A 144,179-nucleotide genomic window follows, 5' to 3' on the forward strand; every position below is an offset into this window, starting at 1 on the left:
AATTAAAAAGTAGTGAGGTTGTGTTCATGGGTTCAATGTCCATGCAGAAATCGGACGGCAGAGGGGAAGAAGCTGTTCCTGGATTGTTGAGTGTGTGCCTTCAGGCTCCGGTACCTCCTTCCTGGTGGTAGCAATGAGAAGAGGGCATGACCTGGGTGGTGGGGGTCCTTAATGATGGACGCCGCCTTTCAGAGGCGTCCTTGCTATTAATCTGAACTGGGCATGCTGTATATGAACCACACACACACACAAAATGCTGGAGGAACTCAGCAGGCCAGGCAGCTTCTGTGGGGAAAAAAGTACAGTCGACGTTTCGGGCCGAGACCCTTCGGCAGGGCTGGAGAAAAACATACTGTACGTGAACCTTTAAAGTCAGAATCAGGTCATGACATCTGTCATGTAATTTGTTTTTATGCAGTAGCAGTGCATACACTATACTAAAAATTACAGTAAGAAACTTACATAAGAAGGTAAGTAGTGTGAAAAGAGACCAAAAACAATGAGGTAGCGTTTGTTGTCCGTTCAGAAATCCGATGGCGGAGGAAATCTGATGCCTTCAGGCTCTGCTCTGATGGTAGCAATGAGAAAAGGGCATGGCCTGGGTGGCGAGGGACCTTAATGGGTAGTGTAGAGGTTATCACGATGCTTTACAGTACAGGTGACTCAGGTTCAAGTCCCGCCACTGCCTGTAAGCAGTTTGTACGTTCTCTCCGTGACCGCGAGGGTTTCCTCCAGGTGCTCTGGTTTCCTCCCACAGTCCAAAGATGTACCAGTTGGTTGGTCAATCGGTCACTGTAAACTGTCCCACGATTAGGATTGGATTAAATTGGAGGACTGCCGGGTGGCGTGGCTTGAAGGGCAGGGAGTGCCTATTCCACACTGTCTCTCAATAAATAAACTGATGATCACCTTTCGAAGATGTCCTCAGTGCTGGGGTGGCTGGTGCCCATGATAGAGCTGGCAGAGCTGACAACTCTCTGCAGCCTTATACGATCCTGTGCAGGCCCCCCCCCCCCCCCACATACCAGACAGTGAAGCAACCAGTTAGAATGCTCCCCACAGTATACATTTATAGAAATTTGCTCAAGTCTTTGATGGCATACCAAACTTCCTCAAACTCCGAGTGAAGTAAACGCAGGTTATATATGTATTTAATAGCTTATGTTTATAAAGTAGTATATTTAATTTAGTTTTCACTGTGCAATACTGGGTATTAGGGTGATGAAATATCTTTGCACTTTTGGATCCAGGATATCTTTGCATTTAAATCCTTGTTCACAAAGAAGTCATGTTGCTGTGATGCCCATGGCCTGAACTCCACTCTCTCTTCTATTTTGCCTGTTACACTGCTGGCATTTATGGCAACAATGAAGGTCTATTTAGGTTTTGATAGCTACATTTAATATCAGAGACATGTATACAATATACACCCCGAAATTCTTTTTCTTCGCAAACATCCATGAAAACAGAGGAGTGCCCCAAAGAATGAATGACAGTTAAATGTTAGAACCCCAAAGCCCCCCCAACTCCCCCCTCCCACACACAAGCAGCAGCAAAGCGATGACCCCCCCACCAGCAAAAAAACAAGGGCGCCCCCACCCCCCCCACTGAGCACCCAAGCGTACAGCAAAGCATCGATAACGACACAGACTTGCAGTACCCCAAAGACTACTCGTTCACCCGGTATTCGACATTTTTAGGATTCTTCATTGCTGTTTCCAAAGCAATTTTGTTCGACCAGTCAGACAAAAGCCCATAAAGCCCAGACTCTAATTAGTACAGCATGGCAAGGTTATAGTCCTCTTGGACGGCCTCTGTTTCCTACCCTGTGTTTTTCTGACTTTTATTCATTTATTGTTTATAGCTAAAGCGCGGAATAGGCCCTTCTGGCCCACCAAGCCACGCTGCGCTTCAATCCACGCATTAACCCTAGCCTAATCACAGGACGACTTTCAGGATGACTAACCTACTAACTCTTCAGTCTTCAGACTGCAGGAGGAAATGGGAGCACTTGGATGAAACCCCTGCACCCACGCGAAGATCGTACGAGCTTCCTGACAGAAGACGCTGGAACTGAACCCCAAACTCTGACGCCCTGAGCTGTAATAGCATTGTGCTAACGGCTATTTTATCCGTGGCGATCAGTTTACCTCTGCTCAACCTGAAACACGAAATGCATCTCCTCGGCTCATCACAGGAACCAGCCACCATTCCGTAAATTGTCTACACTTCTCGCTGCCCCAGTAGAGCATCCAACGTAATCAAAGACCATCCCCCCCCGACCCTAGACGTTCTCTGTTCTCCCCTAGCCCATCGGGCAGAAGATACAGAAGCCTGAAAGCACGTCCCACCATGGACAGCTCCTATTATAAGACTCTGGAATGGATCCCACATACAGCAAGATGGACTCTTGACCATCAAGTCTATCTCATCACCTTATTGTGTGCCTGCACATTCTCTGTAACTCTAAGTAAAGTTCATTGTCATTTAACTATATAGATGTAAACCGCCAAATGAGACAAAAAGTTTCTCCAGACCAGGGTGTAAAGCACAGTAGTACACATAACACACCATAACTTAGGAAAGTAAGGATAAAATCTACAGATGAATAATGGATACATAAACAAAATAAGCTGTATAAATTAAATATTGTAGAGTACAGAACAGATTAACCAGTTGGAACACGATGCGGCAGGGAGTTCAGAAGCCTAATGGCCTGAGGGAAGAAACTGTTTCCCATCCTGGCCGTTCTTGTCTTTGTGCATCGGAGTCTCCTGCCTGATGGTAGAAAGTCAAAGAGGATGCTGGATGGATGGGTGGGATCCTTGATAACACTAAGGGCCCTGCGTACGCAGCGCTCCTGATAAATGCCCCCCGATGGATGGTAGGGAGACCCCTATGATCCTCTCTGTTCTCACAGGGACTTCCGGTCCGATGCTCGGCTGCTCCCAGACCAGATGGAGATGCAACTTGTCAGGACGCTGTCAGTGGTGCTCCTGTAAAATTTAGTTAAGATGGGGGTGGGGAGGGTTCCTCGCTTGCCTCGATCTCCTCAGGAAGAAGGCTGCTGTGCCTTCTTATTCATGGAGGTGATATTGAGGACCAGCTGACACTGTCCGGTCAGTTATTGGTTTTCCCTCGTCCCACTTCCGTACGCTGATGCGATGCAATGAAATGGTTGGAGTAGTTGGCTAGCAGAGCGATGTTTTTCACCTATGCACAGCGACAACAGTTACCACTTGCTGTATTGCGCTGCATTGAGAACAAACAGACATCATTATAAAGGTCATGTATAATTCTTTCTTCTCCAGCCCTTTACCTTTCCCAGCTGCCCGGCTTCACCTTACACCTTCCAGCTAGCCTCCTTCCCCCCCCCCACCTATATATTCAGACATCTTCCTCCTTCCTTTTCAGTCCTGAGGAGGGATCTCGTCCCAAAGCGTCGACAGTTCATTCATTTCCGCAGAAGCTGCCTGGCCCACTGAGTTCCTCCACTGTTTTGTCAGTGTATTGCTCAACATGATGCGAGTAATCTGTAATATGCCAACAGTACAAGGAAATCTTGCTATTTCTGCCTTTTCTCGAAATAACTTTGATAACTTTAAATATTAGCCAAGTTCACTTCTTACTATAAGATATTTCTTGACTTGCTGGCTTTTGTTCATACCAGTAATCTCATCTCCGGAAACCCTGGTTGCCTTGTTAAAGTATAACTGGCTGCTTATTTAAATAGCTATTTTTACACATATGATCTGATATTAACTACCTTGAAGCAAAATTCATTCTGATTTATTCAATCTAGAGTAGGTTCCCTGACTAATTTTCATCTTCCCTCTGCATAATGAGGAAGTCTGCCGATGCTGGAAATCCAGAGCAACACACACACACAAAATGCTGAGGCAACTCAGCAGGCCAGGCAGCGCCTATGGAAATGAGTAAACAGTCGATGTTTCGGGCCAAGACCCTTCTTCAGGGCTGGAAAGGAAGGGGGTTGAGACAACAGAATAAAAAGGTGGGGGGGGGGCGAGGAAGAGTGATAGCTGGGAGGTGATAGGTGAAGCCAGGAAAGATAAAGGGCAGGAGAGGAAGGAATCTGATAAGGGAGGAGAGTGGACCATAGGAGGAAGGGAAGGAGGAGGGCGAGGTGATAGGCAGGTGAGAATAAGCCAGGGTGGGGAATAGAGAAAGAGAAGAGGAGGAGGGAAATTTTGTTTACCTGAAAGAGAAATCGGTCCGATTCACGCCATCAGGTAGGAGGCTACCCAGATGCTGCTCCTCCACCCTAAGGGTGCCCTCATCTTGGCACAAGCGGAGTCCATGCATCGTCCTGGGTCACACACAGGCCTTTCAGCCTGTCATTAATGTGCCAACCATTAAGTCCATGTCTATACTGAACCTGCTACAACATGCTCCCGGGGTTTAGATGCTCTAACTCTCCGGTATGTGGATGGCTGGTGCGACCCCTTTAAAGATTCAGGACCGCCCTGCTATTTGACATCCCGGTTTTGGAACTGAGTATTTAAAAGAGCACCTGAACTGAGGTCCGTTAAGCCCAACCGGAGATGTCGTCTGGCGTTCTGTTTCGTGCTCGATTCCCGGTCCAGTTTTATTCCGTGTCTCCATCCTAGCCTCAGATGCTGCAGCACTTGGGTCCAAACTATCCTCTTCAAGGACTCTCGTCACAATACCAAGCATATTTTCCAGTGCTTTGCCCATAAATCCCTGTTCTGCCGTTTTCCAAGTGTTCATCTGAATACCTCTGTCACCTTGCATAAAATCAGTTCTCTTCCCTTGGATAAAGATGCGTAATAGTTGTTACAATTCTGCCTCTCCTCTTTTTAACCATCTAAGAGCCCTAAAGTATTTTGGTTTTTATGGTTTTAATGCATCTTAACCAGGACAGAGACATTTATTAGTGATCCATCACATTTATAGCTGAGAATGCACAACCCTTGCCGCCTGCAAAATGCAATGTTGCAAAGAACAAGGTCTATAAGTCCCTTTCTAAATACAAGGGATTCTACATGTGATGCCCTGGTTCACATCTTTACTGTTATGCTGTAGGTATTTCATTTAGCAGCTCAGTAAGAGCAGTCTGTTCTGCTTTCAGCCTGTTCGGGTTACTGTTGAAGATGAGGGATGATGAGGAATGTGTGCCCTCCAATTAGTGGGAGCTTTTTCTTGGTGGGGGACAACAAGGTTGGCCTCGGGCTTTTGCTCGAGAGGAGATGGAGAGAGAAGACGCTGCGGAGAACCGGTCGTAGCGTACGGTCTGGTAGGAGACCCGTTTGTTCGAGAAGGATTGCGAGCGACGTTCGGGAGGTGGTGGGTGCTTTTACGTTGACCGAGGGTCGGGTGCGTGAGTGATGGAGAAGTTCAAGATGAGCTCCAACTTGTGCACATTTGACTGTTTAATTAGAATGGACCCTTTTCTTTTTGTTATTCTTTATAAACCCTTCAGTTAAATATAATCCCTTTAATCGTATGCAGTGTACTGATTGTTATTTCATGGTGAATTACACAGCTTCCACACACACCGGGGTTTGGGGTGGGATGAGCGTGCCTCAATTTCACGAGTTCGACGTGGCTGGGAGTCGTCTTCCCTAGACTTATTCAGCCGCGGAAACCAAGGTGCTTTCATACAGATGCTGGGAATCCGGAGTAACACACACACACAAAATGCTGGAGAGACTCAGCAAGTCAGGTAGCATCGATGGAGAGGATTAAGGGTCTCAGCCCGATGCTTTGGGCTGAGACCCTTCACTAGGACTGGAAAAGAAGTGGGCCAAAGCCAGAGTAAGAAGGTGGTGGAGGGTAGGACTGTACGAGTTGGTAAGTGATAGGTGAGGGTGGGTGGGGAGAAGGGGGGATGAAGCGGGATGGTGGGGGGGCAATGGGTGGCAAACTCAAAGGGTTGAGGAAGGAATCTGATAGGAGGGGAGAGTGGACCGTGGGAGAAAGGGAAGGAGGAGGGAGACCAGAGGGAGGTGATAGTCAGGCAAGGAGAAGAGAAGAAGGAAGAGAGGAGCCAGAACGGGGGGATGGAAGAAGAGAGAACGGTGAGGGGGGCACAAGTTGGAAAAATCGATGTTCATGCCATCAGGTTGGAGGCTATGCAAAGGGAATATGAGGTGTTGCTCCGGCAACCTGAAAGTGGTCTCATCATGGCAGGAGAGGAGGCCATGGGCGACACGTCAGAGTGGGAATAGGTATTGCGATTATAATGGTTGGACACTGGGAAATCCTGCTTGTTGCGGACAGAACGAATGTCCTCATGTTTTCTTTCTTCTTACAATGCTACATTCTCATTATGTATCGACTTAACAGTGGTTTCAGAAGTTCAATAAAGGCAGGGGTCTTCTAGTACATATCAAGCTCCCCTTTCAGATTTGTTGTGTTTCCCCGCATATCCTTGGGCTGTTTTGACTTCACTGAATGTCATCATATCAGAGCCGATGGCACCTTATTGGTCAGATGTACCTTTGGGTTCCAGAACTTAAAGGCAAAAGGCAAAGATACGCCATACAAGCTGCACTCCTCCAACCACTGGAGAGTGCTGCTACCTCACAAGTGGGGTCTGCAATGATTGGAGAAAGTTTGCAGAGTCCCTGCAGTGGCTCAGTGGGTTCCTAACAGGCTGATGGAAATTGTTTTTGCTACAAAGGAGAGAGCTGGTTGGGAGAAATTTACAGGGAAAACCTACCCTCTCACTCTGCCTTACCCCCGCCCCCCCCCCCGGGGCAAGACGGACCAGAGGGCACAGCCTCAGAATAGAAGGATGTCTCTTTAGAAAAGAGATGAGGAGGAATTTCTTTAGCCAGAGTGTGGTGAGCTTTTGGAATTCATTGTCACAGACAGTTGTGGAGGCGAAGTCATCGGGTATACTTAAAGCAGGGGTTTATAAGTTCTTGATTAGTAAGGACACCAACGGTTACAGAGAGGAGGCAGGAAAATGGGGTTGAGAGGGATAATAAATCGATCATGATGAAATGGCGGAGCAGACTTATTGAGCTGTATGGCCCAATACTACTCCTGTTTCTTTTGGTCTAATGATCTTATTTATAGGAGGCATGCATTTTGTGTATGAATACTACCAAGACGTTTCAACATGATGGGTAAGATGTTGCCAGGGAAGCTGATATAATGAGAAGGAAATTTTAGGAAAAAATATTTCCAGGTGATGCAGTCTTATTTCAAAGACAAAGTGTTTTGGAACTTCAGTATGTGATCAAATCTTCCTGGCTGAGTGGCTTTATTTTGCATTTGTCTTAATTATTACGCTTTACAGTACAGACGACCTGGTTTCATTTCCTACTGCTGCCTGTAAGGAGTTTGCAAATTTCTCCATGACTGCATGGGTTTCTTCCAGTTGCTTCCGCTGTGCCTTTGCAAGGACTCAGCATACTTTCTCCGGTCATTGCATCCTCTGCTTGAGAGGCAGCAACACTCTCCAGTGGCTGGAAGAGTGCAGCTTGTATGTTTCCTCCTACAATCCAAAGATGTACCAGTTGGTAGGTTAATTGGTCATTATAAATTGTTCTGTGATTAGGCTTGGGTTAAATCCGGGGAATGCTGGGTGCTGGAGCTCAAAGGACCGGAAGGGCCAATTTTGCGCTGTATCCCAATAAACAGATAGATAGATAAATGGAAATACAAATAGATAGATAGATAGATAAATAAATGGATGGATGGATAGATAGATTGATAAATAGATAGATAGGTAAATGAGAAATGAGAAATATATTCCTGGTCAGACACTTGGAGTACTGTGCTTAGTTCTGGTCGCCTAACTACAGGGAGGATGTGGAAACCATAGAAAGGGTGCAGAGGAGATTTACAAGGATGTTTCCTGGTTTGGGGAGCATGCCTTATGAGAATAGGTTGAGTGAACTCGGCCTTTTTTCCTTGGAGCACCGGAGGATGAGAGGTGAGAGTCAGCATCAAACTCAACCTAGATCTGGCTTAGGGATACCACCTCTGGGGTTTTCCTTGGGGCTTACTCCCGAAACCTTCTCCGTGACTGCGGAGGTGTGGGATCTCCAAGGTAAGCTGCGAACCACAGCTGACGAACCCCCATCTGCCTGAAGCAACTGGTTTTAAGACATTAGTGAACATCGTTGCCCCTTCTCCAGTCAGTAGAAACGGTTTCCGTCAGGCTTAGTAGCTAAAACCAGCAGGCGGGCGGTTGTCAGAGGCTATTTCAGGCGCACGCCATTGGGAGCATTTAATTGGTGGTGGGAGCTTGTCCCCATTACCAGCCTGGCTGTAACAACTTTAAAGAACCTCCACACTGTTAATTCCTAACTATATATTAGGGAATGGTATTTATTGGTATTTACTTTTCCATAGTTCTAATATCTCCAGAACTATTATGTACTGAACAATATTGCGCCATCTTTATTTATAGTTATCCTTGTGACAGTCAATCCATTTTAATTAGATGTTTATTCAATTGTAAAATGTTAATCAATTCAACATCAGTTACAGCTATATAAGACCTTGGTCAGACCCCACTTGGAGTACTGTGTTCAGTTCTGGCCACCTCACTACAGGAAGGATGTGGATACTATAGAGAGAGTGCAGGGGAGATTTACAAGAATGTTGCCTGCATTGGAGGGCGTACCCCATGAGCGAACTTGGCCTTTTCTCCTTGGAGCCACGGAGGATGAGAGGTGACCTGATAGAGGTGTATAAGATGATGAGAGGCATTGATCGTGTGGATAGCCAGGGTTTTTTTCCCCAGGGCTGAAATGGTTAGCATGAGAGGGCACAGTTTTAAGGTGCTTGGAAGTAGGTACAGAGGAGATGTCAAGGGTAAGTTTCTTATGCAGAGAGTGGTGAGTGTGTGGAATGGGCTGCCGGTGACGGCGGTGGAGGTGGATATGATAGGGTCTTTTCAGAGACTCTTAGATAGATACATGGAGCTTAGAAAAATAGAGTGCTTTGGATAACCCTCGGTTATTTCTAAGGGAAGTACATGTTCGGCGTAGCTTTGTGGGCCGAAGGGTATGTATTGTGCTGTAGGTTTTCTATGTTTCTATATTCCTTTGAACAAAATGTTCATATTATTAAGGAAACAAACTTGGCGGAAATGACTCTTGGATTGTGAAGTGAAAGCAGGGTTGATGCACACGTTTTGAATCATCATAGTCCATACAGGTGTTCAGGTTGGAATGTGGCGTACTATTTGTGAACTAGGAAAGGATTGTTACATCAAACCTCTCACTGTCCTTGCATTTTTCGGACTGGATCACTGAGTATTTGGGCTTTGTTTCTTTGTCACTTATCAACTAACCTTACCACTCTGTCGACTCAACCACCATTACAGATCGTTACGCCATCTCGACATTGCAATCTCATTTCTGTCCTTGGATGTACCATGGGGAATTAGGCCATAAGGCGTAGGAGCAGAATTAAGCCATTTGGCCCATCGGGTCTGCGCCGCCATTTCATCATGGCTGATCCATTTTCCCTCCCAGCCTCAATCTCCTGCCTTCTCCCTGTCCTGGTTATTCAAAAGCCTTTCGACCTCTGCCTTAAATGTACCCAACCACTCGGCCTCCCCAGCTGCCCGTGGCAATGAATTCCATGGATTCACCACTCTCCAGCTAAAGAAATTCCTCCTCATCTCCATCCTAAAAGGGTGCCCCTCGATTCTGAGGCTGTGTCCTCTGGCCTTAGACTCCCGCAACATAGGAAAAATCCTCTCCACACCCACTCAATCGAGGCCTTTCATCATTCGATCGGTTTCCTCATTCTTCTGAATTCCAGTGAGTACAAACCCAGAGCCATCAAACACTCTTCATATAACAAGCCTTTCAAACCTGGAATCAGTTTCACGAATCTCCTTTGAACCCTCTCCAATGTCAGCACAACCTTGCTTAGATAAGGGGCCCAAAACTGCTCACAGTACTCCAAGTGAGACCTCACTAGTGCTTTATAAAACCTCTGCATTACATCCTTGTTTTTATATTCTAGTGCTGTTGAAGTGAATGCTAACATTGCATTTGCCTTCCTCACTACCGACTCAACTTGCAAATTAACATTTAGAGAATCCCTCACGAGGACTCCAATGTCCCTTCACACCTCAAATTTTTGAATTTTCTCTCCTCCTTTTATTGGTGTTCTCGGCTTTACTTCAAAGTTCAAAATTCAAAGTAACTTTATTATCAAAGTTTGTATATGTCACAACAATGAGATACATTTTCTTGTGGGCATTCGTAGTAGATAAAAGAAATACAATAGAATCAATGAAAAACTACATACAAAGACTAGCAACCAACGTGCAAAAGAAGACAAAATGTGCAAACGTAGACCAAAAAGAAACAAATGCCTCTCTCATGCTTGCATTTACCTTATAGATAGGATGAGTCCACTGAGGTTGGCTGGGAGGACAACGAGAGGTCATGGGTTAAGGGTGAAAGATAAGAAGCTTAAGGAGAATATGAGGGGAAACTTCTTCACTCAGAGGGTGAATAGTTTTCTTCAAGATGCTCAATGTGCCTGAAGCATAACTTTCACTGCTTGTCGCTGTTATGTGCTGGGGCAGCAGGTTGAGGGTAGCAGACACCAACAGAATCAACAAACTCATTCGTAAGGCCAGTGATGTTGTGGGGATGGAACTGGACTCTCTGACGGTGGTGTCTGAAAAGAGGATGCTGTCTAAGTTGCATGCCATCTTGGACAATGTCTCCCATCCACTACATAATGGACTGGGTGGGCACAGGAGTACATTCAGCCAGAGACTCATTCCACCGAGATGCAACACAGAGCGTCATAGGAAGTCATTCCTGCCTGTGGCCATCAAACTTTACAACTCCTCCCTTGGAGGGTCAGACACCCTGAGCCAATAGGCTGGTCCTGGACTTATTTCATAATTTACTGGCATAATTTACATATTACTATTTAACTATTTATGGTTCTATTACTATTTATTATTTATGGTGCAACTGTAACAAAAACCAATTTCCCCCGGGATCAATAAAGTTTAACTATGACTATGACTATGATTACTACTATGCCAAACTGTTGTAATCATATTTATAATGATTCTGTAGGGAGAGAAAGCTGAATTGTTTTCCTTCTTTAAGTAAAACCTGCCCAAGTCTTGAATACTGCTGCATTATTTGAGGGAACGTTGCACACTTCAATTTTTGCACTACCGGACAAAAGTAGTTAGGATCACTACTTTATTTTAAGAATGTGAAAGGTCAGAATAATAGTAGAGAGAATGATTTATTTCAGCTTTTATTTCTTTCATCACTTTCCCAGTTGGTCAGAAGTTTACATACACTTTGTTAATATTTGGGAGCATTGCCTCTAAATTGTTTAACTTGGGTCAAACATTTGGGTAGCCTTCCACAAGCTTCTCACAGTAAGTTGCCAAATTTTGTTCTTTTCCTCCAGACAGAACTGGTGTTTGTCCTTCTCACACTGTATTGTAATCACCTGCAACCCTTCCTTCAAGAATTTTAAACAGGAGTCCTTTACCAATATTGTAATTAGATTTTTAACTCAAGATTATGTCACTTAATCTCTGCCTGTCAATTTATCTTAATGACCTTGCGCTCTTTAAATTGACTTGCTTTATCGTTGTGTAAAATACAGGGACTTTAATGATGAGCAACACACGCAAAGTACTGGAGGAACTCAGCAGGCCAGGCAGCATCTATGGAAAAGAGTAAACAGTCAACATTTCGGGCCGAGACCTTTCAGCACTGAGTCCTGGTGAGGGGTCTCGGCCTGAAACATCGACTGTTTACTCTTTTCCTTAGATGCTGGCCTGGCCTGCTGAGTTCGTCCAGCATTTTGCGCGTGTTGCTTTGGATTTCCAGCATCTGCAGATTTTCTCTTGTTTGTGATTGGACTTTAATGATGACTTGGTATCTTGTCAATTGTACAATGATGCCCAAAGTCTGCGAGTGTGGGAATATGTGATCAAGGGCTGGAGATCAGAGGCCTGGAGGCGGCCTGTCATTTAAGACTGGAGGTCAGAGGTGGCCTGTTGTCTAGAACTGGAGGTCGGAGGCCTGGGTGCGACCTGATCTTTAGAACTGGAGGTTGGAGGCCCGGAGGCGGCCTGTCCTTTAGGACTGGAGGTCAGAGGCCTGGAGGTGGCCTGTCCTTTAAGACTGGAGGTCAAAGGCCCAGAGGCATCCTGTCCTTTAGGACTGGAGGTCAGAGGCCTGGAGGTGGCCTGTCCTTTAGGACTGGAGGTCAGAGGCCTGGAGGCGGCCTGTCCTTTAAGACTGGAGGTCAAAGGCCCAGAGGTGACCTGTCCTTTAAGACTGGAGGTCAAAGGCCCAGAGGTGACCTGTCCTTTAGGACTGGAGGTCAGAGGCCTGGAGGCGGCCTGTCCTGGGGTTGGAGGCCTGTGTGTGTGTGTGTGGCTGGGTAGGAGGGTGGCAAAAGGTACTGTTTTGTTGTTGCAGCTTGTGTTGTTCCGCTGAACCTGGTGGACATACCACGTTGACGCAGGAATGTGTGGCGACACTTGTGGGCTGCCCCCAGCAGGCTTTAGGTTGTGTTGGCCATTAACACCAGCATTTCAATCTACAAAACTCTGCAAATGTCTTAGGCACATATACAGTATGTACAGTTGAAGTCAGAAGTTTACATACACCTTAGCCAAATACATTTAAACTCAGTTTTCACAATTCCTGACAGTTAATCCTAGAAAACATTCCTTGTCTTAGGTCAGTTGGGATCACTACTTTATTTTAAGAATGTGAAATGTCAGAATAATAGTAGAGAGAATGATTTATTTCAGCTTTTATTTCTTCCATCACTTTCCCATTGGGTCAGAAGTTTACATACACTTTGTTAGTATTTGGTAGCATTGCCTCTAAATTGTTTAACTTAGGTCAAACATTTTGGGTAGCCTTCCACAAGCTTCTCAAAGTAAGTTGCTGGAATTTTGTTCCATTCCTCCGGGCAGAACTGGTGTAACTGAGTCAGGTTTGTAGGCCTCCTTGCTTGCACACGCTTTTTCAGTTCTGCCCACAAATTTTCTATCGGATTGAGGTCAGAAAATGATGTCAAGTCTGGTTCATCCTTGGGAACAATTTCCAAACGCCTGAAGGTACCACGTTCATCTGTACAAACAATAGTACGCAAGTATAAACACCATGGGACCACGCAGCCGTCATACCCCTCAGGAAGGAGACGCGTTCTGTCTCCTGGAGATGAATGTACTTTGGCGCGAAAAGTGCAAATCAATCCCAGAACAACAGCAAAGGATCTAGTGAAGATGCTGGAGGAAACAGGTAGACAAGTATCTATATCCACAGTAAAACGAGTCCTATATCGACATAACCTGAAAGGCTGCTCAGCAAGGAAGAAGCCACTGCTCCAACACCACCATAAAAATGCCAGACTACAGTTTGCAAGTGCACGTGGGGACAAAGATCTTACTTTTTGGAGAAATGTCCTCTGGTTTGATGAAACAAAAGTTTAACTGTTTGGCCCTAATGACCATCGTTATGTTTGGAGGAAAAAGGATGAGGCTTGCAAGCTGAAGAACACCATCCCAACCGTGAATCATGGGGGTGGCAGCATCATGTTGTGGGGGTGCTTTGCACCAGGAGGGACTGGTGCACTTCACAAAATAGATGGCATCATGAGGAAGGAAAATTATGTGGATATATTGAAGCAACATCTCAAGACATCAGCCAGGAAGTTAAAGCTCGGTCGCAAATGGGTCTTCCAAATGGACATTGACCCCAAGCATACCTCCAAAGTTGCGGCAAAATTGCTTAAGGACAACAAAGTCAAAGTCTTGGAGTGGCCATCACAAAGCCCTGACCTCAATCCGGTAGAAAATTTGTGGGCAGAACTGAAAAAGCATGCGCGAGCAAGGAGGCCTACAAACCTGACTCAGTTACACCAGTTCTGTCCGGAGGAATGGAACAAAATTCCAGCAACTTATTGTGAGAAGCTTGTGGAAGACTAACCAAAACATTTGACCCAAGTTAAACAATTTAGAGGCAATGCTCCCAAATACTAACAAAGTGTATGTAAACTTCTGACCCACTGGGAAAGTGATGAAAGAAATAAAAGCTGAAATAAATCATTCTCTCTACTATTATTCTGACATTTCACATTCTTAAAATAAAGTAGTGATCCTAACTGACCTAAGACAGGGGATGTTTTCTAGGATTAAATGTCAGGAATTGCGAAAAACTGAGTTTAAGTGTATTTGGCTAAGGTATATATAAACTTCTGACTCTAACTGTAGCTGGAATGCACTTTTTCACAGCACTGTATTTGTCAACGTGGAGCAGACAGCGAGTTTGTAAATCTGGCGGGAGCAAAGGACGTTGGGAACAGTGAGGGCGGAGCACTGTGGGAGGGGTGTGGGACAGATGGCAGAGGAGGAGTGCCAGGGGGGTGGGGGTTGGCGCAGGTGCAGACAACCCCAGCCCTGAGACACCAAGCATTGTCATTTGATTCCAAACAATTGGTTTATTGATCAGTAAAGAATTTCTCTCTGGTGCTTCCCGCTCCCTCCTCTCTACCTTCCCCTTTTCCCAACCGCGATTCTCCTCTCCCTGACCCCTTCCCACTCTCAGTCCACAATAGAGACCCATATCAGAGTCAGGTTTATCATCATTCACATACATCACGAAATTTGTTTTTCTTTGCGGCAGCAGTACAGGGCAATGCATAAAGTAGGCGGGAGGAGGCGATAGTGCGCCGTGCGTGCGCAGCCCTCCGGTGAAAAATGATATCGTATCCGTTAAATAGGGGCCGTGGACAATTCTGATTTGATAGAGACGGACGTGAAAGTACAGGGGAACATCTAGAAAAATTTCTGAAACACTCCTTCGCTGCTGTCGTTACTGTGCGGTCGGGAATCTTTCGGGGTGAAGGCCTCAAAATCCCCGGCTTTGCCTGACGTTGGCAACCAAGATGGAGGTCAAATCGTTCGGACAGAGATGGCGCTCAGTACTCGGTGTCGGAGAGCTGATCAGAGCTCAAAGTTTTCGGATGACTCAGAGTCGGACTGTGGTCGGGTATGGCAGGGAGAGTTTTTCTTTCTTCTCCTGTCTGCGTGAGATATGGGACATTTGAGGGACTTTGAACTTTTTACTGTGCTCATGGACTTCTTCATCAAGTTGTGGTATTGTTGCACTGTTGTAACTATATGTTATAATTATGTGGTTTTGTCAGTTTTTTTCGGTCTTGGTCTGTCCTGTGTTTCTGTGATATCACACCGGAGGAAATATTGTATCATTTCTTAATGCATGCATTACTAAATGACAATAAAAGAGGACTGCATGTCTTTGTAATCTAAAAAAAATTACTACAGTACTGTGCAAAAGTCTTAGGCACCCTGGGAGTTTTGCACAGTACTGTACGTGAGATAACTAAATGACTCAGAATCTGAAAAGTAATTAGCTGCAAACTGTTTCCATTCCAGACACAATACGTCTAAATAAGAACGACAGCCAGAGTGTTCCTCTGGGAACAAGTTGAAGACGTGTCATTAGAAAAAAGTGGCAGAGTTTACCTTACCTGTAGTCAAACAGACCCAGAAGCTGACAATTTCTTTTTCTATTATGAAACAATCACAGCTGAGAGAGAGAAATGCCCTAATAGTAAAGATTTAACTGTTTATTGCGCTAAATATTAAATCAGTCTCCCATCAAATGAGCCTCACAAATATCTGAAAGGTTATTGTTCATTCAGTCAGTACTCTTCTCCCTCTCCCTTCCTCCCCTTCTCTCCCTCCCTCTCTCCCTCTCTCCGGTCCCTTTCCCTCTCTCCATCTCTCTCTCTCCCAATGCTTTTTGTATTTCACACCATTCTCTGTAAACCATACAAAGTGACGTGCCTGAAATCCCAGGAGATCAGCAGTTTCTGAGATACTCCAACCACCCCGTCTGGCACCAACAATCATTCCGCGGTCATTGTCACTTAGTACACATTTCCTTCCCCTCACCCTGCCCCCATTCTGCTGTCTGGTCTGAACAACAATTGAACCTCTTGACCATGTCTGCATGCTTTGATGCTTTGAGTTGCTGCCACGTGATTGGCTGATTAAGGTATTTGCATTAACGAGCAGGTGTGCAGGAGTGATACAGAGGCCACCTCAGGAAATGGCCTTTTGTCTATAAATGCAGTGGGGACACGGGTTGTGAAAGGAGCCACTTAGAAAAAAATCATTTCTTCTTTCTTTGACGGAACGAGAGCTCTGATATCTGCATCATGGGTTTTGGTGCAACCATTCTGAAGTTCAGTTCCAATGTTGTTAAGCTGCTGATGAAAATGTCATCAATCCCTTTAATGAGATGTTGTGGCACTTGGATTAGTTATGTTGGTGTTACATTTATGTAAACATTGCTATGTAAGTGTTCGACTGCATTGTAGTTCTGTTATAACAATATCAAGTCAAGATTCAAGATACACTTATTAACGAAGAAGGTGTAAATTATACAGGCTTGAGATTTGTTTGTTCATGGGTAGCCACAAAGAAAGGAACCTGAAGGGACCCAATTAAAGAAAAAAAGAGAGAATTAAACTAAAAGGCCAGCACTTGGTGCACAAGAGAAAGAAAACCAGATACAAGTCATGAAAACAGTTGAAGCCAACAGCAACAGCATTCCCAACCAAAACTGATTCCTCAGATCCGAACCCTGGAGCAGCCCGGAGTAGGCCTGAAGCCTCGCTAATCAGTTCATCATATCAGCAGCCACGGAGCACAGCGGCAGGGGCAGTCTTCATAGCCTCTGCACCATGGAGATGTCCATCGCAGAGAACGAGCGAAATCGGCTCTTGTCCTGATTATTTATTGTCATTTAGCTATATATATGTACACCGTCAAACGAGAAGACGTTTCTCCGGACAAGAGAGTGAAGCACGGTAATACACAATAACTTAGGAAAGTAAGAACAAAATCCACAAATGAATTACGCGTAAATAAACAAAGTAAAGTGCATAAACTAAATATTGTCAGGTACAGAACAGACTAACCATTGACACTTCGAATGCGATGCGGCAGGGAGTTCAGAAGCCTGACGGCCTGAGGGAAGAAACTGTTTCCCATCCTGAAAGTTCTCGTCTTTGTGCATTGGAGTCTCCTGCCTGATGGTAGAACGTCAAAGAGGATGCTGGATGGATGGGTGGGATCCTTGATAATACTAAGGGCCCTGCATACGCAATAGTCCTGATAGATGTCCCTGATGGAAGCTAAGCACATTTATTATCAAAGAATATATAAATTATACACCTTGAGATTTGTCTGCTTAAGGGCAGCCACAGAGCAAGAAACCCGAATGACTCAATTTAACAAAAAAGGACCAAAAACCACCACGTGGAGAAGGAGGGAGATAAAGAAAGCACATACAAACAATAGAAGCAAGCCAACAGCACCCACAACCAGACTGAGCCTCATAACTGCTCCTGGAGCATCCAAAGTAGGCCCAAGTCAAGCCTTAGTCCCCGGTTTTCACCGCAGTGGGGCAGAAATGCACAGCAGCGGGATCAGTTCACAGCCTGAGCGCTGTGGAGAAAGGAATGAACATTTCTGGGAGAACGTACGAAATCAGCCTGACCCACGCCTCCATACCTGACCCTCGCCTCTGTACCTGACACTCTGGCTTCCAGTCTATCTGGGCCGGTGTTTAAATTGACCAAGCAGCGATGTGGTAAACCATATATATGTTGTAACCGGGTTAACTGTCTGGACACGCCCCTCTGCTGACTGCCCCTGTGGCTCCTCCCACAGTATCCTGTATAAATGTGTTTCGCCTTGCCCCTCCCCCTCAGTCCGGGGGCACAGACACTCACCATGGAGGTCGTATTGTACAGCGAATAAAAGCCTTTCGGTATTTTACCTAACCTCAGTCTTTTGGAGTTATTGAAGGTGCTTCAACCGAGTAGTGTTGTATTCTAGGATGAGGATCCTGGCACCCTGATACGCCCTGGCCGCCCCGCCCGAAGCCGTTCTCGATCTCGCCAAATTGGCCTGGCGCCTGGAGTGACCCAACCTCGTGCCCGGGTTAGGTGGACGGGCATCGGAACTCTTCCGCATCGACTCCTCTCCAAATCGCTCACTCCCTCTCCGGCAGCGACACGAGCTCCCCCTGCAAACCCGGCGGCTCGAACCCCTCGCGCCTCACGATGGCCCAAACCAGCCTCACCACCGCCTGCCTCCTCACAGTCTGCGCCGATAGTCCGCCACAACCTGCTTCATTACGAGTAAAATTTTCAGTCGATTCTCTTGCCTCACAATTTGCACATCTTAAACTGGAAGTCAGTCGGATGGTGGGAAGACCCCCCACAATCTTCTCAGCCGCTCTCGCAGTCCTTTGTACTGTGGATCTCCCAGTTTGTGAAAATCAAGATCATCGACCACAAAATTCATGGAAAACCATATCGGGTTTCAGAGTGGAGCTCAGCACTGAACCTTGCTTTTTCGGTCAGGGCAGTGTTCTTCATTGATATAGTAGAAATTCCCATCGCCGTGAGCACTTGGCAGAGCAATTGAATTCTCTGTAACAAGCTCTTAAGGGAACGTACAACAAAAGAAGGGACATTCTTTCAGCTTCAGTTACGAGACGGTGGTAGGAGATTGCTCTCAAGAAGTCAGAAGGTCTTGAATAGACTAACAAGCACTGGTCACAAAAGATGTTTAAGTACCTAGCCCAAGGAAAGCTCCAATTTACAGTTAGCTGGTGCCATGAAGGTCTCAGTAAAAGTCATGATTGCATCTGATAAATGACTACACTTTTGGGAAGCCGTGTTGCTGCCAAATGGCTGTGCGCCGTCTGCTTGCTCCTGCGGGCGGAAGGGAAAATAGATGAAGTCTTGTTGCCTCCAGCACAGAGACTGGATGGCCTTCTTAAAGCCGTAGCCAAGACCAAGCTGTGAGATGCGGCAGAGATCTGCAGCTATCCGGGAATGATCCTGAGGTTGGGAAGCTGAGAGTGACCATGAGTTTGACCTCCATCGGCAAAGCGATCCAGGCACAAATTTAAGGAGTTGGCACAACATGGTAAGTGAGGGGTCATGAGATACCAACACTTCAGAGGGAAAACGCTGGAGGAACTCAACAGGTCGAGCAGCAGCTAGGGAAACAAATAAGCAGCCAACGTTGCGGGCCGAGACCCTTCTTCAGGGCTGGAAAGGAAGGGGGGAAAGACGCCAGAATAAAAAGTTGGGGGGAGGGGAGGGAGGCTGGCTGGAAGGTGAGAGGTGAAGCCAGGTGGGCGGGAAAGGTCAAGGGCTGGAGAGGAAGGAATCTGATAGGAGAGGAGAGTGGACCAATGGAGAAAGGGAAGGAGGAGGGGACCCAGGGGGGAAATGATCGGCAGGTGAGAAAAGGTAAGAGGCCAGAGTGGGAAATAGAAGAGGAGAGGGCAAGGGGAAAAATAGTGGATAATTAGGAACTGTTCCTTTTCAGAAGTTGAAACTGTTCCAAGTACTGCCATTCATGTTTGTTGGACATGTTCTTTGCTGACAGTAATAATTCTGCTGGGAAGTCTGGTGGATTTCCTCATGGATTCCCCAAAATGAGTACAAGTTTGCCTCAAGAGTACTCAACTCAACATTCCACTGCCAAAGAGCTCATTTTCTGTGGAATTATGGAATTTTTTCCTCCCAGAAAATATCTTCCATTGTTTTCTATGAAAAGGGAAGCTAAACTCTAAACTTAACAAGACAACATTCAGTGGCCACTTTCTGAACACCTACTATTTAATCAGCCAATCACGTGGCAGCAACGCGATGCGTGAAAGCATGCAGACACAGTCAAGAGGTTCAGTCGGCGCGCAGACCAGACATCAGAATGGGGGAAGAAAAGTGACTTTGACCGCGGAATGATTGCTGGTGCCAGATGGGCTGGTTTGAGTATCTCAGAAACTACTGATCCCCTGGGATCTTCACGCACAACGGTCTCTAGAATTTACAGAGAATGGGGCGAGAGACAAATAACATCCAGTGAGTAGAAACAGCTTGTTAATAAGGGTGGTCAGAGGAGAATGGCCAGGCTGGTTCAAGCCACATGTCTTTGGAATGTAGGAACCCCATGTAGTCACAGAGAGAATGCATGGAAAATAAATAAGTAGACGGATAAATAAATAAACAAATAGATAGATAGATAGAGTCATAATACTGAGAACACGAGTTATAGAGACCTTGAAAATGAGTCCATAGGCTAAGGACTCAGTTCAGTGTTGGGATGAGTGAAGTTATCTATGCAGGTTCAGGAGCCTGATGGTTGAAGGATAATAACTGTTCCTGAACCTGATGCTGTGATCTGGTGCTTAGACTAAGTAAGAGGAGAATCAGAATCCGGTTTAATATCACCGGCATATGTGGTGAAATTTGTTCACTTTACGGCTGCAGTACAATGCAATACATGATAATATAGAAAAAACAGCATATTAAAGTTATATATATATATATATATATATATATAAAATAGTTAAATTAAGTAAGTAGTGCAAAAATAGACAAAAATAGAAATTAAAAAAGTAGCGAGGTAGTGTTCATGTGTTCAATGTCCATTCAGAAATCGGATGGCAGAGGGGAAGAAGCTGTTCTTCAATTGTTGAGTGCCTTCAGACTTCTGTACCTCCTTCCTGGTATCTTCATGGTAGCAATGAAAAAAGGGCATGACATGGGTGATGGGGTCCTTAATGATGGACGCTGCCTTTTTGAGACAAAGTGGAAGTTATTTTTAAGAGATGTGTAGATTGGAGTCCTGTGGAATCAGTACACATCCACGACCAGATGTATATTAAGAACTTTGACTTGGTGCACGGGTCATAGATTCCAAATTTACTGATGACACAAAACCGGGAGAAGAAATGAACTGTGAGGAGGAAAGTAACAGGGCAAATTCTGGAGTTATGGAATATAGCAAATACTAATTTCAACAGCAACTAGTCTTCAGATCTGAATGTGGATTGTACACCAATTTAAAATGCAGCACAGAACAATAGTCTTGCTGGAGCTGCAGATTTGGGTCGATTGCAAACCAGGAAACACCCATTCACCTGAGATGTCTGCATGTGCATGAAAGCAATAAATACCCCATTGACCTGAGATGTCTGCATATGTATGAATGCAATAAACACCCCTGACCTGAGATGTCTGCATATGCATGAAGGCAGCTCAGAGACAGCAGTGATTAACATTCAATCTAGGGTGCCTGGAGTGTTAGTAGTGTTTGAAATTTATATGTAACTCAAAGGAAGCATTATGAATGCATTGTGACTATAGAAATTGTCCTGCTGTTACCTTTGATTTAGCATATAAAATGTGATGTGATGTGATGTTGGGTCAGAAAGCCTCTCTCTAGCGTGTCTCTGAATACTGTCAGCTTGTGTGTTCAAATAAAGAGCGGCCACGTGTCTCTCCAGTGGCTATTGTTGGCAGTCATAACAGATAGTAACAGGCTTGCAAGAGATATAGACAATCCGGTGGAATGAATGGATAGTTAGCAGATGTAAAAGTCCTGCTGAGATGCAATCCGATTTGCTTTTGTAGGATGAACAAAATATTGGCAAATCAGACTCAAACTAAATGGGGTATAACAGCTGGGGGGCAGATGTGCAGGGTTTATTGAAGAGTCAGGGGATATTGATAAAGTAGTTAAAGTGCATAAAGATTCAGGACTTTATATGAGCAAAGAAAAACAATGAAGCATTATGAAATGGTAGCACACACAAGACGCGGGAGGAGCTCAATAGGCCAGGCAGCATCTAGGGAAAAGAGGGAACAGTCGGCTCTTTGGGCTGAGACCCTTCATCAGGACTGGAACGGAAGGGGAGAAGTCAGAATCAGAAGGTGGGGGGGGGGCGGGGAAGAAGTCCAAGGTGGCAGGTGATAGGTGGGACCGGGAGAGGGGGGGGGGTGAAGCGAAGAGCTGGGAAGCCAATTGGTGAAAGAGAGAGAGGGCTGGAGAAGGGGGAATCTGACAGGAGAGGACAGAAGACCAGGGAGGAAAGGGAAGGGGGAGGAGCGCCAGAGGCAGGTGATGGGCAGGTAAGGAGATAAAGTGGGAGAGGGACTCAGGAATGGGGAATGATGAAAGGGGGCAATCACCAGAAGTTCGTGAAATCGATGTTTATGCCATCAGGTTAGAGGCTACCCAGACAGAATATGAGACGTTGCTCCTCCAACTTGAGTGTGGCCTCATCATGGTGGTAGAGGAGGCCATGGACTGACATGTCGGAATGGGAATGGGAAGTAGAATTACTTCACCCCCCCCCCTTTCCTGGTACCACCTATCACCTACCACCTCCCCTCCCCCCGCATCTTCTTACTCTGACCTCTCCGCTTCCTCTCCAGTCCTAAGAAGGTCCCAGCCCGAAACGTCGACCGTTTACTCTTTTTCCGTAGACGCTGCCTGACCTGCTGCGTTCCTCCAGAATGCTGTGTGTGTTGCTTTGGGTTTCCAAGCATCCGCAGATCTTCTTGTCATTGCGAGATGGTGTCTTGGCCATGGTGAAAGTATTGTGGCGGGTTTTGGGGACGGCGCAGAAGAATGGCTCCAGAGCAAAGGAGAGAATTCTTCACATAAAAGTTGCTGGTGAATGCAGCAGGCCAGGCAGCATCTCCAGGAAGAGTGTACCTCTTCCTAGAGATGCTACCTGGCCTGCTGCATTCACCAGCAACTTTTATGTGTGTTGCTTGAAATTCCAGCATCTGCAGATTTCCTCGTGTTTGCGAGAGGATTCTTCTTTTGTTTAATGGGTTCTTTGCTTTGTGGCTGCCGTTGAGGAGACCAATCGCAAGATATGTATACTTTGATAGTAAATGAACTTTGACCTTTGAACTTTGATAATACAGAATTTGATTTTGATTCCGATCCACTGTGATTCGTTTCATTACATATATTAGCAAGGTGAGTAAAAAAGAGACATGCATTTCTGTGTGACCTCTGATGTCCCAGAGCATTTTATTGCCAAGAAAAGATTTTTTTTGACATGTAGCCAATGTTCAAACATTGAAAGCGTGGCAACCAAACCTATTTATGTAAAACAATCCACAGAAGGAAAACTACTGTAATGGCCAGATCTGTTCCAGTCATGTTGATTGAGAGATAAGTATCAGCCAGATCACCGGGGAAAACTTCCTGCTGCTCTTCAAAATAATGTCAAAGAATCCTTTACATTCACATCAGAGAGTAGACAGGGGGCCTCTGACTTGCGTTTCTCCAGAAAGCCAGCTCTGTTCTCTAGCGACTGCAGCAGGAACGTCCGCGTCAGATTTATTTACAGCGATACAGCGCGGAATAGCCCTTCGAGGTTACCCGGAAACCTCCGATTTGACCCTAGCCTAATCACGGAGCAATTTCCAATGACCAATTAACCTACCAACTGGTACATCTTTGGACCGTGGGAGAAAACCGGAGCACCTGGAGGAAACCCACGCGGTCACGGGGAGAGCGTAGAAGCTCCTTACAGGCAATGGCGGGAATTGAACCGGCGTCGCCCACACTGTAAATCATTGTGCTAACCACTACGCTACCGTGCTGCCCCAGTTTTGTGCTTAACCTGACAGATGAGAGGATATAGCTAACAAAAGTTAGAAGTAATTTTATTATCAAAGCACATATATGTCACCATATACAGCCCTGAGATTCATTTTCTTGTGGGCATTCACAATAAGAGCGAAAAACACAATTGAATCAGAGCAAGACCTCCACCTTTTTGTTCTGGCGCCTTCCCCGCCCCTTCCATTTCAGTCCTGAAGAAGGGTCTCGGCCTGAAACGTTGACTGTTGCTTCCTCTCCGTAGTTGCTGCCTGACCTGCTGAGCTCCTCCTCCAGAATTTTGTGTGTGTGTGTGTTTTTCATTATGTAAAACGTTTTCAAAGGAGAGAGTCCAGAGGAGGTTCACGAAGGTGATTCCGGGAATGAAGGGGTTAACATATGAGGAGCGTCTGGCAGCTTTGGGCCGGTACTCACTGGAATTCAGAAGAATGTGGTGGGGGAGGGGGAGGGAATCTCTTTGCAACCTACCAAATGTTGAAAGGACTTGATAGGGTGGTTGTAGAGAGGATGTTTCCTATGGTGCGGGTATCCAGAACTAGAGGGTACAACCTCAAAATTGAGGGGCGCCCATTTAGAATAGTGGTAAGGAGGAATTTTTTTAGGTAGAGAGCATCGAATCTGTAGAATACTCTGCCACGGACTGCGGTGGCGGCTAAGTCCGTGGGTATATTTAAGGCGGAAGTTGATCGTTTCCTGATCGGTCAGAGCATGAAAGGATATGGCGAGAAGGCAGGTGTATGGGATTGAGTGAGATCTGGGATCAGCCATGATGGAATGGCAGCACAGCCTGGATGGGCTGAATGGCTTAATTCTGCTCCCATGTTTTATGGCCTTGTGGACCTCTGGACTCATTTGGACTCCTTTCCCAAATCCTTTGCTGCACACACTCGAGGGTTCGGGCTGTGACTCGCAGAGGGAGAGAAGACTTATTCCCCTTTCGCTCTTGACTAATGCAGAAGGTGAACGGGACCATTCGCATCTGTAATCAGGGTCACGAAGCGTGGATTTGACATTCAGTAATAAAATCCATCGCTAATTCTCTTGGTGGCACTTAATACAAGAATTAATGCGTTTGCCCCTTGGCTAATCTAATGATTTTGATGAATTTACTTCCCACGACTCAGACGGTTATCTTTATCAAAGCTTGTTCTGTTTTCCTTAGCATCCTTTAACAACATTCCTCCTTGTTAAGCAGATTTTGTGGCCTGACAAGAAAGCTTCCCTTATTTGATTAATAAAACAATCCTTCTTTTAAAAGGACATATGAAAGTTGACCGAGTGATGTTAATTTGCTTCCATAAGGCCTGAAGTTATTTGATTTCTCCTTCAAGGAAGTTTGGTGCTTTTGAAAAGAGGCAATATATTATGCAGTATCTTAAAAATAAGAAAAATAGCAGCAGGGACTGGAAATTGGGAAAAAAAAGAGAAAACAGAGGAAACAGCAGGTCATGAGAATCTAATCCAGAAATGAAAGGATTACTGTCTGAGGAATGTCTGACAGCTCTTGGGCTGTATTCCATGGAGTTCAAGAGAATGAGGGGGGAGCTCACAGAACCATTATGGATATTAAAAGGCCGGAACAAATTAGATATGGCAAAGTTATTTCCCATGGTAAGGGAGTCTAGGACAAGAGGGCACGGTTCCATGACTGAAGGACGTCCATTTAGAACAGAGATGTGGAGAAATTACTTTAGTCAGAGGGTGGTAAATCTGAGGAATTGTTGCCACGAGTGGCTGTGGAGGCCAAGTCATTGGGAACATTTAAGGCAGAGATAGATAGGTTCTTGATTGGCCAGGGCATCAAAGAGTATGGGGAGAAGGCAGGGGATTGGGGATGACTGGAAGAATTGGATCAGCCCGTGATTGAATGGCGGAGCAGACTCGATGGGCCAAATGGCCTACTTCTGCTCCCATATCTTATGGACTTATGGTCTTAATTAACATTTAAATGAGAGATTTTAAGAGGTACATGAATGGGAAGGGTATGGAGGGCTTTGGTCTGGGGGAAGGTCAAAGTTCAAAGTACATTTATGATCAAAGTATATATTATACAACCTTGAGATTCGTCTTCTTACAGATAGCCACACAGCAAAGAAACCCAACAGAACGCATAAAAAGATGACCTTTAAACACCCAACGTACTTACTTACTGCCCGTTATGCCGCTGGCGTTTTGGGCAGCAATGAAGGTCCTCCATCTCTGGCGGTGTCCAGGGCTTCCTTCATCGTGTCAGTAGCTTCCTCTCGGTTTTCACTCATGGCAGTCATGCAAGTCCCACGTGGAGACTCAGGAATGCTGTCGCACTCAGATGTAGAGTGATGTTTTTTTGCTGTTTCTGTAACAGTTCAACCCCTGAACCTGGAGGTCCAGTGGACCACTCTTAGTCTGGCCTCTGCCCTTTGACCTGCTTGGCTTGGGTGACAAGAGCCGAAGCATAAAGCCTAGCCAACAGAGTTCTCTGGGTCACTGAGGCACGCAAGCCTCCAAACCACAAGTTTGTGGTCCTCTTGGAGGAAAAGCACCTCATGTGCAGAGAGAAGAAGAAAAAAACACAAATCGTGCAAACGGTAAAAGTAAGCAAATAGCATTCAGAGCAAAAGTGAGTCCGTAGACGTGAACCCCAGAGCAGGCCACAGCCTCGGCCTCAGTTCAGCACAGAGCCGAGTAAACATCACGGAGCTTGGAGCAGGTCGATGGGACCAGGTGGAAAAATATCTTGGCACAGACTAGAGGGGCCAAAGGGCCTGTTTCTGAGCTCTTTGATGCTCCCTGTGAAAAGAAAGTCGATGTCTCGGATTAATCAGATCCGGTGTGAAAAGGAAAAAAATTCTCTGAGATGTAGTAGTTATAAATGGAAGCACAGCGTGTACCCCATACGGCAGGGCCCAAGGCTGCAGGCAGCAAGCAGATATTTTAAAATTCTGCGTGAAGCTGTGATAATGTAACTGCCGAATAATCAATCACAATATATTAAAGCATTTTTCAAATATGTATCGAGCCACCTCAGCACTTAGATTGAGGTGGTGTTGATAATGTGCAATGCAATTCAACATATTAGATATAAACTGTCACAGAATATAATTTCTTTGAGTAGGGAAGATCTAATGGCTGTTCAACATTACAGCACTGAGGCCAAGATTTCAGTTGTGAACCGATCATCCCAACTGGACTGTAGCACAGGCAGCCATTTGGATTCACAGAAGCCACTCTGATAATCACAAAGCCCCAAGCATCAGCTTTTTAAGCTCCCCTTACGATAAGGGCTTTTGACTGTCTGAGAACATCTTTGCTGCTCGCCAGCATTCAGTAAATCTTGGCACGTGTAATAAAATAAATATTTATAAATTAGAAGTATTTCAGAAACGGCACTCAATTTCATCATCATTATGCGCTGTGTCATGTGACATCATCATTATGCAGCATGCCGTGGGCGATCATGGTCCCTTGACCACGATTGCTCTTGGCAAACTTTTCTACACAAGTGGTTTTCAGTTGCCTTCTTCTGGGCAGTGTGCGTCTTTACAAGACGGGTGATCCCAGCCATCGTCAATGATCCTCAGAGATCGTCTGCCTGGCGTCAGTGGTCCCCAGGGCTAAAATGGCTAACTCGAGGGGGCACGGGTTTAAGCTGCTTGGAAATAGGGACCCAGGGGATGTCAGGGGTAAGTTTTTCACACAGAGAGTGCTGGGTGCGTGGAATGCACTGCCGGCGGTGGTGGTGGAAGCGGATACAATAAGGTCATTTAAGAACCTCTTAGATAGGCACATGGAGCTGAGAAAAATAGAGGGTTATGCGCTAGGGAAATTCTAGACAGTTTCTAGAGTAGGTTACATGGTTGGCACAACATTGTGGGTCGAAGGGCCGGTAATGTGCCGTGGATTTCTATGTTCTGTGTTCTATGATTAAGAAATTTAAAAAATTGTGCTCCTCGAACAGGCTACCAGAACAGCAGACGCAGCAGGATGGATGGTGCTATGGCTATTTCTGATTGTTACAACCAATTGAAAACCCCTTGTGCGCTCGCATCCCTGTTAATGTTCGGGGAAAATAAATGTCCAGCCCTTTGCCTTAGTTAAGTAAGAGTTACTGTACAATAATGACCTTCAGAATTCTTGCCAAAGAGATTATTTCTCAGATGCCAGAATAGATGATGAACATTGGGAAGCTACTTATCCACATTTAGTCACAGTTAAGCTGGTCTTCAGCCTCCCCTCCATTGTGGCTGTCTCCAATCTCCACTGCCTTCGGAAAGCAGCCAACGTTCGGAGTGGTGGCCAGGCTGCTGTGGAGCACCGAGAATCCAGCGTGTGTCGTGGTTGCCTCAGCGGATTTGCAGGAGGTCCTTGTAGACCTTGTACCCAAGGATCAGACCATTCCCACCCCAGGCAGGAGGCACAAAAGCTTGTGGAGACATGCCACAAGGCGCACGGACAGCTTGTGTCCGACTACTGAACGGACCTCTTCGATGAGAAAGTTGAAATCTTGATTTCTCAGGCTGCCCAGTGATGATCACTGCACTTCAATTGTCGACCTGCACGACTCATAGTTCTCTGCGAGCGGCCTGGCATTTCAATGCCTCCGGGTACGGCCTGGAACCGTGGACACCGATGTCGCTGACCGGTGCGCCGCGGGAGACTGAAATAACGATACAGCAGACGGTGTGCGCTGCTGTCGGATGAAGGCCCCAACACTCACTCTCTTTTGATGGCAAGGGAGAGCCTGTCGGTCCTCGACTCGGCGGAATCGGAGAAGCGACGTGGAAGATCGTATCGCTGACTCAGTGAGCTGCTGGTCTCCTGCGACCAACGGGAGCAGGAGCAACCTCTCTCCCTCTCCCCCCGCCCCCCTCGCTAGTGAGAGAGAGCCCGTTTGAGATATCGAAGTGTCGGGATGGAGCGTAGTTTTTCGATGATCTCTTTGGGGGCTTTGACATTGCTTGCATGTTGGGGGGAGGGGTTCGGTGTTTTTTCTGGAGCCAGTTGCGGGGTGGGGGGGGAGGGTTGATGCTTTTGCTGCGACTTGTGTGGGGGAAGGGAGGGGGCTTTGGGGTGCTGGCATTTCTGTCATTCATTCTTTGTGTTTTTTCTGTTTCGTGGATGTCTGTGAAGAGTAAGAATTTCAGGTTGTATATTGAATGCATTTTCTGATATTAAGTTGAACCATTGAACTATCGGAATCAGGCTTATTATCACCGGCATGTGTCGTGAAATTTGTTAACTTGGCAGCAGCAGTTCAATGCAATACATAACATAGAAGAAGAAGAAAAAAATAAAATAATACTAATAAATAAATAAGTAAATCAATTACAATCTACATATATTGAATAGATTAAAAATCGTGCAAAAAACTGAAATAATATATATTAAAAAAGGGAGGTAGTGTTCACAGGTTCAATGTCCACTTGAAATCAGATGGCAGAGGGGAAGAAGCTGTTCCTGAATCGCTGAATGTGTGTCTTCAGGCTTCTGTACCTCCTCCCTGATGGTAACAGTGAGAAAAGGGCATGTCCTGGGTGCTGGAGGTCCTTAATAATGGACGTTGCCTTTCTGAGACACCGCTCCCTAAAGATGTCCTGGGTACTTTGTAGGCTGGTGCCCAAGATGGAGCCGAGTAAATTTACAACCCTCTGCTTCTTTTGGTCCTGTATAGTTGCCCCTCCACCCCATCCCATGCCAGACAGAATGCTCTCCATAGTACATCTATAGAAGTTTTCGAGTGTTTTTGTTGACAAACCAAATCTGTTCAAACTTCTCATGAATTATAGCCGCTGTCTTGCCTTCTTTATAACTGCATTGATACATTGGGACCAGGTTAGGTCCTCAGAGATCTTGACACCCAGGAACTTGAACCTGCTCACTCTCTCCACTCCTGATCCTTCCATGAGGATTGGTATGTGTTCCTTCGTCTTACCCTTCCTGAAGTCCACAATCAGCTCTTTCGTCTTACTGACGTTGAGTGCCAGGTTGTTGCTGTGCCATCCTCTGTAACTTAACACTCTATTGTATTGTCACTGCTAACACGGACTAATTGTGGTCGTTGTGTCAAGAAGTCCAAGATCCAGTTACAGAGGGAGAGGAGCTGAGACTCAATGTGTACAGTTTACCCAACTGCTTCTGATCGTATTAAACACCAAGCTGAAGTCGATAAGCAGCATCCTAGCGTAGGAGGCATCATTTTCTAGGTGGAGGACAGAGGCTATGGCATCATCAGTGGACTGATTTGAGTGATAAGTGAACTAGGAAAGGGCCATAAGATTTGGCCCATTGTGTCTGCTCCACCATTTCATCATGGCCGATCCATTTTTCCTCTCAGCCCCAATCTCCTGCCTTCTCCCCGTATCCCTTCATGCCTTGACTAATCAAGAGCCTATCAACCTCTGCCTTAAATATATGTAAAGACTTGGCCTCCACAGCTGCCTGTGGCAACAAATTCCACAGATTCACCAGTCTCTGGCTAAAGAAATTCCTCCTCATCTCCGTTCTAAAAGGACACCCCTCTATTCTGAGGCTGTGCCCTCTGGTCTTAGACTCTCCCAGCAGAGGAAACATCCTCTCCACATCCACTCTATCGGGGCCTTCCACCATTCGATAGGTTTCAATGAGGTCACCCCTCATTCTTCTGCATTCTAGTGAGTACAGGCCCTGAGCCATCAAACGCTCCTCCTAGGTCAAGACGTGATTTAATGCTGTCCCACACAAGCTGCTCAAAGCACTTCACTGTTGTTGAGGTCAGTGCTACTGGACAGTGTAGTATACTCAAGGTAGAATGTGATAGCATATACCTACACATACACTCTACTTTTAAATTTTAAGATTCAGTCCTGGGGTCTTGATTTACGGCCCCAAAGCCCCACAGATATTGCTCGTGTTTTGTCTGCATTAAATAACATTTCCCTGTTTCTTAACCATAGAACCATAGAACCATAGAAACTACAGCACAGAAACAGGCCTTTTGGCCCTTCTTGGCTGTGCCGAACCATTTTCTGCCTAGTCCCACTGACCTGCACACAGACCATAACCCTCCATACACCTCCCATCCATGTATCTGTCCAATTTATTCTTAAATGTTAAAAAAGAACCCGCATTTACCACCTCGTCTGGCAGCTCATTCCATACTCCCATCACTCTCTGTGTGAAGAAGCCCCCTCTAAGGTTCCCTTTAAACTTTTCCCCCCTCACCCTTAACCCATGTCCTCTGGTTTTTTTCTCCCCTTGCCTCAGTGGAAAAAGCCTGCTTGCATTCACTCTATCTATACCCATCATAATTTTATATACCTCTATCAAATCTCCCCTCATTCTTCTATGCTCCAGGGAATAAAGTCCTAACCTATTCAACCTTTCTCTGTAACTGAGTTTCTCAAGTCCTGGTAACATCCTTGTAAACCTTCTCTGCACTCTTTCAACCTTATTTATATCCTTCCTGTAATTTGGTGACCAAAACTGAACATATTACTCCAGATTCGGCCTCACCAATGCCTTATACAACACCAACCTCATCATAACATTCCAGCTCTTATACTCAATACTTTGATTAATAAAGGCCAATATACCAAAAGCTCTCTTTACGACCCTATCTACCTGTGACGCCACTTTTAGGGAATTTTGTATCTGTATTCCCAGATCCCTCTGTTCCACTGCACTTCTCAGTGCCTTACCATTAACCCTGTATGTTCTACCTTGGTTTGTCCTTCCAACGTGCAATACCTCACACTTGTCTGTATTAAACTCCATCTGCCATTTTTCAACACAAACAACAGGAATTCTGCAGATGCTGAAAATTCAAGCAACACACATCAAAGTTGCTGGTGAACGCAGCAGGCCAGGCAGCATCTCTATGAAGAGGTGCAGTCGACGTTTCAGACCGTGACCCTTCGTCAGGACTAACTGAAGGAAGAGTGAGTAAGAGATTTGAAAGTTGGAGGGGGAGGGGGAGATCCAAAAGGATAGGAGAAGACAGGAGGGGGAGGGATGGCTTTGCTGAACACCTACGCTCTGTCCGCCAGAGAAAGCAGGATCTCCCAGTGGCCACACATTTTAATTCCACATCCCATTCCCATTCTGACATGTCTATCCACGGCCTCCTCTACTCTAAAGATGAAGCCACACTCAGGTTGGAGGAACAACACCTTATATTCCATCTGGGTAGCCTCCAACCTGATGGCATGAACATCGACTTCTCTAACTTCCGCTAATGCCCCACCTCCCCCTCGTACCCCATCTGTTACTTATTTTTATACACACATTCTTTCTCTCACTCTCCTTTTTCTCCCTCTGTCCCTCTGAATATACCTCTTGCCCATCCTCTGGGTTCCCCCCCCCCCGTCTTTCTTCCCGGACCTCCTGTCCCATGATCCTCTCATATCCCTTTTGCCAATCACCTGTCCAGCTCTTGGCTCCATCCCTCCCCCTCCTGTCTTCTCCTATCATTTTGGATCTCCCCCTCCCCCTCCAACTTTCAAATCTCTTACTCACTCTTCCTTCAGTTAGTCCTGACGAAGGGTCTCGGCCTGAAATGTCGACTGCACCTCTTCATAGAGATGCTGCCTGGCCTGCTGCGTTCACCAGCAACTTTGATGTGTGTTGCTGCCATTTTTCAGCCCATTTTTCCAGCTGGTCCAAGTCCCTCTGCAGGCTCTGAAAACCTTCCTCACTATCCACTACACCTCCAATCTTTGTATCATCAGCAAATTTGCACTTAACGTATATGCACTTAATCTTCATTAATAGACGTTCCCCTATCTTTTACACTTCTGGCTTTATCACCTTAATCTCAGCTGGTTCTAACTCACAGCCATCCCATAACATAAGTCGCTCGATATCAACTACTCCTCGACTTAGCATTATTCTATAACATACCATTTATCTTTTAAACATTAATTTACGATCAGAAGCCTCCTGGATTGGTAAGAAATCACTTTTGCTGTAATAAACATAGAACATAGAAATCAACAGCACATTATAGGCCCTTTGGCCCACAATGTTGTGCCGACCGTGTAACCTACTCTAGAAACTACCTAGAATTTCCCTACCACATAGCCCTCTATTCTTCTAAGCTTCATGTACCACTCACTGTGTGAAAAACTTACCCCTGACACCTCTTAAAAGACCCTATTGTATCCGCCTCCACCACCGCGGCTGAGGGTGCATTCCACCCACCCACCACACTCTGTGTGAAAAATTTACTCCTGACATCCCCTCGGTACCTATTTCCAAGCACCTTAAAACTACGTCCCCTCGTGCTAGCCGTTTCATCCCTGGGAAAAAGCCTCTGGCTATCCACACGACCAATGCCCCTCATCATCTTATACACTTCTGTCAGGTCACCTCTCATCCTCCATTGTTCCAAGTAAAACAGGCCAAGTACTCTCAACCTATTCTTATAAGGCATGCTCTCTAATCCAGACAACATCCTTGTAAATCTCCTCTGCACTCTGTCTACATTATCCACATCCTTCCTGTAGTGCGGTGACCGGAAATGAACCCAGTTCTCCAAGTGGGATCTGACCAAGGTCTTATATAGTTGTAACATTACCTCACGGCTCTTGAACTCAATCCCATGGTTGATGAATGTATGCATCTATCATGGTTATACTGGGAATCTTGGTTTCTGTATGCACTGTCTCTACAATTCTATTTTGATATTAGGATAACAGGAACTCCCTTTTAACTTCCAGTTGCATGAGAATAAATTCTTTATCAATACACACAAAATGCCGTCGGAACTCAATGGGTCAGGCAGCATCTATGGAGTACACAGTCGACATTTTCGCCCAAGGCCCTTCTTCAGGACTGAAAGGGAAGGGGGAAGACACTAGAATAAAATAGTGGGGAGAGGAGAAGGAAGATTGTGGTGTTCTTTATATTTCATAGTCATAGTCATAGTCGTACTTTATAGATCCCGGGAGAAATTAGTTTTCGTTACAGTTGCACCATAAATAATAAATAGTACTAGAACCATAAATAGTTAAATAGTAATATGTAATTTATGCCAGTAAATTATGAAATAAGTCCAGGACCAGCCTATTGGCTCAGGGTGTCTGACCCTCCAAGGGAGGAGTTGTAAAGTTTGATGGCCACAGGCAGGAATGACTTCCTATGACGCTCTGTGTTGCATCTCGATGGAATGAGTCTCTGGCTGAATGTACTCCTGTGCCCACCCAGTCCATTATGTAGTGGGTGGGAGACATTGTCCAAGATGGCATGCAACTTGGACAGCATCCTCTTTTCAGACACCACCGTCAGAGAGTCCAGTTCCATCCCCACAGCATCACTGGCCTTACGAATGAGTTTGTTGATTCTGTTGGTGTCTGCTACCCTCAGCCTGCTGCCCCAGCACACAACAGCAAACATGATAGCACTGGCCACCACAGACTCGTAGAACATCCTCAGCATCATCCGGCAGATGTTAACGGACCTCAGTCTCTTCAGGGATGGCTCTGACCCTTCTTGTAGACAGCCTCAGTGTTCTTTGACCCGTCCAGTTTATTGTCAATTCGTATCCCCAGGTATTTGTAATCCTCCACCATGTCCACACTGACCCCCTGGATGGAAACAGGGGCCACCGGTACCTTAGCTCTCCTCAGGTCTACCACCAGCTCCTTAGTCTTTTTCACATTAAGCTGCAGATAATTCTGCTCACACCATGTGACAAAGTTTCCTACCGTAGCCCTGTACTCAGCCTCATCTCCCTTGCTGATGCATCCAACTATGGCAGAGTCATCCGAAAACTTCTGAAGATGACAAGACTTCGTTTTACTTCGTTTACCTTATTTCCCAGATAGCAAATTTGAAATGCAAGATTATTTGTTTGACTAAGTTTTAAAAACTCAGGGCAATTTTTAAACGCTGTCTATGCCTGATCCATCTGATTGTGAACGTCAGAAAGGCTAAGATAAGGGAACACATACCTGTCCTCATAGAGGGATCAAAGGTGGAGAGGGTGAGCAATTTCAAGTACCTGGGTGTCACTACCTCTGAAGATCTATCCTGGGATCAACATACTGTTGCAATTCCAAAGAAGGCACAATAGTGGCAATATTTTGTTAGGAGTTTGAGGAGATTTGGTAAAACACTTGCAAATTTCTACAGATGTACCGTGGAGAGCATTCGGACTGGCCACATCACTGTCTGGTATTGGAGTAGCTACTGCACAGGATCGAAATAGGCTGCAGAGAGTTGTAAACTCAGTTAGCTCCATCATGGACATTAGCATCCGTAGTATCCAAAACATTTTCAAGGAGCGTTGCTTCAAAAAGGCGTCATGCATCATTAGGGACCCCCATCACCCAGGACATGCTTTGTTCTTATTGCTACCATCAAGGAGGAGGTACAGAAGCCTGAAAGCACAGCTTATGATTATTATGATTATGATTATGAAGACACGTAGTCCTCTTTTATTGTCATTTAGTAATGTATGCATTAAGAAATTATTTCCTCCTGTGTGATATCAGAAAACACAGGACAGACCAAGACAGAAAAAACTAACAAAACCACATAATTGTAACATATAGTTACAAACAGTGTAACAATACCATAACTTGATGAAGAAGTCCGTGAGCACAGTAAAGTTCAAAGTTTCTCAAATGTCTCACATCTCACGCAGACGGGAGAAGGAAGAAAAACTCTCCCTGCCATGCCGACCACAATCCGACTCTGAGTCATCCGAAAACTTCGAGCTCTGATCAGCTCTCCGACACCGAGTACTGAGCACCATCTCAAGCAGGCAGGGCCAGGGATTTTGAGGCCTACCCTCCGAAAGATTCCTGAGCACACAGTAACGACAGCAGCGAATGAGTGTTTCAGAAATTTCTCCGGATGTTCCTCTGTGCTTTCACGTCCATTCTCCATCAAATCAGAATTGTCCACGGCCCCTATTTAGTGGATACGATATCATTTTCACCGGAGAGCTGCGCACGCACGGTGCACTGCCATCTTCTCCTCCCGACCTCAATGACTCAGGAACAGCTTCTTCTCCTTTGCCATCCAATTTCTGAATGGACATTGAACACGATCTCACTACTTTCTTGTTTCTACTTTTGTACTACCATTTATCAATTATGAACAATCGGGCACAGCCTCTCCATGACCTACTGAATAAGCAGCAGAGCATTCTTTGAAACAGACTCATTCATCTCCACTGCCACAAGGATTGTTACAGGAAGTCTTTCCTTCCTAATGCAATAAGCGTATACAACAGTTCATCTCTGTGCGACAGGAGAACACTCATCAAAGTACTATAGTTCTTGTTTTATGATTTTGTAAATTATTATTGCAGATTATTGCAGATTATTACATATTGGTAAATTATTATTGAGTATTATTCTGTACTTTATTATTAGTTAAGTACACACAGTGTTAAGTGTGTTTTTAAATGTTGCTGCTGTAATGAAAGAATTTCCCACTTGGGATCAATAAAGTATTATTATTAATATATATATTCTTACTGTAATTCACAGTTTTTTTCTATTATTATGCATTACATTGTACTGCAGCCACAAAGACAACAAATTTCACAACATATGCCAATGATATTAAACCTGATTCTGATTCCAATCTACTCCTCCTTCCATTGCTTGCTAACATCATTGAGTCCTCTCTTGAGGAACATTGGATGAATTTTAAATTCTCACCCCCTAATTTTTTTTAATACTTCCCCATCTCTGTAATATTGTGCAGAGATATTCTAGGATATCCATTTCTGGTGTGAAAATATATTAAAAACTCTCAGATGTTTATGTATTTAATCTTCTAACGTAACAAAATGGAACCTGTAAGATCCCATAGTGCTTTGCTATATGCTGGTTTGTGACAGGAGCCATACAATTGATCGTTGATCATTATGTAACCAAGGGGAGGTTGATGCTGGCCTTGAAGTGATGCTCTGCTAGAGGAGCTGGCCTTGCAGAACAGGTAACAGCCAAAGCAAAGTCTGAAAACTTGTATGGAAAAGGAACTTTGTAAACTGTAAATCAGAGGCCGTCTCCAGCCATGGGGAATGGGGATGCTTCTCTTCATTGCTAGCAATAAACATGTCTTTGTGTGTTTGGTACTTTGTTATAAGATCTAGTGAAAGGTACCGAACACTGACCAACTAGGCTTGAATCCTTTTAATACAGACAATTAGCAAGGCCATAAGTTTCAGAATTCCTTCCTGTAGGAGAAGATAGCAGCTCACCGTGCGCGTAGCTCTCCGGTGAAATTATATCGTATCTGTTAAATAGGGGCCATGGACAATTCTGATTTGATGGAGACAGGCGTGAAAGCACAGAGGAACATCTGGAGAAATTTCTGAAACGCCAGTTCACTGCTGCTGTTACTGGGCGATCGAGAATCTTCCGGAGGGAAGGCCCCAAAATCCCCGGCTTTGCCTGCTGCTGGCGACCGAGACTGAGGTGGAATTGCTCGGATAGAGATGGTGCTCAGTACTCGGGTCGGAGGGCTAATCGGAGGCTCGGAGTTTTCGGACAACTCAGAGTCGGACTGTGATCGGGCATGGCAGGGAGAGTTTTCTTCCTTCCCCCGCCTGCGTGAGATGTGGGACTTTCGAGAGACTTTGAACTTTTTTACTGTGCCATGGGCTGTTCTTCATCAAGTTATGGTATTGTTGCACTGTTGTAACTATATGTTATTATTATGTGGTTTTGTTAGTTTTTTCAGTCTTGGTCTGTCCTGTGTTTCTGTAATATCACACCGGAGGAATTAATGTATCATTTCATAATGCATGCATTACTAAATGACAATAAAAGAGGACTGCGTGTCCTCATAATCTAATCTAATCTAATCTAACCTCTTCTTTGTCTATTTATGGTGCTCGTTTATCCTTTGCTCTTCCACCAAGCCTTCCCTCATCTGCCCTAAGATCCATGTAGCGCAATATCTTTGCTGAGAAGGGCAATTTTAATATAATTTGTAATACGTTGGGGCTGTGATAGAGTTTATTATTATCTGGGCAAGTCCTAGTTTGCTTATAATGATATCTGCAGGCATGATTGAATCCTAGACAGATAACGTAATTCCTGTGTTGTTGGAACTATTACCTTTGTAGTGGAACTAGAAGAGTTGATTAAAGTAATTTTAGGTGTCAGATTGCAAGTCTGACATTTTGTGAGGATAACTCACATGGTAAAGGGATTTCACATTTCTTAGCTGATCACATTTCTCACAGACAGAATGGATTAAGGTTGAGAAATTGGGCAGGTGGCAAAATTGTACAATGGGAGTTTCATTAAGCAATCGTCGTAAATGACCTAAATTTGAAAGGTTTGAGAAGTGGGTGCTGAGGGCGGCAAGGTAGCGTAGTGGTTAGCACGACGCTTTACAGTGTAGGACACGCGGGTTCAATTCCCGCCGCTGCCTGTGAGGAGTTTGTACGTTCTCCCTGTGACCGCGTGGGTTTCCTCCCACAGTCTAGAGACGTACTGGTTGATAGGTTAAATGGCCATTGTAAGTTGTCCCGTGATGAGGCTAGGATTAAATCAGGGATTGCTGGTTGGATTTCGAAGAGACAGACGGTCCTATCTCAATACATACATAAAGAACAAGCCAAGCTATTAGACAAGACCAACGTGGTTTTGCAAAGTCCAGTGCGAGCACTGCAGCAAATATTTTGTCAGCCAAACTGGGCGAAAACTACCCACAACAACTGGCTGTCGAGCGGCATGACCGACTCTCCCTAGTCTCTGACCATGAAGATCGAGGGGGTCACAAATTCGACTGGGCGCCAGTGAAAATCATGGCGCAAGCAAGCACGCGGCATGCAAGAGAATTCCTAGGAGCGTGGTTTTCCGTGAACAATTCTGTAAACAGACGTGTGGACCCTGATCCTGTTTATGAGCCGAGGCGGGCACAATTCCAGACCACAACACCCAAAGCTCCCCACAAAACCAATCAGTGACTTGGCCCACCCCCCATGTCACAATCAAGTTTCCGAAATGACATCCAGTCAACTGATTGAAGCCCCAAGCATTCGGAGGTCACATCACAATCACCAATGCAATGGCGGTGCCTCCTGGTATGGTGTTGAAACGTTGGCAAGTAAATTACTGAGATTGGAGATCACCTCAACCCAACCAACCCAACCTGAGTAACACACTCTCCAAAATTATTTCCATAAAAAAAATTAAGTGGTAGATATTTGTGAATACCAGAAGTGTAAGATCACGAGAATAGGCACAGGAAAGAAATAAAGGGAAGGGGAACGTCGACTCAGACCATGAGAGGCCTGCGTTGGGCATTTTCATGCCTTACAAGGCACAGATTGGAAGTCTGTGTGGGGCGCCACTCCTCACACAGACACTAGAACAATGTGTGATTAAGTGCCTTGCTCAAGGGCACAAACACGCTGCCACAGCTGAGGCTCAAACTTTCGACCTTGAGGTAACTAGAAGAATGCCTTAACCACTTGGCCACATGCCCAACACAAGGAAATAAAGGCTGCACTTAAAAAGGAGAGAGTCCCTTTCGTAGAAGAACAGCTGGGACAAGGTCTGTTTTTGCTGTGATCCTGGCTGCTGGCATTTTCTTTCAGCACCACGTTCAGACAAAGCTTAACATTCAGTCAGCAACATGAAGATAAAGTCTGTGACATCAAGTCCAGATCGCAAGGGAATCCCCAGAATGCATTATTGTTCAATTTGATATTGTACAGACACAGTCTGAATGAGAAGTGTTCAGACAATTGCAAGATTATATTATCTGCTTGCTTGCCAAGTCCCCAGTTTCGAGCTCCATCATCTCACTTGTCTGGTGCTTTAGCTCCCTGCCTTTCAAGCCTTCATTCATGCCCCTGCTGCTCTCGTGGTTTGTATACTACCCGCCTCAGTTTCTCAGCGGGTCTCAAAATCGAACGCCGTTATCTGGTTTCTCTCTCCCTCTCGCTCGATGCTGCCGGCGTCCATGGGTCTTGGGCAAGGTTTAACCGACGCGAATTGCGGATTGGACTCTGCAGGTTTCCGGTTTCTGGTTGCTCCTGTTTTTGTTGCTGTTTTGTGCGATCTTGATCGGGGTGAACTAGCGCTGCGGCCTGCTGATGGCAAGAGACACAGCGCTGGATTGAACTGGACTGAATATGCCTGTGTTGAGCTCTGTTCATTTGGGCTCTGTAACCACTTAGTTAGCATGGACGCTTTCCTTGTTATGGGCAAGTGACCAAAGGTGAATTGTGGGTAGGAAAATGGCTGTCTAGGGTACTAAATGTGAACAGAGAAAGTAAAATTGATAAAATGAAAGAAGATCTTGCCTTTGTTGTTTGAGTGATAACAGGCTGGACTGTTTCAATATCTTTGTGATTTGGTGTTCTGTATTCTGTGTTTTCTTTCTTGCCGTTTGTGTGATTTGTTCTTTTCTTTGTGCACTGGGGCTTGACATTTTTCTTTATACAGGTTCTGTAGTTTTCTCTTGCTTCATGGTTGTCTGAAGATGAATCTCAGGGTTGTATACTGCATGCATACTTTGATAATAAATGTGCTTTGAATCTGTGCGTCACTACGTTTGGATATGGCCCAAGTGCGGAGCGAGAGACACTGAAGTGGGTCGACAGTTCACAGACTTTAACGTGAGTAGAGTTAGAGGGAAAGAAAACAATAAACGCTAGGCTGAACAGGGCTGTTAACTAAAACTCTCAAATGGAAAATGAAGCCAACACTGCAGCTGAAAGGAATAACTAAATATGAAACGAATACCGCTAATCTTCAGAGCCAGTTGACTCAACAGTCCAATTTTTCAGGCAAGGCCGAATGCAAGCAGGCAGCAAAACGTTGCTGTGCTTTGCTCAAGTCTCGACAAACACTACGAAGAAAAGAATGGAGTTAAATACCGTCACAATGAAATAATAATTAGCTGACACGTGTATATTCACAAGCGCAATTGCCGTTTCTGCTGCATTGCCGAATCCGTGGGTTGTGACACTGTGTTGCTAAGTCTCATTTGCCCAATGGTCTGTTGAGATGTGCAATGATTTTACGCCTGCATCGAATGTTTCCCTGCAGTTTTGAAACTATGTCCACAATCAGTTCCGGTTGCATTGTTGAAGGTATGAAATTTTCATGTCTGGAAATGTTAGTTGTGAAAATTCAAATTACATCAGCTGCTTAGCTTCCCAGTCACCCCGATCTCCAACTCATCCAAACACTGCTGCCATATTCTAACTTCCTCAAGCCCCATTCACCAAATCTTTATTTACCAGATCTTGATCCACCTAGAGATTATCTGTCCTAATGTCTAGCTGCTTCCTTACTCATTACGTTTCCTGTTTTCATCGCATCCTGCAGCCTTAAACCCTCTATAATCACAGCAGTCCTACAATTCTGGCCTCGTGCATGTCTGGGATGTGCCATCAGATACTTAGCCCTGAATTCTGGAATTAGACCATAAGACATAGGAGCAGAATTAGGCCATTTGGCCCATTGAGTCTGGTCCGGCATTCCATCATGGCTGATCCATTATCTCTCTCAACCCCGATCTCCTGGTAACCTAATCAAGAACCCACCAACCTCCATCTTACACATACCCAATGACCTGGTCTTCCCTAGCAATGAATCCCGCTGACTCGGCACCCTCTTATTAAAGAAATTCCTCCTCATCTCTGTTCAAAAGGGATGACCTTCTCTTCTGGAGCACCTCCCTATGGGGGTCACTTCATTCCCCCCTCTTTTCATGGCTGACTCTTTAATCAGCCTTTAGTCACCTAATCGCAAACATGAGGAAGTCTGCCGAGGCTAGAAATCCAAAGCAACAGAGACAACATGCTGGAGGGACTCAGCAGGCCAGACAGCAGCTATGGGAAAAAAGTAAACACCTGGCATTTCGGGCCGAGACCCTTCATCAGGACTGGAAAGAACGAGGAGAAATCAGAGTGAGAAGGTAGGGGGAGGGGAGGAAGAAGTACAAGGTGGTAGGTGATGGGTGAAACCGGGAGAGGGGGAGACGGTGAAGTAAAGAGCTGGGAAGTAAAGATTGGTGAAATATATAAAGGGCTGGAGGAGGGGAAATCTGCTGGGGGAGAGTAGAAGACTGTGGAAGAAAAGGGGAATGAGCACCAGATGGGCAGGTAAGGAAATAAATTGGGAGAGGGAAATGGGAATGGGGAATGGTGAAGGAGAGGAGGGGTTAATTACCAGTAGTTCGAGAAATCAATGTTCGTACCGTCAGGTTGGAGGCTACCCAGAGAGAATATAAAGTGTTGCTCCTCGAACCTGAGTACTGCAAAATCATGGCAGTAGAGGAGGCCAAGGACTGACGTGACAGAACGGGAATCGGAAGTAGAATTGAAATGGGTGGCCACCGGGAGATCTTTATATCTCTTTGTGACGATGTCAAACTTTGTTTGATAATGCTCTTGTGAAATGTTTCTCCCTGTAGTAGAGATGAAAGGTAAATGCAATTTTTCATCGTGTTATTCTGACAACCCAATGTTGAAAGTGAGAAAACTAAACGGTGACCTACGTGACAGATAATCTGAATTACCTATAGCAGATATCTCTCCTTGATTTACTTCAAGATATAGAACTAGATTAATGGAGCACTGACACCTCCTATTACATTCAGTGGCCAGTTTATTAGGTAGCTCCTGCAGCCCATCTTCTTCAAAGTTCGATGTGTTGTGCATTCAGAGATGCTCTTCTGCATACCACTGTCGTAATTCAATTCAATTCAAGTTTAATTGTCATTCAGCCAGGCATTAGTACTCATGAATACAGCCAAATGAGACAGTGTTACTCCAGGATCAAGATACAAAACACAATACCAACAGACGCACACAGAACAAAGCACGCACAAGATGGGAAGCACAAACGGTATTGCAATCTTGCAATAACAGAGTCAAAAACTTGCGCCCTCAATCCACAATCAACCACAATAGAGCCCGTCTCCCACTAGCGAACACTGGGGAAAGGGGAGCAGCACTGACTCCAGACTGGATGCTCCACGCCACCGCCCCCCCCCCAGTGACACACAGCTTGAGGCCCAGTCCTTGCACGTACAAGATAACAAGCACATATAGAATACCAGTAAAATGCAACAACGCAGAACATACATGTATCTAGTCCAGATCCACCAGTCCACCAAAATCATCAGTCAACTATGATAGAGCCTGACTCCCTCTGTGTGTGGTTAGTTGAGTTACTGTTCCCTGCCCGTCTGGCCATTCTCCTCTGACCTCTCTCATTATCAAGCAACGTACATCAAAGTTGCTGGTGAACGCAGCAGGCCAAGCAGCATCTATAGGAAGAGGCGCAGTCGACGTTTCAGGCTGAGACCCTTCGTCAGGACTTCGTGACGTCCTGACGAAGGGTCTCGGCCTGAAACGTCGACTGCGCCTCTTCCTATAGATGCTGCTTGGCCTGCTGCGTTCGCCAGCAACTTTGATGTATGTTGCTTGAATTTCCAGCATCTGCAGAATTCCTGTTGTTCTCTCATTATCAAGGCCTTTTTTTAAGAATACAATAGAATATCTTTATTGTCATTGTTGTGGAGCAATGAAACACAGTTTAGCAGCTCAACGTTTTGCAGCATGACAAAGAATATATACATTAAATAAACTCTAAAACCTCAGGAGTGCAGTCCAAAATTAATAATATATGGATGGCGGGGTAGGACTATTGCACACCTGCCATTCCTGGAAGTGAGATGCATTTAGCTGCCGCCGTCTTAGGAGGGGGGCAGGAGAAGGGAAGGGGTCCACAGACCCCTTGCTTAATGGTATTGGTCCATGGCATAAAAAGTTGGGAAACCCCTGCTCTAGACACTGCTGTGCGCAAAAATCCCAGGACGTCTGCAGTTTCTGAGATACTCAAACCACCCCATCTGGCACCAACAATCGTTCCACGGTCAAGGTCACTTAGATCACATTTCTTCCCCACTCTGACGTTCAGTCTGAACCTCATGACCATGCCTTCATGCTTTTATGCATTGAGACAATGCCACATATTTGGCTGATCAGATATTTGCTTTCGTGAGCAGGTGGACCTAATAAAGTGGCCGCCGTGTCATTTGGGAGTAATTCCACTGAGTACGGTCCCTTTCTGTTGCACGCAGAGTAATTTAAATAGCCAGCAATTAGCTGGTTACATTATTTGAGCCATGTACAGCTCTCTGTTGCTTCTCAAGGTCTGGCTGCGAGACACACACAGTATTCTGTAATCTGGCACTGACTGGGCTCCTGTTTTTTCTCTCTCCCTCTCTCTCAGTGCCAGGCCTCTCGCAGGAGCCAAATAAAACAGGGCCCGCGGCCAAATCCGAATATTGGGTGTGAAATCCAGCCAAATGGCTCATTTTACACATGGCTTTGCTGTGCGCTCTTTGTGTGGAGAGGCATAATGATCTTGTGCATGCTCAGAATTTTGGGCGACCAGGGCCCTGCCAAGAAGCTGAAATTTGTGAAGCACGTCACTTCATATCGTACGAACCAGCACATTTTCATTTTTAATTTTCTCAAAATGTTAAGGGTAAACTTTTCAAAAGATTCAGATTGCGTCACTTATTCAGCCTTGCACAATTCCTCGAGTTTGTCTCGTACATCAATCACAGCAGATTTAAATTAAATAGCATTCTGCGGGTCTTTTGTTCTCGTACCCTGTTTTTCCATCTAAATGATAACCTTTCTCCTGAAGCGCAGCGCATGGAAACCAAACCTGTCTTGAAATTTTCAATTAAAATGTGATTGTCGATTTGGAGATAATGATTCTGGTTTGGTCTTGCGAGGAGGGAAGCCGGTGGAGTCAAGTAAAGTGGTAAAGGGATGAAGGAAGATGTACTGAGGGAGATAAGAGCATACGAGATAGTTGGGGAAGAGTTCAGGAGGCAGACGATGACAGGACCATCAGAGGCAGCGATTAGATGCAAAGGATTGAAGTTGAGTGAAGGGCAAATCAGACCGACAAAGGTAAGAGTTAAGACCACCATCCAGTCCATGACCTTTTCTTGCTGTTGCAATTGGGAAGGAGGTACAGGAGCCTTAGGCCCCACACCACCGTGTTCAATAATTCAATAGATTCATTTAATATCAGAGAATGTATACAATATACAACCCGAAATTCTTATTCTTCACAGACACCCCCAAATTCACAGGCCCCCACCCCCAAAAATTCTAAGAACTTTCTACAGGGGCACAACTGAGAGCATCCTGACTGGCTGCATCACTGCCTGGTATGGGAACTGTACCTCCCTCAATCGCAGGACTCTGCAGAGAGTGGTGCGGACAGCCCAGCGCATCTGTGGATGTGAACTTCCCACTATTCAGGGCATCTACAAAGACAGGTGTGTAAAAAGGGCCCGAAGGATCATTGGGGACCCGAGTCACCCCAACCACAAACTGTTCCAGCTGCTACCATCCGGGAAACGGTACCGCAGCATAAAAGCCAGGACCAACAGGCTCCGGGACAGCTTCTTCCACCAGGCCATCAGACTGATTAATTCATGCCGATGCAACTGTAGAAGAAGATGTTATATTGATTGTCCTGTTGTACATAATATTTATTATAACTTACTATAATTGCACATTTGAATGGAGACATAACATAAAGAATTTTACTCCTCATGTATATGAAGGATGTAAGTCATAAAGTCAATTCAATTCAATTCAACATCCACAAAGCAGAAGAATGCCCCTCGAAGCCCTCCTCTTCCCCCTCCCCTACTAACTTCAGCAAAAAAAGCATCAGCACCCTCCACCCACCAAGCAAGCAACAGCAAAGCCCCCACCCCCCAGGAAAGACCGTGCCCTGCAGTAGAGAAAAACGAATTGTTCACCCGACCAATGTGACATACCACAGGCTCTCTCTCGCCCGAGCCAAGGGACAGAGAGGTGTCACTCTTTCACAGCGGGAGGGGAGACAGACTCAAAACAGCTCGCTGATTTACAGTGATAAAGTCTGGCCGTGGCAGTTTTTCCGTCCCCCCCTCCCCAGCCCGAGTTGTCCGACTCAAGAATTGGCGACAGAGTCTGGCCGGGAACAGCTATCACCCTTCCACCGTCAGGCTCCTGAACTGGTGTGGATACCTTCGCTCACCCCAACGCTGAACTGACTCTGTAACCTGTGCATTCTCTTTCGAAGACTCCAATTGTGATTTATTTACCAATGTATTTGTTTGCGCTTTTATTTCTTTATTTATTTTGTCCTTTCGCAATGCGCGGTCTCTGCTCTTGCACGTTGGCTGTTTGTGCGCAGCTTTTCACCGATCCTGTCGTACTTCTTTGTTCTAACGTGAATGCCTGCAAGGAAATTAATCCCAGGATTGTGTGTGGTGAAATGTACGTGCTTTGATGATAAATTTACTTTGAGCTTTGACATGCCTTGGAAGCACTTGGAGGGAGTGCCGCACTCACTACCGGAGGAGATGCAGTGGAAGAGGGAATGAGGCAGGAAAGTTTCGGGCTAATTATTGCTATTGTGGGGGGGGGGGAGGTGGTGATATACCAATTGGGTAGGTTGGAGCGATGTGCACAAGAAAATGTCAAAATTTTTTTATTTGTGGTTGAAGAGATGAATGTATAGAAGGAGGTACAGGAGCCTGAAGACACACACTCAATGATTCAGGAACAGCTTCTTCCCCTCTGCCGTCCGATTCCTAAATGGACTCTGAACCCATGAACACTTCCTCACTACATTTTTTAAATTTCTATTTATGCACTGCTTATTTAATTTAACTATTTATTTTATACGTAATTACTGCACTTGACCTTTTTTCTATTGTGTATTACATTTACAATACATGACAATCGAAATCATTACTAATTTCTTGCCTTCTCTGTAGCTGCGTCAATATGTTGGGTCCAGGGCAGATCCTCAGAGATATTGACACCCGGAAAATTGCTCACTCACTGTCCACTTCTGGTCCCTCAACGAGGACTGGTGTTTCCCCTCGTCTTACCCCTTCTCAAGTCTGGAATCAGTGATAATGAACCTGGTCCTGATTCTGATACCACATCTTGGTGCTTGTGACAGGACAGTCATAGATCACTGCAGTACCTTCGGCCCATCTAGTCTGTGCTGAACTGTAATGCTGTGTAGCAGCTGGACTATAGCTGTTATGGAACAGAATTCTCATTGGAGAAAAGGAAAAAAGATGTTTACCTACAGCAGCAGTCTTGTGCCTTCAAGAACATAGTGGACATACCCGAGCCAAAAGCAATGGGTGAACCAGGAGATTCATAGTCTGCTGAGGGTTAGATCTGTGGCATTCAAGACCGGTTATCTGGTAAAATAAGTAAAGGCATCCGTTAGTCTTGCGAGACCATGGATCTGCGCCTGGAAAGTCTTCACTCTCCAGGACGCAGGCCTGGGCAAGGTTGTATGGAAGACCGGCAGTTGCCCATGCTGCAAGTCTCCCCTCTCCACGACACCGATGTTGCCCAAGGGAAGGGCATTAGGACCCATACAGCTTGGCACCAGTGTCGTCGCAGAGCAATGTGTGATTAAGTGCCTTGCTCGAGAACCCAACACATTGCCTCGGCTGGGGCTCGAACTCATGACCTTCAGGTCGCCAGTCCAATGCCTTAACCACTTGGCCACATGCCCACACAGGTGATCTGGTACTCCACAAGAATTCCAGGTAGGTCCTACGGAAGGCTATTTTAAGAGTGGGAAAACAATTCTGATTGAAGTTGGAAACAGGATTTGACGCCTGTCAGCTCGGGCAGGGTTTGCGGGCTGTTACTTCCTACAAGGTGAAACCTAAAGTCGTGATTGGCTGTGGTGCTTCACTCCCAGATGAGCTCAGCGCCTTCCATGGCCGCTTCGAAAGGGAGAATGAAGCTACACCCGTACGAATCCCTGCAGACCTGCTGACCCTGCGATCTCCGTCTCGGGGCCGACGTCACCTTTCAGGAGGGTGAACCTTCGCAAGGCGTGGTGTGCGTGGAAGGGCTTTGAAAGCGTGTGCCAACCAACTGGCGGGAGTTCAGGGACATCTTCAATCTCCCACGGCATCAGTCGGAGGTTTCCACCTGCTTCAAAAGGTCGACAATCATACCAGTGCCCAAGAAGAGCAGGGTAGGCTACCACAACGACTATCGCACGGTTATGCATGTGGCCAAGTGGTTAAGGCATTGGACTAGCGACCGGAAGGTCATGAGTTCGAGCCTCAGCTGAGGCAACGTGTTGTGTCCTTGAGCAAGGCACTTAATCACACATTGCTCTGCGACGACACCGGTGCCAAGCTGTATGGGTCCTAATGCCCTTCCCTTGGACAACATCGGTGGAGAGGGGAGACTTGCAGCATGGGCAACTGCTGGTCTTCCATAGAACTTTGCCCAGGCCTGTGCCCTGGAGAATGAAGACTTTCCAGGCGCAGATCCACGGTCTCGCAAGACTAACGGATGCCTCAATGCTGTGATGAAGTGTATTGAGAGGATAGACATGGCCTGAATCAACTCCTGCCAAAGCAAGGACTTGGACCTGCTGCAATTTGCGGATCACAACAATAGGTCTACAGCAGATGAAATCTCACTGGCCTTGACAGTAGCAATACCTCTGACAGGCTGCTCAGTGTTTAATGGAATCATACCCTCGGTACTAATCAGCAAGCACTCCGTATCTCCCTCTGTATCTGGATCCTTGACTTCCTCATCGGGAGACCTCAGTGAGTGCAGATCGGAAATAGCGCCTCCTCCTCGCTGAGAATCAACACTGGATGAGTGCGTAGGGCGCTGCTCTGCTCTCTCTACACTCACGGCTGTGTGGCTAGGCACCGTTCAAACGCCATCTGTAAACTTGTTGGTGACACAAAACTGTCGTTGGCTTCCAGATGGTGACCAGGAGGGCGCACAGGAGCGAGATAGATCAGCTGGCTGAGTGGTGTCACAACGACAATCTTGCACTCAGCGTCTGTAAGGCCAACAAATTGATTGTGAGCTTCAGGAAGGGGAGGTCGAAGGAACACACTTCTGCCCTCATCGAGGGGTCAGCAGTGGAAAGAGTGAGCAGCTTCCTGGGTGTCAGCATCTCTGAAGATCTGTCCTGGGCCTAACATAATGATGTAATTACAAAGAGGACACAACAGTGGCTATATTTGGGATGTTACCAGAGACCCAGCATCAAGGACATATTCAAAAGAGAGTGCCTGAAAAGGTGACATCTGTAAGTAAAGATACTCATCACCCAGAATATGCCCTGTTCTCTTTGCTACCATCAAGGAGGAGGTACAGGAGCCCCAAGGCTGATTTATACTTCTGCGTCAAATCGACGCCGTAACCTACACAAGTGGGCTACGCGCGTTGTGAGCATTTATACTTGTGGGTTGGTGTGTCTGCGTCGCTCTGCAATTCGTGCACGTCGCGCATGCGCACACACCTGCCCGTGCAAGGCTTCGTGGTCATGGTAGTCTTTCTCGGGGTAAGCAAGTTTAAAGCGAACGTCTTTTTTCGTAAGAGCGAAACGTGCCCTCCGTAATTTCGGGGTTCTGTAAAGCTTTATGGAAAGCATTGCAGCCAGAGTCCCTTCCCTGCCCTTCAGTCGCCCAATGGGAAGCTATTGCAGCGTAGGAGGAAACGCGATGCTACCAAGCGGACCAATCACAGCTGTTATGCTCTGCGTGGCTGCGACGCGTAGTTACATTTTGGGAGAGGTGCGCGTCAGGCTACGGCGTAGGGATCCGCGTAGGCTCTGCGTAGGGTTCGATTTGACGCAGAAGTATACATCAGCCTTCAAGACGCACACTGAACAATTCAGGAACTCCCCCCCAACCCCACCCTGGGCCATCTGAGTTCTGAATGGACACTGAACCCATGAACACTACCTCAGTAATCTTTCCTCTCCTTTAGAACTGCTTATTTAATTTGATGATATACAATTAAAGTTAATAATAAAGAAAACAATTCGTCAATATGTCAGTGATATTAAACCTGAATCTGCTGCTGAGACAGGCCATTGCTTCAGAGAAGAGGCGGGCAATCAGGAACACAATAAACAGATCATATCACATTTTACTGAAATTGGCACCAGTCAGTATATGTGGCACTCTTTTGATCGTTTACTATTTTACGAATTGCCAGCTTGCTCTCCAAAAAAAGTTGTCTTGTCTACCACTTCACGGGCTTAGCTATGTTGTGGCACCGCAGAGCGGAGTCCAACAAGCCGGAGGTCTCTTCTGCAGGCTCAGTGATGTGCCACGCATCTGAGTGAGAATCAGATTTAGTATCACCGGCATATGTCGTGAGATTTGTTAGCTTTGCATCAGCAGTGCAGTGCAATAGTGAGAAAAGACGGTGAATTATAGTAAGTATGTATTAATTAGTTAAGCCGTGCAAAAAGAATAGAAATAAAAAAGTAGAGAGGTAGTGTTCATGGGTTCAATGTCAATTTAGAAATCGGATGGCAGAGGGGAAGAAGCTGTTCCTGAATCGTTGAGTGTGTGCCTTCAGGCTCCTGTACCTCCTCCCTGATGGTAGCAATGAGAACAGGGCCTGTCCTGGGTGATGGGGGTCCTGAATGATGGATGCCGCCTTTTTGAGACACTGCCCCTCGAAGATGTCCTAGATGCTACAGAGACCAGTGTCCATAATGGAGCTGACTAATTTTACAGCTGCCATTACTCGACTTTGATTCTGTGCAATAGCCCACCTCACCAACGCCTCCCCCCAATACCAGAAGGTGATGCAATCAGTTAGAATGCTTTCTACGGCGCATGTACAGAAATTTGCAAATGCTTTTGGTGATGTGATAAATCTCCTCAAACTCTGAATGAAACATAGCCGCCATCTTGCCTTCTCTAAAGCTGCATTAATATGTTGGGACCAGGATAGATCCTCTAAACTATTAAATTAAAATATTAAAATGATTCAGTCACACATGTGTTACTACATTGCACTGGTTCAACCTGTGGTCATTCCTACATGGAAAGAGCATTTTATTGAATGTACCTATAAACTTGTTGCAGGTAACTACCATATTAAATTTTCTTATTACATTTCTTACCAATAGACCAGTCATTCTCGAGATACTTTTACATTTAAACCTTTACAGCTTTCTGAAATGCAGAAAGGCTCTATAACTTGAATAACTCCCTCAACTCAGAGCCAAGGCTCCTCTAACAGGTTATAGGACATTTATAAAAATTGGCTAACATATGGCAGATTTTAGGAAACAACACACATCAAAGTTGCTGGTGAACGCAGCAGGCCAGGCAGCATCTGTAGGAAGAGGTGCAGTCGACGTTTCAGGCCGAGACCCTTCGTCATGAAGGGTCTCGGCCTGAAACGTCGACTGCACCTCTTCCTACAGATGCTGCCTGGCCTGCTGTGTTCACCAGCAACTTTGATGTGTGTTGCTTGAATTTCCAGCATCTGCAGAATTCCTGTTGTTTGCAGATTTTAGGATAGCCTTGTAATATTTGCTGTCCACAGAGTGAAAAGATTTTATGCGTTATGTATTCATTGATGGGACAGGGTAATGCTAGACATACAGTACCACACTTACTGACCCTGAGGTGAGGAAGACAAGTGTGATGTTAGTGTTCATTTCAAGAGGACTAGAATATAAAAGCAAGGATGTAATGTTGAGGCTCTATAAGGCACTTGGAGTATTCTGAGCAGAATTGGGCCCCTTATCTCAGAAAGGATGTGCTTGCCTGTGTTGGAGAGGGTTCGAAGGGGATTCATGAAAACGATTCCAGAATTGAAAGGCTTGTCATTCAAGGATCATTTGATGGCTCTGGGCCTGTACTCAGAATCAGAATCAAGTTTAATAACACCGACTTGTGTTGTGAAATTTGTTAACTTTGCAGCTGCAGTGCATTGCAATACATAATAATAGAGAAAAAAACTGTGGATTATGGTTGTCAAACTGGTTGTTGTGAGGCATCTTGTAGGTGTAGTGCTTGCCGCTCTCACTCTCAGCTCCCACTGCTGGCGAGCAGTCTCGCGAACAGGAGAGCTGAATGTGTCAGTCTCTCCCTGCCAGTACACAGCCTCTCCTACAGCAAGCCTCACGTCGTGCCTCCTCGCCGGCGACACGCGGAAACCGAACTCCTCTTGGACTCGGGCTGAACTACAGAGGACGGGGAGGAGGTCCGGCCCCTGCACACGTAGCACGCAGGCCCACCGGTGTATGGACACACACTGGTGCTCGTGAACCAGATCCCCAGCGATGGGTAAATAGCCCCACTGCCTTGCGGGCAGCCTCGGGAGAGACGAAGGCTACGGGAGTAAAACCCAGACAGCAGATCCAGAGTGGAGCCCCTGAGGCGGCCGGACGTCACCGAACATCCTTCCGGCAGCTCCTGCAGCCGAGCTGGTGACAGACGTATCGCTTCATAAACTTTCCTTTGGACTCCACCGGTGAGGCCGAGAGGGGGATCTTGACGACTGGGCATCTCAGGATCTCCACACCTTCCACCCAGACTGGTGATGATCATCATCACCCTAGTTAAATTAAAAATTTGGTGCATAAATAGAAATTGAAAAGTAGTGAGGTTCAATGTCCATTCAGAAACCGGATGGCAGAGGGGAAGAAGCTGTTCCTGAATCGTTGAGTGTGTGCCTTCAGGCTCCTGTACCTCCTTCCTGATGGTAGCAATGAAAAGAGGGCATGACCTGGGTAATGGGGGACCCTATAATGCCATGTTCCATTTAGAAGATTACAGTATACTGTATTGGAGAGGGAGTATCACGCTTCTGAAATCATTGGAATTCAGAAGACTGAGGGGGGGATCTCATTGAAATCTATCAGAATTTGCAAGGCCTTAGTAGCGTGGATGTGGAGATGTTTCCTTTGAAGGGGGACCCTAAGGCCAGAGGACACCGCCTCAAAATAGAGGGATGTCCATTTAGAACCGAGGAATTTCTTTAGCCCGTGGGTGGTGAATCTGTGGAATTTGTTGCCCAAGACACTGGGTATATTTAAGGCAGAGGCTGATAGATTCTTGATTGCTCAGGGCATGAAGGGATACGGGAAGAAGGTAGGAGAGACTGGGGCTGGGAGGGAAAATGGATTAGCCGTGATGAAAATGGCAGAGGAGACTTGACTGGCCAAAATAGCTTAACTCTGCACCTCTATCTTCTGGCCTTATGGTCTTATTGTCCATCCTTAATAGTCCTTTGAAGTAGGCAGTCTGCAATGCTGTTTCAGACAGTGGTTAAGCTGAACACATTAGAAGGTTTGAAATTTCTTATGGACTAGATTAGGTAATAAATAGGTTTGATGTCAATCGGTTGACTCATGGCCACAATTACTAAAAGATGCATTTTATTACCGAACGCTCTCCTGCACTGTGGGAAAAAGGTCAAGATTTTCCTCATTGCCTATCCAGCAGAATATTTTGTGGAGCACGGCTTCAGTGCAGTGGCCCAATTTTTTTCAAGGTAGTGAAATAGACTGCAAATTACTGAACTGAGACTTCTCAGTGACTTATGAATAATTTTTTTGCAATTATTTGTCACTGCTTTGAATTTGCAGTTCCGATTTTCTTTCACGGTGCATTGGAAATCAAAATAATTTATAGCTTTTATGTCATGGCCGGAAAGGGAGTTGGGGGTCACTGAGGATGTGGTCTGGGAGCCAAGGAGGCGGTAATCGAAAGAAAGTTTGGGGACCACTGGTTTAGAGAGATAGGGGCCAAACATGGACAAGTAGAACTAGCTTAGATGGGAATCTTGGTCAGCATGGACCAGATGGGCTGAAGGGCCTGTGACTATACCGTAGGACACTACGGCACATTTACCATCCTCCGGTCGTCTGGCATTTGTGACCAGCAACCGTTTAAAATTCTCAACCGCAACCTTCATGATCTCCTCACCTACCTTCCATCTGGCCCTGGTGTAGCCTCCAGGGTATCCAGGACATCTTCAAGGAGCGATGCCTCAGAAAGGCAGCGTCCATCATTAAGGACCCCCATCACCCAGGACGTGCCCTCTACCATCAGTGAGGGCACACACTCAACGATTCAGGAACAGCTTCTTCCCCTCTGCCATCCGATTTCTGAATGGACATCGAACCAATGAACGCTACCTCACTACTTTTTAAAAAAATTTCTGTTTTTACAGTGCTTGATTAATTTAACTATTTAATATATCAGAATCAGAATCAGGTTTATTATCACTGGCATGTGATGTGAAATTTGTTAACTTAGTTCAATGCAATACTTAATCTAGCAGAGAGAGAAAAAATAATAATAATAAATAAAATAAAACAAAATAATGAACAAACAGGTAAATCAATTACATATATTGCATAGGCTGTCTACAAGAAGGGTCAGAGCCGTCTCTACTTCCTGAGGAGACTGAGGTCCTTTAACATCTGCCGGACGATGCTGAGGATGTTCTACGAGTCTATGGTGGCCAGTGCGATCATGTTTGCTGTTATGTGCTGGGGCAGCAGGCTGAGGGTAGCAGACACCAACAGAATCAACAAACTCATTCGTAAGGCCAGTGATGTTGTGGGGATGGAACTAGACTCTCTGACGGTGGTGTCTGAAAAGAGGATGCTGTCCAAGTTGCATGCCATCTTGGACAATGTCTCCCATCCACTACATAATGTACTGGTTGGGCACAGGAGTACATTCAGCCAGAGACTCATTCCACCGAGATGCAGCACAGAGCATCATAGGAAGTCATTCCTGCCTGTGGCCATCAAACTTTACAACTCCTCCCTTGGAGGGTCAGACACCCTGAGCCAATAGGCTGGTCCTGGACTTATTTCATAATTTACTGGTGTAATTTACATACTACTATTTAACTATTTATGGTTCTATCACTATTTAATTATTTATGTAACGAAAACCGATTTCCCCCGGGATCAATAAAGTATGACTACTACTACCACTACTAGATTATTAAAAAATGTGCAAAAACAGAAATACTGTGTATTGAAAAAAGTGAAGTAGTGTTCAAAGCTTCAAAGTCCATTTAGGAAATATAATTACCGTAATTCATGTTATGCCACTAAGTTAACAAGTTTCACGGCGTAGGCTGGTGGTATTAAACCTGATTCTGACGCTTGGTCAACCCTTAAACCCATCACGGCATGGAGTCCCACCTCTTTATTTACGGGGAATTTTACCTGCACTTTCTCCCGAATCCCCCAGCCACGAAGTCTCTTCAGAACAGAGATGAGGAGGAATTTCTTGAGCTGGAGATTGGAGAATCTGTGGAACTCATTGCCACAGTTGGCAGTGGTGACCGAGTCATTCAAAGCAGGTTGATAGGTTCTTGATTAATCAGGGTGTTTAAGGTTACGAGGAGAAGGTAGGAGAATGAGGGTTGTCGCGGAAAAGAGTACTCGGACCCGGAGGGAGAGTGTGGTAGAAAGCAACACTCACCACACGCTGGAGGAACTCAGCAGGTCGGCCAGCATCCGTGGAAACGATCAGTCGACGTTTTGGGCCGGAACCCTTCGTCAGGACTGAAGAGGGAAGGGGCAGAGGCTCTATAAAGAAGGTGGGGGGAGGGTGGGAAGGAGAAGGCTGGTAGGTTCCAGGTGAAAAACCAGTGAGGGGAAAGATGAAGGGGAGGGGGAGAGGAGGCAGGGAGGAGATAGGCAGGAAAGGTGAAGAAGGAATAGGGGAAAACACAATGGGTAGTAGAAGGAGGCAGAACCATGAGGGAGGTGATAGGCAGCTGGGGGAGGGGGAAATAGGGATAGGGGAAAGGAGGGGGAGGGAATTACCTCCTTCTACTACCCATTGTGCTTTCCCCTATTCCTTCTTCACCTTTCCTGCCTATCACCTCCCTGCCTCCCCTCCCCGACCCCTTTATCTTTTCCCTTGCTGGTTTTTCACCTGGAACCTACCAGCCTCCTCCTTCCCACCCTCCCCCCACCTTCTTTATAGGGTCTCTGCCCCTTCCCTCTACAGTCCTGACGAAGGGTTCCGGACTGATCGTTTCCACTGATGCTGCCCGACCTGCTGAGTTCCTTCAGCGTGTTGTGAGTGTTGCTTCGACCCAGCATCTGCAGAGTATTTTGTGTGTGTGTGGTAGAAAATTCTTTATTTGTCGCACGATATCATGGGAAGCCCAGCGCCTAAACGTGGGATCCTGGAGCTCCATCCAACAAGAAAACTCAGTCATGTTTATACATGACAAGAGACACCTAGGTGGATTTTTTACAGAAGTAAAGGTCACGTGCCTCAGAACATTGTATGACCAGATAATTCCTTATTTGAACCTTGGTCTAGCACTTTCAGAGAACAATGTCTAATATTTTAGAGAACAATGTATAATTAGTCCACCACATCCTGCATGACGACTTCAAGGCAACGCTTAGTAATCAGTTTCTTAGTACTTATTTGAACTCCAGCAACACTACCGGACGGCGAGGTAGCAAAAATATGTCCCTGAGCAGCTGCACATTTTACTTAAGTGTTTGTTCTCAAAAAATATACCAGACAAGCTGGCACAACCGCAGACATATAAAACTTCTCAGAACAAAGAAGAACAGATACAGTTATTTTTACATCTCAGTTGCGAGGCACATTTCAATCACACAGAGAACATTAGTTACAGATAAGGGATTGTAGACTTCGAATTCACATTTTAAAACAAATCATTAGCCCCTCAGTGCCCATTACAATGTAAGGCCTTGATATTTTCTCCCACGAGGGTTGAGCGGGAGAGCAGATCAGTCATGGTGGAATGGTGGGGAGACTTGATGGGCTGAACGGCCCATTTCTGCCCCCGTGTCTTATGGCCGTATTTGTTGTTTTGCGGCAGCAATACAGTACGTAATAAAAATATAAATTACAGTAAGGAATAGATGTTTCTGTAAAATAAGTATTGCAAAAAGGGAGAAAATAAGAGTTAACAACAGGAATTCTGCAGATGCTGGAAATTCAAGCAACACACATCAAAGTTGCTGGTGAACGCAGCAGGCCAGGCAGCATCTCTAGGAAGAGGTACAGTCGACGTTTCAGGCCGAGACCCTTCATCAGGACTAACTGAAGGAAGAGTGAGTAAGGGATTTGAAAGTTGGAGGGGGAGGGGGAGATCCAAAATGATAGGAGAAGACAGGAGGGGGAGGGATGGAGCCAAGAGCTGGACAGGTGATTGGTAAAAGGGGATACGAGAGGATCATGGGACAGGAGGTCCGGGAAGAAAGACAAGGGCGAGGGGTGACCCAGAGGATGGGCAAGAGGTATATTCAGAGGGACAGAGGGAGAAAAAGGAGAGTGAGAGAAAGAATGTGTGCATAAAAATAAGTAACAGATGGGGTACTAGGGGGAGGTGGGGCCTTAGCGGAAGTTAGAGAAGTCGATGTTCATGCCATCAGGTTGGAGGCTACCCAGATGGAATATAAGGTGTTGTTCCTCCAACCTGAGTGTGGCTTCATCTTTAGAGTAGAGGAGGCCGTGGATAGACATGTCAGAATGGGAATGGGATGTGGAATTAAAATGTGTGGCCACTGGGAGATCCTGCTTTCTCTGGCAGACAGAGCGTAGATGTTCAGCAAAGCGGTCTCCCGGTCTGCGTCGGGTCTCGCCAATATATAAAAGGCCACATCGGGAGCACCGGACACAGTATATCACCCCAGTCGACTCACAGGTGAAGTGTCGCCTCACCTGGAAGGACTGTTTGGGGCCCTGAATGGTGGTAAGGGAGGAAGTGTAAGGGCATGTGTAGCACTTGTTCCGCTTACACGGATAAGTGCCAGGAGGGAGATTAGTGGGGAGGGATGGGGGGGGGAACGAATGGACAAGGGAGTTGCGGAGGGAGCCATCCCTACGGAATGCGGGGGGGGGGAGGAGGGAAAGATGTGCTTAGTGGTGGGATCCCGTTGGAGGTGGCGGAAGTTACGGAGAATAATATGTTGGACCCGGAGGCTGGTGGGGTGGTAGGTGAGGACCGGGGGAACCCTATTCCTAGTGGGGTGGCGGGAGGATGGAGTGAGAGCAGATGTACGTGAAATGGGGGAGATGCGTTTAAGAGCAGAGTTGATAGTGGAGGAAGGGAAGCCCCTTTCTTTAAAAAAGAAAGACATCTCCCTCGTCCTCGAATAAGAGTTCTTCGGTTCATTGTCCATTCAGTAAATCTGATGACGGGAGGGAAGTAAGTAGCTATTCTTGAAACGGTGGCCCCCTACAGAGCAAACCAGTTGGAATGCTCTCCACTGTACATCTGTAGAAAGTTTCTAGACTCTCTTGTGACATACCAAGCCTCCTCAAACTCTGAAGCAAGTGTAACTGCTAGTGTGCCCTCTTGCTAATTGCATCAATATATCGGGCTCAGGACAGATCTTGAAACTGCTCACCCTTTCCTCTGCTGATACCTCGATGAGGACTGGTGTGAATTCCCCTTCCCGACGTCCACAATCAATCCCTTCCGGACGTCGAGTACGATGTTGTTGTCGTAGCACCACTCAACCAGCTGACCTGTCTCACTCCTGTCCGTTTCCCCGCCACCGTCCCAGACTCTGCCAACAACGGCCGCGTTATCGGCGGGTTTAAAGATGGCGTCTCAGCTGTGCTGAGCCACCTGGTGTAGAGGGAGCAGCGCAGAGGGTTCAGCACGCGTGCCGGTGTTGATTGCCAGCGAGGAGGAGAGGCTATTTCTGATCCGCACTGTCTCTGGTCTCCCAATGAGGAATTTAAGAGTCCAAGTGCAAGGAGAGGTACAGAGGCCCAGGTTTGGGAGCTTGTTGAATAGACTGAGGGGATGGTGGTGTTGAACACTGAGCTATCATCAATAATCAATTTCAACTATATTTTATACACGATTTCTCAGACTCTCTTTTTTCTGTTTTTTCCGCATTTCACAAAGACTATTTGAACCTGCTTACATCTTCCAAATCCACCTGCCCCTTCAGATTCCTCTTATTTCAGCTGACCTCATTTGCAGTAATGTAAAGATGTGGTCAAAAGTACGTGAATCATAAATAAGAGAAAGATTCTCGGAGCATTTTCTATAAGGTTAATTTTATAGTGGCTTTCATGTGCTAGGTCCTCCAAGAGGACCACAATCTTGTTGTAGGGTTTGGAGGCTTGCGTGCCTCAGTGACCCGGGGAGCTACGTTGCCTGGAGTCAGGGCTTTGTGCTGTGGCTCTTGGTAGGATCGCCCATGGAAAACAGGTCAAAGGGTAGAGGTCAGACTAAGAGTGGTCCATCCAGTCCTCCAGGTTCGGGGTTTAGCTCAGGGCTAACAACCCTGACTGGTCAAACAAAATTGTTACGGAAACAGCAATGAAGAATCCTTCTACATCTGAATGGGGAGGTCTCCACCCAGGACTTGCATGACTGACAGTAGTGAAAACCGAGAGGAAGCTACTGACACGATGAAGGAAGCCCTGAACACACCAGAGATGGAGGACCTTCATCGCTGCTCTGAACGCCAGTGGTGTAATAGGCAATGAGGAAGTCTTGTGCTGGGGACTAACTAAACAGAAATGGATGCCATACAGAAAAACCTAAACACAAAAAGTTCTGCAGATGCTGGAAATCCAGAGCCACAGGCACAAAATGCTGGAGGAACTCAGCAGGTCAGGCAGCGTCCATGGAAATGAATGAACAGTCGACGTTTCGGGCCGAGACCCTTCTCCGGGACTGGAAAGGAAGGCGGAAGATGCCAGAATTAAAAGGGTGGGAGGAAGAAGAAGGAGGATAGTTAGAAGTTGACAGGTGAAGTGAGGCGGGTAGGAAAGGTGAAGAGCTGGAGAGGAAGGAATCTGATAGGAGAGGAGGGTGGACCGTGGGAGAAAGAGAAGGAGGAGGGGACCCAAGTGGAAGTGATAGGCAGGTGCGAAGAGGTAGGAGGCCCGAGTGGAAAATAGAAGAGGAGGGGAGAGGGAATGATTTTTTTAACTGGAAGGAGAATTTTTTTCCCTCCACCACCATCTTCTTCGATTCCCCACTGTGGCCTTTTACCACTTCTCACCTGCCCATCACTTTCCCCTGGGCCCCCTCCTTCCCTTTCTCCTAAGGTCCACTCTCCACTTCTACCAGATTGCTCCTTCTCCAGCCCTGGCCTGCTGAGTTCCACCAGCGTTTTTTGTGCTCGTTGCTTTGGACTGCCAGCATCTGCAGACTTCCTCCTGTCTATGATTTCACTGACCCTACTGTGTTTCTTTGTATTTCCTGCGAATGCCCCGCAAGAAAACGAATCTCAGGGTTGTACGAGGTGACATACGTGTACTTTGGTAATAAATCTACTTTGAACTTTGAACCCATCTTAAAATGCAACTACCTGCTTGGTGGGCGAAGGTTTCTTTTCTTCCCCATACTCTCTTACCCAGTAGTGGTTGGCTATATTGCCAAATGGGAACTCATGCTGCACTCTCTCTGTTAGCTGGCAGCACCAGCTGCCTCCCGTCATTTCTTCGAGGTTGCCCCCTGTGACGTGAAAACAATTCCTCAGGTATTTGGACGATGATAGGGTTACTTAGTTGGGGCGTTCTGGATGGACCATGCAGGGATGTACAATAAAGCTTTTGTCAGTGATAATTACGGTTAGATTAGGCCTATGCAGCAGCCCACACAATGAAATGAGCTACTGCTTTATAGCACACACAATAGTCCACTGTGATCAGCCTGCCAACAAGTCTCAGTACTACACTGCAGAGGAGAGGGATCCATTCACTGCCATTCCCCCGTGCAAAACAGCAAAGCCATTTTGATACTAAATGACAGGCTTTCATTTGAACTGAAAGTGGAATTGTATTAAAAAAAAACAAGAGATGGAGCAATTTTGAAAGCAAACACATTCTGGTAGGCATGGCTTGTGGTATTTTCTGTGCATGAATGCTCCATTTAAAATGATCCATAGTCTGCAATGTTGCCCTTTTAAACGGCATTGCCTGTTGTTTGAGACTTGAACAAGCAGAGCACAAAACTGTACACAAACAGGCTGTAGGCAGAAGCTGTTTTGATGCCTTTTCATTTGAATTCCTGGAGCCCGTCATCCAGGAGGAAGTTTCCAGTGTTGACACGATTTTCCGCGGCTTGGCAGCAGACCATCTAAACAAGGCAGGCTTTGTTTATGGGTCCACTGCCAGGGTACGACAAATAAAAAAATACAACAGCACTTATTGGAAGTACCTCAGAAAACACTGGATTCCTGGACTTCAGAATAACAAAGAACGATTTGAATTTTAATCGTGCCTTTCACAATGTCAGGATGGCTGAGAACACTTTTAACTCCTGTTGGAGAAGTTCTGAAATTGAATCACCTCTGCGTTGTAGGAAATGCAGCCTCAGAATACAAGGACGTCCTTTTCGGACAGCGATGAGGAGGAATTTCTTCAGCTAGAGGGTGTTGAATCTGTGGAATTCATTGCCACAGACGACTATGTTGTGTATTTAATATTTCACTAATACTTGAGTAATATTGTAAATATATTGTTTGATTAAACATTCTTCAAATAATTCACAATGGTTATATGTACAAAGTACGCAAATGGCACACGTCATCATTCCCCCGCGCCATATGCGTGCCCCTCGCTTAGCGTAAAAATGAAACTGGGGCATGATTTCACAATCCGTGATTTTCTTTTAGATCGGGAGATTGCAACAGCTCTCGGGGAAGCAAGAACCGTGCTTTCCCACTCCGTCCCGAAGGCGGAAGGGGAGCATTCTCTGAGAATTTATGAACAAGAGAAAACCCGCAGATGCCAGAAACCCATTCTGCATGCGTCAAAGTGCCTCCAGCACTTTGCGCGTGTTTCAGAGAACTTACAGTCACCCCTGCGATACCATGTGGCCAGGAACTCAGAGGATCACAGGCTACAAGCCTACGCTGCGCGTCAGTGACCAGGATTGCTTCACTCCCGGAGAGGGGGAACGTCTTCTACGTTCGGTTTGGTGCGCGGAACAAAGTGCGGGCGAGGAAGGTGCTCCTCCCCGCAGGGGAGCAGACTTCAGTCTGGCTGAAGCTGAGGTAGGGAAGGCCCTGGTCAGGGTCAACCCACACAGAGCTGTGGGGCCCAATAATATACCTGATCGAGTTCTGAAAGACTGTGCAGCCCAGCTGACAAAGGTGCTGACAGACATATTTAACATCCCTCTGGAACAATTCATTGTCCTCTCGGTCTTCAAGGCAGCAACTATTAGCCCAGTGCCAAAGAATGCGACGGTAACCTGCCCAAATGATTATCGTCCGGTGGCACTAACATCAACCATTATGAAATACTCTGATCGGCTGGTCATGAAGCACTTTAAAGCCTTTCTCCTTTCCTCAGGGAGGAAGTGGAGCGGCTGGTGGATTGGTGTGAGAAGAGCAACTCGGCCCTGAACATGGAGAAGACGAAGGAAATCATTGTGGACTTCTCCGTAGGGAGAGAGTTAAGTTCACCAAGTTCCTGGGAGTTCACATCACGGACGACCTCACCTGGTCTCTTAATGTCACCTCCCTGAACAAGAAGACACAGCAGCACCTCCACTTCCTCAGAAGATTAAGACAAGCAAGGTTCCCACTCTCCCCCCATGATCTTAACTGAATTTTACAGGTGCAACATTGAGAGAATCCTGACAAATTGCATCTCCATCTGGAATGGGAGCAGCCGAGCATTGGACCGGAAGTCCCTACAAAGGACTGGAGAACGGCCGAGAGGATCATAGGGGTCTCCCTACCGTCCATCGGGGACATTTATCAGGAGCACTGCGTAGGCAGGGTCCTTAGTATTATCAAGGATCCCACCCATCCATCCAGCATCCTCTTTGACTTTCTATCATCAGGTAGGAGACTCCGATGCACAAAGACAAGAACGGTCAGGATGGGGAACAGTTTCTTCCCTCAGGCCATTAGGCTTCTGAACTCCCCGCTGCATCACATTCAAAGTGTCACTGGTTAATGTGTTCTGTATCTTACAATTAATAATAACTTACTTTAGTTTGTTATTTATGTGTAATTCATCTGTAGATTTTATGCTTACTTTCACAGTAGTTCACAGTATGTGCTTTACAGCCTGCTTCGAAGAAACTTTGTCTCATTATATTACATGATTATGTATATTACATACATTTATTCGTTCAATGACAATAAACTTGACTTATTTTTTATGTTTTGGAGTTAGAAAGCATAACTGTGGCAATGAGTAAGTTTGAAAATGAACCTGAGATCATTACCTACCTGTTGAAACGCAGTGAGACCTTCAAAAACAAAAAAATGCGCAGAACGCTTTCTTCACAAGAGGAGAAGACGTTCGAGTTTAAAAAAATGCAGGAAATGGACAAAATTCATGGGCTCAGAAACAGTGATGATGATAATGACAACAGTGATGATGATAATGACAACATTGATGATGATAATGACAACAGTGATGATGATAATGACAACAAACTAAAATATCCCATCCAGTTCCTGATACCATCCATGATAAAGTAGCCAGTGAGCTGGAATGTATAGAAGCCAAAAGGATTCTTTCCAAGGTTGAGTGGAGCACTTGGGCAATCCGAGTGGTCCCAGTAGCCGAGAAGAATGGGTCTGTCAGGATCTGTGGTGATTTTAAGGTCACTATCAACCCTGTACTGAAGGTAGATCAATACCCCCTGTCCGGATAGAGTATATTTTTGCAAACCTTTCTGGGAGGGGAAACACTTCAGCAAAGTGGACTTAGCTGACACCTATCTGCAGGTGGAGATGGCAGAAGGGTTTAAAGTGTTTCAAACTGTAAACACTCGTAAGTGCTTTATCGCTATAATAGGCTTATTTTTGGAGTATCATCTGCACCTGCAATCAGGCAGAAATCTGTGGACCAGGTGCTTCAAGGATGCCTGAACTCTCAGTGTTACCTGGATGACATCATTGTTACTAGTGAAAATGATGAGGAATCTCTCCAAAATCTCAAGGCGGTATTAAAAAGATTAGGAGATTATGGGCTCAGAGCTTGATGCAACCTAATATCACTTAATGTGTTTACACCATTGACACACAAGAATACACAAGTGTGCTAAGAAAACTCAAGCAGTGGTGGATGCCCCAAGGCCAAAGGACATGTCACAGTTGTGGTCCTATTTAGTACTTGTCAATTCTATAACAGGATCCTGTTAAACTAGCTACTATGCTCTATCCCTTGAACTTGGTGCTACAGATGGGGAAGAAATGGCAATGGACAAAGCAGTGTGATACTCGAACGTCTCACTGCTTCACAATGTAGGTAGTCATCTCGGGTTTGTTTAAACCTTCTTCATCACTACTGTTAGGTTCTGTAATTCCAAAACATGAAAACTAATCATAATAAAAACAAAGTACCCAGGAATAAGGTGTCTAATTTCGCTTTTATTTTAAGCGAGGCATGCGCGAATGATGTGGTGGTGTGAGGACGCATGCTTTTCACGTACTTCTAGATATAATCCATAATGAATTATGTAACGAAACAAAGAATGCTTAATCATACAATACATTTACAATATTATTCAAATATTACCAAAATATTAAATAAACAACATTGGTGTGATGTATCTGGTCAGATCTGGATAAGTAGCCTTCAGGATGACATTCAGAGGAATTTTGTTTGGACAGTTATCTTTCTGACTCGAGGACTCATGCCGTGGTCTATTAAAATCAAACTTTTGTCCAATATTCTGGGATTCACTTCAAATGTCAAAAGTGCCCGGTCTCCAAACGCGGCTTGATATTCTGAACTCTTTGTAGTACAGGTTCAGAACATGTGCATGATTCCGGAGAGCTGCCTTCGGCAAGGTATTGATTGGGAATATAGCCCCTGGCAAAATCTTAGAAACCGACAGTGGAAAAATGAGGGGAACAAAGTCATTTTGCGCAGCTCATTGTTCAAGCCATCAGAGGATTGAGACCAACCCAGGCCTCTATTAGTAAACAAACTAACTATCTGGAATTCACAGTTTGCTGAGGTTAATACTTTATTAATGTTCAGGATGTAAGTTTAATGAAGGATTGATTAACATTAGGTATCTCCTCTGACTTGTCATGGAATTAAACCCAATTTATCTGACTAATATTTAAATGAAAACAGCTGCCCTTCAGGTTTTTCTCTTGTTTTGCTTCAATAACAGATTTGATAGTTGACAAGATTTGGTCTTTAGTGACCTTAACTTCTTTGGATTCTAGGAGATTAAAGCTTTTTTTATTTTACCTTAGGGCACAGGTTGAGATATTCTTAATAGATATTGATGATTCTGAGAAATGTTGAACTGCTTGGTACAATACGAGTGCAATTGACTTAAAAGTGGACTGCTTGATCTGAGCTTGTTTTATATATACCTGGCGGTCCTGAAAGCACAGGCCCTTGACGGCTTCTGGAAGAGTCAGGTGCTTTTCCTGATTCACATACATGCAGTGGCTGCTCTATCAGGTACCAGCTGTATCCATCTTCGAGGAGCGGTGTCTCAAAAAGGCAACGTCCATCATTAAGGACCCCCACCACCCAGGACATGCCCGCTTCTCATTGTTACCATCAGGGAGGAGGTACAGGAGCCTGAAGGCACACACTCAGAGATTCAGGAACAGCTTCTTCTCCTCAAAATGGACAATGAACTCTTGAACATTACCTCACTACTTTTTTTTTTGCGCTTCTTATTTAATTTAACTACTCAATGACCATAGGGGCAGAGTTCGGCCACCTGGCCAATCGAGTCTGCTCCGCCATTCAATCATGGCTGATCCTTTTTATTAAATCTCCTCCTCAACCCCAGTTCCCGGCCCTCTCCCCATAACCTTTGATGCCACGTCCAATCAAGAACCTATCAATCTCTGCCTTAAATACACCCAATGACCTGGCCTCCACAGCTGCATGTGGCAACAAATTCCACAAATTCACCACCCTCTGGCTAAAGAAATTTCTCTGCATCTCTGTTTTGAATGGATGCCCCTCTATCCTGAGGCTGTGCCCTCTTGTCCTAGACTCCCCCACCATGGGAAACATCCTTTCCACATCTACTCTCTCTAGGCCTTTCAACATTCGAAAGGTTTCAATGAGATACCCTCTCATCCTTCTGAATTCTAGCGAGTATAGACCCAGAGCCATCAAACGTTCCTCGTGTAATAACCCTTTCATTCCTGAAATCATCCTTATGAACCTCCTCTCGACCCACTCCATACTTACCCTATACGTACTGTAATTCACATTTCTTTTCCATATTACCATGTATTGCATTGTACTGCTGCCACATAGTTAACAAATTTGACTACATATGCCGGTGATATTAAACCTGGTTCTCATCCTGTACCATGTGGTAACTTGAGTTACTGTCGCCTCTCTGTCTGTTTGAGCTAGTCTGGCCAATCTCCTCTGACTTCTCTCATTAGCAACGTGTTTTTGCCCACTGCTGCTCTGGATTTTTTTCTCTCTCGCTCGCGCCATTCTCTGTGAACTCTAGAGGCTGTGTGTGACAATTCCGGGAGATCAGCAGTTTCTGAGATACTCAAACCACCCCGTCTGGCGCCAAGAATTATTCCACAGTCAAAGCCACTTAGATCATATTTCTTCCCCATTCTGACGTTTGGTCTGAGCAACATCTGAACCTTTTGACCATGTCGGCATACTTTTATGCATTGAATTGCTGCCACATGTTTGGCTGATCAGATATTTGCATTAGCAAACAAGTATACCTAATGAAGTAGTCACAGAATGTATACGTGCCTAAACATTATCTATTGGGTATTGAATAAGAAAGGTTTGCATTTGTATAGAGCCTTTCATATCCAATGTAATGCATCCCAAAGTACTTCAGAGCCAATAAACCATTATTAATTGTAGGTAGAACATTAGAGAGACCATAATTATGAAATGAATCATTTCTCAGTGCTTGTACTTTCATTTGGGGTCATTTCATAATGAAGAAGATGACAGAGGAGCTAATTTACCATAAATCAACAAATCTGCAGCTTGGAACTCCGTTTAATTTCTCAATCATCCTAATGAACCAACAGCACTGTTAGTACTTCTCAAATTTAGAGAGTGAGACAAAGCCTGCAGTTTAGAACACCGGATAGGAAAGGAAACTGGGTTTACATAAGAAGTAGTGAATAAAAAGACTGAAGAATCACAGTAAAGATTGAAGTAAGCTGCACAGAGTTGTAAAATTAGTCAGCTCCATCATGGGCTCTAGCCTCCGTAGTATCCAGGACATCTTAAAGGAGCGATGCCTCAAAAAGACGGCGTCCATCATTAAGGACCCCGACCACCCAACCCATGCCCAATAAAGGGTGGTGAATTTATGGAATTTGTTACCACAGGGAGCTGTGAAGGCCAGGTCACTGGGTGTGTTTAAGGCAGAGACTGACAGCTTCTTGATCGGACACGGCATCAAAAGTTGCGGGGAGAAGGCTGGGGAGCGGGGCTGAGACAGGGATAAAAACAGAATCAGCTATGACAAAATCACGGAGCAGACTCGATGGGCCAAATGGTGTAATTCTACTCCTACGTCTTATGGTCTTACTTTTGGGAAAGAGGTACTGAAGGCACACACTCAACAATTCAGGAACAGCTTCTTCTCCTCTGCCATCCGATTTCTAAATGGACATTGAACCCATGAACACCAACTCATTACTTTTTTACTTCTGTGTTTGCACTGCTTATTTAATTTAATTATTTAATGTACATATGTATATACTTATCGTGTGGGCACGTGGCCAAGTGGTTAAGACTAGTGACCTGAAGGTCGCTAGTTCGAGCCCCAGCCGAGGCAGCGTGTTGTGTCTTTGAGCAAGGCACTCAATCACACATTGCTCTGCGATGACACTGGTGCCAAGCTGTATGGGTCCTAATGCCCTTCCCTTGGACAACATCGGTGTCATAGAGAGTGGAGACTTGCAGTATGGGCAACTGCTGGTCTTCCATACAACCTTGCCCAGGCCTGCGCCCTGGAGAGTGAAGACTTTCCAGGCGCAGATCCATGGTGTCGCAAGACTAACAGATACCTTTACTATATACTTACTGTCATTCACAATTTTTTTTCTATATTATCATGTTTTGCAATGCACTGCTGCTGCAAAGTTAACAAATTTGCCAGTGATAGTAAACCTGATTCTGATTCTGACAAAATAAAAGAGGTGATTTGCTCTTTTGACCCTGAAAAAGATTAATGCGGTGAAGGATTTGGTCTAATTAGGGCAGCGCGCTAACATGGTGGTTAGCACAGTGCTTTACAGTACCAGCAACACGGGTTCAATTCCCGCTGTTGCCTGTAAGGAGTTTGTACGTTCCCCCCGTGACCGCGTGGGTTTCCTCCGGGTGCTGCGGTTTCTTCCCACAGTCTAAAGACCTACCGGTTGGTAGGTTGATTGGCCATTGTAAATTGTCCTGTGATTAGGCTAGGGTTAAATTGGGGGATTGCTGGACAGCATGGCTCGAAGGGGCAGAATGGCCTACTCCACACAGTATCTCAACAAGCAAACAGAAAAAGTCTCACTTTCTGTTCTGTAAAAAGAAAGGAAGAGGATGACTCCACAAAGCTGCAGGTTCGCGAGGCAGATGGTGAAGTCAAAAAAAGAGCAATGTAAATAACAGCACTGTGAAAATACGGAGAAGAATAGCAAAACACAAGCAAAAAACCTTGGCGAAGTGAGAAAACGCATTGTGCGTCACTCTAGGTTTTGAAGCAGGGTGTCTGAAGCAAGCATACAAGTTGAAGGACATTCAAGAATACATAATGGCTCATTTGGAAAATGGTCGGATGGGTAATATTTATTTAGTGAGGGATACAGTGAGGAACAGGGTCTTCCAGTCTGTTGAGCCGCACCATCTAGCTAAAGTGAACTACGTCAGCGGAGAGAGACCGAAGCTAGCGGATACAGAAGTGGTTTATTCAACAATATGAGACACTCCCTGGAGGAAGAGGCCTCTTCAGCCCAATATTAGATGATATTTTATATGCTAAAGGTTAAAGGACGTTGTCTGGACCAGTTGCTGTGTTATGTTTTGCTTTATCAAAGACATCAAAGGATTCACAATCGGAGGCCGTAATATAAATAACATCAGATATGCTGATGACATCGTACTAATAGCTGACTCAGAAACAAAACTTCAAGAACTACTCACTATAGTGGCAGCGGAAAGTAATCGCAGAGGCCTGTCGATCAACGCCAAGAAGACAGAAAGTATGGTCATCTCCAGAAAGACAAACATCTCACAATGTGTGATCAAGATCGGAAATACAAACATCAAACAAGTCAACAAATTCAGATATCTTGGCAGCCTAATAACAAGTATTGGCAGGTGCGACACAGATATCAAATACAGAATAGCAATGGCGAAAGAAGCTTTCCAAAAAATGAAGATCATATTAACAGACAGAAAGATGAGCATGTACACTAAAAACAGATTACTGCAGTGCTACATTTATTCTGTCCTGACTTATGGAAGTGAATGCTGGACCATTTCCCCAGCAATGGAAAAGAGACTACAAGCAGCTGAATTATAGTTCTACAGGAGAATGTTAAAAATATCATGGACCACACACACATCGAATGAAGAAGTTCTCGGAAGAGCCCAAGCAGTTCGATCACTCATACCAACAATAAGAGAAAGGCAACTCAGATTCCGAGGACACATCATGTGGAAAGATGAGCTAGAAAAACTCACGCTCTCTGGAAAGATCGAGGGGAGCAAACCTAGAGGAAGACCTCGGCTTATGTACATCAAAAGCCGAGCCAGGTGGTTACACTTCAAGGAAATGGAAGTCATTCAAAGAACGAAAGATAGATCTATATGGAAAACCATGGTCACCATTGTCTGCATCGGATATGGTACCTAGACAGACAGAAAGCTTAAAGGACAATTCTAGAGTTACAATATATCTACAATGCTTCCTTTGTATTACATGTAGTTTTCGCACACCTCCCTCTTCGCACCCACACTCCAGACACCCAAAATGAAAGTTAATCACCATGGTCTGTTGTTTTCAATAAACTTGCTGTCCACAGTTCCAGGAAACGGGGCTGCAGTTAAAATTTAGTCTCCAAGCCACATTCAGGTCTAAAGATTGTTTGCTGAAGTTAGCTGCTGAGGTTAATGTTTGCTGCATACCTAATTCCAGAAAATGCTCTAACACCAGCAACCCACCAATTTAACCCTAGCCTAATCGCAGACAATTTACAATGACTAATTAACCTACTAGCTGTTACGTCTTCGGAATGTGGGAGGAAACTAGAGCCCCCGGAGAAAACCTGCGCATTCACGGGGAGGAATGTGCAAATTCCTTTTGGACAACGTCGGAATTGAACTCCGAACCCTGACGCTTCAAGCTCTAAGTGTGTCACGCTAACCGCAGTGCTACCACGGCACCCGTGATAAGATCGGCGGAGAACTGAGTAGATTGGAGAAAATAACGAACACATGGCAGTCTGCAGATGCTGGAAGTCCAAAGCAACACACACAAAATGGTGGAGGAACTCAGCAGGCCAGGTAGCGTCGAGGGAAAAGAGTACATTACAGGCGGGAGGAGAAGAGAAGCAGCACGCCACGCGTGCGCAGCCCTCCGATGAAAAATGATATCGTATCTGTTAAATAGGGGCTGTGGACAATTCTGATTTGATGAAGATGGACGTGAAAGCGCAGAGGAACATCTGGAGAAATTTCTGAAATGCTCGTTCGTTACTGTCATTACTGTGCGGTCGGGAACCTTTCGGAGGGTAGGCCTCAAAATCCCCGGCTTTGCCTGCTGTTGGCGACCGAGAAGGAGGTTGAATCGTTCGGACAGAGATGGCGCTCGGTACTCGGTGTCAGAGGGCTGATCAGAACTCAAAGTTTTCGGATGACTCGGAGTCGGACCGTGGTCTGGTATGGCAGGGAGAGTTTTTCTTCCTTCTCTCCGTCTGCGTGAGATGTGGGACATCTGAGAGACTTTGAACTTTTACTGTGCTCGTGGACTTCTTCATCAAGTTATGGTATTGTTGCACTGTTGTAACTATATGTTATAATTATGTGGTTTTGTTAGTTTTTTTCAGTCTTGGTCTGTCCTGTGTTTGTGATATCACACCGGAGGAAATATTGTATCATTTCTTAACGCAGGCATTACTAAATGACAATAAAAGAGGACTGCGTGTCTTCATAATCTAAAAATAGTCGATGTTTCGGGTCGAGAATCCTCATCAGGACTGAGAAGGAGAGGGGAGAAGTCAGAGTGAGAAGGTGTGGGGGGAGGGGAGGAAGAAGTACAAGGTGGCAGGTGATAGGTGGAGCTGGGTGTGGGGGAGGGGGTGAAGTAAAGAGCTGGGAAGTTGATTGGTGGAAGTGATAAAGGGCTGGAGAAGGGGGGATCCAATAGGAGGGGACAGAAGACCATGGAAGAAAGGGAAGGGGGAGGGGCCCCGGAGGATGGTGATGGGCAGGTAAGGAGATAAGGTGCGAGAGGGTAGCAGATTGGAAAAGAACGTTGTTAGAACATTTCAGGCAGCGGTTGGCTCAGTCATCACTCATCAATTAGGGTTCGGTTCCCGCTGCACTTTGTTAGGAGTTTGTACGTTCTCCCCACGACCGCCTGGGTTTCCCTGTGCCGATGCGTGAGTTTTCTCCGGGCGTTCCCTCGGTTTCCTCCCGCATCACCGAAGGTGAGCGGTTAGGATGTGAGTGTGCCGGCAGCGGGAAAGTCGTCCCGCCGGTGCTGCCTGATCTCGTCACTCGCGATTCAGCGTCACGTAACCCTCTGGCCCTCACCTTCGCTAACCCAGTGCCAATCTTTCTCCTCCTTACACAAGTCGGCTGGTTTGTGGGGGTGTGGCTGGGGTTAGTCAGGGGGCGGGATTAGGGTGAAGAGTAGGATTGGGGGATGTACACGTGGGGCGGGGAGAGGTAGGGTTAGGGTTAGGGCTAGTGAGTCGTGGGCACGCGGAAGTGTGACAATACTTGCGGGCAACCCTCACTGATTTGATTTGACGCAAGCGACGTGTATCGCTCTGTGTTTCAATGCTTCGATGTTCGTTCTGTGCCGTGTCGTATGACGTAGACGATCACGGTCTTTCCATGACCGTGATTGTTCTTGCCAAATATTTCTATGGAAACGGTTTGCCATTGCCTTCTTCTGGGCAGTGTCTTTACAAGACGGGTGACCCCCCCGCCCCCCCAGCCATTACCAGTACTTTTCCGAGATGGCCTGCCTGGCGTCAGTGGTCGCATAGCCAGGACTTGCGATGTGCACCGGCTGCTCATACGACCATCCCATAGCTTCACATGACCCTGACCAGGTGGGGGGGAGTGAGGAGGGGGGCTAAACAGGTGCTACACCTCGCCCAAGGGTGACCTGCAGACTAGCGGAGGGAAGGAGCGCCTTACACCTCCTTTGGTAGAGACGTATCTCCACCCCAACGTATGACAAATAAAGCTAATCTCTTTAGAACGTCTCAAAAACGAGTTGTCCAAATTTTTACATTAATTAAAAGGATCTTTTAAACTGGTTTTAGGGTCTGGTGGTTAAGGCAGCGTTCGTCTAGTGATTTGAAGGTCGCTAGTTCGAGCCTTGGCTGAGGCAGCGTGTTGTGTCCTTGAGCAAGGCACTTAACCACACATTGCTCTGCGACGATACTGGTGCCAAGCTGTGTGGGTCCTAATGCCCTTCCCTTGGACAACATCGGTGGCGTGGAGAGGGGAGACTTGCAGCATGGGCAACTGCTGGTCTTCCATACAACCTTGCCAGGTCTGCTCCTTGGAAACCTTCCAAGGCACAAATCCATGGTCTCTTGAGACTAACGGATGCCTATAAAGGGTCTGGGGCAAATTTATTTGGATGTTGTGGGATATTGTGGGATGTTGTGGGAAAGATTCACATCTTTAGTTACTCTTCACAGTAGTTGGATTTAAAGAGTTAATAGTAATCTGGCCCAGCTACCTGTTGGATGGCAGGTGTGGTGGTATCAGGTGACAAACGGCCTGAGGGTAAGATCAAAACAGTTCTGTCTTGTTTCCACTTCAGCATGCTTGTGCTATAATTGGTCTTGGTTTAAGCAGAGGGTGTGTTTTCGATGATGTAGGTACTCAGTCAGTCATTAATTATATTTTGCAATCTTTAAATTATATAATGACCTTTGTGTTTGTAATCCACACCTTGTTTGTAGAGTCAAGGGATTCAATTCTCTGAATAATGATTTATTGAATCTCACTTTGAGGACCTCTGTTGGTCTCGGCCAACCATGGATGTACAAAGTTCAAACTTCAGAGTTAGTTTTATTATCAAAGTATATATATGTCACCATGTGCACCCTGCGATTCATTTTCCTACGGGTAGATTCGGCAAATCTATAGAATAGTGACTATAACAGGAACAATGAAAGATCAACTAGAGTGCAGAAGACAACAAACCACAAATGCAGATATAAATAAATAGCAATAAATAACAAGAACATGAGATAAAGAGTCCTTAAAGTGAGATCATTGGTTGTGGGAACATCTCAATGGATGGGGCAAGTGAGTGTAGTTATCCCCTTTTCTTCAAGAGCCTGATGGTTGAGGGGTAGTAACTGTTCCAGAACCTGGTGGTGTGAGTTCTGAGGCTCTTGTACCTTCTACCTGATGGCAGCAGCGAGAAAAGAGTGCGACCTGGGTGGGTGGTGGGGATCTCTGATGATGGATGCTGCTTTCCTACGACAGCGTTTCATGTACTGTAGATGTTTGCTGTTGTGTCCTAGCTGTCCGCGTGGTACGCAAACCAGGTCGGGATGATGCGGAGAGCAAGCTGTCGCCCATGCAGCAGGCTTCCTCTCTCCACACTGCTGCTGAACCCAAAGGAACGGGCTGGGCCTCACAGGAGCTGCCAGCCGGCACTGAACTCAACGTACACCTGCCTTAGGGACCCCAGCTCGGATTTTTCCCCCCAGGGTTTACTCCCCAAGGCTTCGCCCATGAATGGGTACGGCTGCCTGGCAGTGGAGGTTTGACATCAGAGAATTTCTTCCCCTGGATAAGCTGCCAAACACGGCTGACGACCCCCATCTGCCTAAAAAATCTCACTTACCCATATAAATATCAGCAATTTTGAGAATTGTGAATAATGGAAGATCATCTGAGCAAACTGTGTTAGAATAACCTGAGTTTACCGAATTTTTTTTACTCTTATACTCTCCGTCTGGCAATGTTTCACAACAGCTGTTCAAACTAATTACCTTCATCCTCGTATTGAAATCCTTCGGAGACCTCCTCTCCATCCGTACTGCTTCATACATGCCCATGAGCCTCTGAGATGTATGTGGTTGTGACGGAGAGTGCTCGGTAAACACATTTCGTACACATGTGCATTTATATGTGGCTGCACGAGGACATACCCGACCAAAACGTTTCCATAGAGGGCTTCCAGACCGTTCGGGCTGACCGGATTTGCACTGAGAGCGGTAAGCGTAAAGGAGGGGTCTTGCTGTTCTGGTTAACAACAGATGGTGCAATCCTGGCCATATTACGATCAAGGAACGTGTTTGTAGCCCGGATATTGAACTTTTTGCTGTTGGACTCCGGCCATATTATTTGCCGAGGGAAATCTCGCATGCAATTGTGGTTGTTGTGTACATCCCTCCCTCTGCCATCCCGATGTCGGCGTGTAACATCATTTACACCGTCATAGCCAGATTACAAACCCAGCACCTGAGTGCCTTCATTACCATCTCGGGTGACTTCAACCATGTTACCATGGCTAGAACACTGCCCAACTTTACGTGGTATGTGAGCTGTACGACCAGGGGGAGAGGACTCTGGATTTGATGTACGCTAATGTTAAGGATGCATACAGCTCCTCTCCCCTCCCCCCATTAGGAAGGTCAGATCACAACCTGGTGCATCTAAAACCCTGCTATGTGCCTCTGGAACCAATTTCCCTTGGGATCAATAAAGTATGACTATGACTATGACTATATACACACACTTATAAACCATGGAAAATTTCTACAGATGGACTGCGGAGAAGCATTGTGACTGGCTACATCACTGTTTGGTATGGGGGTGGTGAGGGAACTACTACACAAGATTGAAGTAAGCTGCAGAGAGTTGTAAACTCAGTCAGCTCCATCACGGGCACAAGCCTTCGTCGTACCCAGGACATCTTCAAGGAGCGATGCCTCAGAAAGGTAGCGTCCATCATTAAGGACCCCCATCACCCAGGATGCTTGTTACCGTCAGGGAAGAGGTACACGAGTCTGAAGGCACATACTCAGTGATTCAGGAACAGCTTCTTCCCCTCTGCCATCCGATTTCTGAATGGGCACTGAAGACTACCTTGTGGCGACCCACTTTCTACGCAGACGAATGGGCACACAAAATGGTGCGCGCGTCGACAGAGAGGCCAGCCCCAAAATGGTGCTGGGCCTTCTTCTTCACCAGCAAGGGGAGAAAGCCCGCGCGCGGGGAGAGACTTCTGTAATGCACCTCTGACGTCATTTCCGCCCGGAGAGGGCGGGAGTGGAACTGCGTAAAAGCCAGTGCCGCGAAGTTTGAATACGCTAGTCTCGAGTGCAACGTACAGCCTGCGTGTCGTTATTTCTAGCTCTGTGTGTAGCACATCGTTACAACCTCACTATTTTTATTTATTTCTGTTTTCTCACTACTCATTTAATTCAACTATTTAATACACACATGCACATATACATATGTGTTGTGTGTACTGTATATATATACATACTCCTCATGTATATGAAGGATATAAGTAATAAAGTCAGGTCAGTTCAAGTCAATACTGTAATTCATGTTTTTTTTCTATTGTTATGTATTGCATTGTTCTGCCGCCACAAGGTTAGCAGATTTCACGACATATCCGGTGAGATTAAACCTGATTCTGATTCCGATACTCTCACACGCGCACACAAACTTTGCCTTGTGATTCTGCTCCTTTTGCACAGACGCTTCAATGTCTTCCCCCCCCCCAGCCCCCGGCATATTCTTATAACGGGCTGGCTCTATGGGGCCTTTCCCGCCACGCACTTCGGAATATGGTCCATTTCCTTCGTAATGGGGCTGTGAAGATGTTCTTCGTTTAACTGTATTTAAGGTAGATATTCCTGTTCGCTTTGCTGTATGATTGTAACTACGTTGTGAGGTAATTCTGATCCATGTGCGGTCTTAAGTTAACTTTGTGGCTAATTAAAGATGCTATGTCCTGGTGCCTAAAAAGCCGTAGCGGATTGCTCTCGGTAGGAGGGAGAGAGAGATGGGCTGCCAGGAATTCACACTGGACAAAGTATGGAGCTGTTACTATGACTCTGTAAAAATTGGCAGTCTTCTTTTCACTAATTTTTGTAAGTTTGATTTTTGACGCACCGAAGAAACACCCTTGCAGGTTTAATATCGCTGGCATACGTCGTGCAATTTGTTAGCTTTGCAACAGCCAAACAATGTGGTAGATAATAATAGAAAAAACAGTGAGCATGTACTTTAACAACAGGAATTCTGCAGATGCTGGAAATTCAAGCAACACACATCAAAGTTGCTGGTGAACGCAGCAGGCCAAGCAGCATCCATAGGAAGAGGTGCAGTCGACGTTTTGGGCCGAGACCTTTCGTCAGGATGAAGACTGAGCAGAATTGTCCTGACGAAGGGTCTCGGCCTGAAACGTCGACTGCACCTCTTCCTACGGACGCTGCTTGGCCTGCTGCGTTCACCAGCAACTTTGATGTGTGGAGCATGTACTTTGTAATAGTGAGCATATGCATATTAAATAGTTAAATTAAATAAGCAGCGTAAAAACAGAAATTTAAAAAATGTGAGGTAGTGTTCATGGGTTCGATGTCCATTCAGAAATTGGATGGCAGAGGGGAAGAAGCTGTTCCTGAATTGTCTTCAGACTTCAGTAGCTCCTTCCTGATGCTAACAAAGAGAAAAGTGCATGTCCAGGCAGCATCTGTGGAAAAGGGGACGGGCAAAGTTTCAGGCCGAAACCCTTCGGCATGAAACGTCGACTGTTTAGTCTTTTCCACAGATGCTGCCCGGCCTGTTGGGCTCCTCTGGCGTTTTGTGTGTGCGCTGCGTATATAATTCGGTGCTGTGCTGATATTCCAATGGGCTAGGGTTTATTTGCTGTGATCAGCAAGTGTACCGAGGAGAGCATTCTGACAGGCTGCATCACTGTCCGATATGGGTGGGTCGGCTGGAGGGCTGAGGGGCTACGGCACAGGATCGGAGGAAGCTGCAGAGAGTTGTAAACTTAGTCAGCTCCATCATGGGCACCAGCCTCCGTAGTGTCCAGACATTCATTGCCCCTTTCTCTTTGTTAGCATCAGGAAGGAGTTACTGAAATCTGAAGACGATTCAGGAACAGCTTCTTCCGTCCAATTTCTGGATGGACGTTGAACCCATGAACACTACCTCACTACTTTTTTTCTATTTCTGTTTCGTTTCGCACTCTTATTTCAATTTAACTGATTAATAAGTACTTACTGTAATTCAGTTTTTTTCCTCTGTATTCATTTATCATGTATTGCACCGTACTGCTGCCGTAAAATTAACACATTTCTCGACGTGTGCTGGTGATAGTAAACCTGATTCTGATTCTGAAACATGAGGGAAAAAAACATCTTCACTCAGAATGAGATGAGAGTGTGGAAGCAGCTGCCAGTGCAAGAGGTGCAGGCGAACTCGATTCCAACATTAAAGAGGAGTTTGGATGGGAGGGGTACGGAGGACGATGAAGGTCGATGGGAGTAGGCAGTTTTAAATGGTTTGGAGTGGACTAGGTGGGCCGAAGGGCCTGTTTCTGTGTTTTACTTCTCTGTGACTCTATCAGGGCAGGTTACAGATGGAAGTCGTTCATGCCTTGAAATACTAGGGATGAGCCAAAACCTCCATTCCATCCGTGACTCATTGTGTCGGATGAAAATGCAGAAAATTCTGCCTGGGCATTTTCAATGTCAAAAATGACCAACTCAACTAATTGTAGGGGGTAGGAGCATAGAAACATAGAAAACCTACAGCACAATACAGGCCCTTCGGCCCATAATGCTGTACCGACCATGTCCTTATGTAGGGTTACCCATAGCCCTCTATTTTTCTAAGCTCCATGTACCTATCCAGAAGCCTCTTAAAAGACTGGATTTTACAATTCCTCATCTGTCTGTTCTAAATCTCTTGGAATACTTCCAAAAGATGATGAAAATAATTTTTTTAAAAAAAGCACAGAATGCTGCAAGTACAAGGTCAGACAGCATCTGTCGACAAGCGGGGAGAACATTTCAGGTTGGCGACTTTTCACCAGAGCAGGAAGCGTTATTAAAATAAATGGTGTTTTAAACTGTAGGGAAGGGAGGAGGCCTGCCAGAGGAAAGTCCAAAGGGAATATCTGTTTCAGGGCGGACACCAAGAGAGACTGAGTGACACAGACGATGATGGAGAGCACCTGGGATTTGTTGTTCCGCTTCAAAAATTTGGGGTTGGTGTTTAAGCTTTTCAGAATTCTCAAAATTGAACCCCAATAATAGTCAGAAGGAAAATAATTCAAAGCCTTTAAGGACAACGATCCCCAGAAGCTTTTTGTTCGGCATTGTTTCAAGCAGTAAATAATGAATGTCAGAAACAGAAACAAGAGAAAAAAAAAGCAGATGCTGGAAATCCAAGCAACACCCACACAAAAATGCCGGAGGAACTCAGCAGGCCAGGCAGCGTCTATGGAGAAAAGCACAGTCGATGTTTCGGGCTGAGACCCTTCGGCAGGACTGGAGAAAGAAAACTGAGGAACACACATAAAAGTTGCTGGTGAATGCAGCAGGCCAGGCAGCATCTCTAGGAAGGGGTACAGTCGACGTTTCAGGCGGAGACCCTTCGTCAGGACTAACTGAAGGAAGAGTCTAGCTTTTCTTTCAGTTAGTCCTGACGAAGGGTCTCGGCCCGAAACGTCGACTGTACCTCTTCCGAGAGATGCTGCCTGGCCTGCTGCGTTCACCAGCCACTTTTATGTGCGTTGCTTGAAATTCCAGCATCTGCAGATTTCCTCGTGTTTGCGTTTTTAAAAAAAAACTGAGGAGTAGATTTGAAAGGTGGGGGAAGGGGAGAGAGAGAAACGCCAGGTGATAGGCGAAACTGGGAGGGGGAGGGATGAAGCAAAGAGCTGGGAAGTTGCTTGGCGAAAGAGACAGAAGGCCATGGAAGAAAGAAGGAAAGGAGGGGGAGGGGAGGAGCACCAGAGGGAGGCAATGGGGCAGGCAAGGGAGTGTGAAATGGTGAAGGGGGGGAGGTGGAGGCATTACGGGAAGTTTGAGAAATCGATGTTCATGCCGGCAGGAAGGAGGCTACCCAAGTGGAATATAAGTTGTTGTTCCTCCAACCTAAGTGTGGCTTTATCCCGACAGTGGAGAAGGCCATGGATGAATGGGAATGGGAATGGGAAGTGGAATTAAAATGGGTTGGCCACTGGGAGGTCCCTCTTGTTCTGGCGGACGGAGCGTAGATGCTCGGTGAAGCGGTCTCCCAATCTCCATCGGGTCTCACCGATATACACGAAGCCACACTGGGAGCACCAGGCAACAAATACTGGACTGAAATTGTTATATTTGAATGCACACAGCATTCTTGATCTTGAAATGTAGCTACAGATTGGCAAATGTGACATTGTGGCCGTCTCTGAAACTTGGCTAAAGGATGGCTGCCATTGGGAGCTGAACGTCCAAGGATATACAGTGTGTCGGAAAGATCGGTTGGTAGGCAGAGGGGGTGGTGTGGCTCGGTGTATAAGAAATAATATTAAATCATTAGGAAGAGATGACATAGGATTGGGAGGTGTAGAGTCTCTATGGGTTGAGTTAAGAAATGGCAAGGGTAAATGAACCCTAATAGCAGCTGTCTACAGGCCTCCAAACAGCAGCCAGGATGTGGATTACAAATTACAGCAGGAGATAGAAAAGGCGTGTCAGAGAGGCAATGTCATGATAATCGTTGGGGATTTTAACATGAAACTGGATTGAGAAAACCAGGCCAGTACTGGACCTCAAGAGAGAGAATTTGTAGAATGTCTAAGGGATGACTTTTTAGAACAGCTTGTTGTTGAGCCCACTAAGGAATCAGCTGTGCTGGATTGGATGTTCCTCAATGATCCAGATGTGATAAGAGAGTTTAAGGTTAAGGAACCCTTAGATCACAATATGGTCGAGTTCACATTGAAATTTGAGAGGGAAAAAATAAAATCCATTGTGTCGGTATTTCAGTGGAATAAAGGAAATTACAATGGCATGAGAGGGGAATTAGCTGAAGTTGACTGGAAAGGGACATTTGCAGAAAGGACAGCAGAGCAGCAATGGCTGGAGTTTCTGTGAAAAATGAGGGAAGAGCAAGACAGATATATTCCAAATAAGAAGAAATTTTCAAAGGGGAGAAGGACATTACCGTGGCTGACAAGTGAAGTCAGAGCCAAAGTAAAAGCAAAAGAGAGGGCATACAAGAAAGCCAGAGCTAGTGGGAAGATAGAGGATTGGGGAGCTTTTAAAAACTTGTAGAAGGAAACTAAGAAGGTCGTTAGGAAGGAAAAGATGAATTATGAGAGGAACTACTACTGACTACTACTACTGTATTGACTCAGGTCTAGGGGGCCGGCGTCGGGCATGATGACGGACTCTCCACTTCTCCCTCTCCCTCATCAGTGTGTTCAGTTCATCTACATTAGCCACGCCGCTGTCTTCTAGGAGCGTGTTGACCATAGTCTTGGGAGGGCGCCCAGGGTTCATCCTCCCGTGCTTGGGCTCCCATATGATAAGTAGGCTGGCAGGTAGCTCGGGATGGCGTAGACAGTGCCCCGCTATTTGCAGTCTTCTTGCCTCGATTTTAGTGGTGAGCATCGGTAGGTCGTCATAGAGCTCGATGTTCGTCATGTGCTGTTGCCAACTCACGTCAAGAGCCTCCCGGAGCATTTAAAGGTCAGGTCAGGGCCTTGCCTTGCTAGTGGTACCACGTAGCCCAGTACTACCTGTCTCGGGTCGGGTTGTCGGCGACTCAACCGGAACATCCGCTGGTGCTCTTCAGTTAACCAGGGAGGAGGGTGTGTAGGCACCCAGCAGGACTGAAAACAAAACCTGCCAAAGGGCGGATGAACTCTTTGTGAGTCAATGACCACCTGCTGTCTGTGTGAGGACTGGCGCGCCACGCAATCTTTCGTTTCGTGCCCTGTAAGGCATTATGATGATGATTATGAGAGGAAGCTGGTGACTAATATCAAAGATACTAAAAACTATTTTAAAATATAAAGGATAAAAGAGAGTTGAGGGTAGATATAGGACCAATACAAAATGACACTGGAGAAATGAGAGATGCAGAGATGGCAGAGGAACTGAATGCGCATTTTTGCATCAGTTTTCACCGTGGAAGACGTTTGCAGTATACTGGACATTCAAGAGGGTCAGGGAAGTGAAGTTTATGTAGTGAAAATTACGACTGAGAAGGTGCTCAGGAAGCTTAATGCTGTGAGGGTGGATAAATCTCCTGGACCTGATGGAATGCACCCTCGGGTTCTGAAGGAAGTAGGTGGAGAGATTGTGGAGGCATTAACAATGATCTTTCATTGTTCTGGATGACTGGAAAATTGCAAATGTTACGCCGCTATTTAAATATGGTGGGAGGCAGCAGAAAGGAAACTATAGACCTGTTAGCCTGACATCAGTGGCTGGGAAGTTGCTGGAATCGATTGTTAGGGATGAGATTACGGAATACCTGGAGGCACATGACAAGATAGGCCAAAGCCAGCATGGTTTCCTGAAAGGAAAATCCTGCCTGACAAACCTACAGCAATTCTTTGAGGAAATTACAAGCAGGGTAGACAAAGGAGATGCAGTAGATGTGGTGTACTTGGATTTTCAGAAGGCCTTTGACAAGGTGCCACACATGAGGCTGCTTAGCAAGATAAAATGGAATTATAGGGAAGTTACTAGCATGGTGGAGCATTGACTGGTTGTCAGAAAACAGAGAGTGGGAATAAAGGGATCCTATTCTGGCTGGCTGCCAGTTACCAGTGGAGTTCCACAGGGGCCGGTGTTGGGACCGCTGCTTTTTACAATGTATGTCAATGATTTGGACTACGATATTAATGGATTTGTGGCTAAATTTGCTGATGATACAAAGATAGGTGGAGGAGCGGGTAGTTTTGAGGAAACAGAGAGCCTGCAGAGAGACTTAGATAGTTAGAGGAATGGGCAAAGAAGTGGCAAATGAAATACAATGTTGGAAATTGTATGGTCATGCACTTTGGTTGAAGAAATAAACGGACAGACTATTATTTAGGTGGGGAGAGAATTCAAAATGCAGAGATGCAAAGGGACTTGGGAACCCTTGTGCAAGATACCCTAAAGGTTAACCTCCAGGTTGAGTTGGTTGTGAAGAAGGCGAATGCAATGTTGGCATTCATTTCTAGAGCTATAGAATATAATGTAGCCCCCCTGGCCACCCTCAGGGTCACTCACCTCGCTGTCGTCTAGGGAAACAGCCTTGGCCCCGCCAAACTGGATAATTAGTTTGTGTGGATGCTGTGTGATGTAACCCACCCCGCCCAAATAACAGACAATACACCAGATGCAATTAAATGATTTACAGTTTATAAATATTACTGGAACTATATAATTAAAAGAGAATAAAATATAAAAGGAAAATAAAAGGCGCTACACTCATCAGAGTTCAATCTCTTCATGCACGAAAACCGTTGGAGCTCAAGGACCTTCTTCTTCACCCTGCGACCCCTCGAACCACCTCGACCGGCCGCCTGGGACCAACAACGGTGGTCGACCAGATGCTCCACACGAGTCCGTCTCCGTCTCCTCGCTGAACGTCCCGCTCGGGGTCCGACCCTGTTAGCGGACTCACAGCACCTCGTCCATCCTCTGCCTCTCTCTCCCACCTGCTGCCCCAAAACCCCACGCATACTGTATCTTCAAATACACCAAAAACATAACAACTATCCCAACTGGTTAATAATGTATTTCTTATCACCCTCTAAACCACAACAAGCTGCTAGCGCAAACATTCTCAGCGTTTAACACAACAAAGCTGCATTCCCCAGATTAACATAACAAAGAGCCATTTTAATTAGCCTCCGCAGAAACATAAAAATCGAAACCCCCTTACAATAAGAGCAGGGATGTGATGTTGAGGCTCTATAAGGCACTTGTGAGACCACACTTGGACTATTGTGTGTAATTTTGGGCTCCTTATTCTAGAAAGGATAATCTGGCACCATTGGGACCTGAGGAGTGCCGGATTAGTGAAAATGTCGAATTACAGAAGGATCACATTAAGCATACTCAGTGCCGAATTATCGAAGGAACCGGATTACAGGTAGTCAGATTAGTGAAGGTCGACTTGTACTGATATTAGAGAGGGTTCAGCGAAGATTCACAAGAATGATTCCAGGAATGAAAGGGTTACCATATGAGGAACGTCTGGCAGCTCTTGGGCTGTATTCCCTGGAGTTCAGGAGAATGAGGTGGGATCTCATAGAAACATTCTGAATGTTAAAAGTCCTGAACAGATTAGCTATGCCAAAGTTATTTCCCATGGTAGGGGATTTTAGGACAAGAGGGCACGACTTCAGGATTGAAGGACGTCCATTTAGAACTGAGATGCGGAGAAGTTACTTTAGTCAGTGGGTGGTAAATCTGTGGAATTTGTTGCCACGAGTGGCTGTGGAGGCCAAGTCATTGGGTGTATTTAGGGCAGAGATAGATAGGTTCTTGATTAACCAGGGCATCAAAGGGTATGGGGTGAAGGCAGGGGAGTGGGGATGACCGGAAGAATTGGATCAGCCCACGATTGAATGGCTGAGCAGACTCGATGGGCCAAATGGCCTACTTCTGCTCCTATATCTTATGGTCTTATATGACCCCCAACAGACTCACAGGTGAAGTGTCGCCTCACTTGGAAGGACTGTCTTGGGCCCTGAAGGGTGGTGAGGGAGGTGGTGCAGGGGCAGGGGTAGCACCTGTTCCGCTTGCAAAGATAGGTGCCAGGAGGGAGATCAGTGGGGAGGGACGAATGGACAAGCGTATCAGAATCAGATTTATCCTCACTGACCTATGTTGTGAGATTTATTGTTTTGTAGCGGCGGTTCAGTGCTAAACATTAGAAGGATTATAAATTACAATTAAGTCGGGCAGAGAGAAGGCCCTCACCTCTGCTGTCGCAGGCAGCAGCTGCTCACCTGGGGGAAGGGGGGGTAGCTTTTGTGGCCAGCTTTGTGGGGCACACCTCAACGCATGCATTAAGATTGTTTGGAGCGTCAGGGCGGGAGGCACCTTTGGGCCAGTCGGCGCTCTCTTTCCTTGTGCGGTCAGCAGTGACCGTGAGGCCCTGCCACATGCGTCAGGGATGGTCACTGGGCAGGTGTCTCTGAATTTGTTCGGTGCCCAGGCAGTCCCTGCCCTCTCGATGCTGAAGATGAGGTCACTGCTCTGAGGCTCGTCCTCCCTCCGGACTCCGAAGCAGCGTCCTGGCTTTTAGTAGGAAGCGTGGATTTTGCAGGAAGCTCACCGCTGCGCTCAGTCAGGGTGTTTGGTTGGGCCGTGAGATGACCGTCCTTGCGTTCCCGAAGTCAATTACGCACTTAGCGATGTAGCCGATGACAGATGAGTCATAGTCCTTGAGGACTGTGGTGGCCTCTTTTGAACATCTGCAAGTTAGTCTGTTCAAAGCAATCCTGAAGAATAGAGATTGTCTCATTAGCCCACACAGTGATGTTCCTCATGACTGGTTTCTCCATTTTCAGCAGCAGTTGGCATGCTGGGATTTACATGATATATACTAATTAAAACAGGTTAGTGCTTAAATTTTCAGCAGAGACCTGAGCAGACAGTTAAAGGGCTTGGCTAGATGATCGAAATCTTTGCCTCGCAGATGCTCTGCAATTCTTTCAGATTTTTCATAAAGCGCAGAAACCGGTCCTTCGGCCCATCTGCTCCGTGCCAAACCATTTAACCGGCTTACTCCCATTGACGTGGACCCAGACCATACCCCTCCCATCCATGTACCTTCTCTTAAACGCTGAAATCGAGCTCGCATGCACCACGTGTGCTGGCAGCTCGTTCCACGCTCTCGCCACCCTCTGAGTGAAGAAGTTTCCCCTCATGTTCCCCTTAAACTTTTCACCTTTCACCCTTAACCCATGACCCCTAGTTGTAGTCTCATCCGACCTCAGTGGGAAAAGACTGCTTGCATTTAGCCTATCTATACCCCTCATAATTGTGTATATCTCTATCAAATCTCCTCTCAATTTTCTACGTTCTAGGGAATAAAATCCTAACCTATTCAATCTTTCCTTATAGCTCAGGTCTGCCAGTCCTGGCAACACCCTTGTAAGTTTTCTCTGCACTCTTTCAATCTTATTTACATCTTTTCTGTAGGTAGGTGACCAAAACTGCACACAATGCTCCAAGTTAGGCCTCACCAATGTCTTATACAACTTCAACATAACATCCCATCTCCTGTACTCAATACTTTGATTTATGAGGGTCAATGTGCCAAAAGCTTTCTTAACAGCTTGATCTACCGGTAATGTTTTAAGCAAGACAGCTCATGACCTTTTGAGTTACTAACCTTATTTAGCTATTTTATCTTTAACATCCTTAGAACATAGAAGATTGAGGGGAGATTTGACAGAGGTATACAAAATTATGAGGGGTATAGATAGGGTAAATGCAAGCAGGCTTTTTCCACTGAGGTTGGGTGGGACTACAACCAGAGGTCATGGGTTAAGGGTGAAAGGTGAGCGGTTTAAGAGGAACATGAGGGGAAACGTCTTCACTCAGAGGGTGGTGAGAGTGTGGAACGAGCTGCTAGCACCAGTGGCGCGTGCGAGCTCGATTTCAACATTGAAGAGAAGTTTGGATAGGTACATGGATGGTTGCGGTATGGAGGCGATGATCCCGGTGCAGGTCGATGGGAGGAGGCAGTTTAAAAGGTTTCAGCATGGAGTAGATGTGCTGAAGGGCCTGCATCTGTGCTGTACTTTTCTATGACTCTATCACTCCCCCGCCAGAGGAAACATCCTCTCCACGTCCAAGTCTTTCAACGTTCTCTCTCATTTTGCAATTCTTTCATACCTTTCAGCTGTTGTGATGTGCGACAGGTCACGAACTTCCGAATTACTAACCTTTTACATTTCACCTTTGACATTAACTGCAGAAAGGAGTGGTCAGATCCTGGTCAGATTAGAAACAGGTTTAATTCTGAGGTCTGGGACACTTCAGATACCCTTGATTGTTAATTTTACTGTCCTACTCCCTAAATAAGGATGTTGTGTCCTTGTTTACGGAAATTACTCTGTATAAAAGCAGTGCACATACTTGAAAATACTGAGATCTGTGTATCTGGCATTTATCCAGCCAATGAGGCATTTATTACCTCTCACAGTCCTCTCAACACGAATGTTATCTCCTAATTAACAATTGATTTATAAGAGTTTGAGACAATCCCAGACAGTGTAAAATAGCTTTTACTTAGCGGTTTTCCAGATAAGCTTCCCTCTCCTTCCCACCCCCATCCCCTCTCCTGCCCCTACCCATTCCCTGCCCTCTTCTCCCTTTCCCACTTTATCCCTCCCTCTGTCATACTACACCCCTCCTACCTCCTCTCTCCCCATTCTACCTCCTCCCTTACCCCTCTCCCTCTCTCACCCCCTCCCCTCCCACCTCACCCTCCTCATTTCATCTCTTCCCATTCCCCCTCTCCCTCCCTCGCAACCTTCCAATCTCCTGCCCCGCCCCTTCCCCCTCCCCTCCCCATCCCACCTCCTCCCACCTCCCCTCTCTCTCACCCTCCCAATCTCCCCTCTTTGCCCACCTCACCCTCCCCATCCCACCTGCTCCTATCCCCTTCTTCCTCTCTCACACCTTCCCAATCTCCTGCCCTTTCCCCCGCCCCTCTTCAGCCCTCCCACCTCCCCCTCCTTACGCCTCCCCATCTCTCGCCCCCTCCCAATCTCCCACCCCTCCCCCTCTCCCACTCCTTCCCCCTCCCTTCTTCACCCCTCACTCTGTCCCCCCTCCATCTCACCTCCTCCCTTTCATCTCACCCTTTCTTGCACCTTTCCAATCTCTCGCCCCTCCCCTCTTCACTCCCCTCCCCATCCCACCACCTCCCAACCCCCCTCCCTCTCTCACACCCAATCTCCTGCCCCTCTCCTTTTCACCCCCTACTCCCTCACCTCACCCTCCCCATCCCACCTCCTTCAATCTCCCACCTTCTCCCTCTCTCCCGCTCTTTCCCCCTCCCCTCTTCATCCCCCCATCTTCCCCTCCCCATCCCACCTCCTCCCTTAAGGCTGATTTATGTTTGTGCGTACGGGCTACGCTGTAGCTTACGCTGTAGCCTACACAAGTGGCCTACGCCGTTGTGAACATTTATACTTGTGCGTTGGTGTGTCTGCGTCGCTCTGCAATTCACCGCCAAAACGCTAGTTGGCGGTGGGGTTTCTATGCCACTGTGTTGAGTTTCTTCCTGTACTTCAAACAATGGCGATTGAAACTGAGCACATCATGTTGGAGTTGGAGCTAATAAACGTTGAACAAGAGTTTCTTCTCTCTCAATTCTGAAATGGCGGAGAAGAAGAAGCAACTGGAAATGCATAGGAGGAAATGCGATGCTACCAAGCAGACCAATCACAGTTGCTGCGGTCTGCTTCGCTGCGACGCGTAGTTACATTTTGGGAGAGGTGTGCGTTAGGCTACGGCGTAGGGTTCGACGTATAGTACAGCGTAGGGTATGCGGCTATGCCGTACCTATGGTGTACATTTGACACAGAAGTATAAATCGGACTTTACCCCTCACCCTCTCTCACACCCTCCCAATCTCCCACCCCTCCCCCCTCCTGCTCCTCCCCCCTCTCCCCCTTTACCACCCTCCCTCCCCCTCCACCCCTCCCCATTCCACCTCCTCCCTTATCCCTCACCCTCTTTTACACCTCTTCCTCTCTCACTCCTTCCCCTTCTCCCCTCTTCACCCCTCCCTCTGTCCCCTTCCCCCTCTTGCTCCCCCATTCAGTTTATTCCCCCAAAATAAAAAGAAGATCTTGTTTGCTTCATCACGCCCAAGCTGTGCCAGATGACAGCGAGGCACTGCTAATAAGTTTAAAGAAAAGAATGGCGGAAGAACTCAGAGAGACTGAGTGGAGGTGGTGTTGGGACACAGGCCGGGAGGTGATAGATCCAGGTGAGGAGATGGGGAGGGGATGGATCCAGGTGAGGGAGAGGTGAATAAAGGGAGAAGAATTACCCCATGGACGGTGAGTGTGTGGGAGGAGAACGGTGTGGACTTGAGTTACCCGAAATCTGAGAATTCAGTTTTCACATGATTTGGTAGTTAGCTACCCAAGTGGACAATACGGTGTTGTTCATCCCTTCCTGTAGCATTGGAGAGGGCTGAGGACAGACAAGGCGGTGTGGGAGTGGGCCGAGTTAAATTGACATGCAAGTGGAAAGTTAAGTCAAGTTTAATGTCATTTAACTATAAACATGTAGACCGTTGAACGAGACAATGTTTATCTAGACCTGAGTGTAAAGCACAGTAGTACACATAACACACAATAACTTCAGAAAGTAAGGATAAAATCTACAGATGAATTAAAGTAAAGGGCATCCGTTAGTCTTGTGAGACCATGGATCTGCGCCTGGAAAGTCTTCACTCTCCAGGGCGCAGGCCTGGGCAAGGTTGTATGGAAGACTGGCAGTTGCCCATGCTGCAAGTCTCCCCTCTCCACGACACCGATGTTGTCCAAGGGAAGGGCATTAGGACCCATACAGCTTGGCACCGGTGTCGTCGCAGAGCAATGTGTGGTTAAGTGCCTTGCTCAAGGACACAACACGCTGCCTCGGCTGGGGCTTGAACTCACAACCTTCAGGTCGCTAGTCCAATGCCTTAACCACTTGGCCACGTGTCCACACACAGGTGAATTACACCCAAATAAACAAAGCAAAGTGCATTAATATTAAATATTGTCGGGTACAGAACAGATTAACCGGTGACACTTCGAATGCGATGTGACAGGGAGTTCAGAAGCCTGACGGCCTGGGGGTAGAAACTGTTTCCCATCCTGACCGTTCTTGTCTTTACGCATCGGAGTCTCCTGCCTGATGGTAGAAAGTCAAAGAGGATGCTGGATGGATGGGTGGGATCCTTGATAATACTAAGGGCCTTGCGTGTGCAGTGCTCCTGATAAATGTCCCCGATGAATGGTAGGGAGACTCCTATGACCCTCTTGGCTGTTCTCACAGTCCTTTGTAGGAACTTCCAGTCCGATGCTCGGCTGCTCCCAGACCAGATGGAGATGCAACTTGTCAGGATGATTATTGTATTGTACACCTACTGCAGATATTTTTCCTCCTTTGCTCAACTGTCATGTTCCCCTCTCACCCTCTTAAGGGGTGGGGGCTCCACCTTTCAATTTATCAGCCGCCACCTTCCGTCCCAACCTCACCCCAGCTGACCACCATCTCCTCGCCGTAGGGTTCCACCTGCTACCGATCATCCTCTCTTTCCACCACTGGCAACGTGTCTCTTCACTCTCCCCTCTCAGTCCTGATGCAGGGGCTTGAACTGAAATGTCAGCTGACATCTTTTGCTTCCACAGTCCAGGATGGCAAAAGGCATCTCCTCCATGATCTCCATCAGCACAGGGCTGAGTACTTTAGCCGCCTGCTCCACTGGCTTTACACCCACGACCGTGAGGCTAAGTCCAGCTCCGTCAAAGATTAAGGATGGATACAGGAGGGGGGACTGAAAATTCGGCTGAGTGGTGTCGTAACAGCAACCTCTCACTCAATGTCAGCACGACCAAGGAGCTGATTGTGGACTTCAGAAGAGGGAAACCAGAGGTCCGTGAGACAGTATTCATTGAGGGATCAGTAACTTCAAATTCCTGGGTGTCACTAACTCAGGGGACATGTCCTGGACCCATCATATAAATGTAATTGCATAGAAAGCTCAACAGTGCCTCTACTCCCTTAGAAGCCTGCGGAGACTCGGCACGTCATCAAAAACCTTGGCAAACTTCTATAGATGTGTAGGGGAAAGTGTTGCTGACTGGCTGCATTACAGCCTGGTATGGGAACACCAATGCCCTTGAGCAGAAAATCCTGCAAAGGGTAGTGGATTTGGCCCTGTACATCATGGGTAAAGCCCTCCCAATCATTGAGCACATCTACATGAAACGCTGTCGTAGGAAAGCAGAGGTTCTCACCACACAGGCCAGGCTCTTTTCTCGCTGCTGCCATCAGGTAGAAGGTACAAGAGCCTCAGGACTCGCACCACCAGGTTCAAGAACAGTTACCACCCCACAACCATCAGGCTCTTGGACAAAATAACTACACCCATTCTACTTCTGGTGTTCCCACAACCGATGGTCTCACTTTAATTTATTGCATGCTCTCGTTATTTATCGCTATTTATTCAATACTTGCATTTGCGCAGTTTGTTGCCTTCTAAGCTCTACTTGCTCTTTAATTGATCCTGTTTACTGTCACTATTCTATAGATTTGCTGAGTCTGCCCGCAGGAAAGAGAATCTCAAGGTTGTATGTGGTGACATGAGCGTATACTGATAATAAATTTTACTTTGAACTTTGACCTGCAGAGTTAATCAGCGATCTGCATTTAGTGCTGGGTTCTCTTTTCTTTCCACTGCAGCGAAGAATTCTTTCTTCACACACAAGATGATGCCAACTCCTTCTAGTGTTCAACCGACATAAGAGTAGGCAGCCCTCATGCAACTGAAAGAGGCACGAGATAGGGTTAATTACTTGTGCGGGCATGCAATGTTCAAAGTTCAAAGTACATTTATTATCATACAACCTTGTATGCTACATACAACCTTGAGATTCATCTCCTGTCGGATAGCCACAAACAAAGAAGCACCAAATGAACCCGTTAAAAAAAAGACAGTCAAACATCCAGTGTGTAGAGAGAGAGAAAAAAAAAACAAATCACGCAAACAGCAGAAGCAAGTAAACAGCACTCTGTATGAAAGTGACGTGAGGCTCGGCATCAACGCAGACGGAGCAGGCCACAGCCACAGTTCAGCACGGAGCAGCGAGCAGAACTGGCCCGACCCTCGCTTCTGATCCCGATACCCTGCCTTTTCAATCTGGCCCCGCGTTTAAATCATTGAACCACCGGCTGTTTCCTGGCTGTAGGACCCGGGCCCTGTCGGTTCAACATGCTCTGGGCCTAGACCTCGCCGCCACATTTTGGCCAACTTTCCCAAATCAATACATTGCCACTGGGAGCACGGCAACACTTGCGGGCTGCCCCCAGCTCTTCCTCGAACCTTGTGAATCGTTGACGGCACATCACTCTGTTCTGATATACATGTGACAAATAAAACTAACTTTTATATTGAATCTCACCAGAAATGATTAGCAATATAGTCCTTCTCATTCAAAGTCTACATCAGAATCAGGTTTAATATCACTGGCCTATGCCAGTGTGGGCACGTGGACAAGTGGTTAAGGCATTGGACTAGCTACCCGAAGGTCGTGAGTTCGAGCCCCAGCCGAGGGAACATGTTGTGTCCTTGAGCGAGGCACTTAACCACACATTGCTCTGCGACGACACCGGTGCCAAGCTGTATGGGTCCTAATGCCCTTCCCTTGGACAACATCGGTGTCGTGGAGAGGGGAGACTTGCAGCATGGGCAACTGCCGGTCTTCCATACAACCTTGCCCAGGCCTGTGCCCTGGAGAGTGAAGACCTTCCAGGTGCAGATCCATGGTCTCGCAAGACTAACGGATGCCTTTAAATGCCATGAAATTTGTTGAGTTTACGGCAGCAGTACAATGAAACACGTGATAAAAGAGCTCTGACAAGCAATCCCACTCTGCGTATGGGATTGGTTAGCAAGAGCAAATTAAAGGAAGGCAGGGGCCAGCACAGCGGCCATTGTCGGATGGCCATTCTCTGAGTGGGCAGAGTCAGAGTGGTGAGCTGGAGGCTTCAGCTCTTCGAGGCTTCCGGGAAGCAAAGGAAAGAAAAGCTCAAGGTTAAGTTTTTTTTCCCCCCTTCCCTTCTTTCTATCTGCTCAGCTAGGGCAGTAAGATAGTGAAATACTCCTCTTGCAGGATGAGGGAAGGCAGTGTCTCTGACGATTACAACTGCAAGGACTGCATCCAGCTGCAGCTTCTAGCAATCCTCATTGAGGAGGCTGGACCTGGAACTGGATGGACTGCAGATCATTTGGGAGGCTGAGCAGGACATATAGAGAAGTAATGACACCCAAGGTGCAGGGCACAGGAGACTGGGTGACAGTCAGGAAGGGGAGAAGGGTTAAGGAGCCAGTGTGGCGTACCCCTGTGACCATCCCCCTGAACAACAGGGATATCATTCTGGATACTGTTGGGGAGGAAGACCTAAAAGAGGGAAGTTGCAGTAACTGATTCTTGCCTTGCGACTCAGAAGGGAAGGAGGGAGAAGAGGCATACTGTGGGGTTTCATTAGTTAGGAGAACGAACAGGAGGTTCTGTGAGCGAGAACAAGATTCCCGGATGCCAGGGTCCGGGATGTTTCAGATCGAGTACAGTACTCAGCATTCTTCAGTGGGAGGGTGGACAGCTAGAAGTCGTGGTCCGGGTAGGTGCCAATGGCACGGGTAGGATGAGTGATGAGGTTCTGCATAGGGAGTTCAGTGAGATAGGCGCTAAGTTAAAGGGCAGAACTTTCAGGGTTATGATCCCAGGTTTGCCACCCATGCCACGTGCTGGAGAGGCCAGAACTAGGAAGATTATATAGTTTAGTACGTGGCTAGGGGTTGGTGTAGGAGGGAGGGCATAAGATTTTTGGATCTTTGGGCTCTCTTTCAGGGAAGGAGGGACCTGCACAGACAGGACAGATTACACCTGAGCTGGAGGGGGACTAATATCCAAGCAGGAAGGTCTGCTAATGATGCCCGGTGGGTTTTAAACTTGAGTTACATTATGAGAACACTCAGTCCTCTTTTATTGTCATTTAGAAATGCATACATGCGTTAAGAAATGATACAATGTTTCTCCGGAGTGATATCACAGAAAAACAGGACAAACCAAAGACTAACACTGACAGAATCACATAATTATAACATACAGTTATAGCAGTGCAAAGCAATACCATAATTTGATGAAGAACAAACCATGGGCACGGTAAATAAAGTCTCAAAGTCCCAAGTCGATCGACTCCCGAGTCCCCGATAGCAGGCGGCAAAAGGGAGAAACTCCCTGCCATAATCTTCCAGGCACCGTCAACTTGCCGATGCCTTGGAAGCAGCCGACCACAGCCGACACTGAGTCCGTCCGTCCGAAAACTTCGAGCTTCCGACCAGCCACTCCGATACAGCCTCCCGAGCGCCATCCTCTGCCGAGCGCCTTCGACCTCGCCCCGGCCGCTGAAACACGCTAAGCCGAGGATTTCGGGGCCTTCTGCTCCAGAGATTCCGGTTACCACACAGTAGCAGCGGCAGCGAAGCGGGTATTTCAGAAGTTTCTCCAGATATTCCTCCGTGCTCTCACGTCCGTCTCCATCAAATCAGAATTGTGCACGGTCCCCTACTTGACGGATAACAGATATCATCACCGAAGTGGCCGCGCACGCTGCCGTCGCGCCGCCATCTTCTCCTTCTCCTTTTTTAATAAGGAGTTGCAGAGGGATTGGTAGCAGAGGGCCAGAACAGTTAGTGGAGCAGTTGTGGACGCAGATGTTGACAAAGTTGGGAATCAACAGGTTGAGCAAGGTGCGACTAGAATCCTGAGCTGCCTGTATTTCAGTGCAAGGAGTATCGTAGGAGAGGTGGATAATAGTACTGAAGGTGAGGTAGCTGGTTTACAAACAGAGGCAATGCGTAGTGAGGAGAGGAAAAAATTGCAGTCAACAGGATGATTTGCAACATAAAAGGCAGACAAAATTGAAAAGGGTGAACACAGGACTGGAGGTGTTGTACCTGAATGCACGCAGTGTATGGAATAAGGTAGATGAACTTGCAGCGCAGTTGCAGGTGGGCAGGTGTGCTGAATCATGGCTGAAAGATTACAGCTAGGAGCTTAACGTCCAAGGATACATATTATATTGAAAGGACAGGCAGGAAGGCAGCTGGGGCAGTGTTGCTCTGTTGGTAATAAATGAAATCAAATCATTAGAAAGAGGTGACAGAGGGACAGAAGGTGTTGAATCATTGTGTTCAGAGCTAAGTAACTGCAAGGGTAAAACAATTCTGATGGGAGTTGTGTACAGACCCCCAAACACCAGGAAGTATGTGGTCTACAAATTACAATGGGAGATAGTAAATGCCTGCCAAAAGGGCAATATTACGATAGTCATGGGGGATATCAATATGCAGGTAGATTAGGAAAATCAGTTTGGTGCTGGATTTTAGGAGGGGAAATTTCTAGAGTGCCTATGAGATGGCTTTTTAGAGCAGCTCATGGTTGAACCCACTGGGAGATCAGCTGTTCTGGATTGGGTGTGGTGGAATGATCTAGAATTTTTTAGCGAGCTGAAGGTTAAGGAACCCTTAGGGGAAAATGATCATAATATGATCAAGTTCACCCTGAAATTTGAGGAGAAGCTAAAGTCAGATGTATCATAATTACAGGAGAGCAAAGGAAATTACAGAAGCATGAGAGAAGAGTTGGCCAGAAATGATTGGAAAAGAACACTGGCAGGGATGACGGCAGAGCAGCAATGGCTGGAATTTCTGGAAGCAATTCGGAAGGCACAGGATAAATACATCCTAAAGAGGAAGAAGTATTTTAAATGCAAGATGACACAACCATGGCTAATAAGAGAAGTCAAAGCCAACATAAAAGCCAAAGAGAAGGCATATAATAAAGCAAAAATTAGTGGGAAGTTAGAGGATTGGGAAGCTTTTAAAAACCAACAGAAGGCAACTAAAAAGTCATAAAGGAGGTAAAGATGGAATATGAAACAAAGTTGGCCAATAACATTGAAGCTGATACAAAAAGTTTCTTCAGATACATAAAGTGTAAAAGAGACGAGAGTGGATATCAGATTGCTGAAAAATGATGCTGGAGAGGTAGTAATGGGGGGCAAGGAAATGGCAGATGATCTGAATAAGTATTTTGAAATAACCTTCACTGTGGAAGACTCTAGCAGTATGGTGGAAGTCCCAGGTAGCAGGGGTCATGAAGAGTGTGAAGTTGCCATTACCAGAGAGCAAGTTCTTGGGAAACTGAATGGTGTGAAGGTAGATAAGTCACCTGGATGGTGTACACCTTATGGTTCTGAAAGAGGTGACTGAAGAGATCCTGGAGGCATTAGTAATGATCTTTCAAGAATCACTACATTCTGGAATGGTTCTGGAAGACTAGAAAATTGCAAATGTGACTCCACTCTTCAAGAAAGGAGAGAAGCAGAAGAAAGGAAGCTATAGGCCTGTCAGTCTGACCTCAGTGGTTAGGAGAAGATGTTGGAGTCGATTATTAAGGATGAGGTCTCAGTACTTGGAGGCCGGTGATAAAATAGGCTGTAGTCAGCATGGTTTTCTCAAGGGAAAGTCTTACCTGACAAATCTGTTGGAATTCTTTGAAGAAATAATAAGCAGGATGAACAAAGGAGAATTGGCTGATGTTGTGTTCTTGGATTTTCAGAAGGCCTTTGACAAGGAGTCACACAAAGCTGCTTAACAGGCTGTGAGCCCGTGGTATTACAGGGAAGATTTGAGCATGGATAAAGCAGTGGCTGATTGGCAGGAGACAAAAAAAAGGAATAAAGGGAGCCTTCTGAAGTTGGCTGCCAGTGATGCAGGGGTTCTGTGTTGTGGCCTATTCTCTTTATGTTTTATGTCAATGATTTGGATGATGGAATAGTTGGCTTTTTTGCAAAGTTTGTAGACAATATGAAGATAGGAAGAGGGGCAGGTATTTTGAGGAAGTAGGGATACTATGGAAGGACTTAGACAGATTTGGAGGATGGGCAAAGAAATGGCAATTGAAATATAGTGTTGGGAAGTGTATGGTCATGCACCTTGGTAGAAGAAATGAAAGGATTGACTACCTTCTAAATGGAGAGCAAATACAAAAAAAAACTGAGGTGCAAAGGGACTTGGGAGTCCTTGTGCAGGATTCCCTGAAGGTTAATTTTCAGGTTGAGTCTGTGGTAAGGAAAGCAATTGCGATGTTAGCATCAATTTCGAGAGGTCTAGAATATAAAAGCAAGGACGTAATGTTGAGACTTTATAAAGCACTGGTGAGGCCTCACCTGAGAGTATTGTGAGCGGGTTTGGGCCGAATATCTGAGAAAGCATGTGTTGAAACTGGAGAAAGTTCAAAGGAGGTTCACGAAAATGATTCAAGGATTGAATAGCTTCTCATATGAAGAGCGTTCGATGGCTTTGGCCTGTATCAACTGGAATTCAGAAGAATAAGGGGTGACCTCATTGAAACCCATCGAATGGTGAAAGGCCTTCATAGGCTGGATGTTGAGAGGATGTTTCCTGTAATGGGAGAGTCTAAGAGGGCACACCCCGCAGAATAGAGGGGCATCCTTTTAGAACAAAGATGAGGAGGAATTTCTTTAGCCCGAGAGTGGTGAATCTGTGGAATTCTTTGCCACAGGTGGCTGTGGAGGCCAAGTCTTTGTGTATATTTAAGAGAGGTTGATAGATTCTTGATTGGTCAGGGCATGAAGGGATACGGGGAGAAGGCAGGAGATTGGGGCTGAGAGGGAAAATGGATCAGCCACGATGAAATGGTGGAACAGACTTGATGGGCCAAACGGCCTGGTTCTGTTTTTCTATCTTATGATCTATAAATAAATATAGGGAAAAATCTGAAATACATTAGGTATATATGTAACTATTAAATAGAATAAGTTAAAATAAGTATTGGAAAAACACAGAAATAAAGAAGTAGTGAGGGGTAGTGTTCATGGGTTCAATGTCCGTTTAGAATTTGGATGGCAGAGGGGAAGAAGCTGTTCCTGAATCATTGAGTGTGTGTCTGGCTCCCGTGCCTCCTTCCCGACAGTAACGGTGTGAAAAGAGATGTCCTGGGTGATGGGGGTCCTTAATGATGGACGCCGCCTTTTTGAGGCACCGCTCCTTGAAGATGTCTTGGATACTACGGAGTCCAGTGCCCATGATGGAGCCGACTAATTTTACAAGTTCCTGCAACTTACTTTGATCCTATGCTTTAGTCTCCCCGCCCACCACTTCCCCCGACCACCCCTCCCACACATACCAGGCGGTGATGCAGCCTGTCAGAATGTTCTTCATGGTACAGCTGTAGAAGTTTTTGAGTGTTTTAGTTGACAAACCAAATCTCCTCGAACTCCTAATGAAACATAGCAGCTGCCTTGCCTACTTTGTAGCTGCATCGATATGCTGGGACCAGGTTAGGTCCTCAGAGATCTTGACGCCCAGGAACTGCTCACTCTCTCTACTTCTGATCCCTCCATGAGGATCGTTGTGCGTCCCCCCCCCCGCCCCGCCGTCTTGCCCTTCGTGAGGTCCGCCATCAGTTCTTTGGCCTCGCTGACATTGAGTGCAAGGACCAGCTTCTTTCCACAGAATTTAAATCGCTTCCCTATCTTGTAAAACTGACAGCATGCAGGATCAGATGTGCTTTGCACTCTTGGCACTGACTGTCGACTGTCACTCACGCATATAGCTTCATCAGTCGTAAGATATAGGTCATCCCACTTGTGGAATATCAATTGCATCACATGGCTCCCAGCCAAAGACGGTCTATTTAATCTAAAGGTTACGTTATTCATCTCATTAGATAACACTTACTCTTAATATTTCTGGCTCTATATTTTGACCCTTATGTGCTTTGATGAATGCCCTTATTAATGTAACCTAGCGTGAGTCACCATCTTGAGTATCCTAGGACATCAGTTCATCTAGCCTTGCGAAGGACATTATTACCTCTGAGAGACTCCAAAATTGAAACTGGTAAGGTCATCCAGAAATAAAGAATTTTGCTTGCGTCGTACGTTGCGCTTTGCAAAGGTGAAGATTGCAAAGCACTCGTGTGTTTTTTTTTAGAAAAGAGAGTATGTCGGAGATGGTGATGAACTTTTTAGGAAGAGAAAACCTGCACTGCTCCCTGTTACTATCGAAGGTGAGGATGTGGATGTAGTGAGGACCTACCGGTACCTGGGGGTGCACCTGGATATCAGACTTGAGTGGAGCACCAACACAGAGGCTGTGTACAAGAAGGACGAAGAACCGTCTCTACTTCCTGAGGGGATTGAGGTCCTTTGGAGTATGCAGGCCTCTCCTTCACATGTTCTGCCAGTCTGTTGTCACCAGTATAGTCTTCTATGCGGTGGTGTGCTAGGGCAATGGCATCAACATGGGTGATACCAACAGGCTCAATAAACTGATTAGAAAGGCTGGCTCTGTCATAGGAGTCAAACTGGACACACTGGAGGCTGTGGTAGAACAAAAGACCCTACGGAAAATCCTGGCAATTCTGGACAATGTTTCTCACCCTCTGCATGCCACCTTGGCTGAACAGAGGAGCACTTTTAGACAACTGCACTGCTCCAAAGAGCACAATAAGAGGTCACTCTTACCCTCGGCCATTAGGCTCTATAATGAGTCAACCTGTAGCCAGGGAAGTGATGGTGCCCTCCTGTTAGAGTGTTTGAGGTAACTTATTTTTTATTATTTCTTATTTCTCTTTGAATATTTGTATATCTGTGACACTGTAATTTCCTGTGAACTTAGAACATAGAACATAGAAATCTACAGCACATTACAGGCCCTTCGGCCCACAATGTTGTGCCAACCATGTAACCTACTCTAGTCAACTGCTTAGAATTTCCCTCGCACATAGCCCTCTATTTTTCTAAGCTCCATGTACCCATCTAAGAGTCTCTTAAAAGACCCTATTGTATCCGCCTCCACCACTGCGGCTGATAGTGCATTCCAGCACCCACCACTTTCTGTGTGAAAAATCTACTCCTGACATCCCCTCGGTACCTATTTCCAAGCGCCTTAAAACTATGCCCCCTCGTGCTAGCCATTTCAGCCCTGGGAAAAAGCCTCTGGCTATCCACATGACCAATGCCCCTCATCACCTTATACACTTCTACCAGGTCACCTCTCATCCTCCATTGTTCCAAGGAAAAAAGGCCAGGTACACTCAACCTATTCTCACGTTGTCTCCAATCCAGACAATATCCTTGTAAATCTCCTCTGCACTCTCTCTACAGTATCCACATCCTTCCTGTAGTGAGGTGACCGGAACTGAACACAGTACTCCAAGTGGGGTCTGACCAAGGCCTTATATAGCTGTAACAATACCTCATGGCTCTTGAACTTAATCCCACGATTGATGAAGGCCAATACACTGTACGTTTTCTTAACAACACTGTCAACCTGCACAGCAGCTTTGAGTGTCCTATGGACACGGACTCCAAGATCTCTCAGGTCCTCCACACTGCCAAGAGTCTTACCATTTATATTAAATTCTGTCTTTGGGATCAATAAAGTATCTGTTTATCTATTTTGATATTGCCATAAACTCACAGTATTTGGTACACCTCGACACCTGTTCATAAATGTAAAGGTGGGAGGAGAAGATGGCAGCGTGACGCAGTGCGCGTAGCCTCTCCGGTGAAATGATATTGTATTTGTCAAATAGGGGCCGTGCACAATTCTGATTTGATGGAGACAGCCGTGAGAAGCACGGAGGAACATCTGGAGAAACTTCTGAAATGCCCGGTTCCCTGCCGCTGCTACTGTGTGATCGAGAATCTCCGGAGGGGAAGGCCCCAAATCCCCGGCTTTGCCCGCTGCTGGCGACCGGGGCTGGGGTTGAATTGTTCGGCAGAGATGGTGCTCGGTACTCGGTGTCGGAGGGCTGATCGGAGGCTCGAAGTTTTCGGACGACTCAGAGTCGGACTGTGGTCGGGCATGGCAGGGAGAGTTTTCTTCCTTCTCCTGTCTGCGTGAGATATGGGACTTTCGAGCGACTTTGAACTTTTCTTACCGTGCTCACGGCCTGTTCTTCATCAAGTTATGGTATTGTTGCACTGTTGTAACTATATGTTATAATTATGTGGTTTTTGTCAGTTTTTCAGTCTTGGTCTGCCTTGTGTTTCTGTGATATCACACCGGAGGAATATTGTATCATTTCTTAATGCATGCATTACTAAATGACAATAAAAGAGGACTGCGTGTCCTCATAATCTAATCTAATATCGAATCAGCCAATCATATGGCAGAAACCCAATGCATAAAAAGCATGCAGACATAGTCAAGAGGTTCTGTTTTGTTGAACGGGGCAGAAATGTGATCTAAGTGACTTTCACCGTGGAGTGATTGTTGGTGCCAGGCGGGGTGGTTTGAGTATCTCAGAAGCAGCTAATCTCCTAGGATTTTCGCATGTGACAGTCTCTAGAGTTTACAGAGAATGGTGCGAAAAGCAAGAAAAAAAACATCTAGTGAGTGGCAGTTCTGTGGGCAAAAATGCCTTGTTAACGAGAGAGGTCGGAGGAGAATGGCCAGACTGGTTCAAGCTGACAGGAAGGCCACAGTACCTCAAATAACCAACACATTACAACAGTGGTGTGCAGAAGAGTGTCTCTGACCGCACAACACCTCGAACCTTGAACTGGATGGGCTACAGCAGCAGAAGACTGCAAGTATAACTGAGTACACTAATGATATGGATACTATAGAGAGTGCGCAGAGGAGATTTACAAGGATGTTGCCTGGATTGGGGAGCATGCCTTATGAGAATAGGTTGAGTGAATTCGGCCTTTTCTCCCTGAAGTGACGGAGGATGAGAGGTGACCTGATAGAGTTGTACAAGATGATGAGAGGCATTGATCCAGAGGCTTTTTCCTAGGGCTGAAATGGCTAACACGAGGGGGGCACAGTTTTAAGGTGCTTGGAAGTAGATACAAGGGGGATGTCAGGGGTAAGTTTTTCACACACAGAGTGGTGGGTGCGTGGAATGCATTGCCCGCAACGGTGGTAGAGGCGGATACATCCGTTAGTCTTGTGAGACCATGGATCTGCGCCTGGAAAGTCTTCACTCTCCAGGGCGCAGGCCTGGGCAAGGTCATATGGAAGACCGGCAGTTGCCCATGCTGCAAGTCTCCCCTCTCCACGACACCAGTGTTGTCCAAGGGAAGGGCATTAGGACCCATACAGCTTGGCACCAGTGTCGTCGCAGGGCAATGTGTGATTAAGTGCCTTGCTCAAGGACACAACACGTTGCCTCGGCTGGGGCTCGAACTCACGACCTTCAGGTAGCTAGTCCAATGCCTTAACCACCTGGCCACGTGCCCACAATAGGGCGGATATAATAGGGCCTTTTAAGAGACTCCTAGGTGCATGGAGCTTAGAAAAATAAAGGGCAATGCGGTAGGGAAATTCTAGGCAGTTTCAAGAGTAAGTTACACGGTCAGCACAACATTGTGGGCCGAAGGGCCTGTAATGTACTGTAGATTTCTATGTTTGATCATCCATTTGCTGAAATAATAAAGGTGGACTTTCTTCCTGATTCACCAAGTCACGTGTTTGCCAAGGAGTGGGACTGAATTGATTTGTGGTCATGGTGCTTCTATAATGGTCACTTGAAGCTATAGTACCTTGAAAAAGTATTCATCCCCCAACCTTTTGTTCACATAAATGAGTATTTCAACCAGGGATTTTGATCACTTTATCTGAGGATTTTTATTTGTGGATCATATGCTCCTTTTTCACAGTAGAGCCAAAGAAAAACAGGGAAAATTGTAAAGCATGAAAAACTGAAATGTCAGCAGTTCAAAAATATTCATCTCCCTTTGCTCAGTACCTAGTTGAACCACCTCTCGCAGCTATTACAGCCAGTAGTGTTTTTTTGGATAAGTCTCTATTAGCTTCGCACAGCGTGATGGAGCAAGATTTGTCCATTCCTCCTTGCAAAATTGCTCAAGCTCTGCCAGGTTAGTTTGGGAACAGCGATGGACAGCAACCTTGAGGTCTTGCCAGAAGATGTTCAGTCAGGTTAAGGTCAGGACTCTGACTGGACCATTCAAGGGCATCGATTTTCTTTATTTGAAGCCACTCCATGGTTGGGTCTTTGTTCTGTTGAAAGACGAGCTTCCTCCCCAGTTTAAGCTTTCTGGCAAAGGCTGGCAGGTTTTTTATCGAAGATCTCTCTGTATTTAGCAGCATTCATCTTCCCGTCAATCCTGACCAGATTTTCAGTCCCTGCTGCTCAAAAGCATCCCCAAAGCATGATGCTACCTCCACCATACTTTACAGTAAGGATGGTGTTCCTGGCTGATGTGCTAAATTAGATTCACACCACATGTAGTGCTTAGTGTTGAGGCCAAGATGTTCCACTTTAGTCTCAACAGACTATAAGATCGCAAGATATAGGAGCAGTATTAGGCCATTTGGCCCATCGAGTCTGCTCTGCCATTTCATCATGGCTGATCCAATTTTCTTCTCAGCCCCAGTCTCCTGCCTTCTCCCCGTATCCCTTCATGCTCGGACTAATCAAGAATCTACCAACCTCTGCCTGAAATATACATAAAGCTGCCTATGGCAAAGAATTCAACAGATTCACCACTCTCTGGCTAAAGAAATTCCTCCTCATCCCCATTCTAAAAGGACGCCCCTCTATTCTGAGGCTGTGTCCTCTGGTCTTGGACTCTTCCACCATAGGAAACAGCTTCTCCACATCCACTCTATCAAGTCCTCTCACCATTCGATAGCTTTCAATGAGGTCACCCCTTATCCGACCACAAGACCTTCTTCCACACCTTTACAGTATTTTCTACAGTATTTTACAGGCAGGGATAAGTAATTCTAAGGTGCTAGCTAATGGTGAAGATGTGTAGTGGAGAACTGGACAATCATGATGTTTCTGTTGTGTTGTCTTCACTTTCTTCACCGGTAAAGAAGTGTGTTGAATTAACTTAGGGACAGTTGATGCAAAGCATCATAGAAATTGTCACAATTCGTCCAAATATTTCTTTTGCATTCTTCATCGATCTTCACGGTTCTGGGCTTGGTTCCATTTTTCCTAGTTGTATGTAGTTACTGTATACTTTTCAGAATCATTAACTTTATTGACTAAAGGTCTACCCTAAACCTTTGCTCTTTCCCCAGTCATCTATCGAAGGGTCTGTCCTAAGCCTCTCCACTTTCCCGATACCTGTATATAAAGCCTCTCCTCTCTTCCCATACCTCTATGCAAAGGTCTATTCAAAGCCTTTCCTCTTTCCCCATATCCTTTCATTTGCATGTCCCTCAGTGATGGCATTCAAAAATAAATCTCATATAAAGTGCCCAGCTCTGCCTCGTCCCCATCTCTTTCTACCCTTTAACTAACTCAAATTGCATTCTGCCCTGTGATCCTCAATACCGGATGAGCAGAAATTTCCAAAGATCAAAGTTCAAAGTCAATGCTATTATCGAAGTACCACATCCGACCTTGAGATTCATTTTCCTGCGGGCATACTCAACAAATCTATAGAATAGTAACTGTAAACAGGATCAGTGAAAGATCACTCCATCAGGGTGATCATCCAGAGTGCATAAGACAAAAAACTGTGCAAGTACAAACATAAATAAATAGTAATAAATAATGAGAACATTGAAAGTCCTTGAAAGTGAATCCATAGGTTGTGGGAACATTCCAATGATGGGGCAAGTGAAGTTGAATAAAGTTATCCTGATGGTTGAAGGGTAGTAATTGTTCCTGAACCTGGTGGTGTGAGTCCTGAGGCTCTTGTGGCATTAGTATGCATATAAACTTTTGCATATTATAAGAGTGGCCAACCTTTTACATTTCATGCGTCAATTTTTTCACTCACCAGTTCAGATGCGTCGTATAACTCTTGTACCCCCATTCAGTTCTTGTAAAGATATGTTAATAGTCACAGTCATAGTCATACTTCATTGATCCCGGGGGAAATTGGTTTTCGTTACAGTTGCACCATAAATAATTAAATAGTAATAAAACCATAAATAATTAAATAGTAATATGTAAATTATGCCAGGAAATAAGTCCAGGACCAGCCTATTGGCTCAGGGTGTCTGACCCTCCAAGGGAGGAGTTGTAAAGCTTGATGGCCACAGGCAGGAATGACTTCCTATGACGCTCTGTGTTGCATCTCGGTGGAATGAGTCTCTGGCTGAATGTACTCCTGTGCCCACCCAGTCCATTATGTAGTGGGTGGGAGACATTGTCCAAGATGGCATGCAACTTAGACAGCATCCTCTTTTCAGACACCACCGTCAGAGAGTCCAGTTCCATCCCCACAGCATCACTGGCCTTACGAATGAGTTTGTTGATTCCGTTGGTGTCTGCTACCCTCAGCCTGCTGCCCCAGCACACAACAGCAAACGTGATCGCACTGGCCACCGCAGACTCGTATATAGAACTTGTACGTGAAAAAAATCACATCTGAACTCGAGCGTGAAAAAAATTGATGCATGGAATGTAAAAGGTTGGCCACCCCTGTTGTACAATATTCAAGTGAGAGAAATGACTGATTAACAGAGAGAAAATAAAGGGAGTAAAATTTTAAATAGTATGTGCATATCTTTAAATATTGAAGTATTAGTTCAAAGTTAAATTTATTATCAGAGTACATACATGTCACCAAACACAACCCTGATAGTCATTTTCCTGCGGGCATACTCAGTAAATCTATAGAATAGTAACTGTAAACAGGATCAGTGAAAGAGCAGGAGTATAGAAGACAACAAAATGCGCAAATGTGAATATACTCTAAGTAAATAGCAATAAATAACGAGAGGTAAGAAGATAAAGAGTCCTTAAAGTGAGATCACCCCAATAGATGAGTGTAGTTATCCTCTTTTGTTCAAGAACCTGATGGTTGAGAGGTACTACCTATTCTTGAATCAATCTCTCTCTTTCTCTTGGGGTATTTGTAACCCCATATTCTGTCCTTCCTGATTGATTGGTCCTCATCCAATCAGGTTTCTGCTCTCCCACCTTGTTTACAATCAAATTCCAGTTCTTTATTTAGAATGAGCCTTTGCTTTTGTTCAAATTCTTTTCCTCTAGTTTTATTTCAATGGCTTCCTTGGCAGACGGTCCCAAACGCCACTGGCACGGCGCAGTAGTTTTGTGCCGTCGATGTCAATCCTGTGGCCATTGCAAATGCAATGTTCTGCTACCGCCAGTTTCTCCCATTAATCCAAACGGATACACCTCCTGTGCTCCTTGGTGCGGGTTTCCACCATGTGTCCTGTTTGGCTGATATATGCAGCTCTGCATTCACAGGGAAGCCTGTAAATGCCGGCCGTCCTGAGTCCCAGGGTATCTTTGACCCGCATAATCTGTGATGTGAGCTTCCTTACGGGTTTGTAGGTGGTATTAATCCAGTACTTCTTCAGGATCCTGGCAATCCTTCCAGAAACTATGGAAATATAGGGAAGACAGGCAGTAGTGATGGGTTCCTCCTTGTTGTTAGGTTTCCTAGTTTTTCCATTGGCCACTTTAAGGGCCTAATTGATTTCCTTCACCTTGTAGCCATTCTGTAGGAACGTTGTGCATAACTGTCTTATTTCCTCATGGAGGCTGCCCGGTTCTGAAATAGTTTTCGTACGGTTAATCAAAGTAGAAAGAACCGCTCTACGCTGGGTGGCTGTTACTGTTGAGGTACAAGTCCGGGTGAGTAGGTTTCTGATAGATACCATGTCCGAGGCAGCTGTGTGGTTTCCGTCGTATTAGAATGTCTGTGAAAGGGGGCCAACCATTCCTCTCCATCTCCATCGTAAATTGAATGTTTTGGATGTGGAACTGTTGGAATGCCTGGAAAGTGTCATCGACATGGCTGAAGATGTATTTGAGGCGCAAGGGTGATGAACTCAGAACCCTCTCCTCGAAGTCCTCCACGTAGAAGTTAGCAAAATCCGGCGACAAGGGTCACTCCATCTCTTTGTTCATCGCAGTTCCCCTTATAGAGGGAGCACGTCAATGTAAGAGCGTGTTCAAAAAGGTCAACGGTACCCTTATCAAACCCTGACCACAGGAGGACCAAGCATTCCTTAATGAGAGCTCTCGTGAACAGGGACACCACGTTGAAACTGACTATTATGTCCTCCGGGTTCAGCTGGATGTCGGTTCTCGTTTTAACGAAGTCGGTCGAGTTCGTGATGTGATGCTCACAGCCCCCAACAAAGGCAGGCAGGATGGTTGTGAAGCACTCGATCCTTTTACCACACTTCACGTTAAGAGCAGCAGTGTTAGTTTGCAAGTAATAGCCAAGGTCTGACAAAGCTGCTAGAACGTAGATGTGGTAAGTCTGCAGAAATACCTCAGGGAGCTCTGTGGGGGGGTTGATGGATGTTTTAGATTAGAGTCACAGAAGAATACAACACAGAAACAGCTCCTTCAGCCCATCTAGTCCATACTGAAACCATGTCAACTACCCACTCCCATTGACCTGCACTGGGATCATAGCCCTCCGTGGATTGTCACCTTGTCGTGGTGGAGAGGCTTGTGTGGTCCTGAGATCCCGAGAGCGATGCCGTCTGGAGCTATGCTCCTGGTAGGGTCACCCATGGCGGTAAGGTCTGACAGAGAACAATCCAACCAAGACCTCAACGGTGGAACAGGTGGATGAAATTACTTTGAACTCAACGGTTGTGAAGGCGGATGAAGGCTGCGACAAATCCATCAGCTCCAGTCGTCGTGGTTTCCATGCCATTGGGATCAGTTGGTTGATTTGTGAAGTACCGTGTGCTTCTTGGAGTACAACATCAAGTACATGTTGAACAAATACACACAAAGGTGTCTTCGCTCTGTGGGCCACTTCTTCAGAACGAAGACCATCATCCTCGACCTCGAGGGATAGCCACGATGACGCCCTAACCATCCATGTACCTATCTAAACTTCTTTTAAACGTTGAAATCGAGCTCACATCCGCCACGTGTGCTGGCAGCTCATTCCACCCTCTCACCACTCTCTGAGTGAAGAAGTTTCCCCTTGTGTTCTCCTTAAACTCCTCACCTTTCACCCTTAACCCATGACCTCCCATCCACCCTCAGTGGAAAAAGCGGGCTTGCGTTTACCCTATCTATTGTATACCCTTCATAGTTTTGTATATTTCCATCAAATCTCCTCTCAACCTTATACATTCTAAAGAACTAACTCCTAACCTATTCAATCTTTCCGTATAACTCAGGTCCTCCAGACCCGGCAACATCCCTGTAGATTTTCTCTGCACTCTTTCAACATTATTTACATCTTTCCTGTCGGTGGGTGACCAAAACCGCACACAATACTCCAAATTAGGCCTTATCCATGTCTTACACAACTTCAACAGAACATCCCATCTCCTCTACTCAATACTTCGATTTATGAAGGTCAGTATGCCAAAATCTTTCTTTATGACGCTATCTACCTGTGGCACCACTTTCAACGAATTGTGGACCTGTATTCCCAGATCCCTTTGTTCTTCCACGCTCTCCAGTGCCCTCCCGTTCACTGTGTAAGACCTACCCTGGCTGGTCCTACCAAAGTGCAATGCCTCGCACTTGTCTGCGCTAAATTCCATCTGACATTTTTCAGCTCATTTTCCCAGCTGATGCAGACCCCTCCGCAAGCCATGATAGCTTTCCTCAATGTCCACCACACCCCCCCTCATGTTGGTGTCATCTGCAAATTTGCTGATACAATTAACCACATTATCATCCAGATGGTTGATACAGATGACAAACAACAACGGACCCAGCACTGATCCCTGCGGCACCCCACTAGTCACAGGCCTCTGGTCAGAGAGGCAACCATCTACTGTGGCTTCTCTCACAGAGCCAATGTCTGATCCAATTGACTACCTCATCTTAACTGATCTTACTTCAGTAAAATGCGTCTCTCTCCACAGATGCTGTTTGATCTGCTGGGTATTTCCAGCGATGTATATTTTTATTTTAAATCGCCAGCGTCTGTTGTTTTCCTCCGGTTTCAGTTGTAATAACTCTCTCTCGCACAACAAGCAACCAGACAGATCTGAAAATATTGATTATTTCTCTCGGTGGGGGTGCTGCCTGATTTGCTGAGTTTTTCCAGTATTTTCTGTCTGCAATGCCCTGCTTGAGGTTTTTACTGCTATGCTGTGGGTGTCTCATTTTAGCAGTCTATTCTGCTTTTGGCCTGTTTGGGTTTGAGCTGAGATAGGGGGCTTCATTGTCCAACTTAGGATTGTGGTGTCAGCCAGTCAGGATGGTGGATCTGGGAGCAGGTTCTGGAGAGCGCTGGGCGGACAGGTTTTGTGACGGATGGGCTGGTATGGGCCGAGATCTTTTTTGGCGAGAGCTGGGAGAGGACAGGAGGGAAGGTTGCTGAGGATGGCTTCCCTGTTGTACAGGGTGCTTTATGCAGGTGAATGGCTTCATGGAGGAAGGACCAATACTCACGTGGGAGAGCTCGTTTGTTCGAGATGGATTCCGAGCGACATTTCGAGGTGGAGTGTGCTTTCATGCAGACCGAGGGTCCAACGCGTGGGTTCATAGTCATAGTCATACTTTAATAATCCTGGGGGAAATTGGTTTTCATTACAGTTGCACCATAAATAATAAATAGTAATAGAACCATAAATAGTTAAATAGTAATATGTAAATTATGCCAGTAAATTATGAAATAAGTCCAGGACCAGCCTATTGGCTCAGGGTGTCTGACCCTCCAAGGGAGGAGTTGTAAAGTTTGATGGCCACAGGCAGGAATGACTTCCTATGACGCTCTGTGCTGCATCTCGGTGGAGTGAGTCTCTGGCTGAATGTACTCCTGTGCCCACCCAGTACATTATGTAGTGGATGGGAGACACTGACCAAGATGGCATGCAACTTGGACAGCATCCTCTTATCAGACACCACCGTCAGAGAGTCCAGTTCCATCCCCACAACATCACTGGCCTTACGAATGAGTTTATTGATTCTGTTGGTGTCTGCTACCCTCAGCCTGCTGCCCCAGCACACAACAGCAAACATGATAGCACTGGCCACCACTGACCCGTAGAACATCCTCAGCATCGTCCGGCAGATGTTAAAGGACCTCAGTCTCCTCAGGAAATAGAGATGGCTCTGACCCTTCTTGTAGACAGCCTCAGTGTTGTTTGACCAGTCCAGTTTATTGTCAATTCGTATCCCCAGGTATTTGTAATCCTCCAGCATGTCCACACTGACCCCCTGGATGGAAACAGGGGTCACCGGTACCTTAGCTCTCCTCAGGTCTACCACCAGCTCCTTAGTCTTTTTTTACAGACAAGTTCAAGATGAACTCCAACTTAAGTGCACATTTGACTGTTTAAGAATAACGGACCCTTTTTGTTCTTTTTTGTTCTTTCCTTTTATAACTGTTTGCGTAAGTTAACATTCTTAAAAATACTTCTTTATAACTGCATGCGGTGTACGATCTGTCTGTCTTGCTGGGGTGATTGCCGGGGCAGTAAATCACACAGCGTTGACTGAAACCGGGGTTTGGGTGGGCGAGACATCCCAACCTCACGGGTTTGGTGGGACCAAAGTCGCATACACCCCGGACGTACGGAGCCTGAGAGGGGGTGGGTTTCCCACCGCGGAGTCCAGAGGCTGTTAGTGAGGGGCTAACAAGCTGCATTTCAGGAGACGCCCAGTGAAAAGGAGTTTCGTGCCTTCGTAAGCGCAAGAGGTTCTGCAGACGTTGGAAACCCAGAGCACCACAATGTCGGGGGAGCTCAGCAGGTCAGGCAGCATCTGCGGTGCAGAATATACAGTCAACGTTTCAGGCCAAGAAATGCAAGGGGAAAGAGGCCAGAAAGAGAGGGTTGAGGGAATTTAGGGGACGGTGGGGAGGGAAGAAGGGTCTCGGCCCGAAACGTCGACTGCTTATTCCTCTCCATGGACGCTGCCTGACCTGCTGAGTTCCTCCAGAAGTTTGTGTGTGCTCCTCTGGGTCTCCTGCATCTGCTGCCTTCCTCGTGCTCAGGAAGGTCTTGAGTTTCGATTTCCAGATGCTGCAGCTTTTCCTTGACTTTCAAGCAAATAGATCTCCTCAAAGCAATGTTATCTCAATTAATTGAATCCCAAATTTAAGTGATGTCAACATTTAAGTACCTTTTGCCTTGTAAAACAGCTAGAGTCATTATTATTGGAAAAATAAAGAGCTCAGGAGCACAGTGTGCTGTCCAACCCTGCTCGAGATGTCATATAGTTAAGCTTAATTGGCAGTTTCTGGAATGCTATGTAGCCACCACTAAAATGACAGAGAGATGCCTTTTTTTTCTTGGTAAGTCTGTTTACACTTGACTGTATCTCATTACTGACAGGTTCATCGATGAGGAACAATTAAATTCCTTCCCGTCATTATCCTAATTACACTATGGAGCTGAACTGCTAATGAGACAGAAAATGTGAGATACCGGCTTCAAGCCCTGTCAGGCGCTGATGGTGGTGTTAATCTATTAATATTATCTTTGATATCTGACCTGTCATGCTCACCTTTCCTTTGTCGTGTTGTCTTCTCCGTTTCCTCGTTCTCGGCCACGCAGGGAATGAAACGAAGAGGATTTCCTTGATGGAGTCTGACAGTGTGTGAAGAGATGCACTGTAGACACAATTATTAAACTCTCTCGCATCAGCAGCCGGCCTTCCTTCCAAAATGTCAAAATCATTAATACACTTATGGATCGTGCCATTAATAGGGAATTTTACAATTAACAAATTGGTGATGGTGGGGAGAAGAAGAGCTGCGTGGGTAGGATACAACGTTAGAGCCAGGTCAGGGAGAAGCGGCCAGAAGGGCTACTTTATTGAAAAGGAAAGATGCCTCTGCTCCCACTTTGATACAATGGTTCTCTCAGGAGATGTTATGTCTTAGTTTGGAGAAAATCAGAAGTCGAACTCTTGATCCTTGATTTGACTTTGAGAAAAGGTGGGGTTCTTTTGCCCGCTACTATCATTTGATTCGAGTTAATTAAGATGGTCCCTTTCTGATTCTTGTTTAAATAGATTTGGTTGGCGGATAGATGTTTTTCTTTCATGGAAGCTTGAATGGAGTATAGCTCCAGGGTTGTGCTCTCAATGGTTTTTTTTTACCCGTTTTGGTTTGTTTGTAGAGTTTCTTTTTGTTTTAGTTGGGAGGGATTCTTTTTTCCCTTCTTTCTTTTTTCCAAAAAAAAGTTTTAACTTTTTTTTCTTATTATTATTGATATATTGTTTAGCTTTGTTAATCAGTTATTTGATAATTTAATTCTTATTGTACATATTGACTTGTTGGTTGACTTGTTTAATGTATTTTTTTTTGTTGATTTTCAATAATAATTAATAAAAATGATTTAAAACGGAAAAGTCAGAGCGGAGGGGTTTCGCAGCCTGCCCTGCCCAAACCGAGAGCGAGGTCTGATTGGTCTAAGCGGGGGGCCGACTTGGAAAAGGCGGGACCGTGATGGCGGAGTCCAGGCCCGACGCGACAGGGCCCAGGTCTTAGAGAGACGAATAGCCTGTTGTTTGGACGAGTTAAACGCCGGGCCGGATGGATTGAAAAGACAGGGAGTTCGGATGGCTTTGCTACACTGAGGCTGAGTCTGCGGGCCTGCTCCGGGCTTTGACTGCAGACTCACTCTCGTTCCGAACGCTATTCGCTTACTTTTATTGTTTGCACAGCTGGTCTGTGTTTTCTCTCTCTGCACGTTGGGTAGCTTGTCAGTCCTGTTTTTAACGAGTTCTTTCGGGTTTCCTGTGGCTGCCTGTAAGGAGACAAATCCCAAGGTTGTATCATGTATACAGACTTTGATAATAAATGTACTTTGAACCTAATAATAATCCTGTATTTTGAAAATGGTGATTGATACTTACAAACACCCTGCTCAGGGACTTTTTGTCCCACTCCCATTAGGGAGGAGGCTGTGTAGCATCCAGGCCAGGACCACCAGACTCAAAAACAAACATTTTCCCCAAGCAGTAAGACTGATCAACATCTCCACCCACCCACTCCACCACTACTCCAATAACATTGATCTCTTGAAGTTCTGGTAATTGCCCCCACTCCCTTCACCATTCCCCATTCCTGTTTCCCTTCCTCACCTTCTTTCCTTACCTGCCTTTCACCTCTCTCTGGTGCTCCGCCTCCTTCCCTTTCTTCCTCTCCGATTAGATTCCTCTTCCTCCAGCCCTTTTATCAATCAACTTCCCAGCTCTTTACTTCATTCCCCCTCCCTGTTTCACCTATTACCTACCACCTTGTACTTCTTCTTCACCTCCCCCGCCATCTTCTTACTCTGACCTCATCGTTTTTTTTCAGGCCTGATGTAGGATCTTGGCCCAAAAAAGTCGACTGTTTGCTCTTTTCCGTAGATGCTGCCTGGCCTGCTGGGTCCCTCCAGCATTTTGTGCGTGTTGCTTTGGGTTTCCAACATCCGCAGACTTTCTCATGTTTATTATTTCCTCACATACAGCGGAATTTACTGCCCATTAGGCCGCTGGTATTGAGGGTAGCAATGAAGGCCCTCCACCTGTGGTATGTTCAGGGCTTCCTTCATCGTGTCAGTAGCTTCCTCTCAGCCTTCAGTACTGTGTTGGGTGGAGACTCAGGAATACCATCACACTCAGATGAAGAAGGATTCTTCATTGCTGTTCCCGAAACAATTTTTTTTAGATTATATTATGAAGACACGTAGTCCTCTTTTATTGTCATTTAGTAATGCATGCATTAAGAAGTGATACATTCTTTCCTCCGGTATGATATCACAAAACACAGGACAGACCAAGACTGAAAAACTGACAAAACCACATAATTATAACATGTAGTTACAACAGTGCAACAATACCATAACTTGTTGAAGAAGTCCATGAGCACAGTAAAGTTCAAAGTTTCTCAAATGTCCCACATCTCACACAGACGGGAGAAGGAAGAAAAACTCTCCCTGCCATGCCCGACCACAATCCGACTCTGAGTCATCCGAAAACTCCGAGCCTCTGATCAGCCCTCCGACACCGAGTACTGAGCGCCGTCTCTGTCCGTGCGATCCGACCTCCTTCTCGGTTGCCAAAAGCAGGCAAGGCTGGGGATTTTGAGGCCTACCCTCCGAAAGATTCCCAACCACACAGTAATGACAGCAGCGAACAGGCGTTTCAGAAGTTTCTCCAGATGTTCCTCTGTGTTTTCACATCCATTCTCTATCAAATCAGAATCAGAATTGTCCACAGCCCCTATTTAACAGATACAATATCATTTTTCACTGGAGGGCTGTGCACACACAGGCGCGCCGCCATCTTCTCCTCCCGCCTGTTTTGTTGGACCAGGGTTGTTAGCCCTGAACTGAACCCCCAAACCTGGAGGACCGGTGGACCACTCTTAGTCTGACCTCTACCCTTTGACCTGTTTGGCATGAGTGATCCTACCAAGAGCCAAAGCACAAGGCCCTGACTCCAGGCAACGTAGCTCTCCGGGTCATTGAGGCACGCAAGCCCATGACAAGGTCCTCTTGGAGGTTTTGTACAGCTTAGCCACACATCAAGTTGTTCTAAATTATCATCATCATCGTGTTCTTTATCTTAAGTGTTTTTTTTTGCCGCTGCATTGGATGCGGAGTAACAATTATTTTGTTCTAGTGTACAGGAAAGAACATTAAGTTATCTTGAAACTTGACTAATAAGGTGCCTGAAATGTTTAAGTTAGGATGATTTAAACACTGGCCCAGATAGACTGGAAAGGGAGGGTGTTGGGACCAGGGGCGTGGGTCGGGCCGATTTCACTCACCCTCCCGCGATGCTCATCTCTTTCCCCACCCGCGCTGAGGCCGTGAGACTGCTCCAGTTGCTACGCTCCTCATGGCAGCGAGCTTCACGGCGATTTACCTCAGTGATGAACTGAGACTGAGGCTTTGGGCCTACTCCGGCTCCTCTGAGGATTCGGGTTTACGGACTCAATTTGATTCTCTCTCTCTGCGCATTGGGAGATGACTGTCATAGCCGGGGGTGGTAGTGGGGATAAGCTCCCACTACCTAAAAAGTGCTCCAAATGGCGTGCAACTCGAACAGCCTCTGACAACCAAGTCCAGCTCTTGGCCTTCACGTGTGGCTTGGCCACTAGGCCTGGCAGAACTGTTTCTACTGACAAGAGAAGGGGCAAAAGCACCTCAAAACCAGTTGCTTTGGGCAGGTAGGGCTCGTCAGCCTTGGACAGCAGCCCACCTAGGAGAAGGAAAACTCTGATTTTCAACCTCCGCTGTCAATCAGATTGAAAAGAATGCAGAGGAACTTTACAAGGATGTTGCTAGGACTTGAGGACCTGAGTTATAGGGGAAGATTGAAGAGGTTAGGACTTCATTCCCTGGACTGTAGAAGATTGAGGGGAGATTTGATCGAGGTATACAACATTATGAAGGGTATAGATAGGGTAACTGCAAGTAGGCTTTTTCCACTGAGGTTGGGTGGGACTACAACCAGAGGTCATGGGTTAAGAGTGAAAGGTGAAATGTTTAAGGGGAAACTTCTTCACTCAGAGGATTGTGAGAGTGTGGAGTGAGCTACCAGTGGAAGTGGTGGATGTCGGTTCGATTTCAACATGTAAGAGAAATTCGGGTAGATACCTGGATGGGAGGGGTGCAGAGGCCTACGGTCTAGGTGTGGGTTTAAGCAGATTAATAGTTCGGCATGCACTCGATGGGCAATTCTCCAGAATTCAGAAGAATGAAGGTGACCTCATTGAAACATATCGAAAGGTGAAAGGCCTTGAGAGAGTGGATGTAGAGAGGATGTTTCCGCTGGTGGGAGAGTCTAAGACCAGAGGACACAGCCTCAGAATAGAGGAGATGAGGAGGAATTTCTTTAGCCAGTGGGTGGTGAATTTGTGGAATCAGTTGCCACAGGCAGCTGTGGAGGCCAAGTCATTGGGTATATTTAAGGCAGAGGTTGATGACTTCTTGATTGGTCAGGTCATGAAGGCAGGAGATCGAGGCTGAAAGGGGAAATGGATCAGCCATGATGAAATGGCGGAGCAGACTCGATGGGCCAAATGGCCTAATTCTGCTCCTATATCTTATGGTCTCATGGCTGAAGGGACTTTTTCTGTGCTGTTGTATTCTGTGATTCTGTACATTTATCATGTCTGGGTCTTACTTGAAAGCAGGGGTTCACAACCTGGGGCCCACTGACCCCTTGCTTAATGGTATGGTCCATGGCAAGAAAAAAAAGATTGGGAGCCCCTGTTCTAAAGCTACTCATAATTAGAAGACCTGATAATGCTTAGAATGGAACAATTTGGTCTGTACGTTGAAGAAGACTTGGCTTATTAAATCCAAGACAACAGTTCCAAGACAGGACTGAGGGTGTGCTTTATTGACCAGAGTACAGTCTTTCCGAAGAGATGGCAAACGGAGAGTGCTGTGTTTCCCAAATGGGGATCCGTAATGTATCCCATTGTGCTATTTTAGATCCAGAGAGAGATGTCCTCAAGGTCTTGACCTCAAGCAACATAGTGGCCACGTCGATCTTTATGGGCTCTGAGCTTATACCTGTTTTCGCTGAAAACCATGTCAAAGATTCAAGATTCAAAGTATATTGACTATCAAAGAATGTATAAATTATACAACCTTGAGATCTGTTTGCTTACAGGCAGCCTCAAAGCAAGGAACCCAAAAGAACCCAATTAAAAAAATAAAGACCAACCCCAGTGCCCACAGAGAAAAAGAAAAAAAAACAAATCATGCAAACAATAGAACGAGCATTCTGAACCAAATTGGGTCCTTAGATCCAAATCCCTGGAGAAGGCTTGATGTCTCAGTATTCTGTTCATCATATTAGTGGGACAAATCGCCACAAAGTTCGCAGACATGAAGCATAGCAACCGGGGGCAGTCTCACACCTCAGCGTTGTGGAAAGAGGAGTGAACATTGCGGGGCAGCAAGCAAAATCGGCCCAACTCTTGACACCCAGCCTTTCCGGTCATCCTGGGTTGTGTTTAAATTGTCCAAGCTGCAGATCATACTTCGCACTGTGGCTTGGGCTCTGCCGTAGCGAATGGCTCCGGGCCTAGAACCCGCCGCCCGGCAATTCGCTTTGGACCTAGATTTCGCTGCCGAAGAAGCCATTCTTGACCTCTCCAAATCGGGCTGGCGCTTTGAGGGATCCAACCTTGCCATTTGAACCATTTTGTGGTCATTAGATGCAACAGTTAAATGGGGGGGGGGGGGTCTTTATTTTTCCATTACAAACTATGGAACAGTGACCCGTGCAGTACTTTGTCACTGCGAGAGCACCACTCGCATTTTTACAATGCTTTGTCAGAAAGCTCCACATCAAAGCAAGTTAAATGAAATGAAATGTAACTGCTAACCCCCGAGGCGAATGTTTGCACAAGAGCCAAATTTTGGAAACCAGAAATTAAATGAATGACCATTTAATCAGTTTTGGGTGTTGTTCAAGTTCTTTTAACAGGCCATGTCTTATAATTAAGTTTTAAGATGTGAATGTATTTGAGAGAGAGAGAAAAAAATATGTGATACAGCTCTGCACTTCCTTGGGAATGTTATTGAATTGGGCAGAATTGACTGGATGTCGCGTGTGAAAGTGTCGTTGGGGAGTGCCGGCTCTGGGAGAGGCAGAAGTGAAAAATCAGCCGCTACGTTTCGGGGCGCACAGAGGCTAATCTCCTCACACTAATACAAGTCAGGATGCTGGTCACCACAGCAGGTGCCTCTCAGGCAACCCATTGTGTGATACGCTGCTGGCTGACACTTCTTCAAAGTTTTCCCCTCTTGATGAGGGGAAGTGTCTGTGCGTAGCATGCATTAAACAGAGATTATTTCTCGCACGGATCTGCTATGTCCAATAACATTTAACGACTGATTGCCCTTGTATTCATTGATATACACTGGCTAAAGAATGCTTCAATTTTAGAATTCTCTCACTTGTTTTCCAATCAGAACCTAGAAGAGTACAACAAGGATAAGGCCATTCAGCCCACAATGTTGTGCTGAAACAGCTAAGAAAAACAAATCAAAAACTCCCAAGCATTTGTCCCTCCTACCTGCACCTTGTCCATATCTTCCTTACAGCCATGTGCCCATCCAAACGCCTCTTAAAAGAGATGGAAGGATGTACAGGAGCCTGAAGGCACACACCCAGTGATTCAGGGACAGCTTCTTCCCCTCTGCCATCCAATTTCCAAATGGACACTGAGCCCATGAACACTACCCTGCTACTTTTTAAAAAAAATTCTGTTCTTGCACTACTTAATTTAACTATTTAATATACACACAGTGCCTATAAAAAGTATTCACCCCACCTTGGAAATTTTCATGTTTTATTGTTTTACAACATTGAATCACAATGGATTTAATCTGGCTTTTTTTTTGACACCGATCAACAGAAAAAGACTCTTTAATGTCAAAGTGAAAACCGATCTTGACGAAGTGATCTAAATTAATTAAAAGTATAAAACACAAAATAATTGATTGTATAAGTATTCCCCTCCCCCCTTTAAAATGACACACCAAATCATCACTGGTGCAGCCAATTGGTGTTAGAAGTCACATAATTAACTAAATGGAGATCACCTGTGTTCAGTCAAGGTGTTTCAATTGATTATAGTAAAAAATACACTTGTATGTGGAAGGTCCAACTGCTGGTGAGGCAGTATCCTGGCAAAAACTGCACCATGAAGACAAAAGAACACTCCAAGCAACTCTGCAAAAAGGTTATTGAAGAGCACAAGTCAGGAGATGGATACAAGAAAATTTCCAGGTCACTGAATATCCCTTGGAGTACAGTTAAGTCAATCATCAAGAATATGGCACAGCTGTAAATCTGCCTCGAGCAGGCCGTCCTCAAAGACTGAGTGACTGCGCAAGAAGGGGACTAGTGAGGGAGGCTACCAAGAAACCTATAACAAATGTGGTGGAGTTCCAAGCTTCAGTGGCTGAGATGGGAGAGACTGTGCATGCAACAACTGTTGCCCGGGTGCTTCACCAGACGCAGCTTTGTGGGAGAGTGGCAAAGAGAAAACCCATGTTGGGGGGAGAAAGCCGCGTATGAAATCTCAGCTGCATCAGGCTGTGGGGATGCTTCACTGCAGCAGGCCCGAGAAGGCTTATGGAGGTAGAGGGTAAAATGAATGCAGCAAAATACAAGGAAAACCTGATGCAGTCTGCAAGAGAACTGTGACTTGGGGGAAGATTTGTTTCCTAGCAAGACCACGACCCCAAGTATAAAGCCAAACCTACAGAGGAATGGCTTAAAAGACAATAAAGTTAATGTCCCGGAGTGGCCAAGTTGGAATCCAGACCTCAATCCAACTGAGAATTTGTGGCTAGACTTGAAAAGGGCTGTTCACTGACGATCCCCATGCATATCTGACAGAGCTTGAGCATCTAATAAATACTGACTTGAAGGGGGTGAATAATTAAGCAATCAATTATTTTGTGTTTTATAAATTTAGACCAATTTGTAGAAATTTGTTACCACTTTGACACGAGAGTCAAAAAAGCCAAATTAAATCCACCGTGAATCAATGTTGTAAAACATGAGAACTTCCAAGGGGGGTGAATACTTTTCATAGGCACTATTATGAACATACTGTAATTCTGTTATTTTTTGTTTATTTACCATGTATTTCATCATACTCCCGGTGTAAAGTTAACACATTTCATTACATATGCCAGTGATATTAAACCTGATTCTAATTGAAAGCCTCTATTATATTTGCCTCTAACACCAAGCAGCACATTCCAGGCGTCCACCACACTCCGAGTGAAAAATTTACATTTTGCATCCCCCTTGAACTTACCCCTTCTCACCTAATACAGGCCCTGTGGTATTAGACACTTCAACCCGAGGAAACAGATACACGCTGTCCACTCTATCTATGCCTCTCATAATCTTGTCAGATCTCCTCTCAGCCTCCGACGCTCCAGAGAAAACAACCCAAGTTTATCCAGCCTCTCGTGATAGCACATGCTCTCTAAACCAGGCAGTATCCTGGTGAACCTCTTCTGCCCCCTCTCCAAAGCCTCAGCATCCTCCCTATAGTGTAGTGGTCCCTAACCTCCGGGCCGCGAAGAATGCAGCGGTGGCCGGAATGCACCCAGCACACCTTTAAGAAAAAAGCCAAAATAAACAAGCTAATTAATTAGGTGCCGTCCGGCACGTAAATGTCGGCCCAGATCAGAGGCAATTGCCGAATGCGTTGCCTCTGATCTGGGCCGACATTTACATGCCAGGCGGCACTTAATTAATCAGCTTGTTTATGTTGGCTTTTCTCTTAAAGATGTGCTGGGGGCGTCCCGGCTACTGCTGCACCCCTGTATGCATCGCGGCAATGTATTGGTCCAATGTATTGTGTGCAATACTCCAGAAGGTGATCAAAAATGTATGCAAAATACAGTACATTCCTTTCTCTGTAATCTTCCTTGAAAATATTTTTTTCTATTTCTGCTGGACTCCAGGGTCTGGAGTTCCCTCTCTGGAACCCTCTGGCCTTTTCTCTTTATTTATTGAGATGCCGTGTGGAAAAGGCCCTTTCCGGCCCTCCGAGCCATGCCGCGTGATAATCCCTGGATTTAATCCTTGCCTACTCACGGGACAATTTACGGTGACCAAGACATGTGAGCAGACAGGGAAAGAGGGATATAGACCAAGTTCAAAGTAAATTTATTATTGAGGTATGAATGTAGGAAACAGCCCTGAGATTTGTCTTCCTCACAGACAGCCATGAAACAAAGAGCCATGGAACCAACCCATTCAAAGAGAAACCTCAAACGTCGACCTCACTGTGTGCAAAAAAAAAATGTGCAAACAACTGCAAAAAAAAATATAAAACACAAAATCAAAAGGTATATTTCAGTACAATTCAACTCAGTGTTCGTTATCTGCCGGCAGCCCTGATTCAAAAATTGCCCAAAAGTGGTGACAAAAAAGAGACTGGCACTGGGACACATCATAAACCTGAATTGGAGTCCAAATCTACAAACTGCGTCCATTAAACCTTGCTCCGGCACCGTCGGTGTTGATGGGGAGAGAGACTACTCGAACGAGAGGGCCAGTGTTTATACGTAGCTTATGTTGGCGTTATGTTTGGCACAGTCTTCACAAAATGAAAATTGTTGTGTTCTCTGTCCTAACCTGATAGGCCTGCCCCAGTTGGCCAACATGATCACCGACACCCATCAGGGTTCGACTTAAAGCCTTGGAGATAACAATGAATAGAATGATTTGCAATTCGGAAACCTCTTATTCTGAGGAAATGGAAGAGGAAAGGGCTGCAGTTGTTAATTCCCTCACAATGACCAAGGGTCTGAGGAGGTGGGCAACCTTTCCACATTTTTGACATGAATAGTATCTGACTTGAAGTTTCTCAGAACTTTTGTGTTAGAAAGGATAGAGCCCATATTCAGAGTCCATTTTGATGCTGAGGGGCCTGTGCACTGTGCATTTAAAAAATATAATAATTTGAAGTATTGCGGATTTGTCACCTTTTCCTCCTTTTCAATGAAGAGTTTACCGTTATGGTACACACCTGCACGTGCCAGCCTCTCGAGTTAGAGGCTCCGATTCTCTGAGTATGGATAACCGGTGTGGCCCCTTTGAAGATTCAGGCCCGCTCCACTGATTGGTGGCCATGTTTTGGTGCCAGGGTTTGGATACTTAACGAGCTCCTGAACTCTGCTTCGGTGCTCGATCGCCAGTGCAACTTCGGTTCAGTCTGCAATTGTGTTTCGTCGCATTTTGAGTGGTGTCTGGTCTCGTCGGCTTCTCGCCTAGCATCTGGTCAAGACCCCTGTTCTCGTCACGGTCCCCAAATCGTGTCTCGATCCCAGTCTCCGATACTCCAGCACTTGGGTCCCACCCATCCTCGCCTCGGCCTCTCGTGACAGGAGTTTCCGAATCTTATCAAATAAGGAAAAAGGCAACTAAAAAGCTGCATTAAACACAAGCCACTAATGCACCAATCTGCCAAAGACAGCACTTTTGTTCAATTTATTAATATGTTCAAAATTGTGTCCACCCCTTGCGTCCAATCTTACTAAAATATGATCTTTCCTTAAATGTTGCTGACACTTTTCTGCTAGAGACTTAAGATGGGTGGCTTAGATTCTACTAAAGGAGACTTGCGGTTTGAGGAGGTGGCTATGTTATTATTGTTACTGCTATTTATTTGCTGGCAAAGTGCTTAAAAATGTCCTCCTACAGGGGGCACCATTGAGAGCATCCTGATTGGCTGTCTCACCGCCTGGTACGGAAACTGCACCAACATCAATCGCTGGGCGCTGCAGAGAGAGGTACGGACAGCCCAGGGCATCTTCCCTCCGTGAAGGACATTTGTAGCAGCAGATGCAGAAAGAAGGCCTGGAAGATCATCAGGGACACCAGTCACCCCAACCATAAACTGTTTCTGCGGCTTCCGTCTGGCAAATGGTACCGCAGCATTAAAGCCCGGAATAACAGGCTATGGGACATCATCTTTCTATGAGCCATTAGACTTATAAATTCACATGTCTGTACAATGCAACAGAGTCATAACGCTAAGATTTTGCATTGTGGGATGGATGTAAGATTTAAAATAAATTCTAAATTCTAAGACCATAAGATACAGGAGCAGAATTGGCCCATCGAGTCTTCTCCGCCATTTCATCATGGCTGATCCAACTTTCCTCTCAGCCCCAATCTCTTGACTTCTCCCCGTATCGCTTCACGCCCCGACCGATCAAGAATCTGTCACGTGATCATTGATTGTTTACGTCAGGGGCAGTACGAAGATTCATTGACTGATCGAACAACTTGTCCGTCAAAGGTCGCTGTCCCTTGCACCCCAAATGCTGGGGGCGGGCTCATTTGTGGTGTCAGCATCTGAGCATCTGTCCTGGGGCTGGATGCAGTTATGAAGGAGGCACGACGGCGGCTATATTTTCATTAGGAGTTGGAGGACGTTTGCTACTCGCAAATTTCTACGGGTGCACTGTGGAGAGCATTCTAACTGGCTGCATCGCTGTCTGGTATGGGGAGGGTCAAAGTGAGCTGCAGAGAGTTGTAAACTCAGTCAGCTCCATCATGGGGACCAGCCTCCGTAGTATCCAGGACATCTTCAAGGAGCACTGCCACAAAATGGCGGCGTCCATCATTAAGGACTCCACACCACCCAGGACATGCCCTCTTCTCATTGCTACCATCAGGGAGGAGGTACAGGAGCCTGAAGGCACACACTCAACGATTCAGGAACAGCTTCTTCCCCTCTGCCATCCGATCTCAAAATGGACATTGAACTCATAAGTGGACAATAATCCAATCTTTTTTCTGTTTTTGCACTATTTATTTAGTTATTTGTGCATGTGTGTGTATATATATAGATACGGATAGATATAGTCCCCGTTTACCTTAGGCCACAAACTTATCAATCACCCCTGATGAGTTATTAACCTCAAACTTTCTGCGTAATCACTCAGAGTTGAACTGCAAGTGCCTGTAACGAGAGCTGTATAACTCATCTCCTTCTACCTTAGGCCAACAAAACTTATCAATCACCCCTGCTGTGGGCACTTTCTGGAAGTCCAAGATCCGTGTGCTCCACGACCGCCAGGCTAAGTGTGCAAGTGTAGGAGGGGGACTATGTTTAAAAATAAATGCGCTAGGTTTTCTAAAATTGACTCTTTCTACCTCAGGCCATGAACTTATCAATCACCCCTCTTGTATGTGTGTGTTTGTGTGTGTGTGTATATATATATATATATATGTAATTCATAATTTTTATAATGTATTATTTTGCATAACAACAAATTTCATGAAATATGCCAGTGATATTAAACGTGATCCTAATGCTGTTTCTAGTTTATATGACAGCAGATCATAATGTTTAGATTAGCATCGAGTCTCTGAAAAGCCATGTCTATGGTTGTAAGGTTCATTCTGGGAAATTTCTCCTGCTATGTAGTTGCTTAAAAATCTCTTGGAAACACGTACCAGGATCTTGTACAAGCCCTGGAAATTTTCCTTTTCGTTCTGGAGGCTCACCTGTCATTAGCAACTCACTAGAAACAGATTCTGGGCTCGATCAACGTCCATTCCATTTCAAATAAAACATGGTAGGTTCCTTGTTCCCCGTCCTCACTGGTTTTGCCTTTTGCCCTGTGATACATGCACCGTTCTTGTAGTTTTATCCACTGGAGATAACTATTTGCTCATGTTGCAAGAAAAACTCTGTATTAGCACACACAAAAAGCTGGATCGTTGCTGGAGGAAGATTCTGTGAGCAGCCAGTCACTGTGTGGCTCGCTGTGGTAGGCGGGTAGGCCTCTGCCTCGTGTGGTGTCCCTCTCTTTCGAGGAATGTCAGTGGATGGAATCGTGGTTCTGCGTTCATAGATTGGACTATTGCATTTACAGACTTTTTCAGACTTACAGTTTTTACATTCTGTATTATTTAATTGCCCGTTCCTTTTCAGTTTTGTTGTGCAAGGGGAGGGGGTTTGGGGGTGGATGATCTGTTAGTTTGTTCGTGCGGGGGAGGGGTTGATTTTTGGGGGTCGACATTCAGTTTTGTGTTGGGGGCTGTTGGTTTTTGTACGGGGAGTTGATGTTTCTCTCTGAATGTCTTTCATTTTTTATTGTTTCGTGGCTATCTGGAAAAGACAGATTTCAGAGTTGTATATGGATACATGCTTTGATAAATGAACCTTTTTCTTTAACCTTTTGGAGGAACTTGACAAGTCTTGCAGGATCTATCAAAATGAATAAACAGTCGACGTTTCGGGCAGAGAACCTTCTTCGGGCCGGAGAAGGCAGGATTAGATGCCAGAATAAAAAGGTTGGGGGGAGAGGAAGGAGGCTAGCTGGGAGGTGATAGATAAAGCCGGGTGGGTAGGAAAGGTCAAGGGCTTGAGAAGAGGGAATCTGATAGGAGGGTGGACCATAGGAGAAAGGGAAGGAGGAGATTGTCATATATGTTGAGGTACAGGTACAATGGAAAAACCTGCTTGCAACGATATCATGGGCATGTAAGTTTAAAATAAGGCACAAAATTTAAATTATAACAGACAGTGTGTGTGGTGGGGGGTGGGGGAGGAACCAGAGCATGAGATATCTGATTGCGAGATTAGTTTCTGAGACCGTGCGCCCCCTCCCCATTTTGTGTGCTCTCGGTGGATAGATCCAAAGTCCTGAGTACCATTAGAAGAGCCTCCTCTATTTGGGCCATGGATCCCCGGGAGTTAACAAAACTCCTCTAATTGGGCCTGCGATTTCCCAAGGAGTCGATGAGGCTGCTCTGATTGGAGCAGGGATTCGCAGGAGTCGATGAGGCTGCTCTGATTGGAGCAGGGATTCGCAGGAGTCGATGAGGCTGCTCTGATTGGAGCAGGGATTCGCAGGAGTCGATGAGGCTGCTCTGATTGGAGCAGGGATTCGCAGGAGTCGATGAGGCTGCTCTGATTGGAGCAGGGATTCGCAGGGGTCGATGGGGCTGCTCTGATTGGAGCAGGGATTCGCAGGAGTCGATGAGGCTGCTCTGATTGGAGCAGGGATTCGCAGGAGTCGATGAGGCTGCTCTGATTGGAGCAGGGATTCGCAGGAGTCGATGGGGCTGCTCTGATTGGAGCAGGGATTCGCAGGAGTCGATGAGGCTGCTCTGATTGGAGCAGGGATTCGCAGGAGTCGATGGGGCTGCTCTGATTGGAGCAGGGATTCGCAGGAGTCGATGAGGCTGCTCTGATTGGAGCAGGGATTCGCAGGAGTCGATGAGGCTGCTCTGATTGGAGCAGGGATTCGCAGGGGTCGATGAGGCTGCTCTGATTGGAGCAGGGATTCGCAGGGGTCGATGGGGCTGCTCTGATTGGAGCAGGGATTCGCAGGAGTCGATGAGGCTGCTCTGATTGGAGCAGGGATTCGCAGGAGTCGATGAGGCTGCTCTGATTGGAGCAGGGATTCGCAGGAGTCGATGGGGCTGCTCTGATTGGAGCAGGGATTCGCAGGAGTCGATGGGGCTGCTCTGATTGGAGCAGGGATTCGCAGGGGTCGATGAGGCTGCTCTGATTGGAGCAGGGATGCGCAGGGGTCGATGAGGCTGCTCTGATTGGAGCAGGGATGCGCAGGGGTCGATGAGGCTGCTCTGATTGGAGCAGGGATTCGCAGGGGTCGATGAGGCTGCTCTGATTGGAGCAGGGATTCGCAGGGGTCGATGAGGCTGCTCTGATTGGAGCAGGGATTCGCAGGGGTTGATGAGGCTGCTCTGATTGGAGCAGGGGTTCCCAGGAGTTCATGAGGCTGTTGCATTTTTTTTCCAAAAGTCTTTTGACTGAGCATGCACTTGTTTTCTCTGACTCTCTGGTAATGGCTTACAAAGATGAAGCACAGAATGGAACTATTGGGGCGGGGGGGGGGGTGCAGTTGGTGTCAGGCATGTGGCCATCTTGGCTTAACCAATGGAGGGAACTGAGTGTTACAAGGGGCTCGGTATTGATTTCAGACAGGATGCTGGCAATGGCTACCCACTTGAGTTCATGGGGACAACTTTGGTGGCTTCAATAGAGTGGGTGCGGAGAGGGTGTCTCCTGTGGTCAGGGAGTTTAAGACCAGAGGACACAACCTCAGAACAGAGGGAGTGTCCTTTTAGAACAGACATGAGAAGGAATTTATTTAGCCAGCGTGGTGAATCTGTGGAATTTGCTCAATGGGCCAAATGGCCTAATTCTGCTCCTATACCTTATAGTCTTATCAATGCCTGGAGATGCCTGCAGAAGGTAGATCAGTATATCTTGCAGGGGTACTGTTTCCACTAGACCACTGCTACAACGAAGGGCCTCAGTACATTAAATTATATGTATGATAAAATTCCTTCGGTCCAGTAAGCAGGGTTGGATGTTTGGCGGTACTGGACTTTATAGACTATGAAGAGTTATTCATATCACAACACGTTTTAATTTATTTTGCTCGCTGTTATACCACATTTCCATAAACTTCCCTGTGATTGGTGGAGGGGCAGGCAGTGTTGAGGAAACAGGTAGGATGCAGAAGGACTTAGACAGATTAGGAGAATGGGCAAGAAAGTGGCAAATGAAATACAATGTTGGAAAATTCATGGTCATGCACTTTGGTAGTAGAAATAAATGTGCGGACTATTTTCTAAATGGGAGGAAATTCCGGAATCTGAGATGCAAAGGGACTTGGGAGTCCTTGTGCAGAACACCCTAAAGGTTAACTTGCAGGTTGAGTTGGTGGTGAGGAAGGCAGATGCAATGTTAGCATTCATTTCAAGAGGTCTGAAATACAAGAGCAAGGATGTGACGCTGAGGCTTCATAAGGCATTGGTGAGGCCTCACCTTGAGTATTGTGAACAGTTTTGGGCCCCTCATCTTAGAAAAGATGTGCTGGCATTGGAGAGGATCCAGAGGACGATTCCAGGAATGAAAGGGTCATCATACGAGGAATGTTTGATGACTCTGGACCTGTACTCACTGGAATTCAGAAAGATGAGGAAGGCAGATCTCATTGAAACCTTTCGAATATTGAAAGGCCTAGGCCGAGTAGATGTGGAAAGGACGTTTCCCATGGTGGGAGCGTCTAGGACAAGAGGGCACAGCCTTAGGGTAGAGGGGCGCCCTTTCAAAACAGAGATGTGGAGAAATTTCTTTAGCCAAAGGGTGGTGAATTTGTGGAATTTGTTGCCACGTGTAGCTGTGGAGGCCAGGTTGTTAGGTGTATTTAAGGCAGAGATTGATAGGTTCTAGATTGGACACAGCATCAAAGATTACGGGGAGAAGGCTGGGAACTGGGGTTGAGGAGGAGATTTAAAAAAAAAAAAGGGTCAGTCATGATTGAATAGCGGAGCAGACTTGATGGGCCGTCTGGCCTAATTCTGCTCCTATGTCTTATGAAAGTGGTACATTGAAAGAGAGTGTGGTAATGGGACCCAGGTTTGTTTTAAGTGAGCTGGTGAGCCAGTGAGTCAGAAGGGAGTGCGCGGAGCGGGGCTCCCTTGAGCGGAAGTGAGTACAGGAACTGATAAGGAGAGTGTGTGAACCTTCCTGGTGAGGGAACCGGTGCTCCCGCCAGGGGAAGAGAGTGCCAGAAGCAATGGTCCAGCGAGGGGCACGGAGCACAAGAACTGATGCCCCAGCAGGGAGCAGAGAGTGCAGAATGGTGCGGCGGTGGGGGGCGGGGTGTAGTGAGTGCAGGAGCCAATGCCCCAGTGAGGGGAAGGGAGCTCGGGAACGGGGGTCCTGTCAAGCCGATAAGCAATGCAGCTGACCCTACCTGGGAAGAGAGATACCGAACCCCTAAGGATTTCCGAATTATCAGTTGGCGGTAACACCACGGACATCGGCCTTGTGTATTTCAATGGTAGACCAAGGAATTCTGATAAAGCAGAAGAAAGCATAATTGGAGATCTGAATGAGGGTTTTTTTTTTAAGAGGTTTTATAAACACAAGATACCAGAGATACAAGGCAACACCCAAAATTCTGGAGGAATTCAGCAGGCCAGGCAGCATAAAAACATAAGAAATAGGAGCAGGAGTCAGCCATCTGGCCTGTCGAGCCTGCTGTGCCATTCAATAAGATCATGGCTGATCTGGCCATAGATTCATCTCCACCTACCTGCCTTCCATGCAAAAATCTATCCAGCCTTGTCTTAAATATATTTACTGAGGCAGCCTCCACTGCTTCATTGGGCAGAGAATTCCACAGATTCACCACTCTCTGGGAAAAGCAGTTCCTTCTCATCTCCGTCCTAAATCTCCTCCCCTGAGTCATGAGGCTATGTCCACTAGTTCTAGTCTCACCTACCAGTGCAAAACAACTTTCCTGCCTCTATCTTGTCTATCGCTTTCATAATTTTATATGTTTCTATAGGATCTCCTTTATCTCCTCCTATCGCCGCATTTATGGAAGGGAACAGACAGTAGACTTTAAGGGCCTTTCCCCTCCTAATCTGCTGAGTTCCTCCAGCATTTTGAGTGATATAGGAGTCTTTTTGAATTGTGTGCGGCCCTCTCGTTGGCATCACGAGAACACGAGGGAAATAAAGCAGGAGGAGGCTACTGGCCCCCACAAACTTCACCATCCAATCCATGACTGAATCGTCCTGGCTAGGACCCCTGTGTCATTTTCCCACAATCCTCCTCGTCGTCTTCAGGATACAAGGAATGATCAGTTCAAAAAAAAAACATTGTCAATATGCTTTTGCTAGCTAAAAATTCTATATAATCCCGAGTATTGCTTACAGTTCTGGTCACCCCACTATAGGAAGGATGTTGGGGCTTTGGAGAGGGTGCAGAAGAGGTTTGCCTGGTTTAGAGAGCGTGTGCTACCACGAGAGGCTGGATAAACTTGGGTGGTTTTCTCTGGAGCAGCAGAGGCTGAGGGGAGATCTGATAGAGGATTACGAAGTTATGAGAGGCATAGTGGAGAGAGGGTATCTGTTTCCCCAGGGTTGAAATGTCTAATTCCAGGGGGCAGGTTCAAAGGGGTAAGTTTTTAAACTAGAGTGGTGGATGCCTGGATCCCTGGTATGGTGGTAGAGGCAAGTACGTTACAGGCTTTTGGATAGGCACATGGATACGAGGAGGATGGAGGAATATGGACATGGTATAGGGTAGGGGGGATTATTCTTTGGGTTGTTTTGATTTGCTTTTTAGCTGGTTCAGCACAACATCGTGGGCCGAATGGCCTGTTCCTGTGCTGTACTCATCTATGTTTGCTGTTCTAATCTTCCCGTAACCCTCCTTGCCACTCTCGGGATACAAGTTAACTGAATATATCGTCTACGTGCTATCTCCTGCCTGTAAACCCCCCACCTCCCCCAACCTTGCTACCCTCATGGTAGAAGAAGTGACCGGTTAACCTTGCCTCTCTGTTTCTCTTTTGCAGTGGATGGCTGCATTCACTCGGCTGCAGGACCCCTGTTGCAAAAGGAATGCCGGGTGCTCGGTGGGTGCAGTCCAGGCGATGCTAAAATTACCAGCGGTTACTGCCTGCCTGCCAAGTGTGAGTAACGATGACCTTCCCTTCTTCCTATTGACGCCCAAGTGAGCTGTTTCCTTCCGAGCAAAAGGAAATCCTTTAGGTCAGGCCTTGTGTTTATAGTCAATGAAGTAATGCCCCTCAGAACGGGTCACTCTGACTTATGATGGAGCTTGACGATAATGGGCCCATCAGTTCAGTTCTGCTGTTGAATATGCACTTTCTCCTCTAAATTTGCTCCTGTGACGTTCAGCTTAAAAGATATTTTGTTTTAAATTGCAAGTGTGAGAGATAAAAATTTCAACCGTATCTTAATTACTTCACATTTGAATGTGCTGATAACATAATCCTAGGTGCAGATAAAAGGACCTTTAGACCACTTAGTAGTTTGCCTGCCTTGTATTTGTTTAAGAAACTTGTTTATGTTTTCTGGTTCTAATGGGATTTAATTCTTGCAAACCATTTTGAGCAGCTTGAATTTGATTTGCAAAGTCAGTAATGAGCTCATCTTGCCCTCTATTTGTCGAAAGTGTTAACCTGTTTACAGCAATGAAGGTAAGCACGGTGGAATCGACTCTGGTTGGTCGTCTGTCGTATCCAACGGTTACATATGGGCAGCTCTGTTGTGTATTTGTAGGTGGCTGTTAGCACAGTTTTGTTTCGGAATAATTGCAAGATTAAGAAAAAGGTTGTGCTTAGATATTTCCGATGCTTTGGAATATGGTGAAAAATCCAAAACAGTAATTCACGGGTTCAGAACCTGAGGTCCATGGACTCGTTGAATAGTATTGGCACATGACATAAAAACAGTTGGTAATCCTTGCGGTAACTAGATGAGATGTACTGTTAAAAGAAATGTGCTCAATGGGTACAGTATGTCATAAAATCATGATCTTTAATTTTACTCTGTGTTATTTTTAATGGTTCCTCTCTGGACAGGCATTGTTGAATGATGTTCTATTTTGTCCCAGATGGGCATTGTTGCCAGTTGTGTCCAGGTGTTGGAAATGTATCTTCGTTCAGGTCGCATCCCTTTCCTTGTATCCCACACAATCCTCCTCCTCAGTCCCACTTTGTACTCGAATTCCATGTGGGCACTGCTACGGGAGAGTAAAGTCACCCTCGTGTCATTTGAAATTGCATTGTGAAAGTCTAGCTTTCCCTCACTTGATGCTTCTGAGGGAAGGCCCTTGCACTCGAGTGATCTCTCTCTCTCTCTCTCTCCCCCTCTCTCCCCCTCTCCCCCCCTCTCTCCCCCCCTCCCCCCCCCTCCCCCCCCCCCCCCCCCCCCCCCCCCCCCCCCCCCCCCCCCCCCTCCCCCCCCTCTCCCCCCCCCTCTCTCCCCCTCTCCCTCCCTCGATGCTATCGGTGGACAGCGATAGAGTAAGGTTTAATCAATGTGGATTGTAGATTTGGGCTCTCATTCTGTTTCCGTGATGTGTTCTGGTTTCTAGCTCTTGTAACTTTTTATTGTTACTGCTTTTGAGTGATTTTGTGAATTGGGGTGGCCTGCGGATAATGAGCCAAACTGCACTGTATTATGCCTTTTGATTTTGGGTTTTCACTTTTTTTGCCATTTGTGTGATTATTTCTGTGCATGGGAGGGGAGGGGGTTTTGATGTTTTTTCTCTTTGAATGGGTTGGTTCCATAGTTTTCCTTGTTTCTTCGCTGTCTGTGGGAAAGACAAATCTCAGGGCTGTATATCGCAAGCATACTCTGATATTAACCATACGTTGAATTTGCAATCTTTGACTTGGCCTTTGTCCCCTCATTTGCCGCGGTACTTCTGTTGGTTTTGATCTGCTCAAACACGCGTTCAAGTGTCTCAGATCTTCAACTCCTCATCATGGTCTGTGGTCAACATTTCAAGTTAAGTCAAGCTTATTGTCATTTACCTGTATACGCATACCGTCAAACGAGACAACGTTTCTCTGGACCCGGGTGTAAAGTACAGCAGTGCACATCACACCCATACAAGTAAGAGATAAATCTACAAATGCTTATGCCCGTAGATAAGCAAAGTAAAGTGCATAAATTAAGTATTGTCAAGTACGGAACAGATTAACCAGTGACACTTCGAATACGATGCGTCAGGGAGTTCAGAATCCTAATGACCTGAGGGAAGAAGCTGTTTCCCATCATGACCGTTCTTGTCTTTATGCATCGGAGTCTCCTGCCTGATGGTAGAAAGTCAAAGAGGATGCTGGATGGATGGGTGGGATCCTTGATGATACTAAGGGCCCTGCGTACGCAGCGTTCCTGATAAATGTCCCCGATGGACGGTAGGGAGACCCCTATGATCCTGTCAGCCTTCCGGTCCGATGCCCGGCTGCTCCCATACCAGATGGAGATGCAACTCGTCAGAATGCTCTCAATGGTGCTCCTGTAAAATTTAGTTAAGTTGGGAGGTGGGTGGGGGGGAAACCTCACTTTCCTCATTCTCCTTAAGAAGTGGAGATGCTGCTGTGCCTTCTTGTTCAGGGAGGTGGTGTTGAGGGACCAGGTGAGGTTATCTGTGATGTGAACTCCCAGAAACTCGATGCACTTTACTCTCCCTACAGAGGAGCCGTGTATCCTCGGGGGGGGATGGTTTGTCTGCATCTTCCTGAAGTCCACGATCATTCCTTTGGCCTTATCCGTGACCAGACTTGGGTTGTTCTTCTCGCACCAATCCACCAGCCGCTCCACTTCCTCTCTACGTCTCGTCATCGCTCTTGATGAGGTTGCCATCCAGAAGATTGATGACAGTGCTTGAGCTGGATCCCGAGACACAGTCGCGCGTCAGCAGTGAGCACATCAGCGGGCTGAGCACATAACCCTGTGGAGTGTCATTGCTCAGCGTAATGGGACGAGAGACGTTGCTGCCCGCTTAGACTGACTGCTAAGAAGTCCAGGATCCTCAGTTTTCCAACTCTTCCTCAACTCACAAAGATCATCTTTCAGCGTATTTGGTGAAGATTTCACTTTACCATCCGGATCTCATCAACCACTTGGACTCTGGACCCTCTCTGCCAAAAATACTCAGGATTAAATGTTAATTCTGGTGGTGAATCTATGGAATTTGTTGCCACGGGCAGCAGTGGAGGCCAAGTCATTGGGTGTATTTAAGGCAGAGATTGATAGGTATCTGAGTAGCCAGGGCATCAAAGGTTATGGTGAGAAGGCCAGGGAGTGGGACTAAATGGGAGAATGGATCAGCTCATGAGAAAATGGCAGAGCAGACTCGATGGGCTGAATGGCCGACTTCTACTCCTTTGTCTTATGGTCTTATGGTTTTAATTCTCATTTAACACTAGAGAATGTTTACAAAATACAACCTGAAATTCTTACTCCTCACAGGCATCCACAAAATAGAGGAGGGAAAAAACCCAATGAACGACAAGTAAGCGAAAGATCCCCAAAGCCCCCCTCCCCTCCCACACATATGCAGCAAAGCATCAACCCTGCCCACCTTCCCTAGCAGAAGCATCAGCCCCCCCCCAACCACCCATCATGCAAGCAAAAAAAAAGCCCCAAAGAGACCATGATCTAGAGTCCATTAAAGAACCCTTTTCATCCCAACAGTTTGACCTGCCACCCTACGTCTCACTCCTGCCACAGCGAGAGGGCAGACAAACAGTCCGCTGCTTCGACGTTCCAGTCCGCAGCGTCACTTACTTCGACTATCTCGTGATGACTCCTGGAAAATAAAGTTGACTCAAACGTTCATCTTATTCTCAAAGTCTGTGAACTCTGAGATTTGTCTTCTCCAGGTAGCCACAAAATGCAGAAAACCATAGAAGTAATTGAAAGAAAGACATCAATTCCCCCCGCCCTCTAGTTGTAATTCCACCCCCCCCACAAGCATGAAAAGAAAAAGAAGCTAAAACTTGCACACCAAACTCCCTCAACTCCTCCCTCACACAAAACCTAACAGATGGGACCATCAAACCCCAAGCCCACAGCCTGCCGTTCGGCAACAAGAAAGGATGGACGGGAACGCAAGAAAAGTCATCGAACAGAAAGAGATCAACATGAACTCCAGTCTACTTCACCTACAATCCAATCCATAAATCTCAGATTTTCAGTAACATCTCTGAGGGGAGGGACATGAACCAGCAGCCCATTGGTTTCGTTCTTCTTTGAGCTGAGTCGGTGGTGAGGAAGGCTAATGCCATGTTAGCATTCATTTCAGGAGGTCTAGAATGCAACAGCAGGGATGTGATGCTGAGGCTTTATAAAGCACCGGTGAGGCCTCGCCCTGAGTGTTGTGAACAGTTTTGGGCTCCTCATTTTAGAAAAAGTGTACTGGCATTGGAGAGGGTCCAGAGTAGGTTCACAAGGATGATTCCAGGAATGAAAGGGTTATCGTACCAGGAATGTTTGACGGCTCTGGGTCTGTACTTGCTGGAATTCAGAAGGATGGGGGGGGGGCGGGGATCTCGTTGAAATCTTTCAAATGTTGAAAGGCCTAGACAGTAGATGTGGTGAGGATGTTTCCCATGGTGGGGGAGTCTAGGACAAGAGGGCACAGCCTTGGGATAGAGGGGCATCCATTTAAAAACAGATGTGGGGAAATTTCTTTAGCTAAAGGATGGTGAACTTGTGGAACTTGTTGCCACATGCAATTGTGGAGGCCAGATCATTGGGTGTATTTAAAGCAGAGATTGACAGGTTCTTGATTGGACATGGTATCAAAGGTTATGGGGAGAAGGCTGGGAACTGAGGTTCAGGAGGAGATTAAAAAAGGATTAGACATGATTGAATGGCGGAGCAGACTTGATGGGTCAGATTACCTCATTATGCTCCTGTGTCTTATGGTCTTATAGTCTTCGTCTGCTAGTCCATGCAAAATGTTCATGGACTAGTTTGTCAATGAGATTGAGACGATTTGTTTGACGACTTCTACTTAATCATCTCAAACGTCTGTATTCTTCGAATCCTAGCCTCTTGGATATCCTGAAATAATTTTATTATGCACTAAAAGTGTATGTGTAAGGGGTGTTGGAATATAGGCTTTGAATCTTTCATGCGGGTATGCCTGAGGGGCTGGTGTTGATTGAGTGAAAACGGTTTTAATTTAGTTTTTATTGAGAAGGTTCCCATGGGTGTTAAAAAAAGATGATGTGGGTACATGCAGAATGCTTAATGTGAGAAGGTTTTTTTTTCTTGATGGACTACAAGTTTTAAATTTCATAGCTCAATGTCAGACATTATTACCAGCCTCCATCGTATCCAAGATATCTTCAAGGAGTGGTGCTTTAGGAAGGCGATGCCTGTCATTTAAGGACCCCCACCACCCAGGACGTGCCCTCTTCTCATTGCTACCATCAGGGAGGAGGTACAGGAGCCTGAAGACACACACTCAACGATTCAGTAACAGCTTCTTCCCCTCTGCCATCCGATTTCTGAATGGATTAGATTAGATTCAACTTTATTGTCATTGTGCCGAGTACAGATACAAAGCCAATGAAATGCAGTTAGCATCTGACCAGCAATGCAAAGAACAGTGTTATTTACAAAATAACTGCCAATAAAAAAAAGTGCTACAGCACACAAATACAAAAGTACTGAGACAGTACAATACGGGTGCAATACTGCTTAGCGCTGTGATGTGAGGTTCAGCAGGGTCACAGCCTCAGGGAAGAAGCTCTTCCTGTTCCTGCTGGTGCGGGAGCGGAGGCTCCTGTAGCGCCTACCGGATGGGAGGAGAGTAAAAAGCCCATGGTTAGGGTGAGATGCATCCCTGATAATGCTTTTCGCCCTGCCCAGGCAGCGTTTATGGTAGATGTTCTCAATGGTGGGTGATTGGGTGCCGATAATCCGCTGGGCAGTTTTCACCACACGCTGGAGTGCTTTGCGGTCCGATACGGGACAATTGCCATACCACACTGAGATGCAGTTGGCGACTATGCTCTCAATGGTACGGCGGTAAAAGTCCGTCAGTATCCTGGGACAGAGGTGAGCTTTCTTCATGCTCCACAGGAAATAATGTTGAACCCATGAATATTAATATACACTTACTGTAATTCAGTTTACATTATCATGTATTTCATTGTACTGCTGCCGCAAAGTTAACAAATTTCACGACCTATGCCGACAATATTAAACCTGATTCTGATAAAGGCATCTTGTATTTTTTTTCACATTTTTTGTTTTATTTTGATGTAATTTAATTAGTGGTTTCTGACATTCCTGTGTCAGTGAGACATTTTCTTCCAATGCCTTGTACATTGTAAAATTCTTTCTCTTTTAATGCTTCTGTTTTAGAAGTTTGACAGGCAACATGCATCATGTGAGCTAGTTTTTTATTTGCAATGTGCATTCCTGGTGGATAACGCAGTGGAATAAATTGCAAAGTATTGTTTGGTTTCAACGGCAGGAACATCTTTGAGCCTAGTTATCATCAGGGAAGTGCAGTTATGTTAAGTGTTCTGCGTTCATGCATGTCCTTGTAATCTTGCCGCTGGTAGCTCTGCAACGCACAAAGTGCTGAATGGCATTTTGTCATGCAGGATATCTGCCGTATACGGGATGGCTGGCTCGCCTAAGCATCAAAGGTGCCAGCAGAAGATGTATTGGCTTTCAGCACATGGAGCATTTTGTCCTGATGCTCAGTGTCAACTCTTCAGGCTCCTCTAAAGGCTATTTCAGGGAGCTTATAGAAATTTTGTTGAGCCCCTGCAAAAAGGATTTTCTGATTCGGTGATTTTTCACTTTGCACCTGCATAGGTTAGAGCATAGGGGTATGAGCAGAGATTTGATAGATGTGTACGAAATTATGAGGGGGTATTGATAGGGTAATGCAAGCGGGCTTCTTGTGCTCGGGTTGGGTGAGATGAGAACCAGAGGTCAAGGGTCAAAGGTGAAATGTTTCAGGGGAAAATGAGGGGGGGCATGACTTCACTCAGGCTGGTTGATAGTGTGGAATGAGCTGCCAGTGGAAGTGATGGATAAGGGTTCGATTTCAATACGTAAGAGAAGATTTGATAGGTACATGGATGGGAGAGGTGCAGGTTGGTGGAACGAGATAGAATAATAGCACGGACTAGATGGGCTGAAGGGCCTTTTGTGCTGGACTGTTATGACTCTTATCTATATTTGTGTATGTGGTTTTATCACACTTTTAAATGTTCTGATTTGTTAAAGATGCGTATTTCTTCCTTCGTATCTAGTTGTCTAATTTCCTGCTATCTATACCTGTACAATACACTGGAGTTTGACTCTTTATTCACGTTGCAGGTTCAGTGTTTGAACGGTGTCCAATGTCACATTCCAGTCATGTACAGTACAGTGCAAAAGTCTTGGGCACCCGAAGTTTTTAATATAAATTTTGGTTTTAATGTTCTTTTTGTGTCTTCTGCAGTCATCATTGTCCTTTTCAGCGCCGTGTGGCACATTAGGCGGCAACCTTACAACTTTATACTTTATTGTCGCCAAACAATTGGTACTAGAACGTACAATCATCACAGCGATATTTGATTCTGCGCTTCACACTCCCTGGATTACAAATATTAAATATTATACATATTAAACATAGTTAAAATTAGTAAATATTAAAAATTTAAATTATAAATCATAAATAGAAAATAGAAAAGGGAAAGTCAGGTAGTGCAAAAAAAGCGAGAGGCAGGTCCGGATATTTGGAGGGTACGGCCCAGATCCGGGTCAGGATCCGTTCAGCAGTCTTATCACAGTTGGAAAGAAGCTGTTCCCAAATCTGGCCGTACGAGTCTTCAAGCTCCTGAGCCTTCTCCCGGAGGGAAGAGGGATGAAAAGTGTGTTGGCTGGGTGGATCGTGTCCTTGATTATCCCGGCAGCACCGCTCCGACAGCGTGCGGTGTAAAGTGAGTCCAAGGACGGAAGATTGGTTTGTGTGATGTGCTGCGCCGTGTTCACGATCTTCTGCAGCTTCTTCTGGTCTTGGACAGGACAACTTCCATACCAGGTTGTGATGCACCCTGGAAGAATGCTTTCTACGGTGCATCTATAAAAATTAGCGAGGGTTTTAGGGGACAGGCCAAATTTCTTTAGTTTTCTCAGGAAGTAAAGGCGCTGGTGGGCCTTCTTGGCAGTGGACTCTGCTTGGTTGGACCTGTTTTAAAAATGAGGCTAAATTGCTAGCTCGACGCTCAACCCAGCACGGAGGGAACGAATGCAAGGAGGTAGTCGGATTTGAACCCAAGACCACTCGCCTCGAAGTCCTGTGCGGATGCCACTACACCACTGTCCGGCCTAATGTGTCAGTAGAAACAAGCAAACTTCAGTCCTGCAAACATTAATTTTCCAAAAAAAAATGTTACAGAGAATTTTTTTGCATTTCGTCGAAGAAAGTGACATGACAAAGGGTCTTGGCCCGAAACGTCGACTGTACCTCTTTCTATAGATGCTGCCTAGCCTCCTGCGTCCACCAGCATTTTTTGTGTGTGTTGTTTATTAGATAACAGACTACTTTTCAAATAAAAACTTGATGACTTTGTAAGTATCTAGCCCCGTGCACGATGAAACAAAAATAGCAAACAGGATGCTAATGGTCACTGACATAATGAGTTGAATGAGGTAAACTGATTCTCTGAAACAGAAGCGGGTGTAGGAGGAGTCAAATTGGGCGAAGGACAACCAAACTAAAAGGCGAGGGTGTGGCAGATGTGATAGTTTGACCTTCAAAATCATCAACTCTTACGCCATGGCAAGAGTGAGCATGGGAACAAGACACTAGGTGGTCATCCTCCATCAGCATGTTCTCTCCCAAGCAGAGATTTTGCAGCAGACAGGAATTTCAAAACATGGGGCCCAAGCTCTTCTGAAACTGGCAAGGCCGAAGACCAGAAACGCAGTGGTCGGCTGCGGAAACTGAATGCAGCAGACAATAGGTACATCGAACCTCGGAAGGAGTCCAGCACCTGCTATCAGCTCTGAGCTCCCAGAAAGCACTGGAACCTAGGCACACCCCTCAACAGTCTGGATGTCTTCATGGTAGAGTTGCGACCAAAAGCCGTTCCTTCAAAGTGGAAGCAAAGCCAAGAGACTTGCCTGGGCACAAAAGCACAAGGGCTAGGGGGCTGAATAATGGCGGCAAATCAAAAAAAATTTCAAGACCTTTGGCTCAAGCAGGAGGCAGTTCGTCCGCAGAAGAGCGCTGTTGGGTGTCTGCAGCCAACGATGGAGCACGGCGGAGTCCCTGCAGGTTTGAGTTTGCATTTCTGCAAATGGAGTTGGTGATCTGGTCAGAACTAATGGAATCCTCAATGCTGAGAAGTACAAGCAGATTCTCACCCACCACGCAATACCACCCGGGAGGCGTCTGATCAGTCCCAACGTTGTCCTGCTGCAGGACAATGCCCTAAAGATCTATCTTGAGCAAAAAAAAAGAACAGGCAGATGCTTATGACCTCCACAGAGCCCTGATCTCAACATCGAGGCTGTCTGGGATTTTTTTTCTTTGCATGCTGACCAGACAGTCAACCATTCTTGTCTGGCGCGTGGTGTTAGGATTGGTCTTCTTTCGGATTAACTGGGTCACGATATGAACGTTCCTGACTCGACCCCTTTTTTTTACGAGGCCGAGTGGCTAGCTCGACGCTCAACCCGGCACGGATGGAAAGCGTGCTCAGGGGGGGTGGCCCGATGTGGATTCGAACTCGGGAGCCTTCACTCCAGAGTCCAGCGCTGATGCCATTGTGCCACCAGCCAGCCTAGGATTATCTGGAGAGAGCGAAACAAGTGAAACAGCCAAAATTTGCAGAGGAACTGTGGCAAGCTCTCCAAGATGCTTGGAACAGACTACCAGCCGACTTTCTTTTTAAACTGCACGACAGTGTGCCTAAGAGAATTGATGCAGTTTAAAGACAAAGGATAGCCACACCAAATATTGACTTGAAAAACGCAAACAACATTTAGTTTTTCACTGTTTGGTGCTCTTTATAGTAAATCTTCTGATATTTTGAAATTTTTCATTTCATTATTTTTGAAAGCACTTTTGCTTTACACTTCTGTGGCATGTGGCCAAGTGGTTAAGGCATTGGTTTAGTGATCTGAAGGTCGCTAGTTGGAGCCTCAGCTGAGGCAGCGTGTTGTGTCCTTGAGCAAGGCACTTAACCACACATTGCTCTGCGACGACACCGGTGCCAAGCTGTATGGGTCCTAATGCCCTTCCCTTGGACAATATCGTTGGTGTGGAGAGGGGAGACTTGCAGCATGGGCAACTGCCGGTCTTCCAGACAACCTTGCCCAGGCCTGCGCCCTGGAAACCTTCCAAGGCGCAAATCCATGGTCTCACGAGACTAACGGATGCCTATTATTATTTGCTTTACAGACTTTTATTTTTACATGTGCCTGTGACTTTTACTCGGTGGTGTATATTTCACTTGTTTTGCCTGGAAGGATGGATGTTGCAATGTATGCTTTGATTTTTCATATAGATGTACTTGAGGATCTGGTGGTGTTTGACTAGAAGGTGTTTTAATTGAAATGTAATTGCGAAGAGCTCTGTGTGTGAGGTGTACAAGAGATGCAATGCATACATATCACATGTGTAGAATATTTAGAAACATGAAACCTACAGCTCTTTGGCCCACAGTGCTGTGCCGAACATGTACATACTTTCTAAATTAGCTCGGGTTACCCATAGCCCTCTATTTTTCTAAGCTGCACATATCTATCCAGGAGTCCCTTAAAAGCCCCTATCATTTCCGCCTCCTCCACCACCATCGCCGATAACCCATTCCAAGCTCTCACCACTCTCTGCGTATAAAACTTACCCCTGACGTCTCCTTTGTACCTACTTCCAAGCACCTTAAAGCTATGCCCTCTCGTGTTAGCCATTTCAGCCCTGGGGAAAAGTCTCTGACTATCCACGTGATCAATGCCTCTCATCATCTTATACACCTCTATCAGGTCACCTCTCATCCTCCGTCGCTCCAAGGAGAAAAGGCCGAGTTCACCCAACCTATTCTCATAAGGCATGCTCCCCAATCCAGGCAACATCCTTGTAAATCTCCTCTGCACCCTTTCTATAGTTTCCTCATCTTTCCTGTAGTGAGGTGACCAGAACTGACCACAGTATTCCAAGTGGGGTCTGACCACTTTTTTCAATGGTTTTTTTTTGAATGGACAAGAAGTTTTAAATATGCAGACTACAATAAAGGATATCTTGTGGAAAAAAAAACATCTGTTAAAATATCACTCCTGTGACCAGTAATTTCGTTTTAAACGAGACACTAAACTGACATTGGGAGAGTACACTGTACTAATAGAACTGGCTGGAGCATCATTATAATCTGCTGTCTTTAATGAAACGTTTTGATGTCAGTTAACCTTTGTATCAATTCTCCATACACTGGTAATGTGGAAATGCCAGTTGGTTTTGAGGAATTATCTCTTGTCTGTCTGTATTACAATGTTCTGTGCAAGGATTAAGAAGGGGTCATGTTATTGCTGGTCCAGATTGACTCTGGTCTCCTAATGAGGAAGTTCGTTCTCCTCATGACTGCGTGGGTTTCCTCTGGGTGCTCTGGTTTCCTCCCACAGTCCAAAGATGTACCGGTTGATTGGTCATTGTGAATTGTCTCGTGATTAGGCTCGGGTTAAATCGGGGTTTTTCTGGCGTGGCTTGAAAGGCCTGTTCCGCCCTGTATCTCAATAAATAAAAATTGTTTTAAAAAAAAGTAGATATAATAATCTTTACAGAAGGAATAACCATTACATAAAAAAAGAAACTGTATAATTCAAGAAATAGAGTGACACTAGGCTCAGTCTGAACTAAGAATGCTTTTTTATTCACCTACGTGTGAATCAACTCTATGTCCTACGCACGGCTCTACAACAGTCTCAAGTACCGGGATTTGAAGAGTAAACCTCGAGATGAAGACAGCCTAGTTTGCAGTAAGATGTGTTGGGGAGAGGGCAAATGCTGGAAGGGGGAGAAACGGAGCACAATGGTGTCTCTGGCAAGCTCCCACAAACATAGCAGTCGCTGACCAGAATTTTTCATCTTGGTCTGGAGAGCCAGCATTCTTTTCAAGGTCCAATCTAACGTCAGAGAAATGTATACAATATACATCCCGAAATGCTCTTTCTTCGCAACCATCCGCGAAAACAGAGGTGTCCCCAAAGAACGAAGGACGGTTAAATGTGAGAACCCCAAAGTCCCTCCCCCCTCCCACGCGTAAGTGGCAGCGAGCAACAATCCCCCCCCCACCAGCAAAAAGAAGTGCTGTCACCGAGCCCAAGCGTGTGCTAAGCAATAGCAAAGACACAGACCAAAGTTACCCCAAAGGCTTCGCATTTCGTCCGACATTCGACAAATCACAAATGTTCTCTCTCTCCCTAATAAGGGAGAGGGAGGTGTCCCCCCCCCCCGCCTTCACAGCGAGCAGGAGGCATAACAACCCGTTGGTTTGCAATGTTAAAAGTCCGTAACATCGCTTTTTTTGAGTTCTGTCCGAAGATCACAAATTTATTTCCTAAATATTTTACCATAGTAGGCCAGAGACTTCAGATTTTTTTTTCTGAAAATTCCCGCATCCAAGGGTCAGGAGCTCTTAACAGCCATTCCATGGCAATATTGCTTCCCTTGGTTTTCAAGCTCGTAAACCATGTATAATTGTGACTAGACTTGGATGGTGTCTGCCTTTTATAGTTAGGGTTTCTTTAATTAGAAGAAAGAAGTGAGCAGCTTCAGTATTAATCGTTTAAACTCGGGCACATTGGCAATGTTCTTTCTATGAATTGAGCATGTTCACTTGTATATTGTACTTCCTTAATATTTCAAACAAATTACTGGTGTTGGTGCAGGAAAATGGGCCAAAGACAGGATCTGAATGTCAAGTTGGTGGTGAAATGATATCGTATTTGTAAGTAGGGGCTGTGCACAATCCTGATTTGATGGAGACAGATGTGAGAAGCACAGAGGAACATCTGGAGAAACTTCTGAAATGCCCGCTTCGCTGCCACTGCTACTGTGCGATCAAGAATCTCCGGAGGGGAAGACTCCAACTCCTCGGCTTTGCCTATTGCCTGTTGCCGGGGTCGGGGTCGAAGCGCTCGGCAGAGATGGTGCTCGGTGCTCGGTGTCGGAGGGCTGGTCGGAGGCTCGAAGTTTTTGGACGGACTCAAGAGTCGGCTGTGGTCGGGTGCTTCCAGGGTGCTGCATCGACAAGTTTGCGGCGCTGGAAGCTCATGGCAGAGAGAGTTTCTCCCTTCAGCCGTCTGCGTGAGATACTGGGACTTTCAAGAGACTTTAAGACTTTTTTTTACTGTGCCCATGGTCTGTTCTTTATCAATTATGGTATTGCTTTGCACTGTTGTAACTATATGTTATACTTATGTGGTTTTTGTCAGTTTTTTAGTATTGCTTTGTCTTGTGCTTCTGTGATATCATTCTGGAGGAACATTTGTATCATAATGCATGCATTACTAAATGACAATAAAAGAGGACTGCGTGTCCTCATAATCTAATCTAAGGAGGATAACTACACTCACTTGCCCCATCATTGAAATGTTCCCACAACCTATGGATTCACTTTCAAGGAGTCTTCATCTCATGTTCTTGTTACTTACTGCCATTTATTTATATTTGCATTTGCACAGTCTGTTGTCTTCTGCACTCTGGTTGATCTTTCACTGATCCTGTTTACAGTTACTATCCTATAGATTTGCTGAGTATGGCCACAGGAAAGTGAATCTTAGGGTTGTATGTGGTGACACATGTGTATACTGATTATAAAGTTACTTCGAACTTGTGAACTTCTTGAAGGAATGGGAATGTATATCTGCCAGGAGAGAGTGTTACTTGGAGGGGAATTTGCAGGATATGTTGCCTTGCTACCCTATCTTTCTGAGTGTCAGAGTCTCACCTTTTGGAAGACGATGTCAGAGTGGGTATGACGAGTTGCTGCTGTGCGCGTTGCATAACATCATGGGCTGAATGGCCTTCACTCTGCTGTAATGTCATACATTTCATACAGACTCAGGCTTTTTATCTTCAACAGCTGCTCTGCAGCGTCAGAAGGACAAAGTTGTATATCACTGACAGACGTGAAATTTGCGAGTTTGTGGCAGCAGTACAGTGCAAGACATGAAAATTACTATAACTTGCAACAAAAAAAAAATATAAAACAGTGCTAAAAAGGGAGCAAAATATTGAGGTAGAGTTTATGGGTTCATGGACCATTCAGAAATCTGACGCTGCTCCTAGAATGTTGCATGTGGGTCCTCCCCGGCAGTAGTAATGATAGTGGTGAGGGTCATTTGTGATGGACGCATTGCCTTTCTTTTAGCTATCGTCCTCTGGGTATGGAGAAAAAAAAGACTGCTTAATGTAAAGGGTAGTTGCTGATTCTAAATTGGAAGTGAACATTGTCAGCTTCAATATTGTCCGCAATCAATTTTTCATGTAATTAAGCTTTGGAGTCCACTGCCAAGTTATTCCTCACAGCCACAAAACTATTAATTGTGTGGGATGATACCTTTTCTATTAGATTGTTTTGTTAACTTTACGGATGCCAACTCTTTGCTCTATGTGCAGCTTTGGTCATAAGAACATTAAAAAAAAAGAAATCAGAGCAGGAGTCGGCCATCTGGCCCATCGATCCTGCTCCGCCATTCAGTAAGATCATGGCTGATCTGGCCATGGATTCATCTCCACCTACCTGCCTTTTCCCCATAACCCTCAATTCCTCTACTGTGCAAAAATCTATCCAGCCTTGTCTTAAGTATATTTACTGAGGCAGCCTCCACTGCTTCATTGGGCAGAGAATTCCACAGATTCACCACGCTCTGGGAAAAGCAGTTCCTCCTCATCTCCGTCCTAAATCTACTCCCCTGAATCTTGAGGCTATGTCTCCTAGTTCTAGTCTTACCTACCAGTGGAAACAAGTTTCCTGCCTCTATCTTGACTATTAAGGTGTAATCTTCTGAATGTCCTTTCTCTGCTTCATGTAGATCTTTTCCCCCACATGCTTTGTGAGATCAGCTCCCTTCCCTGAAGTTCCCATGCACCTTAAACACGTGACCTGTCCACACTTGGTTCCCATAGAGTTATAAAGCACATAAATGGACCCTATGTTCCTGCCAGACTATTTGACCAGATAGAACATAACACACTTTGGCACAGAAAATGGTGAGCAATCTCATGTCCTTGAGGGTCAATATCTCTAATGATCTATCCTGGGCTCAACGTATCGATGCAGCTACAAAGAAGGCACAACAGAAGCTATATTTCATTAGGAGTTTGAGGAGATTTGGGATGTCACCCAAAGACACTCTCGAGTTTCTACAGATGTACCATGGAGAGCATTCTACCTGGTAACATCAACATCTGGTATGGCGGGATCGAAGGAAGCTGCAGAGAGTTGTAAACTCAGTCAGCTCCATCATGGGCACCAGCCTTCGCAGTATCCAGGACATCTTCCAGGAGCGATGTCTCAAAAAGGCGGCGTCCATCATTAAGGACCCTCATCACCCAGGACATGCCCTCTTCCCATTGCTACCATCTTCCTGAAGGTACAGGAGCCTGAAGACACACACTCAATGATTCAGGAACAGCTTCTTCCCCTCCGCCATCTGATTTCTGAATGGACATTGAACCCATGAACACTACCTCACTTTTTTAATTTCTATTTTTTGCACTGCTTTTTAACTTTTTAAATATGTGTGTACTTATCATAATTTCCAGTTTTGTGTTGTGTGCAGGGGGGAAGAGGGATTTGGGGGCTTGATGTGCCTGTTCTGTTTTTTGTTTTGTGTTGGGAGGGGGGATTTAGGGGTTGACTATCATGCTGCCATTCTTTTCTTGGTTTCATGGCTATCTGGAGAAGAAGAGTTTCAGAGTTGCATACTTCTGATAAGAAATGAATCTTTGAACCAATGTACTGCTGCATAACAACAAATTTCACAACATATGCCAGTGATATTTTTAAACTATTAAACCTGAGTCTGATTCAGGAGCGCTTGGTGTCATAACCCCCAGTCATGGTCCGTTTCCCTCTATTCTTTGTCTGTTCATGTTTCTGTCTAAATGTCTCCTAACCATTGCCAGCATACCCACTTCTGCCACCTCCACATTCCAGAAACCTGCCATTCTCTATGAAGTGAGCCGATGGACTTTCG

The sequence above is a fragment of the Mobula hypostoma genome, chromosome 30, assembly GCF_963921235.1.
Source record: "Mobula hypostoma chromosome 30, sMobHyp1.1, whole genome shotgun sequence".
Taxonomy (NCBI): domain Eukaryota; kingdom Metazoa; phylum Chordata; class Chondrichthyes; order Myliobatiformes; family Myliobatidae; genus Mobula; species Mobula hypostoma.